Raw genomic sequence first — 103,044 nt, forward strand, 5'->3', positions numbered from 1 at the left:
TGGTATTGGAGCATTACATTATTAATGTTTGGACTCCAATTTTTTTTTTTCTGGGATCCACAAAAGACAGTTTTATACATTTTGAGTTGTTCATAAAGTTTGTCTTGTGATAGTCTTGGTACTTAACGATACATTCTCCTGGCAGTAAAAGCTTAGATTTGTCAGTGAAATTACATTGCATCTACACAGCAGTTTTCTCTCAAAGTAACTTATTTGCCAATCATTTACAAAGCCGAGGCACTGGTGGGCAAGATAAGGTGAAGGCGTTTTGAGACAGTAATTGTTCGGGTTGGCTTTTCATCTCAGTGTTTGCTTGATGAAAGTGCTCTCATTCGCAAAGTACAGATCTGTTAATTATCTTATCCTGGGATTAAGCCTGGGGGGAGCCTGCTCTTACTGCTTTGCAGGCCACTGTACCCTGCTGGGTAAAGTGAAAACATTGCATTTAAAGAGGTGATAGTTTTGCCAATATCACTGATTTTTTTAAAGGATATACATTTAAGGGGATATTAAGTGGGGGACAAGCCTACAAAGGCTTTTAGAGTATTACCAGTATCTTCATGTCTAATATTCAGATGTTATGTGATATAGAACACTTTTTTTTTTGTTTATCCTAGATGCACTATATATTTGTTCATAGGTAGATCTGTACAATGTATATACATTCTTTGGTGGTTTTGCTATTTATAAATTTTATGTTTTAACTGTTGCTCATTTATGGTTTGTTTTGGGTGGCTCTGTTCATCTGTATATCACCATGTTAGTTTTTAATAGAAATGCACTTCATAGTGTATATTGTTACTGATATTAAATACGTCATTAGTGTAATGTTGCCTCCCAGCAAAAGCTAGTATTTAATTGTACAACCAAATAAGCAAGCTCCATGTTATTGTTTGCTCCTGACAGGCTAGGCCTCTTACAAGAAAAAAGAATTTTTTATGCATTCCCCCTACACCAAACACATACCCCAGGCATGACATGAGAACTGTAAGCTGGAGTTGAGCCAGTTTATTCATTTAGCCAAAAAAATTTCCATTGCAGTGTATCTAAAAACATTTTTGTTGTGACTTGAAACCATGTTCTTCCTTTTTTTAAATGCAGCCTGGGATGGGATGACCATGGCAGTTTTTGTTTTTGTTTTTGTTTTTTTAGAGAATATCCTTTATCTACTAGACAGAATCCTTAAGAGATACTAGCTAGAACTTTTTGATTTTCGAGAACAATCTAAAAGTCCATGAAGAGTATTTTAAGAGCCTTGAATTAGCATTTCTCTGGAGACGCTGTGTAATGTGGATCATATGGGATGGTTATGACATAAACTCCTTTCAAGGGCTGAAGTGTAGAAGGAAAAATTTCTCAGGTAGTTTAAGATTGCCTAAGTCAGTTCCGTTTTCATTCCTGCTTCACCCTGGTTTGCAAAGTCTGTAGGAGAACCCCGTTGCTCAGATGCTACTGTGAGCTTCCTGGCAGGTGTTTAGAAAGTACCCAGTTAAAAGTTCATTTTAGAATGGTCTCTAGGGGATGAGCTAAGGATTATAGATGGAATGAGAAGCAGTTTTTATATTTTCACATTTATAGGGAAGAAATTCCTAACACTCAAGTTTCTCGGACAAAGCCAAACAGCAAAGGAGAGAACTGTTGCAAAGCCATCACAGTTAAAAAGGAAAAAGAAAAATCTGCAAATACACAACGGAGGAGCTGAGGGAAAATGTTCAACAATGTGAGGGTTGTGTGTATGTGTGTATATTTACATTTTAGCCTCTAAAATTCTCTTCTACAGTGTCTGTTAGGAATCTGATGGAGCAATAATATTTGGGTTTATGAGGCTTGTTAAAACAGGTTTAAGAGAAATGAAAGGTTGTGAGTCTTGGTAATTATAACTCAACAGCTGTCAAAAGGTTAACACGGCTTGTGCTCGGTGCTGGTTTTACTCCCCACACAGTGGACTTACTTTGTTTTCATGTTAAGAAACAAAATGCATTGATTCATGTGTAAGTCACACATTATCTGATATCTTTATTATGTATTCCACCGTTCCACTTACTCAGTCTTCCACATAGGGTTGGCCTCAAATCTATAGGATTTATGACAAATGTATTATATCTAGTTAAGTTGAGTTTAATATTTTTTTATTAGCCTGTAAATAAAGATGGCATCTTCTACATTAAAATGGTATTGAGCTCGTTTTCTTTCTTCTTCTTTTTTTTTTTTTTAAAGATTTTATTTATTTATTTGACAGACAGATCACAAGTAGGCAGAGAAGCAGGCAGAGAGAGAGGAGGAAACAGGCTCCCCACGGAGCAGAGAACCTGATGCAGGGCTCGATCCCAGAACCCTGGGATCATGACCTGAGCCGAAGGCAAAGGCCTTAACCCACTGAGCCACCCAGGCGCCCCATTCTTTTTTTTTTTTTTTAAGATTATATTTATTTGAAAGAGACTGCGAGAGAGAGAGGGAACAAAAGCCAGGGGAGTGGGAGAGGGAGAAGCAGACTCCCACTGAGCAGGGAACCCAATGCAGAACTCGATCCCAGGACCCTGGGATCATGACCTGAGCCAAAGGCAGATACTTAACAACTGAGCCACCCAGGCTCCTGTATTGACCTCATTTAAAAAACAAATAAACATTTTAAGTTTCCCATAAATATTTTGGTTTATTTCTGGTAGCTCCTATGATTTGTACTAACAGGCCATCACATCCACGAAAAGGCTGAAACCTAGTTACTATAGTTGAACAATTTTTTTTTTTTTTGTAGGAATTAACTGTGTGATCATAGGAACTGTTTACTCTGGGTCAGTTAAAAACATGGTTGGAAGGAGCTGTCAGAGCAACTGTGGGGCCAGTGTTTTGTTAGAACTTGGCCGACTAGTCTCCTTGGGTTAGTTTTGTGTTACAGATTTTGATATCTGTATTCTCTAAGAGGATAACTGAAGCAAATTAAAAAACATCCTATTAGATACTATGTAAGAGGACATTCTTCCATTTTATCATCTGAGCCCATATAGTTGAAAAGTTTCCAAAATAAATGTAAAATAATTTTTAGAAACATATGTAAACATTATTCTGTTTCTTTGCTTCAGAAGTTTTACATATGGTCACTTACGTCAAAGGACTAGGTGTAACATGCGTAGGAATGCCTTTGCTTTGCTAAGGGTATTTGAGGTCAATCAAGATAAACTTAAAAATGGTATTTTACTCTTAGTATTGATGAATACAAATCATATTTCAGAAAATTACTTGAGTTACAAACATTCAGAAATACTTTTTGTCATTGATTAACCTTGATTTAGACCTCATACAATATGCTGTCTGTATGGCAGCTTAAGCTCCCAGACCATCAAGCAGTTTGGAAAAGTCTTTTCCCCAGAATTCATCTGCATAGGATGTTGTTCAATCTATGAAATGTAAAAGATTATTTACATTTTGGGTTTTTTTTGTTGTTTGTTTTTTTACATTTTCGTTTTTAATCAGTGTTCTAGTTTAGATGGTTTTGTATCTTTTTTAACTAAAAATATTGCAAGTTACCTTGTGCTGTTGGTGCTAAATATTTGATACTGAATCTTTTTCAGGTGTATATTGAGCACTGGAGCCCCTGTGGTGGTGGCCAGGAGAATGCTCTCCCAGATCTCCAGCAGGAGGAGCACAGTGACTCCGGGCTTGCCCAGCTGCTGTACTCTGAAATCTATCCCGGCTTCTCCAGCCACTGCCCGCAGTGACTGATCGTGACAGGAGTATTATGACCCCTTGCCTTGGGCTTGAGGACTTCCTGACGGTCTGGCCAGACTCCCACAGGATTATGTTCTGATCTGAGTGGCTTCCTCCCTAGCTTCCCTCCTTCAGCTGAGCTCATACCTGCATCGGGGTCTGGGTGCTTCCGGCTTCCCACTAAACCCAGCTTCCCCTCTATTTCCTCACCAGCATTGCTCCCAATAAATCTGTTATGCAGCAGATCCCTTCTTGGTCTTGGTGTCTGCTTCTTGGAGGACCCAGGCTAACACAAGTGGACCAAGAGATGTGAGGAGACAGGTTAATAGATGAGGAACTGGCTTATCTCCCACCCAGAGGCTGAAGAGGATGATCTGATCGGTAAGTGAGTGGCATGAAGTCATGGCTCAGTTTACTAAATATTTCATAGATGGTGTGCCTGAACTGTTGTCCTTAGAAAGGCCTACCTGCAAAGTTCACCTGTGGCTAGTAATGCAGCAGTTTGGAGTTTAGGAGTATGCCCCCCCCCCCATTCCCTTACTGATAAGGGTGGTTTATTGTGCCTCCTAAAGCCTTTGTACAAACAGTAAGATTTATGTTGGAACACCTGCCTGCCTTCTGGGAATCTGGAATTTTGATACATGCTAGGCAGAGAGTGCCTCCATGACTGCACCCAGTAAAAATCTTGGGGACTCCAGGCTTGCCCAGGGTTGGGCAGGCTTCCTTGGTGAACAGTATTTTTATGTTACCCATCATTGCTGAAGGAATTCAGCTTATCTTCTGTGACTTAATTAGAAGAAGACTCTTGGAACTTGTGCCTGGTTTCCTCTGGATTCGTTCATATGCCTTTTCCCTTTGCTGATTTTGCTTGGTGTAATATCTTTCTCTGTAATATAGTTGTGAGTGCAGCTCTGTGCTTAGTTCTGTGGGTCCCGCTAGCACCCCCGCCCCCTCAGACAGTAACTGTCCCCATCTCCTCTCTTGGTTGCCAGGCCAATAACTAGGTTCAAATCCTAGCACAGCCTGGGTATGGATGTGCTAGGTCTGGCAAGGCAGAAAAGAGATGAGACCTCAGAAGTGTAAGAATTGCCTAGCATATACTGGCAGGTGCCAAGAATGTGCTACTAGGATTGGATTTTGAGAGGGCTTGATCAAGGACTAAACTCTCTCATTAAAACAGAATTCAGATTGGAAAAAATAATTCACACCTAAAACATAAGGACAAAGAAAATCAGAAACTGAAATGATAAAGAAGATACACCAGGCATATATTCCCCAAAGGCCAGCTGAGATAATTATTTCTATCAGAGAAACTACGCTTCCAAAAAAAAAAAAAAAAGGCATTACCAAGGATAGAGAAAGCTACTTCAGTCTAACTTAAGAGTCAGCTCACTACAAAATTAAAATAATTCTAACCTTTTATTTACTAATTTGAAAATAACCTCAAATTATATAAAGCAAAAATTAACAGAACCACAAGAAAAGCATAAAAAGCCATCACAGGTTTGGGAGGTTGCAACAAAACTTTCAAAAAATTTGAGAAGGAAGGAAACTTTGAACAGCAAAAGTAACAAGATTGTTTTAAAGTTCAAGTTAAGATGGAATGTGATTGTAAAAGACTTCTGGCTTATAAATAGGAAGATAAATGAATGGTACTATTTGCAGGAAAACTAGATCCACAAAATGTAAAATATACAGACTTAGTAAGAGTCTAAGCTTGGGAATGGTAAAATTTGCAATTTGTCAAAATGCCAGCAGGGGGCAGCAGATCCCAACTACGGTATTTACTTCTGCTTCCTAGAGCTCAGTTTTACGAAGATTGTCAAGTAAAATACTTTTTATTGGGAGAATGAATAAACTGAGAACTAGAAAGTTACATTCCTTGTCCAGGGTTACACAGCTAGTAGGTGTCAGACAGGACTCAAATCCCTCTCTTGATTCTACTTTAATAGGCCACAAAGGGGGAAAAGGAAATACAGATGAAACTGTCAGCTTTTCAGTCTTTCTCCCCCAATAACTATTTCTATTTTTTTAATGGTGCAAGGTTTTGTGGAGCCTAGGATAGATTCAGTTTTTATTTTTAAAAATGATAGTTGAGCTGGATTTGAATTTCACTAGAAATTTTCTGCAGTGGGGTGACTGTTGGATTGTGGGAACTCCTCCCATTCTATGGCAGAGACGCAGACCCTTGAGATGGGAGCATTCCCTCCCTTGCTCCTCGCATGCACAGAGTTCCCACAGTCTTCAGGGAGGCAGCTTGCAGCAGGATATTTGTGACATTTGGGAAGGTATCAGTCTCACCATTGGTAAGGGCATTTTTACCTCTGCTGAGGGCTGCGACCAATGCATTACTGCTTCTGTAAGCAGAAAAACTGAACTAAAAAAAAAAAAAATCAACTAATTTTCAGGGGAAAAAGACAACAGATGAACTGCTGCCTAAACTAATAATTTAAAAAAAAACACAAATGTACAAAAGAAGGGAGAAATAACCATAAAAACAAGGAACTCAATGGGTGATTTAAAAAAAACGATTTTGTTCAATTCTATATGAATAAATTTGAAAACTTTTCTAAGATAATGTAATTTACCCAAACTAGATGAAGTTCTGGGGTGCCTTAGGTGGCTTAGTTGGTTAAGTGTCTGCCTTTGGCTCAGGTCATGGTCCCATGGTCCTGGGATCAAGTCCAGCACTGGGTTCCCTGCTCAGCGAGTAGTCTGCTTCTCCCTCTCCCTCTACCACTCCTGCTTGTGTGCTCACTCTCAAATACATAAAATTAAAAAAAAAAAACCACCAACAACAAAACGGAATGAAGTTTTAAAATCTAAACATATTTCCATGGGAAAAAACTGTCAGTGCTATCTCCTTCTAAAATTACCCCAAATATATGCTTTCACAGGCAGTGCTACCAAATGTTTAAAGAGCAGATCACTTCAGTGCCTAGCAAGAGAAGAACCTAAAAGAAGGAGAAAATGAAATTGTTTTTGTCAAGCTAATAAACCTGATGAAGACTGACACAGAAAAAAATGAAAAGACCTGTCTCACGAAAAAACATTATTGCAAAAACCCTAAATAAAATGTTATCAATGTGAACTCAGCAGTTTAACGGACTCACACACCATAACTAAATGTTTAATATTAGGACATCCAGTGATATAATTAGTCATATGGCTGGGTCTGGAAAGGGGTCCTAGGCAAGAAAATCATTTGCTTATTTGAGAGAGACTTATTTGAGACTTACTTATTTGAGAGAGAAAGTACATGAGCACATGCAGGAGCATGGAGTGGCCAGGGGTGAAAGGGGGATGGTGGGAGAGAGAAACTTAAGAGACTCTACACTGAGCCTGAAGTCCAGTTCAGGGCTCGATCCTGTGACCCTGAGATTACAACCTGAGGTGAAACCAAGAGTTGGACGCTTAACTGACTGTGCCACCCAGGGATCCCAAAAATCATTTCCTTCTAGTTCCATAGATGCTGAAAAGGCATTGGTGAAAATCCAACACTAATTCTTGGTGAGGAAAAAAAGGAATGAATGGAAGTTTTCTTAATAATATACACCTCAACATAATCTGTTGCTACCTCTAAGCCAGCATCATGCTGGGTAGGGAGATTCTAGAAGCATTTAATCAGGTAGGGGAGGTACTGCCAATGGAATTAAATGTACATACAAATATTGTAAAGGAGGTTGCAACAGCACTACTGGCAGACATGATCACATTCCCAGAAAAACTAGGAGAATCAACTAAAAACTACTAGAAACAAGGAAATTTAGTAAAGGAGTAAAATATAAACAGAAGTCAAAGAGGAAGAAAAAATATGTTTTAATATTTAAAACTTTTTTTAATTAAAAAGGTCTGTAATAGCTAATACCAACATGGTGCCCACCATGGGTCAGGCTCTGCTGTAAGGGTTTTACGTGTATTAACCCTTGTAATCTTCACTGCAACCCCATGAAGTATACTCTACCACTATTTCCACTTAGAAATAAGGAAATGGAGTCAGAGAGAGGTAAACTAATACTTTCTTGGTTACACAGGGATAGAATTTGGACAGAGACAGTCCAGTTGCAGGATGTATACTTTTTTCCACGAAGGCCATACCAGTTCTTGATCTATAAGAGGAGGGGGGCGGTACCATTTCCAATGGCAACAACAAGAAGAAAACACCTAAGCATAAATTAAACAAAAAATGTGCAGTACTTGCATGAAAAACTGTATAAAATGCCATAAAGGGATGCAAAAGAAGGCTCGAACAAATGGAAAATTACTACCTTGTGTGTGTAGCCAGTGCATAACCACGTGTAGCAAAGAGTACATCAGACAAGGATGAGTGGGAGCCGAGGCAAATGAACATGCCAGGTTAGATCACTCTGGGAAGAAAGGGGACACATAAGGAGATGGACTTGTGAACGGAGTATTCTTTGCACTTGAGAGAGATTTAAACAAGGTTATAAGCCAAGAGGGAGATACCCCTTGAGAGGGAGAGAAGGTGAAGACAAGGGAAAAGGGAATCTCTCGAGCAGAGTCTGAGATGAGGGAGAAGCCCACGGGGACTAGGTCCCTGGTGAAGGTTTTGAGCCCCTTTCCCGTTGACACAGGAGGGGAGAAGGAATGGACTGGCGTGGGTGCAGTTTTCTGTGGGAAGAGGGATGGACAGGCAGGTACAGGCAAGGTCTCCAAGTACAGGAAGTGTGCTTTGGAACATCATTGAGGGGCAATTGGCAAAGATCAGCTTGATAAAGTAGGAATAAGGGGCCCCAGGTAAGTGGGGAAACTGGGAGTTGGTAAGAGCCCCAGTGCGAGAACATGGTTACACCATGTTCTGCTGCCATGGTGGACAGGTACAGGTGGTATGCCGAGGGAGGGGTCTTCCCTCCAGGTTTGGGGTTCCTGGAAAGACAGCGGCATGAAAATGCTGAGGCAAAACAGTTCACGTGCTGGGTGCAAAGGAAATGCAACTTAAGAACTTCACCAACCAGAGGAAAATTATGGTATCTGGGCATCAAATATCTTCATGAGGTCAGTGCATAAGGAGGATGAAAGGGAGGAATCCCAAGAATAGGAGGTTTGGAGCAGACAGAATTAGTAAGATCTCTGAGCTGGAGTTCTTGTGGACATCTATGGAGGTAGTTTCAGCAGAGTGGAGGTTCCTGGTGGAGGCGTCAAAAAACCATACTGGACACCAAATTCTCCAGTGCAATCACAGGGAAAGAATGGAGAAGACCTTGAGCCAGGTGAAAGTCCTCAGTGAATGGGGAACATGGCTTGGGGGATATTAGGTGCACAGCGAGGAGAAAAGGGGGCAGAGCTGGGGGCAAGAGTATCACAGAGGGAGAGGATTTTGCAAGAGGGAGAGAAAGAATGGGTGGGAAGTGGGTGTTGGGAGGAAGGTGTGCCTTGCCCCCTGGCCACAGCCAGTGCAACTGTTAAAGAGAAAAGGCCACCTCCTCTTGAAAAGGAAGGCAAGTGGTGCTGGAGGACAGTTTTAGACTTCAGATTGGCCTGAAAGGGAAGAGTTAATATTTATTGACCACCGGCTGTATGCAAAAGACAGAAGTTATTATAAGCAGCCCTTGTATAATCCTTAATGTTAGGGATTAAGAAGTGGGTTTAGAAATCACCAATGTTGAAAGATAAACTGAGGCATTTAAAAAATGTCAAATTTATTTGAGTGTCTATAGACTCTAATCCGGTGGTATCAAACCAGGAGTAGTTAGGAGCACTCCACTAAAGGAGGCCAGGGGAAAGACTTCAAGAACATGTGGGAACAAAAAACATGTGGGAACAAAAAAGACTTCGAGAACATGTGGGAAATTATCTGACTGGCTATAGCTTAAATCCTAGTTGGCTGTTGGTCACTGGCTGTCCTTAGCATTCGGTTTTGAAAACTTGAGGCACTTCGAGGGGTAGTCTCTGGTTTGCTCACATAGCCTGTCTAGGCATCAGAGCCCCCTCAGGCTAGTGGTTCTTGTTTAACTGACTGAACACCAGGGCGCCTGGGTGGCTCAGTGGGTTAAAGCCTCTGCCTTCGACTCAGGTCATGATCCCAGGATCCTGGGATCAAGACCCGCATCTGGCTCACTGCTTGGCGGGGAGCCTGCTTCCCTCTCTCTCTCTCTGCCTGCCTCTCTGCCTACTTGTGATCTCTGTCTGTCAAATAACTAAATAAAATCTTTAAGAAAAAATAACTGACTGAAGGCCAATAATAAGTTTGAAATCATGTAGTTAGATTAAATCCCAGGTTAAATGCGAGTTCTATACGGTTCTAAATCCTGTGCTATTTGTAATAAATATGCTGTCTCCTGCCTGCTGGGATGGCATCATTCCAGCAAGATGAGATGCAGACCTGTCTGTAAGTTCCTAGGGATGTTAGGTAAAATAAAATCAGAATTCTTTAAAAGGCCCCACTAATCTCAAGAAATACAGGGAAATACCCAGGTATCAGAATTAAAGATGGCACTTTAAAGCAGAGTGACGAGCACTGGAGGAGAAGCTTGAGCATCCTGGGGAGGGGGGCTGGGCTACTCAGACACTGGGTATGTAACCTCCTGGAAAGGACAGGAGATGAGATTTGGGGTTTAGCATGAGGGGGAGTTAGAACAGTGAAAGGGTGACCCTAGAAAAAAATCTGCCCAATAAAACAGACAACAAAAGATGAATGGCCCTGAATGATCAGCCAAGGCTCGCCTGACAAATGAAAACCAGGGGCTCTGCCTCACACAGCTATGGGTCTAGGAACCACTGACTCAAAAGTTACACCAAAAACTTGTACAGGGCTGACAGATTCCTAGTGTTAGTGTTGCCAGATCCAGCAAATAAAAATACAGGACATGAGTGCATATGTCCCAAATATTGTATAGAATGCACTTAAACTAAAAAAATTATTTGTTGTTTCTCTGAAATTCAAATTTAACTGGATATCCGGTATTTTGTCTGGCAACCCTACCTGGTGTACGTGACAGATACAAATGCCAAAACCACTCAGGAAGGCCATTATCATGAGGTTTTTCACAAGGAGGGAAAAGCCCTGCTAAGTAGAAGGGCTCACGATTAAACATAGGAAACCATCTAAAGACACAAACCATCTTGAACAAGAGTCAGGAGAAAACACACAGGACAGAGCTTCAAGAACTCTGGTCATTCATTCACTGAGCAAATATTTATGGAGCAGTGTTCAAGGTGCTGGGGATCTGCAGGGAACAAAACACACAAAGCTCTTTTCCCTCACGGGATGGGGTCTAGCAGGAGAGCCAGAAACATCAGTACAGGCGCCGTGTCAGATGGTGATCAGCGTTATGAAGAAAAGCAAAGCAGGAAAGGAGAGAGAAAATGTGTGGAGAAGAATGCTGGTTTTCAGACAGGAAAGGAAGGAAGACCTCCTGGAGATTCTGAGTGTAGACTCAAAGGAAGTGAGAGCACGAGCTGTACAGATATCTGGGGCAAGAACTTTCCAGGAAGAGAGATCAGCGAGCCCAGAGGTTTCAGGATGGGTGTGTCCCCAGCAGGTTCAAGGGACAGAACAGAGGCTCATGTGGCTGGATTCCGGTGAACAAAGGTCTGCGGGGTGACATAGCAATGGAGGGCGCAAATCACAGATTTGCCCAGTCCCGTACAGGAGCCAGCAGCCACAGGTGGCTGGTTACTTTTAAATAAGTGACCTTCAGCAAAATAAAAAAGAATTCCTCAGTCAGTCCAGCCACATTCCGGTGCTCGACAGCCACGTGTAATTAATGAGTACCACGCTGAGCAACTCAGAGAATGTCTCTTGTTGCAAAAGTTCGACTGAACGGCGCGGCCAAAGCCTTATAAATCACTGCATTGCAGCTCCTACTCTAAGTGAGATGAACAGAACAATCAGAAAGAGAATATAAAATGAATATGTTTTGGGTGCCTGGGTGGCTCAGTCATTAAGCATCTGCCCTCCACTCAGGTTATGATGCTGGAGTCCTGGGATCAAGCCCTGCATTGGGCTCCCTGCTCAGTGGGGAGCCTGATTCTCCTTCTCCCTCTGTCTGCTGCTCCCCCTGCTTGTGCTCTCTGTCAAATGAATAAATAAAGTCTTTAAGAAAATTAAAAAAAAATAAAACGAATATGTTTCAAATGATTAAAAGAAGGCATCAAAGCCCTAGAAGATACCGAGACAGTGTAAAAGAGGGCAGATCTGAAAAAGAAACCACAGACCTAGACATTTTTAAAAAACAAATTAGAACCTCAGTGGCTCAGTTAAGCAGATGAGATAGAAGACGGAATTAGTAAACAGGAGTATTTCATGTGGGCCAGGCAATGCTCAAGAAGCTTCACTCATTTTCACACCAGGCGTAGGCAGGTGGATGGTATTGTTTCTCCCCACAGAACAAGCAAGGAAACAGGTGCAGAGAGGTGACGCCTTCTCCCCAAGGCAAAAATCTCAAGTCTGTGTACCCAACCACTGTGCCATATTGTCTCTCGGGAGTTTACCCAGAACTCAGCACAGGAAGATAAAGAGACGACAAGTAAGAGGGACCAAGAGACGGGGATGGAAATGGAAGGAGGTCCAAAGAATATCCACTAGGAATTCCAGGAGGAAGTAACAAAAACAGCAGAGGCAAGTAGTTAGTGCAAAACAGGATGGCTGAGAATCTGTTATGGTGGAGAGAGGGGTATCCTAGGATTCAAGATGCAGGAGTCCCAAGTAACATGAATACAAATAAATTCACAGAATTCATAGTCCAACACAGTAGTGAAACAGCAGCACACCAAAGGCAGAGCAGACATCTTTCAAAGCCTCTAGGTGAATTTATTCCTAGAAGAGGGAGAGCTGGGAGAAAGACCCGTGGTGGGAGAGGGGAGATTTGGGCGGTGCACACAGTGGTGGGGCTGGCTGCAGGGAGAGCACAGGGGAGAGGCTGGGCGGGGCTGGGCTGCACCGTTTGGGGTGAGGACCACTAGCATGACTGTACTCAGCCCTAGCCTCTATTCGAAGACTCAGCTGTTCCAAGATCCCAAACGAGCTTAGGCATGCTCTCTCAAGTAAGTACAGCGTGAACGTTGCTCTCAGAACTTGAGCAACTATTTGGTGTGCGAATGAAAGAGAGGCATTTTGAAAAATGAAAGAAGATGGGGTCGGAGGGACACAAACCATAAGAGACTCTTAATCTCACAAAACAAACTGAGGGTTGGAGGGGGGCAGGTAGGGAGAAGGTGGTTGGGTTATGGACATTGGGGAAGGTATGTGCTATGGTGAGTGCTGTGAAGTGTGCAAACCTGGCGATTCACAGACCTGTACCCCTGGGGCTAATAATACATTATATGTTAATAAAAAATAAAAAATTTTAAAAAATGAAAAAAATATTTAAAAAAGAGAGAGAGAGGCATTTTGAGAAAAGTGAGACCAACCCGGTACTTGCACTGGGACCACTGAGCTGATGTATTTCTAAAAGGCCATGCAGGAAATATTTTTGGAAGGCTATTCATGGTGACTCTAGTTGTGTCCATAACTGTGATTTCATTTTCTGCTAAGATTTGAAAGCCAGCGTAATAAACAGATCACATCCTTCCTAGATGATTTCTAGGCTGATTATAAATATTAATGAAACTGAAACAGGAACAAAACCCAGTGCCATTTCAGCAGCTTCTGTGGGCAGTGTAGTCTTGTTTGTTAGGAAAGATATCTTGCAGTCACAACTGTAAGAAGTGACAGAATGCCATCTTGGCCTCCCAATAGGATTTGATAACAGAAGACACCAGACAGTTACAATGATCTCATTCTCACCTTATCACATTTGCTGATGTTGCAAAACACTGAAAAGAACATAGCATTTTCCGCTGTTATCCTCCACTTTAGGATAGGCAGTGTAGGGTTTTACCAGTGTAGGGTTTGACCTTTCCACTCAACCACCCAATCTGCACAGCGAGTCCACCTGGGGGAGTGCTGTTACAAAACAAAGTCCTGTTCTCTCTCTGTCATGATTAGATCATGAGTACGGGCAAGAAATGTGGATGAAAATAACTTTAATTCACTGTAAACAAGTCTATTCCTGTGGACTAATATTTTAACGTTAGAAGGCTACATGCAGCCCACTGAGGGCCTGGATTAGACAAACAGCTAATTATAGAACAAAAACTTTGATAAATGTTGTTCCAACTAATTCTTACTTATAAGGCTTGGAGGAAGGCGCATTAACATCATTTTTACACAAGAAGAAACGGAGGCTAAGGGTTAGATATGACAGACCGAATATACAAATGGATAACGCACAGGCCATGCATAAAAACAGAACTCTGATTTACACCCCACAGCAATAAGCGCAGGAAAGCAACCCATTATCCACAGAAACCAGCCCAGAAGGCGAGCCCTCTAGAAATCAGGCTTGCAAGACAGACCAGGAAGCAAAGCAAGAATGTCTGCTATGGTGATTACTAACTGATAGCCTCTCTCATTTTCTATACGCACTTCCAACCTAGGGCCAAGCAGAGAAGGCCAAATATACATCCCTAACCAATTATCTAGTCAATCCATTCTACAGCTTCCCCATGGCGGAGCCTCCAAGCAAGGCAAACCTGCAGCCCTCCCTTCTTTTCCAACATGAAGCTTTCCATCCCTCTGCTGCCCTTGGGCTTCTCTGCCAAAATGCAAGCAATGGTGGCGGACTCCCGTGCTATAGTAACCTTGAGTAGACTTCACTTGCTTGGCGCGTCTTCATTTATTTCCAGACTAACTGGCTCAAGATCCCTCAGCTATCACGCGGCTGATCAGAGTCTGGGACCAAGACCTGCTTGACTCCAAACCCAGCTCTTTCCACTGTAACCACCTGCCCTTTTAGGAAGACTGAGCCTCAGACGCCTTCAACAGCTTGGCTAGCAGACACCAGTGAGAGGCAGGGGCACTGCGATTTGGCATAGTTTATTATTACAATTAGTATGCATATAAAACCATGTAAACTCCACAAAGTAAACAGTTTATACCCTAAAATAACCAAAAAGTCTGCTGTGAACTTCCAGCACCCTATTTTAAGATTTATAGTTTCACACAAAGTTATAGTTATACAAATAGAATCATAATACATTTTTTAGGTAAAGGATTTTTTTTTGGTCCACATTTTGTTAAACAAACACACATTTTCCTCTTTGGCAAAAGAGGTCAAATCCTGCACAGTGAACTCAATGCAAACAGATAAAAAGCACTGAACACGAGGTACAGCTGAGGTCTGGGCTAATCTGGAATCAGAGAGAACGCTGATTTTGTAAGAAACAAAATCAGTTCAGTTCCCCACCATCTCAGTAGAAAAGCTCAATATGGATTAGGCCGCCGTCCCTTTTGCAAGAACACACCTCAAATAACTTTGTTTCATAGTGACAATGTGTTATTTCTGAAGAAAGTCATGCAAAGTGTGGGCGTCTGACCTCAGCAATATTTTTAATCTGAGGTACAAAAGCATCTGTCACAGTAATTCGGCTGTCATCACTGCGCCACCTTCATTCAGTTTGTTGGGAGAGCAGTTTTGGTGGCTGCTGCATCTCCGCACTTGGCTTTGCAGACAGTTTGGAAAGGTGGATTTGCATGTGAAAGCCAGACCGCGTCTGCGGGCGGAGGTGAGGAGGAAGCGAAGTGGGATGAAGGCCCGTACCTCGGAGACCCAGGCCCGTCAGGCAGGGAAGCCGCCGGCGGCCCGCAGGAACCTATCCCAAGTGGCGTCCAAGGAACAGGCAGCTGCTGAGGTGGTTGTGTGCTATTGCGTTTTAATCTACAATCATAATTGCTAACAACCACCCTGGTGTGTTTCTCCTGCTTCAAGTAATTTCATTCCTTCCAAAAGAATGTTAGCAATGCGTTTAGTTCTGGTTATCAAAGGAAAGGAAATGAGCCACAATAACAAGAAGATTAAGTTTAAACAGACCTGCTGCGAACACACTATCAGATAAAATAGACTTCGGGCGAACATACTATTACACACGTTTCTGCAACAGCTTCATTCTCCCACTTAGCCTCTGTGCAGAAAAGCTGATCGAGCGAACTTAAGTTACTTTAATTCATGTTAAATACAACTCTGTACAGATTGCACATTTTATACGAAAGCAGCTCAGTGTCACAGAGAAATGAAAATGCCATCTGAAAATTGTCATTTTCCTAGCCCAACAAAACCCAACAGGCTCTTGCCCAAAGGGTCAGAACACAACCAGATGCACTAATTTGTAAACAGTAGGAGGTGGGCCCTAGGACTCCACCGCAGGATCCTATGAAATCTCAGGCACACCCGCGCGCGCACACACGCACACTTGACCCCCTCTCCCGTCTGCCAGGGCCGCACACAGCCCGCCGCTCGGTACCGCAGCAGGGTGCTGTCACAGTGTGCTCACAGGAGAGGGGTCATGGCCGTGGGGCTCTGGGGTCGGAGGCAGTCTCTGGGGGCCGCGTAGGCGGCGCTGGCGGCCGGCTTCGCCCGCGGCTCCTGGTAGTCCGGGTGGGCGCGCTCCGCCGCCGGGCCGCCGGCGGTGGGCTGATCGTAACCCGGGCGCTCGGCGGCGGGCGCGGGGCGCGGCGGCGTCTGGTAGGGCGCGCCGCCGGCCGAGGGCGAGAGCGCGTGCGCGTGCGCCTGCCCCGGGCCCGGCACGTGGTAGCCGCCCTGCGCGGAGAAGGTGTGCGCCCGCGCCGCGTGCCGCTCCACGATGGGCGTGGCGTACTCGGGCTCGGGGTGGGTCAAGGGCAGGGCGTACTCGTGGCGGCCGGCCGACAGGGGGCAGTCGTAGTGGCTGCCGGCCTCGGCGCCCGGCGCGGCCTCGTCTGCCTCGGTGTCCATGGGGCGGAAGGTGGAGCCCTTCCTGGTCACGGTCCCCGTGCCGATCAGGAGCGGCGGCTGGTAATCTGCAATCAGAAGCGCAGGAGACACACTGTGGGTGCGCCGCACGGACGCCCCGACGAGCCGGTCGTTTGCGGAGGAGGCGCCCTGCGGAACCAGCTCGGCTGAGTGCCTACCACATAGCAGGCAGGATGAGAAAGCCTGAGGTGTAAAAGGCGGAGGTGCCACACACACGGGCTTACACAACCGAACTCGTGCTTTAGGAAGGCTCAGCGGGTCGCGGGAACCTGGAAAAGGCGGAGAGGACGCTTCCCCACACCCGGGGGAGGGGAGGGAAATACCTCATGGAGCTCTCAAAATGGCTCTCGAGATGCCAGATTTTGGAGGTGGAGGCAATAAATAGTATGAGGAACGGGACCGGTGATTAAACAACCTATTAAAAACCATGGAAAGAGAGTTTGATGTGGTCAGAGTATGAGGGACATGGGGTACTTTAATGGAAAACCAAGACCAAAAGAATAGGTTGGGGACTAATGACAATGGCGATGATACCAATGAAGCTCCCATTTATTGAGTCCTTACTCTGTGCCAGGCACTATTCTAAGATACTAAGGTATCAATTAATGAAGTCTTCAAAAAAAATTACAATGAAGTAGTGACTATTACTCCATCTGACAAACGGAAAAAAGAAGCAGGCTGAGATGAAGTAACTTCTCCAAGATCACAAAGTTAAGCACCCAATGGAGCCAGAGGTCGAGCTCATGTCCCAAGTGCACACTGTTGACTGTTGACTCCCTCATAGAGAACACCGAGTGCCTTACTAGCAAGTTTGGTTTAGTTCCATAAAAGAAACCTACTGAGGATTCTAAAGAAGAGAAGACCGGCAGAGTTAAAGGTAGCCAGGAAGCTGACTAAAGAGGGAAAGATCAAAAAAATGAGAAAAAAGGAAAAAGTGTAAGTCACATGCAAGAGGTCTGGCAGCAGCCTTGGGAAAGCTATCCCTTGGAGACATGACTCAGGCAATATGTATTACCAACAATGTGGGGAGTGAGGAAAGAGGGGAGCCAAGGCCCCTTCCCAGATGTTAAGCCCAGACGCCTGAGGTAGACAGTCGGGAAGCCACTCAGAAGAGAATGTATGGAGCAGTCATGGGGAGAGCTAGGAATAACGGGTTCAATTTTGGACCCACTGAGGAACTGGTGACATCCGCAGGTAGTCCAGCAGGTGAGATTACTGACTTTTGGGGACAGGGGACAGGGAAGGAAGTCGGGGCTTAGCAGCTGAGCAGACAAAAATGCAAGGAAGGGCTCTCTATTGGGAGCTCTGCGGGGGTGGGGGGGGGGCGGCTGCTGAGGAGAGAGACTGTGGCTAAGTGGGGGGGGGGAAGAGTGAGACTGGGGGGCTCTCACAGTCAAGGTGCCCAAGAAGGACCACACAGTGGGGGAGGAGGACAGGCTGCACCAGAAGCTAAAGAACAATGAAAGGAAAAAGAGGACAGACAAGGGGGTCTTCCCTCTCTTGTTTTATCTACAAGGTAGTACTAGAATTGGTGGAGGCCAAGGGGTAAGAAATGAGATGGATTTTGGGTGGAGAGATGCTCTCTTTGCCCTGAAGCCGCTCAAGCAACCTTTCCACTGGTAGTCTTCTGACTGATACACACATGCACCACCTGGGAACTTCTGGGCCAGTGGGCCCGGGTATGGCCTGAAAGCCCACATTTCTAGCAGGCTTCCTGATGCTGCTGGCCCTCAGAATGCACTTTGGGGAGCAAGAAGCTAAGCAGTGCTCCTGGAGTGCAATTGGTGATGCCTATGTATCTGAGAACCAAGACAGGTCTGCAAAAAGAGTACACAAATTGAGAGCAAGTGTTTAGAAACTCATAGCAATTCGAGACTAACTTTACGTCCATTGATCTAAATAAAAGAATTAGGTCTTTTTATTTTGTATGTCTTTTTAAAAATGTTTTCTCCTAATTTATACAGTTGACCCCAAACAACAGGGGTTTAAACTATGTATGTGCACTTATAGGCGGATTTTTTTTTTAATACAGCATAGTACTAGAAATGTGTTTTCCTCTTTTTTATGATTTTCTTAATAACATTTTATTTTCTCTAACTTACTTTCTTCTAAGAATATAATATATAAGGGCACCTGGATGGCTCTGTCAGTTAAGCAGCTGCCTTTGGCTCGGGTCATGATCCCAGGGTCCTAGGGTTGAGTCCTGCATTGGGCTTCCTGCTCAGTGGGGAGTCTGCTTCTCCCTCTCCTTCTGCCCCTCTCCCTGCTTATGCTCTCTCTCTCTCTTTCAAATAAATAAATAAAATCTTAAAAAAAAGAATATATTATCTAATGCATAAAACATATGTTAACTGTTTATGTTATTTCTAAGGATGGATTCAACAGTAGGTTGTTCTTGTCTGCAATAAGCTATGGGTAGTTAAGTTGTGGGGGAGTCAGAAGTTATACATGGATTTTTGACTGTGCAGGGGGGCCAGCATCCCTAACCCCCTTGTTGTTCAAGGGCCAACTGTATTGTATTTTACAAAAGTATTAGTTCTCAATGGATTAGAAATAATTTTTTAAAAGGCAAAAGAAGAAAAAAAAGGGATCCTTCCCCCAGGACAGTTTGAGAAGCTTGACTTTCAGGGATGGCTTATCACGACACAGAGGCCATTCTAACACTGGACAGCTTCTTTCATCTCCCAGCTCATCTTCTACAAGTGCAGGAGTTGTGCTTAATTCATCTTTTCAGTCCCTCTTTCTTCACCAAAGACCTTAGCAACAGATTACTTCAGGGCTTCCAGATTTTCGTGGTACCTTGGGGCCACTGCTATAGGTCTGCTCTAGGCCCTGTCAGTGTACCGGCCTCGTCTGAATGGGCTTATTTTCCTCCTGGTCTCCCTTCTCCCAGAAGCAGCACTTCCCACCTCAGAACACCATCCCAGGGGGTTGCCGCTTACCTGCCATATCACTTGTGATGAGATCTAACTTTTGTGTCATTTCCTTTTCATTATCATAGCTGATGGTGAACTCAGTGGACTGATGTCTGCCAAAGGGATATTTGATCTGCTTCCAACAGTCTGGAATAAAGATAACACGAAACAAACTAATATCTCAGAAGCATAATGCACATTGTCCATGATGTGTTTCTCGATGAGTCGGGGTCAGGCCACCTCCTGCTGGCTGACCTTACGTGTAGAGAGTGGCCACGGCTCCTCAGATATATGTAGTAAAGACAGCATACTGCGGTCGTTACAACAGCGAACACCATTCCAACCACACTTTCCACCTGCCTTCACGATGTATTTGTGTACCCTTCGTGTCCCAGATTATCCCTATGTTACACATGGTGGCATGGCTTCCCATCATCTGCACAGATGCGACACTCGTGTCTCGGGAACCAACACTTCTGGCTCTTGAGACTCTGCAGAGGTGGTGTCCCAGAGGGCTCCTAAGATTCAGAGGTGTCCTGCCCTGCTGCTGTCTCTCTGGACTGTAGATGACTCATTGCATGGGCGGACTGTAGATGACTCATTGCATGGGCATACTGTAGTCCTAAGGATTCTCTACAACTGAACCTGAACCCTGCCTGGTTCTTCCTTTGCTTTCCCAGGATGGGAAATACCATGGAAGCCTGGAGATGTGGGCCCGACAACGTACTTTGTGAAAATGGGGCTTTTATAACTTCTCCTGGGTGACAGGCAATGGGGTGGCCTAAACTCCAGTACCCTCCCTCCAAAAAAAATGGATGTTGATAAATGATGGGATAATGCTGAACAAAAGTAAAAGTAACTGGCCATGAAAACTTCCAGTTGAAATAAAGAGATAGGATACAATATTCCATCCCTTTTAGGCTTGCTAACTTAAAGGCTATAGAGCTTATTTTTTTAACCACATTAAGTGTGGGCCACAGACCTAATCATGCTTTTAATCTGCAGATCCTGTCCCTTCTCTAAGACAAAATAAAACCGTAGATAGAGTTTTCTGCAAACCAACCTGTTTTCTGGGCCTTAGCTGATCCATATGGATTTCCTTTCTTCTTCTTCCTACAGAGACAGAAGAATCTTACTTGAAAAGATTCCTAAGTGGTAAGTGTTATTATAGAAGAATACGTGAATTCTTTAGAAAAGAATAATTTAGTAGAAGAATTCTTTTAGAATTTTAGAATTTTAGAAGAATAATTCTTTAGTAGAAGAATACTTTCTACCCCTACGCAACTTGTTTTTAAAACATGTATTAACATTTTATCTTGGCCAAAGTAAGGCTGCTTCTCTACACAGGAACATCAGAAAAGCAAACAGTTTGGTTTTGTGATTATTTGCATAATTAGAGAAGAAACTTAAAAATGCCAAGGCACATACTTTCTAAAGGCTGCAAAGATTCCTATTCCAAGCAGTAGGGCAAGGAGCACCGGCAGAATTGTAACAGCTGTGATGTTTATTCCTAGGAAGAGGGAAAGCCGCCATATTATAACAGAAATGAGCTGCAGCCCAAGTTCACAATCTAAAACTCAACATTGATTTGAAAGGTCTTCAACGGTTTAATACGGGGAAAATGAGTATGTGCTAGGCATTTCCTGATATCAGAAAGCAAACAGAGAGGATACAAAATTCTGGCTCAAGTTTAGGAAAATAATTTTTTTCCCCCCAAACGGCAATTTTTGGTGGTCTTCAGGGATTAAGATTTACTCTGAACTTGTTGGGACGACATTAGGCTTCACAATCAGAATTGAGGGGTTAGGTTTCACGCCGGCCCACCCCGCTGGTCGGGAGGTAATCAGCTTAAGAAACCAGTTCCCCCAGATGGTGGGAGGCTTTGCACGTGTGCACTAACAGGAGCTGGGGGAAAGGGGAGAAGAGACCTGGGCTTCCCGTCACCAGGGCTCTGGAGCAGTGGGCTAAGAGGAAATGCAGCCCGATGACCTCAGAGAGCACTTCCACTCTGCTCACGGAACACCATGTCTTCCTACTTTAAAAAAAGAAGTCACTTTAACAGCTACTAAAGCAGGCCCCAACCTTGTACACACTATGCAAACTAAAGGAAGAATATTTGTTCTTCACCCTTTATCTGTGATCCTTGAGAAGGGATCATCAACGAAGGGATGATCAGGAGTGGAAATGTGTTGTTCATGAAATGGGGGGGGGGTGGAGGTGGAGGAGGGATATAAGGACCTTCAAAAGGAACGAAAGTCGTAAATAACTGGGGTATTATTTACCAGAGTGGAAATTTGGGAAAAATCTAAGAACTTAAACTTCCAACAATAGGGGAATGGTTAACTAAGTGATGGTATGTCCATAGGAAAAAATACTATAAATGTGTTTTTTTAACTAATTAATAACACAGATGCTCATGATACAATGTTAAGCGAAAAAAATCTACGCTACAGGACAAAATATGTGGTATGCTACCATTTTTTCTCAAAGTTATAGATAAATATGGTTGAGTGGATACAGTGGAATTCGGTGATTATATGTGGATGCTAATCTATGGCTTATTTTTACTCTCATATTTAGATCTCTGATCTTTCTGAATTTTATAAAATTATACAAATCATTTTATATTCTGAAAAAAATAAGTGTACTTTTAATGTTTACTACTTGAATAGGTTATATGTTTACATATTCAAACTTCAAAAAGTTTACGAAAGTCTCCCTCCTACTTCTGTTCCTCCTCTACAGGAAGCCAGATTATGTTTCTTGACATTCTTCCAGAGATATTGGAATGATTATCTATATATATTCATTCTTTATTCCCTTTTTAAAAAAAATTATTTATTTGAGAGAGAGACAGAGTGAGCACAAGCAGGTAGAGGGTCAGAGGAAGAGGGAGAAACAGACTCACTGTGGAGCAGGTGGCCCAATATGGGGCTCGATCCCAGGACCCTGAGATCATGACCTGAGCCGAAGGCAGACACTTAACAGACGGAGCCACCCAGGCACCCCTCTTCATTTCCTTTTCTGCACACTTGGTAGAGTGCTACATGGGTTGTCCTGTCCTTTGCATATTTCCTTAAGTTTGTCTCTACCCCAGAGCTTCCCCTATTACTAAACATATTTATTTTTCATGGCAGCAGAGTATTCCATCGTATGGAGGTGATATGATTTTTCCATAAAATCTTTACTCGGTGTTTGAAGGGCAAATACTACTTTTTCTACTTACAGTACTGCACGGAAGAGTTGTGGTTATACATCACTTTACACATACCCAGCTACCTGTGGAACCTCTGACTCCAGACATTCATACGACAGAGAAAAAAGTTTTTGTTGAAGCTACTGTAATCATCAGATAGAGTCCGGTTATCCTCCTGAGGAAACCACAAAACAGTTAGTGCTCTACCTGTGGGCACTTCTGGAGAGGGGATGGACTTTGTGGTCATCTCATCTTCTCTTTCAGTGGCACTGACAGTGTTTGGATTTGCTTTGTGCAACACCAACGAATCATTACCTGAGGCAGAGGAGATGTTGGAAGAATCCCATGAGTAACAACCATCTCTGAGAGGGCACAAGTAGAGCCAAGTAACTTGCTGACTTGCCTTGTGTGATCTGGCAGCCAAAGAGTTCCACTTTCAAGGCTATCCTCTGGTGCCATGTCTGGGGGACAACCCGCACGTATCTAGCCACGATGGGAGGGATGAAATTATTCCTCACTGGATCCCGAAAATTAGAGTTTCCCTGAAACACCTGTAGAATCAAATAACTTTGACCTGAAGAGGCTGGTAGTTAGCTCCTCTGTCTTTCCCACCCGACTCCCAGCTGGTCGTAGGACACCAAAGCCAGGAACCCAGGTCTGCTGTAGTTCTGCAGACACGCTTGGTAGTGAAGCTACAAGGCTTTGCCGACAAAGGCTGAGTTACCTAACTAAGGCGGTGCTGCAGGTCTGTTTTCTGCAAACACACTGATAAAACATTTGGCGACCTGCTCTTCCACTCAGTTCTTTCCTCCAAAGTTTCTCTTACCTTTTCTTTATTACTCGCAATTCCTTTATAGGTCCTCCACTTGGAGTTGTTGTTTTTGAACTTCATCACGAAACTCTTAACGTAAAAGTTGAAATTTGACTGTGTGGATCCTGTGGTCATAATTCCTTGTACGAAAATATTACTGATAGGTTAGATTTTACAATATATATAGCATGTAGTACAATTCAGGTTTCTTTTCTCTTTCTTTCTTTTTTTTTTTTCTTGTTTCCTCCTTGAAATCTTAAATCATTTTACAGACCAATTATTCTTATTTGCATTTTGAAACCTGACCACAGCTGAGTGTTTCCACACTGACAACATGCCATAAAAAGGTTTCATCTAGGGGCGCCTGGGTGGCTCAGTCCGTTAAGCATCTGCCTTTGGCTCAGGTCATGACCCCTGGATCCTGGGATCAAGCCCTGCATTAGGGAGCTTGCTTCTCCCTCTCCCTCTGCTGCTCCCCCTGCTTGTGCTCTCTCTCTCTGTCAAATGAATAAATAAAATCTTTAAAAAAAAAGTTTAATCTAATCCATATATCCACACTTACAATCAGCACACAGGCTCTTCCCATCAAGACAATGTGAAGGCCTGTTACTTTTAGAAAAGACACAGAATACTTTGAGGTAACTAAAGAGGTACCTATGTAGCTCAGAAATATAATTTCAACTGCCTGTCATTTTGCATTTGTGAAACTGTACCTGTTATTTTCTTTTTCTCTCCCAAATCGGTCTCCAGCCACTCGCGCTGTTTGCCGTTCTTGCCGCTGTCCCTTGAAGCCCATGACAGGTCTTGGCCCTGAACTTGGGCATGGCCAGGAGACCAGTGAATCTCTTCTCCCATCTCACTGACCCACTGCCAAGAAGCTCTGATCTGTGTTTCAGGTTCCAAACTCAATGATCTGCTGCAACCTAAAAAAAAAAAAAAAAAAAGCCAAGAAAGTATTTCAGATATAAACACAAAATGAAAGCAAAGAAAAAAAAGTACTCCAACTCATCTAGAATCATTCAGTTGATTTATTTCCATTCTGGTATCAAACCAAATGTTTAATTACTAGTTTTTTTAATAACCTATACTTTTCATCTGACTCATTTGTACCATGGTCCCTTCCACTTGCTGCTTTTCTTTTTAATGGGCCTCACTGAAGTCACATCCCCTATAAATGACATCTCTTTGTTCCCACTATAGATTTTCTTTTGGAGATCTCTAAATTCACCCTCATTTCAGCAAAGTATAGTGTGTCTTAAAGGTTTAAAATACTGAAGTTTCTTCTCATTTGATTAGAGGGGACTTTATTGTCTGAGTCCTTGAAGAGAAGGGACATCTGGGTGCTCTGAAGATCAGTAAATTGTACTCAACGTTGTCCTTAGGACCTTACTTTTATCATGTCCAAGACAATGCAGAGGTTAGCGAATAAAGGCTACACTCCTCTCCTGGACAAATTAGTCATATTCATATTGTTCTCCTGGAAACATTTTACTTTATGTTGAGAGAATATTTCCACAGAATGAATTTTGTGACGGAGGGGCTAAAAAGCCTTTATTTCGCACATTCATGTTCAATCACTTTATTCAAGATAAACATAAATCAAACTGTAATATTTAAAAACTTTTCCTGGGTGTCTGGGTGGCTCAGTGGGTTAAAGCCTCTGCCTTTGGCTCAGGTCATGATCCCAGGGTCCTGGGATCGAGCCCCGCATCGGGCTCTCTGCTCAGCGGGGAGCCTGCTTCCCCCTCTCTCTCTGCCTGCCTCTCTGCCTGCTTGTGATCTCCGTCTGTCAAATAAATAAATAAAATCTTTTTAAAAAACAAATAAATAAAAGCTTTTCCTGTTAAAATCTAACAGAAAGGCATTTATCTTAACAAATGGCATTTTGAATTTTCACTTTTTTGGCATAAAGTTTGACAGAGCTTAGATTATAAAGAAAAATATTTTCCACTTCATGCTAATTGAGTTACTGTCTTGGTATTTTTAAGTTACAGCATACTTGGTGCTATGTGACCTGTGAGGAAAAAATAAAATAAAATCCTTTAAACTATATCATCGGAGGGGTCTGGGAGGATACGCTACCACTGAAGACTTTAAAATATCAAATTCTTAAGAGAAACAGGATCCTTACCATTGGAGGTAAAGAGAAATCGCTTGTCAGACAGGGAACCACTGCAACAATAAACACAAACAGGAGGAGATGAGTTGCTCACCTGGATCGCAATGACGGACACAGCACCACAGCCCAGGCACCACAGAACCTTCCCGCACCTCATGGGATCCTCGCCGCACCCTGGCAAGGCTCTCAGCTTCTTCGTCACTGGCCTTCTAGAGAGAAACTCAGCACCACTGAAGGGAAGCAATGTTCCTCAAGCCACCCACGTGGCAAGTGGCCAGGACTGAGAGTTACTGCTGTAGGGTCAACATCTTGCGTGGTTTCCATCATTGCCATATTGTTTGGGGAAGGGAAGTGCACACATACAGTCTCGGGAACAACCTTAAGACCCAGTTAATTAATCCCTGGCAATGGAGGCAGAAAGAATGACAGCCCAGAATGCTCCCGTTTGCTTCAGTAGTCGCCTTGACGCACCCCAGCCGCAGTCTATCGTCAAGGACCACGGAGAGAAATGAAGAAGACCGGCCACTTTTTGAAGAATGACCATGTCATTTGTAGGCTGCCTTCTCCACAAACTTTGCTCCTTCCCCGAGGGGTCCTGCCCCAGCAGTGCCACTCTGGGGCAGCCTCAGCTCCGTCTCCCTCCAGTCACACTGCTCCCTACTATGGCAAGCGATACACAGCCGTGAGCCATCCCGATACTGGATGACAGGTGTGGCAGGAGAAAACTCACAGCATCTCACCTGGCCTAAGCTGGGCCTCGCCGCTGTGGGACAGTCCTACGGCGGAGCTGGCGTTAATCCCTGGACCTGTGGACTCTGAGATTTCTACAGCGTGTGGTACTCTCACAGGCAAACATCCTATCAGCCTTGTTCTGCCACTGTTTCCTTCCGTGGGGAAGAGATTCCTAAGGCCCAAGACCATATTTACCTTTTTGTAAATCCCTTACCAACTCAACAGTGTAAAAATACGTAGAAAATCTGGAGTTCTCAAGATGAATCTTGCATGCATAGTACTCACTATATTGATACTAGAGAAAGCCCAAGAGGTAGATGTCACTGCTGTGCTCAATTACTTTACAATCTGAGAGTACTCCTTGTTCTTTAAATGTTTAACTCTGAATTATATCCGGCAACCATGGACAGAAAGAGTCCTGAAACGTTGAAATCCTTGGAGAACCGAGAAAGCGTCTGGACAAGAGTCTAAGAACCTTCCCATCCAAAGCTCTTGTGGCTGTTGTCGTTTCAAAGTACCAGGCAATCTAACTCCCTGGAATGGACGTTTTCGTCCATCTTCCTTGTCCACTCTCCAGTGGAAACTCCACAGCCCTGCCATTCCGAATAAGGTTATTTTATAACCTCCGCAAAGACTACAGTGCAGCCACCCATCACTTCTCCCAGGGAAAGGCGGACCCATGGCGGGGCCCGGCACTTGCCTCAATTCACAATTGCACCAAAGCCGGGGAGAAGATCCAGCTCTCCTAACTTTTAAAGAAAGGTACACCTTGTTCACATTTGAAGTTTCATTAATTTATTTAGAGTCTCTATGTGACTGCTTTTTCCATTTTTTCTCATGTTCCCGCACTAAGTATTACACTTAAACTTTTGCCCAAATAAAGCCACCTGATATCGGGGTAACTCGGAGGGCCTCAACTCACTCCCGCTGCCACAAGACACTAAAATATTTATTTGGCTGTTGTTAAAAAGAGAAGTTAGGGAAAGAAGGATAGCTGTGGAGTTAGCCCTGGGAAGACACCGCCAAGGAAGGCTCGGAACAGCTCTCTGCCTGGCTCTTCTCTGTGATCAGCTGGAATACGTTTTTTCCATTGCCCTCTAGTAAGCTAAATACAACCCCTCAGAGAATTCTATCGGTAAATGAGCCTCCTCTTTTAGAAATGAAGGGGTTGTGAGGCGGTCACATATCAGGGTGAATGAATTCAATCTGATTACTGCAGTTGCCAGCCTTCCCCGAGGGCTCTCCAGAAGATACCAGGAGGAGGCTGATGTAAACCAAAAGAAAGGCCTTCCCTGCTGGTGGTGTGAGCCTTCACCCTCGGGCTGAGGTCAGGCTCTCTTCCTGATTCCATTCTGGTCTCCTCAAATCAAGGAAGTGACCCGACCCGGATGAATCCCAGAAGAACCCTAGATATTTACTTTAGGGACTCCTTCTTCCTCAGCGGCAGCACTTCCTTCTGTGTTTTTTCCTGAACACCAAACAATCATGTGTGGGAACAGAAGTTCAATGACCGCAGGCGCACTGCTTCCCCGGCAGCGAACCAGCACAGATCAAAACAGCTGCCCCCCAAAAACCTGGGAGTTGGGATGAGTGCAAGAGATGTGTTCACATGTCATTTACTCTTCTCTGCTCAGGACAAAGAGCCAGAGCAAAATCAGAGCTAGAAGGAAGAAGGGACCTTGAAATAATTCTGGACTTTCTCTTCTCACCAAAACAAAAATCCAACAATTTGTTCAAAAAAACCACATGCAGTGTGAAGTAAAACTCTTCCTCAGTCATTCAAGATGGACACTTCTGGACTCTTCTCTTTGCATCAACATTTAATTTCCAATTACATAAAGTGACTTCATCTGTATCAAGCCCAGAAGTAATTAAGAACACGTCGACTTCTCTTTGACGATTTAAATAATTGCTTTTTTAAAAATAAAATAAAATCCTAGTAGTACAAGCTCAACTTTTTATGATCCAATTTTTCTACGAAAGAAGCATTGAAATGCATACAAACATAGGCAAGAGATTTCAAAAAAACAGATTTAAAACCAGAGCAATTCTTTGCTCCTATCCGGAGATGTGGTTCCCAATAAATCCAGGCCACAGCACGGCATCTTCCTGAAATAGTGCCCTGGTGTCAATATATCAGACATAAAAAAATGTAAACAGAAACAGATCCTCAAAAGTCAAGATGAAGCTGACACAGCTTAGTGTGTATAAGTCATCACTTTTATTATAAATCGGAATATAATATTTATGTTCCAAAAACCTTGAGGCAAATACATAAGTGAAAAAATATATGTACTTACATATGTGACACATATGTATATAATACATACATGCATATATTTCTTTATATATAGTACATACGCATACATGCATACATGTGCATACATGTGTGCATACATAAAATTAAATATAATACACACATATATACATTTTATTTATTTGAGTAAGGATTTTACTTTCTAAAGGTACGCTGTTACTAAGCTTTTAGATCTTAAATTTGGGACTGATTTGTCTTTGAATGTTCACACAATAGGAAAAGAACACTTTGGGGCCTCTCAAAGCTAAAAGTCTTATTCAGGGGGAAAGGAGAGGGGAGTCCTATCCATAGTAAGCAAGGAACACAAAGACAGAGCGGTGAGCCTGCCCATCAGAGGGCAGACGACATGCACTCAGTCCTTAGTGGATGGCTGCCTTCTATAGATTATATACAGCATCACTTGCGTGGCTTGTGAAAGACATGGACTGGAAAACCCTGTCCAGTTACCCCACCCGCAGCCCCGACTCAGGAATGCCCATGGGAGCTCTGCCTTTTCCCTCAGCCACCTGCCAGCCAGGGCCCTGGACGCACGCATGGCGCGCTCACTGCCACAACTCCTCTGTGTCCCTCTCTGGGCTTTGACTCTGCTCTCGCATCCCCATATGCCTGGTTCCTGCCTCCCACCAAACCCAAGACTTGCCTCTTTCATGAAGGTGACCTAACCAATTTCTCCCCCAACTTCAGCCATGACTTCCAAATCCCTTCTCCTGTGAACTTAAGACAACACATCAATCCAGAAATGGGTGTTGGTCCCTAAGTTCACTTACGAGTTCATCAACTGGTTCTTTGGAACTCAAGATACATTTTCCCAAAAAACAGTACTATAACTCAGAGTCAGAATCCCCATTTGAGCTACAATATTGCTAAACTAAGCTGTAATATATTTAAATAAAAAGCAGAAGGGGAAGGAAAAAAAAAAACCCTACTGTATAACTTTCTCAAAATGACATCAGAGTCACTGTATTTATGCTAACCAGGGAAGCTATCAACCCCCTTATGTAATTTCTTTTCACCAGTTGAGATGGTCCACACCCACTGGGAGAACAGAGCAGAGAAACATGATTGTGTTCTTTCTGCACACAAGCAGGGACCACAGCAAAATGGCGGGGTGGGGGGTTAGAGCAGGGATGGTTGGTGATCTGCACATGGTCTAGGGAATGGTAGAGGATACAGGCCCTGACCTCCTTTTTCTTACTTCTGGATCCTGAAATGCCTGTAGTCTCTCTTGTGCCGTATTTTTGGGACCAAGACTATGTGACAACCTGTCCAAAAAACACGGGGTCATGGTAGCAGGAAGACATTTCTGGGGCCGATAGGGAGGGAGTGAGAGATAAACACAGTGGCTTGTGGATCACCGTTCTCTCACAAGGCATCCACCCAAGGACAGCCTCCCTCTGGCCCATTCCAAGCTGCCTGTTTCTATGGGTAGACAACCTCGACCACAAGGCAGGCTCGTATTTAGTTCTAACAGCTCTTGTTTTCTACTCCAGAAGCTGAGGAAACCTAAAAGCATTAAAAGCTCAGGTTGAAATGTTTGAAACAATTGAACAATCGACATACTTTTTTCTCATGAAGCTGAAAGAGCAGAGGATACCAGCAAGCAGAGGTGTATGTTAACAAAAGCCCTCTTTTTTTCTCACTTCCCAACTATTACTCATCACTAGGAGCTTGTCTCTAGGGGATCTTCTGGGGAGCTTGGCAGTTCTATGGAGGCTTATTTTAGTTCCCTGTCTCCTTCAGTACCTTTGGCAATATTGCAGATAATCAGTAATTTATTAAAACTGGAAAAATGAAAACGGATTGCCTTTATTTTCTCCTCCCAAAGAATCTGAAAGTAGAAACACTCCTTTGCCCCAGACCTTCAGAGATGTGCCATTTCAACTCACTTGTCTGCATAACCAGTGAGCGTCTTTACTGCTGCGCTGATCTTCCACAAAGACACCGTCAATACTGCTTGAAGCACTCACACACATTCTTTGTAGCTGATGAACCCTTGGTATCATAAGCCCACTGTCCCTTCCAAATTGTGAGCTGATAAGTTATGCCTTTGGGATTACCTTCTACTCAGAACAAAAGACAATGTACTTACTCTTTTGAGAGCACACCATTGGCCAGGATTCCTTCATATCGACTTAGCCCTTTGCGCTGAAGCACACTGATCTGACCGCCCAACTCGTCTGCAATGATTCCTGCATGGATGGCGGCTTTGCACAATAACGAGGTCTGAAATACAGCAACGTCATCACTCACGGCTACTCAAGAACACATTTAAAATATGTGGGAGGTTTTCATCTTCTTATAACATGTGGTCAGGATCCTTATTTGACCCACGACATTGCTACATTATAATTCATTTAAATAAAAAGTAGAAGAGGAGGGGAAAAAATTATTGTATAGCCAGTCTCAAAATGACTTCAGAGTTCCCACATTTACACCAACTTGGGCACCCATCCACTAGAGAGGGAAGTAGGTAATTTACAGTCGTGGTGGCCCCCCAGGGAATAACGCCTCCCAACCGTCACGCCCCCGTGTAGGTACTCCAATTGATGGCATGGACCTTTTAACTTGCTTGGTTCTGCTGCAGATGACACAGCCCAACCAACTCCCACACATGTCATCGTGGCCACCTTTGACCCTCTGGCCCCACCTGATGCGCCACATGACCGCAGGAGCTCTTGTAGACAAGGGGAGATTAAGAACTGACCAGTCCAAATTGCTGACCCACAAACTCATCAGCAAATAAAATGGCTGCCTTTTTTTTTTTTTAAAGATTTATTTATTTATTTATTTATTTGACAGAGAGAGGGGGAAAGAGTAGCAGAGGGAGAGGGAGAAGCAGCTCCCCGTCAAGCAGGGAGCCCGATGCTGGGCTCCTTCCCAGGACCCTGGTATCATGACCTGAGCCAAGGGGAGGCATCCAACCAACTGAAACATCTAGGTACCCCCATGGCTGCAATTTTAAGCCATGAAATTTTGGGGTGGCTGGTTAAGCAGGAACAGATAACTCATCAGTTTCTTACATTTGCTTTCCCAGATACACCAAGGATTATTTGAGAATGTGAACCTTCCATACCACAGCTTCCTTTTATAATTAATTCAGAGATTGAACAAGGCACCAAAAGACAAAACAGTGATGTCAACCACAGAATATTAAATGGAACAAAAAACTTCACAAAGGTCTTAGAGCTATGAGGATGAGCAACCTAGAGCCCACGGCTTCCATCTCATTTCCTGAGTCTCTTCTGGAAGGGTCAACCAGCTGGCATCTGCTCAGTCCTCCAACACTGCTGCCTGGAGTGACCAAGCAAGCGGGAGCACCTGACGGGCTGGTTAGCAGGTGGTCCTGGGACTGGGACTGGCCCACTGGCAGTGGGGTTGGGGTAGGACTGAAACTCGTTCATGGGGTGCCCAGGCCCCGAGGTCCCTGTGGGCACAGACCTGTGTGGGGAGGTGATAAGGCAGTCAGCCCAGGACTGAGGAGCTGAGGAACAGCATTTTCTAAAAACTTTAGCAATGCCTCACTTCTCCATGATGGCTAATGCCAAACTGAGAAAAGCAGCTCATGAAATTGTGTCTCAGTAAGAGGACTTGGGAGTTTCTCATTGTGTTAATGACAACACTGTTGCCTTAATTTGCCATAGAACAATTCTCTTGGATTAAGGTTATAGTATCTGGGGCACCAAGGAGACCAACCATATTTTGTAATAACGTGGTTGCAATGAAATTGAAAACTTCTGGGATCTTTGATTGAGAGAGCATATATTTCCCAAATTAGATTAAATCTGGGAAAATGAGTCAGGTTTGCAATAATGACTATCACAGCCAAAAGAGGGGAAGAGTTCCTGACAGAAAAGAAATATGAAAATGCTAAAAGACAGATGCAGATACTATCCTCCTTGATTTCGGAGAAAAAAAGAATAGGAAGATGCAAAAAAGATAATGATCTTTAAACTAAATAGGCAGCTTGTGGGTGTTTTTTGTTTTTTTCTGGAATGTTCTTTTCTTAAATAGGTTTGTTATCATTGTTTTAAATTCTTGGGGTACAAAATGCAGCTGCCAATTGTAATGGAAAAGCTCTGAATTTAAATTTGGTAATTTAGCTCATCATCCTGGCTTTGCCTCTAACTCTACCAAGTGTGACTAAGTCATGTCACTACTCTGGACCTGGCTTCCCAATTCCTCTGTACAATAAAAAGGCTGGACTGCATGATGTCTGGTATCTTTTCTAGTGGGTGTCATCTTGTGATTCTAATGGGCCCCCTATGTACCTACTATAGGGTCCACACACACCTGCCCAGCTCTCTCAGCCCCAAAATGAAAAACAAATTGGTCCAGTGGTCTACTGGGCAGATAATCCCATTGTCCCTGGGATCATCTATCTTCCTTGGAATTTGTTCTGGGGATGGGATGGTCTTTATCCCAGGAGCCCTGCCTAGTGGGTAGCTCTCACTGGACTTGGCATGTCCAAGGCCTCTTTGGTTACAAAAGGCCAGGTTCACAGGTCAATAAGCAATAGGACCTAATACAAGCATCACAGGCCAACATACACTCCCATTCTCCACAGTGACCACTATTGAGGGACCCCAATGATATGTATATACCCTTTATATGGAATTTATTCAATTGCAGTTCATGTTTTCCATAATATCAAATGTGGGCCATAGGATATAACTCCAAGAGACTCACCATCAGATCTGGCTTTTACAGTATTATGATAAAATTATTAGCCCTTTCCAGGATTGTTTCCTTAAAAAAAAAAAAATCCCTCTCTTAGCCAACCAACTTAAATAAAATTGATGTTTGCTTAAATTGTAGATTTTTGTTATTAATCTTAAAAATTTACTTTCACTGTACTTGACTCTTAAAAATTCCCTTTTGAAGAGCAGCAGAATTTATACTTTGATTTTCTAGCTATTTTCGAGGTCCAAGCCTTGCTGATATGTAAATATAGGAAAGCCACATCACTGGGCTGTGTTAATTAGTGAACTGCATTGGGCTCAAATGAAATAATTTAAATGTAATTCTGTAGGAAAAGAAATGCAACAGACACTGAGAAGAACACCTGCCTGGCTTGTGAAATTGCAGGTTGATGGTATGAACGACTTCTGAAGTTCACTAAGCCATAAAAGATGGCCAAATAGATCAGCATGAAGTAAGACGGCATCAACTTTCAAAAAAGTTATCAAATCATCCCCAAACTGGAGCATTTTCTTATCTTCCTTTAGGAAAAGTCAACTTACACTAAAAAGTATTAACACAGTATTAAAATAAAGTTTAATGTAAGACTAAATAATTTAGCTTGCATTTAATAAAACATGAATAAAGCACACATCTTAAAATGATGGTAAAATGTTAAATTATAGGACACCTAGATGGCTCTGTCGTTTAAGCATCTGCCTTCGGCTCAGGTCATGATCCTAGGGTCCTGAGATCGAGTTCTGCATTGGGCTCCTTGCTCAGCAGGGAGTCTGCTTCTCCCTCTGCCTGCTGCTCCCCCTGCTTGCGCTTTCTCTCTTTTTCTCTCTGACAGATAAATAAATAAAATCTTTTAAAAAAAAAGTTAAATTATAAAAACGTAATTCCACATTCTATCATATGAATTGTTCCTATGTTGCTACAATCTTTGTAATTACCACATTGGCAACATTTTCTTTACAAAAGTAACATACATTTACCATAGAAATGTTGGAAAATATTAAAAAAAAAAAGTCACTCATACTGCCATCACCTGGAGACAGTCATGCGCTATTATAAGGTATTTCCTCTGGCTTTCTGTGGGTGTACAACAGGCCTGGCTTCTCCTCTTCTCCTCCTAAGCCAGGACCACACTGTGCACTGTCTTCTTTTATTTTAAAGTACTTCTTGAATATTTGGGGTGAATGGAGAATTTACTAAAACAACTTATTAAGGGATGTCTTCCACTTAAAACCAGATGGTACAGTCAGCAGGCTTGGGAGAAGGTGCCAAGAGAGAAACTGTCCTGGGGGCTTGTTATTTCTGGTCTCCAGGTGAAGGTCTCAAAGAGAAGCCCATCCTACGTAATAGGCATGGGAAGCACATACTAATATAGAAATCAGGGAGGCAGAGTCACATAACCTCAAGAATTCAAAAAGACCGTTAAAGTTCTCTACTGATATTCCTGACAGTTACTTTCTCCGCCTCACAGCACCTTCCCAGACATATACGGGCCATATCGGACAAATGGTTTAACACCCACACTTGACACTTCAAGGGACTAGAGCTCACCATTTCTCAAGACATCTCATCCCACCTTACACTGCTCGGTTCTTCCTCATATGCGACTGAATCTGGCTTCTCTATAACTCTCATCCTCTGATCCTAGTCCTATCTTTTGGAACAACATAGAATGAACTAATCCCTTTTCTGTCATTGTTCTTGAAGACAATATATTTCTTTTCTGAGACGGAGCACCTGTTTCGTTAACAGCTTCTCTAGTAACTTGTTTTACAGATTCTGTCATCCTGACCTACAGAATATGCTTTGGTTTTGCAAAGATGATTCCAGGAAGGACATGCCACCACTGAACACATTTCCGAAGATGAAGGCACCATGGAGGACAGACTCTAAGATACCCTCCAGGATCCCCGCCTCCTGGCATTCTCCCACCGTGAAATCCCTCTCCGTGAAATCCCTCTCCGTGTCGGTGGGACCTGCTGCCTTCTTCTACTAATAGCACATAGCAAAGGTGATGGGATGCCACTCCCAGGATCAAATTACATAAGGTTGTAACCTGTCTTACTAGAAGGCTCCCTTGTTAGGAGAGTCTCCCTGGCTGGCTTTGAAGAAGCAAGAAGGGACATCAGGAAGGCCCAAATGGCAAGGAGCTGAGGAAAGCCTCCAGCCAAAATCCAGGGAGAAACCGGGGTCTTCCATTCAACAATCCATTAGTAACTGAGTGTTGCCCACAGCACGTGAGCTGAGAGGCAAAGCAGAGCCTCAGATGAAATGCAGCCCTAGCTGACAACTTGGATGCACCCTTGTGAGATCCTGAAGCAGAGAACTCAGCTAAGCTGTGCCCAAACTCCTGACCCACAGAACACGAACGATAACACATGGGTTGTTTTAATTGAAGTCTGGAGTCATACTGTCATGTAGCAACAGGTAACTCATACAGCCACAATATCAACATATACGAAAAGGCACCAATAAGGCTTCTTGGAAAAGATTAGTTTTCAAAATACAAATTTTCCCTCCAGGTAAAGTCATTCCGAAAGCAAATGATATGAAAAACCAACTAGACTCGAATAGGAAACCTGTTTGCTAGCACCTACAGATCATGTACTCAGGTCTACCATGCAGGAGGCCGTTTATTTACCTGCTGTACTAAAACACAGAGCTCTGTCAAGAGCAAGCGAGATAAACAACTAAAGCAAGAATATTGCACATAATTTTGAAGTTTCTTGTGTGGATGCAAAAATAACAAAGAGACTTTCTGTTGCTGAGGAGAAAACTATACTTCAACTGTTTATTTCCCTTAATTTCCTGAAGTCATTTAGAAATAGCCTGTGCCAAGTATATCTCAAATTAAGGTATGAGAAATCATTTTAAGATTCAAACAATTTATAGGCCAAATGCATATCCTATGTCAATCTTGCAAATAAAGACAATACATGAAAAAGAAAACAAAGAGCAAAATAGCAAAGTACGCTACTTCCAGAATCAGGATCTATTAAAAGCAAAAATTAAAGCCAGGTCTGTTTCCCGCCTACTGGAGATGAAATTATCCATCTTCTGGAATATGTATGTTTTCTTCAATGCATGAAGACACATGTCAAAAACTCTTAGATAAGTTCCATCACTACACAGATTTTCACATTTCTAATAACTCCAGCTAATTCTCTTGTGCTAGAAACTCGACTAGTTAAGTAGCAATGTTAACATTCAAAAATTGGATACCGAATTTCCAGGATTAAGATCCGTAAATAGTAAGAAATGAAGGACTGTGAATCTGGAGACAGGATATATACTTTAGACAAATGACTTCTTAAGAATGTATGTTTCTCTGGGAACAACATATACAACTGGAGAGTCTTGTTCTGCAGAAGAAACTAGGGATGCGAGGAAGGAAGGACTAGTACAGAAGTGCAGGGCTGCTGGCTTTCCTGGTCCCAGACGTGATATTGTTACTCTGTGATGTGAACGGTCATGTCCTTGGCTATTACAAGAACCAATGGAAGCGTTAAAATAAAGAAATAAATTACAAAAAAAATTACCAGATGACCTCTTATAAAAAAAATAGATGGAATCACACTCATAGGTTTTTTTTTTTTTTTAAATTTTATTTATTTATTTGACAGAGAGAGAGAGAGAGATCACAAGTAGGAAGAGAGGCAGGCAGAGAGAGAGAGGAGGAAGCAGGCTCCCCACTAGCAGAGAGCCCGATGCGGGGCTCGATCCCAGGACCCTGGGACCATGACCTGAGCCGAAGGCAGAGGCTTTAACCCGCTGAGCCACCCAGGTGCCCCACACTCATAGGTTTTGAAAAGGGTTTTATTTACCATTTCACTTACACCATGCTTAAGTGCAAATGCTAAAAATAGGAATGCATGCATTAATAAATCTTGGTTTTTATACTTATTTCATTTATTCTCAGAAAAAAGAGAATTGTTCATTTACCTACAGAGTTTTAGATCTTATTTGACATGACTTTATCATGAATTTAGGCAGAGCAACAAACACTTTTTTAAATTTCCTTCCTGCCCTAAAATTACCCTCAATTACTTACATCTCTGTATCCATCCACCAGATTCCCAGAAATATCTCCTGCAATGTCTCGACAACCAGCTGGGCAGAATTTGCTGGAAAAAGGAAATAAAGAATTGATATTTTATTAAATTACACTAAACTAAAAAGTATAAATTATACTTAAATGTATTTTCTCTCCTCCATAGAACATGCAGAAGGGAATATGTTGTTTTATTTATTATTTTTAAAGATTCATTCATTTGAGAGAGAGAGAATCCTCAAGCAGACTCCCCACTGGGCACAGAGCCTGACATGGGCTTGATTCCAGGACCGTGAGATCATGACCTGAGCCAAAATCAAGAGTCAGCCCCTTAACTGAGCCACCCAGGCACCCCAGGCATATTTTGTTTTAATAAAAAATCAGAAATCTGACTTGTGAAAACACAGATTAATCTAAAATGTAAACCTGAAGGCAAGTTTTACACAATAATTATTTGCTTTATATAAGGATTCATTATTAACTCTATTAAACAATGAGCTTCCCTAATGCATCTTAATTGATTCAAAGGTGTCTAAGATATATTTTTTATTTTTATTTATTTACTTTTTTCTTATTTATTTATTTATTTACTTTTTAAAAGTTCATTTATTTATTTATTTTTAAAGTAATCTCCACACCCAATGTGGGGCTTGAACTCATGACCTGGAGATCCAGAGTTGCTTGCCCTTTGGACTGAGCAGGCAAGCGCCCCTCCAAGATATAATTCTTAAAAAGGAATTTCTAAACACTATACATAGCATGATCTTGTTTTATAAAAATATATGCTTAAAATATATAAAATAACAACTTGTGTTTTTCATGAATATAAAGAAGACAAGGAAGATTATCTCTGGATTCTCTCCAAGAAGACTATTTTGAGAAACTTTCACTTTCTGTGCCATTTGACTCTGTAATATCTTGATTCAGTCTAATTCGGTTCAGAAAAAAGGCAGAACTAATAAAATATTCTAGCTAGCCCAATATATTCAAATTTTACCATTTCTACATGTAATGAACGTAAAGTTTTTCAACAAGGTATTTCCAGCCTTTTCATTTTGTATTAAGTCTTCAAAATCTGTAGTTTATTTTATACCCATAACATATCTGAATTTGGACTAGTCACAGTTTAAGTCTTTTATAGCCACACATGGCTAGTGATGGTCTACATTAGTTATAAATTACTTGTATAATCAGAATAAAAGGTATACATATATTTTTCAGGTTTACTGTGATATAATTGACAAATTGTAAGATATTTTAAATGTATATCATGACGATTTGGTATATGTTACCCAACTAGTAAATTAATATATCCATCACCTCACATATATTAACATATAAATGCATATATTTAAATATATACACACACACATATATAACATATATATTTTTGGCAAGAACATTTAAGTTCTACTCTCAGCAAATTTCAGGTATAGAAATCAGTGTTATCTGCTACAGTCATGGTACACATTAGATTTTCAGACCTTATTCACTTGATGGCTGCATATATTAATATCTCTGTATCAGGTACATGACCAGTCATTTCAAGGCCAATGCATAAAGACTATATAGACTCAATTAAGTTAAATTTTGCTGTCAAATGAACTTAGGTTTGCACTGATCAGGTATTGCCATCAAATGAGTTACAAAAACCTCTGGACTTATTTTTTTTTTAAGATTTATTTATTTACTTGAGAGAGCGAGAGAACATGAGTGGGAGGGGCAGAGGAGAAGGAGACTCTCAAGCAGACTTCACACTGAGCACAGAACCTGGGCAGAGCTTGATCTCACCACCCGGCAATGATGACCTGAGCAAAAACCCAAGAGCTGGGTGCTTAACCGACTGCGCCATCCAGGCGCCCCAAAACCTTTGACTTTTAAAGCTTTCTACATTTCACAATCACAGATGAGGGAATGTGGACCTGTACTAGTCACACACCTCATCTTACCTAAACATTACAAAACGGCTGGGCTGTAGCCTATATGGTCTGGCATCATAAGCCCGCAGACCTGAGCATATTCTTTTCTGTAGGACAGGAAAGGACCACTGATGTCCAGAGGCCATATTGCCATTGGGACTCTATAGGTATGGCTGGAAAGATCTCAGACAAGGCTGGCATTTGTCCATGATGAATGAACGGCAAGTTTATAGGGCAAATGTAATTATTAGTCATTTTAATTATTGTCTAATTATTTATATTATTGGCCATTTTCTTTTTTGCTTATCTGCTAGACTTAATATTAGTTAACACTAGACTCGATTCTGCATATAAAATAATCTCATTTACTAGCATATCCAAGATAGTCAGGACCATTGACTCTCGTGCCTGACTGTCTGGGTATACTCATGAAATGTGTAGCCCTGGGAGAGCTACGTAATTGCTTTGTGCTTCTGTTTTCAGGGTCTGACAGAACCTACCTTGCAGGCCCACTGGAACATTCACTTGAGTTATTTATATGCAAAGCCTAGGGAGCTGTGACTGGCATGAAGAAAGCACTCTAAGGAGTTCTAGCTGTTGTTAGTGGTGTTACTGACAGTCCCCTCTAGACCAGTGGTTCTCTACAGGGTGTAAATTTTGCCTGCCCTGGGAGACATCTGGCAACATGTGGAGACATTTTTGGTTATCAAGACCGGCACACAGAGGGTAGAGACCAGCGATACTGGTGACGGTGAATATCCAACAATGCACAGCACAGCTCTTCACAACAAAGAATCATCTAACCCAAAATAACAATGGTGGCAAGGCTGAGAAATTCTGCTCCAAACTGCTCTCACTTTATAGACGAGGAAAGGTACATCAAAGAGATTCAGTAATTTTTCAAGTTAAAGTAAAGCTGGAATCAAAAATTTCATCTCCTATTCTCAGTAAGTTTCCCTTTTGCGAGAAAGACAAAATGAACTCCTTCTGAACATGAAGGAATTACCAAAAGTCACTTCCAAATGCTGGCCAGGTCAAAAAACACATTCTAGACTCCACTATGGCTCATTGGTACTCATAGTAGAACTCAGGGGTCAGCAAATTGTAGCTCATGGCCAAATCCTTGCTGCTGTTTGTTTTTGTAAATAAAGTTTTATTGGAACACTGCCACACACGTTTGTTTACATACTGTCCATGACTGCTTTCGTATCACAGCAGCAACAGAAACTATGAATAGATGCAAAAGAGCCTACATTGCCTGCAAAATTGAAAATATTTACTATCTGGCCCTGGACAAAAAGTTTGCTCATCTCTGCTCTATAGGAAAGCATTTCAAGTATTCATTACTTACAAAATAAATGATTTTAAAAACACTAAACACAAATAAGGTACTTTATCTGGTTTAATGTGAAGGAAAACATAATCTCCAGCAACATACGCCTGCAGCACAGCCTGGACACTGTATTTACCTGTATTCTGTCTTCAAGTAATGGTTAGCGCGTTCCAAGCACGTTATCAAATCTGTCATAAAAAAAGATAACTGCAATTAGGAAACTGAATGGAAGGACACTCATGCTCAAAAAAAAAAAAAAAAGAAAGAATTTTAAGTAAGTTTAAATAAAAAAGGATTTAAAAAAAATTTTTTAAAGATTTTATTTATTTGAGAGAGAGTGAAGTATAAGAGAGCACAAGGTGGGGGGTGGCGGGGGAGAAGTGGAGGGAGAGGGAGACGCAGACTCCCTGTTGAACAGGGAACCCAAGGTGGGACTTGATCCCAGCACCCTGAGATCATGACCTGAGCAGAAGGAAGAAGCTTAACTGACTGAGCTACTCAGGTACCCCTAAAAATGGATTTTTAAAAAGCATTTATTCACTATCTAGTTATTATCTGAATTTGTCCATTTAAAAATTAATTAAAACTGAGAATAATGTCTTCAGGATTTAACCAATTTCCTCCATTTCTCATTTCTACCACCAACCATGGTTTTTCAGCAATTGCCCAGTGAATGGTAACAGTAACTATTTCAAACAGAAAAACCAACACTGGTTCATTACTGTCCACCACTTGCCTACAAAGATCATGTGTATAATAACCTCCCTTGGCAAGAGGAAAACAATTTCAAAAGCCTGATGTAGTTCATAGAGAAGGTTTGGGAACATTTTAACTTCGCAATTTAGCTAGAGGCATCTGAGTGACCATGGAACCACATGTTTATTGAGAATATAACCTTTCCACTCTGATCAGTCAGGACCAAGGACTTAAAAAAAGAGAATGCTCTTTGGAATACAGAACTGAATGAACACCCAGCAATGGGCATGCTAAAATGCACTGGATTTTAATGCGTTTAGATCAACCTAGGATAGTTTCCAAAATATTCCACACTTGCTGCAAAAATTCTTTCTTTCCTTAACATATTCAGTAGTTCTTAGGGAGCAATGTATGGTGAACACTCAACCTGCTGGGGTCTGTTGGGATTGGCCAGATTGATTGGCTGAGAGGGAAATAAAGGTGCACCCCCTTTCTAGAGCATTTCTGCCAGCAGGGACTGAGAGCAGAAACTCTGGGTACTTCTGGGCAGCCATGGAGTGTGGGTACAGAAATCACCTTGGAGCACAAGAGGTCTGGACAAGAGGTCATGCTTTCCTTTCTCATCAGTTTTCATACTCCCCTTCTCTCCTGCTCAAGTGTCAGCTCCAAGGTTAAGGCACACTGTGACAGTGACTTCACATGTGACTCACACTGCCATGCTTCCTCCATGCTGGTGCACTGGTGTATGTGAGTGGACGCAGGGCGTGGAGGGCAGAGGTGCCACTGGTTAAAAGGCTTGTTCCCTAGGCTAAGAAATGTTGGGGAGGGCTCCAGAGAATAACCAGAACATAAAATAGCCCCAAAGATGCATCATCCAAGGTTTCTAGGAAAATGAGATCAACCTCTCCCACATAGGTCAGCTGATCAACCTAACATGTTTGATAAAAGTATTCCAAGTTCAGACCTAACTGCTTACCAAGATACTGCATCCTTCTCTTTCTTCACATATTCTATACTAGGTCACAATTCTGTCCCGTGATGGTGATAAAAGGAGCAAGAGGAATTCTTAGACAGACACAAGTTGACAGATTTGGCCACCTAGATCTGTACCACCAGATCTTCTGCTATACCTGGATGGTCACTGCTGGCATAGGTCAGCAAAAATCCCCTCCCCGAAATGTGGGATCCACTCTCAAAGCGAACAGTGACTTCGTTCGTGTTCAATAGGAGTTCTTTGGGGACAGGCAAACTTCCACAATATGGTCCTAAAAACAAAGCACACTTTTGGCACATTCAAAACTTAGACCAGCACAAAGAATTGGTATATGGTATTTTTTTTTCCTTAAAGGTGAATTTTAAAAGACAACACATATTTAAGATTGCAGTTGTTACCCAACTGAAATTTTGCTTATTATTAGAACTTATAATTAGTGCCTAAATGTGGACTTGATGATACTGACAAGCCAAGGGGTGGGGGGTGTGGCTAACTCTAGATAAGCAATAGGCTGAACTAGCTAATTGTGAATAACCCAAGAGATAGGTTTCAGCTTTTGTAAACGAAGACTAACAAAGGTCAAATACATTAGGTAGTCAAGAAAATGTTTTCACAGAGGTGATATTCTAGGAGTCTCCTGAATTTGCTAGAAGAAACTCACAAATTTTTTTTTCAAGGTTTCCAGAATTAAAAGACTGTTCAATGCATGGTAACGATCTTATTCTCATGCAGTTTACACATTTATTTCTCTCTTACAGTACCTTTTGGTTAACCCATATAATTTATTTTGATTTGCAAAATGAAGTTTATAAAAAACCAGAAGAAATTTCTAAAGGCTTTTGAAATACTGTAGTACAACTTGTGCAATGGAGAGTACAGAACATCATTTCTAGAATAAGTCAGTTGAAATGCAATAGGAAGCTCCATGAACTTTCAAAGGACAAAATTAGATTTGGAACTAGAAAAGAAAAAAAGACCTTCCTCAAACTACTCAAGTTTAGGTTTAGTTTGTAAATTGTCATCTTGAAAATCATGTATGTAAGACATAGTAAGTCTAAGAAAATAGGGATTAACAAGCAAAGTTTGAAGACAGGTGTTCTTCATTAACTTCTCCCCAAATAAAACAGCATGGAAGGAGTCAACGGCAACATCAGGTCAACAGCCCACAGTGACAGCAGTGTCAACAACAGGTTAAGGAAGGAGGAGGGAAAGAAAAAGGCTGGAAGAGGATGAGGAACCCCCCACTAAGCATCTCTCTCCTGCTATATGGGACCGGACTTCTCTTTCGTCCTGTCCAGGTCTCACATTTGGAAGATGTAATTGAATAAAAGAGAAATGTTGTGTGTTTATCTTCATGCCTCAACTCTCTGTTGTTCCCTATTATTAAGTTATAGTGAAATCCAAATTAAAAATGATGACTTACCTCTTTAGAGATTACTCATCATATACAATTGTTTACATGAAATAGTAGCAAACTGCTTAGAATAGCACCTAGCATGTAATGAGAGCTGCAGAAGTACTTAGTAATTAGTATAAGTAGTTAAATAAATAAATGAATGAATGAATACATTAAGAGAAACAAATAAATAATTTCTATTTTCCTTTTAGACTATGTTCCGTGGGTGAGAAACTTTTTTATCCATCACTTTATCACCAGCAGCTTATAGGAGACCTGGTATGTGGTGGCCTTTCAAACATTGTTAGAATTGGAATAAAGTTAAATGTTCTTCTGTTCGTAACAGTTTTGAAAAGCCAAACCTGATTATAAAGATACATGAAAGATTTAATCCTGGCATTTTAAAAAATCATGAAGAAGTCAGGAAGAGAAATGTGGAAAAACAAGAAAGGAAAGAAAATCATTAGTGTAATAAATATATGGCTGTTTGTAAACTTTAACAGTGCTTGTACCATGGTAGAGAAGCAATTTATATTAAATCCATTTTTTGGTAGAGTTATGTAGAATAAACATTTTTTCACAATTAAAATGAGTCAGGTTACTATACTTGACTTTTGCAACTTTGTTTTACATATGTTTGAAATTCCTTTGTTCTCTGCACAGATCAGTACAAATCTAAGAATAAAAATGAAATAACTATTGGTAAATCAGAATATTTTTCTAACCACACTTATCTTTCCCAGGAGGAAATAATAGTGTATATACTCCTCTCCAAACTACGATAACGAAACAAATCCCACCTCCAGTTTCTGTAGCATTCCAATGAGTCCTAATAAAAACAGTGAGGGAAGCAAATCTAAACTGATGATCAGTGAGAACTTGTTTGGATTTTTCTAGTTCAAATACATTTTGAACTAAATTATATATGTAATTTTAAGGTGTACTGTATATTCATTTGATACACTGGTATACTTTACTATGATTGTCATTATAAGGATAATTAGCACCTCCATCATGTTACATAATTACTTCTTTTTGTAGTTGGAATAATTAGGTCTAGTCTCTTAGTAAGTTTGGCGATTATACAGTTGACCCTCAAACAATGTGGTGGTTAGGGATGCCAACCCCCGCGTAGCCGACCGCGTAGCTGAAAACCCATGGATAACCTTTGACTTTCCAAAACTTTTTTTTTTTTTTAAGAATTTATTTATTCATTTTAGAGGGAGCACAGGCCCACGTCGGGGGGGTGGGGGTGGGCAGGGGTTAGGAAGGAGGGAGAGGGGCAGAGGAAGAGAGAAACTCTCAGGCAGACTCCGGAGGATGGGGACCAAAATGGCGGGTGGTGGATGGGGGGTTTCAATCCCAGGGCCCCAAAGTCACGACCTGACTGAAAATCAAGAGTTGGTCACCCCATTGACTGAGCCACCCAGGTGTCCCTCTTGATTCTCCAAAAACTTAACCACTAACAGCCTACTGTTGACCAGAAGCCTTACCAGTAAGAGAAGCAGTCAATTAACACATATTCCGTATATTATATATATAATATACTGTATTCTTATAATAAAGTAAGCTAGAGAAAAGAAAGCATTAAGAAAATCATAAGGTAGAGAAAACACACTTACAGTACTGTATTAGAAAAATTCTTGTGTAAGTGACCTGCATAATTCAAACTTGCATTGCTCAACAGTCAATTTCAATATTGCTGTCTATATTCGCTATACTGTGAATTAGACTGAGGCATATTTACTCCTCATTGCAAGCCTGTACCCCTAAATAACATCAATCTACCCACCCCATCGCACCACAGGTCCCCTGGTAACCACGCCCTTTTACTCTGTTTTTATGAGCTTGGCTGTTTTAGATTCCACATGTAACTGATATCATACAGTACTTATCTTTCTCTGTCTGACTTATCTCACTTAGCATAGTGCCCTCAAGGTCCACTCCTATTGTTGTCAATGGCAGGATGTCCTTCTTTCTCATAGTTGAATAACTGGAATTTTTTTTTTTTTAAAGATTTTTATGGAACATTTGAAAGGAAAGGTTGCAATACTGCATATATCTTCCACAAAGAGACAAGACTACATGTCATCATGCTAGGTTGTTACACAATACATATAACTTCCTACCTACCCCAAAACACAAAAATACAGTAAAACTCTAATTTGGTTGCATCCTCCCACAGTCATGATAGGAACGTAAATATTCCTGGAAGAAGTTCAAAGATAAAATGTAAACACACACACTCCTTCAATCACCTTTACCCCCTCAGGCACCCATCTCTCTCCCACTATAAATAAACCCTAGATGGGATGGGATATACTATCAACGAGGGATTATATGCTACTCTGTTAGGGTCCTCACCGCTCAACCAACACAAGGGTCAGAGGCAGCATTAGGCAAGCAGGGAGGCTCGAAGTCCAAGTCCAACGCTGCCTATTGTATCGCCTGTGGCAAAACATCCATTATTTCCTGTCTGAAGGCCTGACAGATAGACAGATTCCTTTTCACAGAATGGAAGTTAATAACTGCATTCCTCGAGTTAAAAGGGAAAAGAGACGAAAATGGAAAAATGTGACTGACTGCAGTAAGAGGGAAAAATAATGAATGGGAAGGCACTGAAGGAACCTACCAGTCTGTCCCAATCAACGTTTTCAGTTTTCAGCCAAACTCTATGGAGGACTATAGCTCTTCTTATGACAAAGCCATCCTCCGCCCACGCCTGGCCACACAATGTTTTTCTCTGTTAGGATTCTCCATCGAGGCTTTTAAAAAGGGGCTAGCTTGTATTTCTACATTCCCAAAGACAACTCCAAAGGAAACCCAATATTGGCTTGGTGACTTCTAACTCGGATCATGGTTGTGGTCTCCGTCCCGGGATCCCGTCTTTCTGGAAGGGGTCTTAAGAACAGTAGCAGACCTGAACAGAGGACTCCCAGTTCTAGATGCATGTGTGCTTCACACCTGGCCATGCTGTGTGTTCTGTAGCACTTGGACTTGCTAACTTCCACCTTCCCTCCCCTCGGTCCCAGTCAGGGAGGCGGGTTCCATCTCACTCTGCCGTCCCCAGTTCCCATCAGACTGGGGCACCGCGGCGAGGCAGTTCATCAAGCAGGCAGACAAATCAGGAAAAATAAATACCTCTACCTTTTGTGAAATAAAATTGGTAGCCCTGGGTTGTGGGAAGAGCCCTCAGTGATGCCGAATGGAATAGTGTTGTGGCATTTGGCACTGCACGTGAGACCAAGACCTAGCAGACAATGCGCTGATTCCACGGACAAAGGAAGAAAGGGCCAGGAACTGTAGGAGCTGCCTTCACTGAGCACAGTAGGCCAGTTCCTCTCAACACATCCCTTGTTCGGAGCTACTGTTCCATGAGCAGCTGTGGGGGAAACCTTTCATCTTTCCATGTGTGAATAAAAGAAAACTGTCCTACAAGGAAGAATGAACTGTCTGCCCCGAGCCAAGCCCAAATCCTCTTGCTCTTCTGGCAGTCTTGACAGTCCATTCCGTACCGCGATTTATGCCACAACGACATTCCCTGTGGCCTGTCGCTGACGCCACATTACAAGGCAATAACAGTTTGGTTAATGACTGCTCCAAGCCATGTCAGGCGGCTGTGTGCTTTTCATCTTGAAACGGATGACACTAAGTTATTGTTTTGTCTGCGAGAAGGATGTGCTTAAAAACTGGGGTACATGCCATTAAGAAGTGAAAATTAAAAAAAAAAAAAAAAGCGAAAATAAACACAAACCCAGGGACCTCCTCCCCATCCCGATGCATACTCTCAGTGGTGAGAAACGAGAGACCTGACTCTTGAGAGATCTGTCATAAATCAAATTAAACAACAAGACAACGTCCTAAAAACTTTCATCAACCTTATGAACACCCTCTGCAGCACACATGTAATTTCTCACGAGAGATAAGAGCCTGCTGATGAGACTAAGTGACCCGTCCCGGGAGTGTCCCAGCCACACGGCACATAACCGGCGGCCAGGAAAGTGGCCGCTGGCGCGGCCCACGTGTGTGCTGGGAGGCGTGCTGATGAGGCAATCTCTAGAAATGCTGAAGCTGCAAACGCCTTTACACTGGCGTCCGTTCCCCACTTGCTTTTTCATGGCAGTCAAAGGGCACGGTTTGTCCTTCCTTGCAGACTGAAATAGGGTCATCTTACAAAATTACAGAATTTTCAGGGCCATTTTCTTCGAAAAGGAGGGGAATTAGCATAAAAAAGGATATGCCAGGACGGTGCTATTAAAACCATAGTCACGTAAGAGTGTAAGTGGCATCCCTGGAGAGTTCTGGTCTCTGGTTCCCAGACAAAAATCAGTGACAGATGATAAATGAATCAGGCAGATTCCAAGACAAAGGTGTGGCTTTCCCTGAGGCTCCAGGGCTCAGGTCAAGAAATGCCTTAAAGCTAGAGCTCAGAGGGGCTCCTGGGTGGCTCAGTGGGTTAAAGCCTCTGCCTTTGGCTCAGGTCATGATCTCAGGGTCCTGGGATCAAGTCCCACATTGGGCTCTCTGCTCTGCAAGGAGCCTGTTTTCTCCTCTCTCTCTCTGCCTGCTTCTCTGCCTACTTGTGATCTCTGTCAAATAAATAAATATTTTTTTTTTAAAAAGGCTAGAGCTCAGAACCCACCTAGGCCGTTACTCCTCTCCCAACAAAAGATGGCAACTGACACTCAATGACAGTGTCTCCAGGGAAGGGTCTGGCAGAAAGGAGGAGGAGGAGGAGGCCCATAGCTTTTTCTCCTTGAGGCTTATGGTTATGTCAATGAGACATCTTGTGTGGAAGGGTCTGGCCGATAGAAGTTTAGGATGCTTTCTGACTTCTATCATGGCATAAAAGACAAAATAAAATAAAACAAAAACAAATAAATAAACAAAAAGCAGTCCTTCTCAAGCAGACCCAATTGGAGGAGAATGAATGTACTTCTGAGGCCCAAAACAACTTTGCACAAGCTAGGAATTTCTTTAAAGGCTGTTTTATAGTATTATTTTTAAAAGTTGTGAAAATTTTGCATTCTTCAAAATGTGTCTGGGAGACATAAACCACTTAGAAAATAGACGCTACCAATCTTGTGTTTTTTCCTTATTTAGGATTTTTCTAAAAATCAACAGACAAGGCAGAATGATTAGATCTTAATGCAGTGTGCCCGATATGTATCATTCCAAAAATTATCACAGAAAACTTGTTGCAATCAAAACACTTGGCCTCGTTTCCCCATTTCTCTTGTTCCTAGGGTAATATAATGTAATGCTGGCTTCACACTGCTGTACTTCTAGATCACTGACAATGGTTAAAAAAATACTGGGAGTGGAAGTGGAAGTACAGGAAGTGGAAGAGAACAATTCTTGAACTTCCTGGTTTTTCTATATCTCAAATCACGTGGCAGATCAATTCAACCAATTCAGCCAATTCAACGAATTCACCATTAGGTTCCCATGGCAAGCTGGTTTCTTCCTACCCCTGACCACAATGTCTCCTGAAGCATTTTGGCTATGAAGCATTTCTTTGAAAGTGACAGTACTTGTCACGTGAGTGATTTCTCAGAACTGCATCTTATTCTCAGGATACTCCAGTGGGGAGGCCTGGAGAAGTTTCCATCTCTTCCAGCAAATGACAGACAAAACTACAGCTGAGGTCTTCTTATACACAAGCTGCTGGGTCAGATGGTTTCAGGGACATTACTGGGTTTAAGAGTGGAGTCGCTGGAATCAAATGCCCACACTCACATCCCAGGTCTAGAAAAGTGATAAGCAAGTTACTTGACCTATTTGAGCTTCGGTGTTCTTAGCTGTGGATGTTAATAACAGGCCCAACCTCAGGGCTATCAGGACAGTCAAATGCATTAGTTAGTCTCAAGAACTAAGCCCAGTGTAGAGCATATATTGAATGCTCAAGTGTAAGAGCCTTCTACAGCTCTTCATGGTCTTTTCTATAGAACAAGTAGAATCCTAAAATTTTATGTAAATCAAGCCTTTTTTTAAATGCAGAGGAGAGACTTACAGATCAAGGAATACAGTGTGAATAAAGATACTTTATCTTTTGTGAAAATCCAGATTTTCTTTTTAAGAGAGAGAGAGAGAATGGGTATGCAGGTGTGGGGGTAGGGTGGGCAGAGGGAGAAGGGGAGAGAGAGTTTTAAGCAGGCTCCACGTCCAGCACAGAGCCCCAAATGAGGCCCATCTCATGACCCTGAGATCATGACCTGAGCAACATCAAGAGTCAGACACTTAATTGAGCCACCCACACGCCCCCCAAATGCAGATTTTTTTTTTTTAAAGATTTTATTTATTTGACAGAGAGAGATCACAAGTAGGCAGAGAGGCAGGCGGAGAGAGAGGAGGAAGCAGGCTTCCTGCTGAGCAGAGAGCCCGATGTGGGGCTCGATCCCAGGACCCTAGGATCATGACCTGAGCCGAAGGCAGAGGCTTTAACCCACTGAGCCACCCAGGCGCCCCCCAAATGCAGATTTTTAAAAATATATGTTTGCTGAAATCAAGCTACGTGCAATCAGATTCATTAATGAATCGTATGAATTAATGAATTAATTAATTCAGTGAGCATGTACAAATGCAAGAGTGTGCTAAGCATACTCCAGATAGTGAAAAAATGAATAAAATGCAATTCCTTGCTCAGGGAACCCTATATCTGGTAGAGAAGCTAACACAATGATCTCAAACTGAGATTGGTCTCCAGTAGCAAAGGCTTAGAGAATCAACACAAGTGCCAGAGAGGGAGTAACTGATGCTGCTGGACGTCCAAGAAGGTTCTGGGGCTCCGGGGTAGGTAGCAATGGATCTGGTTTGTGTGTATGTATGTGTGTGTGTCCGTGTTAGAAGGGGCAGGAAATGCGGGGGAAGGAAAAGAGACCTATGGGAGGAACAGTGTCAATAAAAATACCATTGCAGGAAGCTGTATGTATGATATGTCTAGGAAAAGGCACAGATACAGGGAGACTCAGTGATGAGATTGGAAATGGGGATGGGGAGAAGAGTCAGGGAGCCTTGAATGCCACACTGACAAGTTTCTGCAGATAGGAGGGCACAATTAATAATTTTTGAAATAAGGAAAGAAAGAAATTATAATTACATTCAACGAGATAACCTTGGCCAGCCTGGCAGGACCAGAGACTGGCGAAAAGAGAGAGGGAAACAACAGAAAGCTCTTTCCTTCAGAAATAGATACAAAGACATGGGCTGGCAGTGAAATAAAAAAAGCCAAACTGAGCAAAACAACCTGTGGGTTTGGAGAATATGTGTTTTCTGCTCATCTCACAAGGCTGGATGGAGATCTGTACAGGGAGCTATTTCCAGCTCAGGGAACCCCTGCCACGTGCTTGGAATGATTCAGGCAAACTCAGGTGACCAGGAACGCACAGGGAGGGCAGGGTGTGCTGCTGCAGCTCAGCCTCTACTCGGTGGGAGGGAAGTGTTCAGAGTACTGAGGGGACCAATGTGTTTCTACACTCTTAGACCTCTTAGACGAAGAATAAGCTGTGTGCAATGCCACGGCAGGGGGGTGGGGGTGGAAGAGGGGAGGAAAGGGAGAGGAAGGGGAGGTGGAGAGGAGGGAGGGTGATGATGGCTAACATTTGCTGAGTGCTTGTTTTGTGCCAGGCATCATTCTTTCAAGTTACACATTTGTGCCTCCATCACCCAAAGATGGTAGATAGCACTATTTTGCCCATTTTATTATTTTTTAAAGATTATTTATTTATTTCTTTGACAGAGAGACAAAGAGAGAGAGCACGAGCAGGGGGGAGGAGCAAGGGGAGAGGGAGCAGCAGGCTGCCTGCTGAGCAGGGAGCCCAATGCAGGACTTGATCCCAGGACTCTGGGATCATGACCCACGCAGAAGGCACACGCTTAGCCGACTGAGCCACCCAAGCACCCCGTTTTGCCCATTTGAAAGATAGGGGAATGGAGATATGGAAAGATAACATAATTTGCTCACAGTTAAGCAATTAATAACTGAGCAGTGCAGCAGCAGTCTGAAGGCGAGCAGTCTAATTCCAGAGTCTGCACTCTTCAGCACAAGTGAAGAATCCCGGCAGAAATGACAGTGCCAATCTCCACGCACGCTGAAGGCCGGCCTGTTTTCACTGATCCTCAGTGACCCAGGTGGGGGAGTCTGAGAAGCCAGTATTTGGCTCCACCCACATTCTGCCAGCAAGTCCTTCAGCGGGTCCAGGGACCACCCTGAACTCCACACATCAAGGGAAGGCCAACTTTCAGGGGAAACTGGAATCCAGTCAATCTTCTTGAAATATCAGGAAAACAGAAATGACAATTCCTCTGGGGTCCCTGAGAGCAGGCCCTTTCTGGTTAGCATGACTGGAAATGAAACTTAACCGTAGGATGAGTCATAAAGAGTTTTAGAGTTGAGAAAAATGACCTTCAGTATGAATTCACAGCCCTCCCTCTTCAGTGTCATAAATAACAGTTAGCTATTTTATACTTGAAATGTAAGTATTTTGGTACGACACAGTGTCTAAATTAGCATCTGCTTTTCCGCCAAGTTCAAGATATTTTAATGTTATTTTAATGTTTATATAATTAACCCGTTATTATTTTACATCATGACTATAAAAGGCCAGAAATCGAGAATCAGTACCAAAGCAGCAGTCTGAACGGTATGATACAACAATTTTAAATCTTAAGATATATTATGTAAATAGATTCTTTGTTTTAATCTTCAAATTCAGGCTTAAAATGAATCCGTTCAATCCTAGGATAGCGTTGGCTATCCTCAGTCAAGTCTCTTTGGCCTCATGCGTCCAAATATAAGGTGAACTCTGTAAAGAAGGTAGCACCTTAAATTTACATTTTTTCACAGTCTCGTATTACACTGACCTCTTTGAACAAGGCAGAACTGTTTGGGGAAGACACCTGATGTAACTTAAATGAATGTAGTTTTGAATGTCAAAAAAAGTCCACCTGAGGAAAGCTGTGAAAAGGGAACCAAAGAAAACAATGCAAACTTACTTCGCATTCCTCAGGAGACATGGGACCTCACAATTTCTAATGCCGGACATTTTTGCAAACAAGCCTTTCAAAGATCACTTTAAAAAGGGATCATGTTCTATTTTCCAAAAATGCATAATCTGAATTTAATCACGAGGAAACACTGAACTAACCCAAAGCAACAGGCATTCTACAAAATAAACAGTTGGAACTCTTCAAAACTATGTAAAGAGACAAAGTAAGATGAGGAACTTCCCCAGGTTAAAGCAGAATGAGGAGTCATGACAGCAAAATGCTTGTGACCCTAGCTTGAATCCTAGAACATAAAAGAGACATGAATGTTTCTTTGGAAGGTAGTCTCAGCTTCTTTGGTCTCCTAAACAAACAAAAGCCCAGAATTCCCTCAGCTATAGTAAAAACAACCTCTACTAAGCAAGCTATGATACTTCTTACAGACTTTTTTTTTTAGCCAGGATATAAGCATACATGTTGGTACATGTGTTTTAGATTCAAAATGTTTTGCTAAAAGTAAAATTTGTGTTTAAGAATATCTTTAAAAATTTATTTTGTTCTTTTTTTAAAAAGATATTATTTATTTATTTGAGAGAGAATGAGTGAGAGAGAGAGCATAAGCAGGGGTGGCAGGGGACAGGGGGAGAGAGAGAAGCAGGCTCCCTTTCGAGCAGGGAGCCCAATGCCGGGCTTGATCCCAAGACCCTGAGATCAAGATCCCAGCCAAAGGCAGATGCTTAACTGACTGAGCCACCCATGTGCCCCCAAAACTCATTTTGTTCTTAAAAAAAAAAAAAAACACCCCACATTTTCCAAAGTAAGGTTGATATCGTTTACTTTGTCAACTTTGCTGCTTCCTGGCTGTTTCAAGGGTATTTTGAAAGGAAGAGTCAATGTCTTCATTCAGTAATAAATATATATGTAATCCTTCTACCCGATGTTGAATCTGAAATATCAACTATAATTGTAATACTTGACAAACAGAATAATAATCCCACCTTGTCTGTATCAGGCCTATAAAAGCAATGAGATCAAGTGTATATTTTGCCTGATTACTGGGAAAGCCGGTATGGCTTACACTTGTTTACAGTGCATTTTACTACCATGAGTGTGGATTAGAATAGCGCCCAAAACTATACGAACCAAACATTTAAAAGAAAACTGGCAGGCAGGATAAACCATTACACACGAACTGCACGATGATTAAAAGCATACAGCTCCAGCATATTCACAATTGTTAATGCAATCACATTCCAACTACTTCCATTCTTGGCAGAGCTTACAAATACTAATGCCAAAAAACATTACTCTTTTTCAAAACATTAACTCCATATTCAAAATTGTGATAGCGTTGAGTCTTAAAATCTCTTGGCATGGGTTTTAATAATTAAGTGGTTCATGAAAAAAATTGAGTTGGATAAACTAAAACTATTCGGCTATTTCAGCCACACATGTAATCGTTAGAACCATCATAGATGGGAATTTCAGAGAGGTATTCCACAACATTCTTTCCCCACCACTGTGGGCACTTTCCGCCACCCCCACCAGCCCAAACTAGTTTTGTGGATCCCTGGGACCCTGCATGAACACTAGGACTCCCCCTCTGCAGGCGCGCCAGGTCCTGTGGCTACACTGGCTGCAGAATGGCCTCCCACTGTCCCAGGAACTGGGCAACAGCCCCACAGCAACGCCCACCCTGAGTTGGGGCACAGGATGGCAAAGCACTCCTACCTCCCCCTCTTCCTTCGGAGGCCACGCTCCTTAGGAAAGTTCAAACTGACCAGGGGACTATTTTAACTAAGTTAACAAAAGAAATCTACTCTGCATTAACATTTCTTTTTTCTAGTTTTTAAAAAAATTACTATTTCTTTGTTTTTGCAAGAGAGGGAGAGAGAGCGAGAGAGCGAGAGAGCGAGCATGAGCGGGGCATAGGGGCAGGGGGAGAATCAGACTCCCCGCTGAGCAGGGAGCCTGATGTGGGACTGGATCCCAGGACCCTGGGGATCATGATCCCAGCCCTAGGCAGATACTTAACCGACTGAGCCACCCAGGCATCCTGTATTAACAACATATCAACTTATGTTTGTGAGGGAAAAAACAGAAGATAGAGAGAAGACATAACAATACCAGCAGTTAAAATTTCTAAAGTCTCACTATTAGATTCTACTGAAGTTATGTTGTCTTATTTTATTGGAAGGTTTTTTCCTATTGTTAGAACATTAGCATATATTCATATTTTACCTAACACTGTATCATAAGCAGCTTCCCATCTTAATAATCTTTTAACCTAATACATGTTTAATATGCCAAGTAATTGTAACATGTTTTAGTTAACTGGTTCCTCGTCACTGAACTTGTTGATTCACTTTATTAAAAAATCATTTATTCATTGAGTAGATCTACGACATTCAAAACACTGGATTATATATTATAAGTACATGTATATGAATAAGTGGGTCCTCTAAGAATGCTCTTCAAAACGACAAAAGACACAAACATATATATGCAACACACACAACATATACAGTGTACACTTTCTATATTTTGCATTTAATTTTTAATTTAATTTTTAAAAACATTTAATTTTTTAAAAATATTTAAGCATTTAATTTTTTAAAAATTAATTTAATCTTTTTAATTTTTAATTATTTTTAATTTTAAAAACTATTTAATTTTTAAGTAATAAGCATTTAATTTTAAAAAAATATTCTTACGGGACTAAAATACCCTAATTTTCTTTCCAGATATTTCTTTTATTGCTATTTCTCTTACACTTGTCTGCTGGGTTTGTCTAGGCATGGAAATCTTTAAAGTAGCCACAAAAGAATAATTCTGAGCATCATTAAATATTTTATCTTAAGAATATCCCTAGCCAAAAGTATTATTAGTTCTGCCTACATTTTAGACAAAATTGCTGTATAACATAATACTGGGCTAAGAATGTGCTGTGGTTTTCTTTGAGTTGTGGGACTGGGACAGAGGAGTAGACATCTGGAAACAGAGGTATCTGAGCCACAAAGATATGGATACAAATCCTCCTTTCATATCTTAACTAGTTGTGTGATCTTTGGCATGTTACTCAAAAACAAAAAAACCCTACTTATTGTGCTTTAGTTTCCCTGCTTGTAGAAAGGCGTTAATAACATTTACCTCCAAGGTGGATATAAGGATCCCAGAAAATCTATGTAAGGGTCAACCATGTGCCTGTCATAAAAACAGACACTGAACATGTTTATTTCCACGATGAGCACAAATTCTATTTTTCAAAGATAAACCTAACTGGTATATAAAAAAAATTATAAAGAGAAAAATTAATTTACTTGGCTTTACTTCTACAGGTGAATTGTAATTCATTACCCATTTCCCAGTGAAGGTTCTAAGCCTTGAAAATTCGAGAAATCTAGACATACAGGGGTCAGTGCCCTGAAGCCAACCACAATCACCTCAGAACCTAGCTCCTACCATGTCATTAATCCTATGTGTTTCCTCTTTTCTGTACATTCGTGAATATACATGGGAGACGATGAAGTAAATTCACGGTGTGGGAAAGCAACATCCATTCTCCAATCCTGCTTTGGGATGATTTGCTCCCCTTTCTTGTTCTTCTCACCTCACCTCTGATTTGAGAGAGGCTGACAACAACAGAGCCGACTACTCAGCTTCTCTGTCAGCAGACGGAATTAACTGCTCCCCTTCCAGGAAAGGTGACGGTCCTGGGAGACACCAGTGTGGGAAAGCTGTTTCTGGCCCCTCAGTGTTTTGCCTCACATCTTACAGGAGGGCTCTCTCTGATCCACAGTCCTTCCCTCTGAATGTGAATGACATTTCCTGGCTGATGAGGGATTCCCTGAAGAGTGCTTTCACAAATTAATACACATGTGATCACCAGTAAGCGTTCCCAGGGCTTCCAGCATCCCTCGAATTCTCATGTTTCTCATTCGTTTTTTTTTTTTTTAATAACGATTTTATTTATTTGAGAAAGAGAGAGCATGAGTGGAAGGAGGGGCAGAGGGAGAGGGAGAAGCAGGCTCCCCACTGAGCACAGAGCCCCACTCGGGGCTGATCCCAGGACCCCAAGATCACGACCTGAACCAAAGTGAGATGCTTGATCAATTGAGTCACCCAGGCGCCCCTCATTTTTCCCATCTGAATCAAACTGGAGTTTAAAAGTTGCAACCAATTATATGAAATAAACTGTCTTTAGTCTGTCAGAGTAATTCAGCCATCATTAAAACGACATAATATTCTCAGGGATACAAAAATCCTAGATTTTTTTTCCCCATGGGGGCTGGATAAGCACAGACCTCCGAATGGTCTGCGGGCTAGTCTGGGGCTCCACGCTGGGAGGAGGCACCAGGAGAGAGGAAACACGTCTGCATGCAAAAGTAAAGACAATATTGAAAAGTGTGTGTGTTTGAGAAATTGCCTGCAGAGCTTGTAGGCAGATAAAACCTACATCATTTTGGGGCTGTACGTATAGAGTATTTCCATAAACCTCTAACCTCAAAAGAACCTGTATATAAGATTTTGTCTTTATTTTTGGATTGTCTAAACCTAAGCTCTTTCCCTGGATCCAGGATCACAGGGTCACTGTTGCAGTGACTCCAGTGTGCTGGATTTCAGACTCCAGTGTGCTAACTGCATACCCCAAAGCACAAAAAAGCTTGATTTCAAAAGACTATTTTGGAAACTGTCCTCTGTATCTGCTGTTCCCTTATCCAGAAAATTGTGACATCAGACATATGTACACAGTCCATTCCCTCGAGTCATTCAGGTCTCTTGCTCAAATGCTCCCATACTGGAGAAGTCTTCCTGACCATCCCAGTTGAAGCAGTAGAAACCCACTCAAAAACAGGCTCTATACAACCTTCGGATGCCCTATTTTTCTTATTCTTATTCTTCTTTCTCACTGCCTCTCATATGATAGATGCATTTGATTTTCCATCTCCCCTCCCCACCAATGCAAGCTCCATGAAGGAGGAACTTAGTTCTTTCCACCGCTGTATCCCACAGAGTTCCTGAATACACGCTCGCCATTCAATAAATATCTGTCACACGAATGAATGACTTGTAGATGTTTTAGTCAAGTGCCATACATCTCCAATTCTCTTCCCAGCGAGATACACACTCAAACAGTGCTCCTGGGGCACACACGAGGCCAATGCTGAATCTGCTCAGATGTCTTTACCACAGCTTAGGAAGCAAGTGTATCCACGTGAGCTACCCTAGGAGTTGACAAAAAGCAAGCTTCCCTTCGAATCTTCCCAGGCTATAACACTCATCAACACACGAACTTGCCTTCCCTCCCAAGCTTCAAATTACTTCATGCTCACAGAAACCTAGACCTCTTTTCTTACCATACTGATCAGAATTGGTGGTGAAGAGAAGGTAGTCAGATGCACAGGTCTGGGATTCAATATCCAAATCTCCTAGCCTCAGGATCAGTTTCTTCCCTTTTGGTACTCTGATGGTCTTTTCACAAACCGTGTGATTGGGGTAAGTCCCTGGGTAATTCTTAGACGTCATGGTGCCACTGTCCTGATAGGTCACCATGTGCCCACAGCCATCACCTGGTAAAGAAAAAGAGAATGAGAGGAGTGACATTAATTCTCACTGAGGATTGAGAGAGTCTAGTACAATCTCCAAGTCATGTATGTTATTCCTTCTTCATAGAGGGAAAAGTGAAGAAGAAGGAGGAGGAGGAGGAGCGGGAGGGGGAGGAAGGAGGAAGGGAAGAAGGAAGAGGGAAAAGAAGGAAGAGGGGGGAGAAGGAGGAAGAGGAGGAAAAGCAGCAGGACGAGGAGGTTAAATTTTGTATTATTTCAGGTTATTTCATGTTGTTTCCCAGTTTAATCTTCTGACTATTTTGGACCCAAGTGTTTCACACATTAGAATGGAAAGCCCTCAGCAAACACATCATTTGATCATACCACTTTTTCTAATCATCTATGTATCTACCATGGCCCTTGGCATTCACAGATTTGCCATCTGTGGTTTCATCTATTAGCAAGGCAACGCCGTGCAATAATTTGTGGTGGAGAAAAGAATCATCAACTTCCAGAGGGTCACCATATAGTTAAACAAGACAGTGTGGGCCTCGTGCTGCTGGTAGAATTTGAGATGTAGGCTGAGAGGAGAGTAAGAGCCTGTTACAGCTGGTGATTTCCAACTGTTCGACATTCATGTCGCAGTTAATGACAGTCACAGACTGGAAGGATCCCGATAGACCCAGGATGTGTCATTAGGGAATGTCGAGGGTCTAGTGCATGGAGTGCTTGGTGCATACCAGAACTGGTACAGATGGATACACAAAAAAGCAGCAATGGCAGCTTTGCAGAACTCAGAGTGAAATGGGAGACAGTCATATGCTCAGCTAACTCTAATACTGGGTGCTGTATGTCATACTGGGAGCTTAAAGTGCGAGGAAGGCAGGAAAGGAACTATTTCAGTGAATTATCACTACTTTACTAAAATAAGACATTTCCAGGGCGCCTGGGTGGCTCAGTAGGTTAAAGCCTCTACCTCCGGCTCAGGTCATGATCCCGGGGTTCTGGGATCGAGCCCCACGTCTGGCTCTCAGCTCAGCAGGGCGCCTGCTTCCCCTTCTCTCTCTCTGCCTGCCTCTGCCTACTTGTGATTTCTATCTGTCAAATAAATAAATAAAATATTAAAAAATAAATAAATAAAATAAAATAAGACATTCCCTTAAGACTTTTCTGAATAGGGAAGTTCATCAATTGACCGACACGTTGCTCCAGTAGATTAAAGTGACTGAGTCACTCACTCAAATATCTAATGGCATGCACAGCTGGGTGGGTTGCAAGGTAAATGAGCATGTACGGCGTTCAAATGGCAAAATTCTTGTGGCCAGTATGGCTTCACATAAAAGCAAGAATTTCTGTCCTTAACTGGAGGGAGACAAAGCAGAAATTGGTTGGAGAAGGAATTCTCTGAGTAATAAAACAAGGCCTCTGCATCCCAAAGTCTCCCACAAAGAAGCCCCAATTTGGGCATAGTGGGAATCTAAAGCCCAAGGCAGCCTCCTTCCTCCTCCAGCTTCTTCCTGAGCTGGAGAAGGATTGGCCTGGGGCTTTCCTTTATCCCACTCTTCTCTGGCCCTGAGGCTGATAGCCCAAATGAAATGGAGGCTTAAAAAAAAAAAAAAAAAGTGGCAGGGGGCACAGGGCATAGAACTCCAGAAATACCCCATCTCAGCAGACAAGTCTAAGAAGAATCCACCCATAATCCAGAAACTGCCACAAGATTCCCAACCCTTCTGGCCAGATGGGTGGATGGGGGATAAGAGTTAACTTACCAAGAACATGAGCAGAAATGTAGATGACATTAAGATAAAACCACTGGACACCTGCACATCTAGAAGAAGCTGTGGAATTTACATGGAAAACTACAGAGACCCACAGACATTTTTGAGAAGGGAGATAATGAAAGAAATGTTTCAAAAAGGATCATCAACCTGGTAGGGCAATGCTACAGGACCTAGAATGTGGGGAGAATCTGGATCAGAAGAGCCATACAAGGGCTAGGAATGGGGCAGCTAGAAAGGGAAAGGAAAGAAAAACAGGGAAATTCACAAGAAAAAAAAATCAAAGGCTCAGGAACCAACAGGTGTTGGTGAGGATGCAGAGAAGGGGAACCCTCTTACACCGTTGGTGGGAATGCAAGCTGGTGCAGCCACTCTGGAAAACGGTATGGAAGTTTCTCAAAAAGTTAAAAATAGATCTACCCTAGGGTGCTTGGGTGGCTCAGTCAGTTAAGCATCTGACTCTTCTCTTCATTTCAGCAGGGGGCATAATCATGGTGTCCTGGGACTGAGCCCTGAGTTGGGCTCCACAGTGGGTGCGGCACTTGTTTGGGATTCTCTCTCTCCCTCTGCCCATCTCCCAGCTTGCACTCTCACTCTCTACTTCCTTCTCTCTTGGAGAAATAAATAACCCTTAAACAAAAACAAACAAACAAAACCCAGAAACTATCCTATAACCTAACAATTGCACTACTAGGTATTTATCCGAAGGATACAAACAGTGATTCAAAGGGGTACACATTGCTGTTTATAGCAGCAATGACTACCACAGCCAAAATAGGGAAAGAGCCTAGATGTCCACAGACTGACAAATGGATAAAGATGTATATACAATGGAATATTACTCAGCCATCAAAAAGAATGAAACCTTGCCATTTTCAATGACATGGATGGAACTAGAGGGTATTATGCTAAGCAAAATAAGTCAGTCAAAGACAAATACCATATCATTTCATTCATATGTGGAGTTTAAGAAACAAAACAGATGACTATAGGGGAAGGGAAGGAAAAATAAAATAAGGTAAAAACAGAAAGGTGGGCAAACCATAAGAGACTCAGTTCTAGGAAACAAACTGAAGGTTTCTGGAGGGGAGGCAGGTGGGGGGATGGGGTAACGGTGATGGGCATTAAGGAGGATACTTGATGTAATGAACACCAGGTGTTGTGCAACTGAAGAATCACTAAATTCTACCCCCTGAAACTAATAATATACTGTATGTTAACTAACTTGAACTTAAAGAAAATCTAAAAAAAAAACAAAAAACAAAAAACAGCAGACTTAAGTTTTGGTTTAATGGGGAAGACGAGAGAAGAAAAAAAAAAAACCCACTGAGATTCTGAGTCCAGAAATTACTGAAACACTAAGGCTAATATAGACAGAATGAGAAGCCCAGAGAGAGAGCAGGTTTGGGGGCAAAGGTTGTAAGTCTGGTTAAGGTTGAGGTGACAGCTATCTTCCATGACATCTCTGGCAATAAGTACAAAATTGTTGAAAGTTAAATGAAAATTATACCAGAGGGAAGCATATGGTGCAGAAGCACATAGTGCACAAGGCTTTGATTTAAAATTTGAATTATTTGCCCGCTTATAAAGTCTTTGATTAAAAAGTCCAATTTATAGTTTCTCTTGAAGACTGGAAGACATGGAAACCATGGCAGCAGGTGATCTCACCCAGCTAGTGATACTGCTCCTTTAAAGGAGAAAAGGGCCCTAGGTCCCCACCCCATCCTAGCTGTTCTGGACGTGCCCCACCTTGGGAGGCCATGATTTTGAGCATCCCGACAGGGCAACGCTAGGGTAACTAGAGTACAAACAATCAGGAGTGTTAATACACACATTACCCTCTCTAACCCACCAAGATATCACCTGGTCAAACATTTAAACACCTTTCTTCTTATGGGGAAATTCTCTCCTTTAATAAGAGAAGAAAAAGTGAACTCTTTCTGGAAAGCACAGCTAAATATTAAATGAGGCGTAATTATATGTGAATCAACTTTCATTTGACCACTATATTCTTTATTTTACTTAAGTGACATGTCATGACAAAGGAAAATCCCTGGGTATCACATTTATTCAATCCTGTAATTATACTTCTTTCCAATCACTTTTACTCTAAAGCCCTAGAAGAAACTAATTTCACCCAGTGATACCAGCAGAAGGGAAAGCAGGTCTGGCTTCAACTCTCCCATCATTACTTTGCCTGGGTGATCTGTGCCTCCTTGGAAAAATTTCTCTTTTCCATTAACTATCAGAATGATACTCTAGGAGTCTTTGTTCTTCCAAAAAACCTGAAAGGAACTGCTGAGTCCTAATTTATTAAAAAGCAAGCAGTCATCAGAAGTTTGTAATTTCACCCCTGTCTGTGCAAGGAGACTATTTAGGGAGTTTTCTGTGGCAAGCACTAATATAATACATTTATTCCATGGTATTAACTACATCAGGAATTTTCATCCTATTGTCCTTCCATGGTCTTGATGAATTAAAAAAAACTAGATATACTAAAATACTGTAATAGATACTTGAAAGTTGCTAAGAGAGTAGATCTCAAATGTTCTCACCACAAAAAAGAAATGGGGATTACGGGAGGTGATGGGGAGGTTAGCTAACATCACGGAGGTAATAATTTCACAATATGTAAGTGTATTAGATCAACACACTGTAGACAAACTAACACATCATATGTCAGTTATACCTCAATAAAGCTGGAGGAAAAAAAAGACTATAAATATGCCAAAGGGGAAAATGGAGAACTGGGAGGGAGAGATAATGCCCACCATACCATGGACTGTATAAGGCAGATGCATGCAAATGATCAACAGTAGGGAAGCAATATTCCCAAGACCTTATCCTAACACTTAGGTAGCTTACTCTCATCACCTAGCTCTAGTGAAGAATCACTGACAAGGAAGGCAACAGAAGTTGCTTAAAAATCTATCACTTCCTGTTCCATTTCTTGAGTATCAATGTCAATTTCCTGGTTATGCCTGGCAAGATGTTATCATTGAGGAAAACTTTCCTCCCTATTATTTCTTGCAACTGTATATATTTTACAGTTGTCTCAGAAAAAGTTTAATTAAAAAAATGTGTTAGTCTGGTTAAGTTTGGCTGACAGGGGGTGAAAATGAAGAGGCTTTCATTTTCTGTTTTATACTTTTCTATACTATTTGGATTTTGTTATTCTGTATAAACTATTTAAACTATGCTTAAATAAAATATTATCCACATTTGCATTGAAAAGGTATATGTTGAATGACAATCAATAAAGGCGGCCACTTTTATTCTAAAAATCTCTCTGTACCAAATTCATTACCCACATTTTTCATATGTGTCTGAGGAGCATGGGGTATCATGTCTGAGGGGGGCTCTCATACACGGTCCAGTTTACAGATGAGAAAATACAATGTATATCGGCTTTCCTTTAGGTTAATTTACTGATAGTGGGGATTTAGAAATGGCTCTAGGATTTTAAAAACATTTTTGTCTCTCTTCTTTATTCGATTTCGTGACAAATATTTGTATTTAATCTTAAAAACAAACAAAAAACATCTGAACTGCTGCCCTATCAGACCTCCCTTTGGATACCCTCATGACATTCTCCTATTAAAATGAACAGTCCCCTGATGAAAGGTAAGTGACTCCTGAAATAGTCATAAACAGATGGAAAACCACTGGGTAGAAGGTTGAGGAAGAACTTCAAAGTGGAAGAACGAGGTGTGTTACCAGCTAAACTCACTGATGGATCCTAGCATGACGAAGAGTAAGATAATCAGATACTATGTGTCTCCAGGTAGGATAAAATGTGCTCTAGGCACCAACACCCATGAACGCTCTTGCCAAAGAGCAAATTGTGAATCAATAATTAACTCCAAATTTCATCAAGCCTTTAGGTCTAACTTCCGAGCTATAGGAAATGCACAAGTTTACTGACACCATAAGGAAGCCATTAGCCGCATCTAGGCTGGGACATTCTAGGTGCTACTGACTGAGTTTCTTCAACAATGAACTGTACAGAGGCATAAAAGAAAGTATTTATGTCATATTAAAAGAAAGTTAAATAAACAGCAACCAAGCGAATTTTGTTTGGATCCTGATTTGAAAAACCAACCTTACAAAACCATTTAAAGAAGGTGAGTGAGCTATTGCTATCAGGAAAGTATTAATTCATTTTATTAGGTGTGATAATGGTATTGCGGTTATGTAAGAAATGTCTTTTTTTAGGGAGGCCTAATGACATATTTGGGCTGAAATGACATGACATGAGGTCTGGGATTTGCCTTAAGATATGAGAGTAAGAAAAGGGAGGAAGCAAGATAAGAAAAAAAAGAGACAGGGAGAGGTTGATGGTTACTGAAGCTATGATTGAAGAGGGTGCACACATTTTTAAATTTTTATTTTACTTATATACTTTTTAAAGATTTTATTTACTGACAGAGCAAGAGAGGGAGAGAGAGCACAAGCAGAGGGAGCAGTAGAGGGAGAGGAAGAAGCAGACTCCCAGCTGAGAAGGAAGCCCTAGGAGGGGCTCCATTCCAGTACTCTGGGATGGGGACCTGAGCCAAAGGGAGACGCTTAATCCATTGAGCCACCCGAGTGCCCCGAGGGCATACAGGTTTTGTTTTTTTTGGTTTTGTTTTTATTTTTTATTATTTATTTATTTTTTTAAAAAAGATTTTATTTATTTATTTGTCAGAGAGAGAGTACACACAAGCAGGCAGAGAGGCAGGCAGAGGCAGCGAGAGAAGCAGGCTCCCTGCTGAGCAAGAAGCCCGATGTGGGACTCGATCCCAGCACCCTGGGATCACGACCTGAGCCGAAGGCAGCGGCTTAACCAACTGAGCCACCCAGGCGTCCCTGGTTTTGTTTTTATTTTTTAAACCAATATGAAAAGAAACGAAGGTCAGTCTTTAGGGCAAACAATACAACCTTGGTTTGGAGGATTAAGCTCCACATGGTGCTGGGAGCCCTGATGGGCAGTGAGCCACAGTGATACAGTACCGTGGCGCCAGACAGCGAGTTTCAATGGCCACCTACCTACGGAGGTCGTGGATATAAAGAGGGAAGGAGGAAACTTTGCCACAAGAAACCTGTCTACTCCTCAAAATTGGCTACAGTGCAATGTTTATCTTTTTCTTCCTTTGAACAGTAATTTAATTGCCAAAGCGTCAAAGCACATGATGACTAAACTATGCGTCATTTCCTCTCTCCTTAGGCTGAAAGCTCCTCTCCTCTGCAGAGTTTGTGAAGGGTGGTCACTCCATGATGGGCATAAATCCTGGTCTCTTCTTGGAACCCCAACTGGTTTGTGAGATTGACCAAACCCCTTCTCAAAACAACTTACATAAACAAAACTGATTGAAGGTTACATTTTGGAAAAAGCTGTAGGTACTCGGTATTTTATAGATCCTCAAGTGATCTCTACTCAAAATTTAAGTATTTTAACTCTGAACATTTGACAACACTCCACATTAGAAAAGGCTGGTCCAACTACAGTATCTCTAAGCAATGTGCTGTTAAGGAAAAGTTAAAGTCATGTTTTAGAGTTCTATTTAATTTAAAAACAGAATATCATGTACACATATAGATATAAAGGGAAAGTGTCTGAAGTGCTATGATGTAGGATCACAAGGGATTTTCATTTTATTTATACATTTATTTTCTAAATTCTCTACAATATGAAAACATTATGTATAAATCAGAAAAACAATATAATTAAAAATACCATATTTACCTAATAGTTTTGGTAACATAGTTTACTTTCAGTATTAGCCTTAAAGTATAGACTGGAAAAAGTCCCTTTGGGCCAGTAAACACAAACTGTCATTAAAAACTCACTCAACAAACAGCTGGAAACTTAGTATAGTGTAGTTCCCACTTAAAGAAGCTCACAGGGAAGAGGAGAGGGGTATGTTAACAAGGAGTTCTTGGGACTAAAGTGACAGGTCCAAAACAGAGTATGGGCTCAATATCTGTTCTCCAAATGCCTGAAAGCATATGTCTTTATGCTTTTAATGTCAGCTGTTCCGGAAGTATGGATATCCACAGTATTTTCTAAATAAACTTAAAACAAATCCTAGATGCCTTTTACACACATCAACTGTTTATTTAGTCTACTCTAATTCCACCCACTATGAAAGGAAAACAATAACTTCCTTAAAAGACTATTTCCCTTTTGATAAGAAATCATGTTCCACTAATAGAAAAGTGAAATTAAGATATACCTGGGAGGAACTAGGTGCTGTAACACTACAAAGCATGATTTAGGCTTCCAAAGAACACTTCCAACTGAATTGCACTTGTGGAAAATTGTTTGGATGACATGAAATAAATAATGCAAAAATTCCTTCCGTTATTAACTAATCCATACAATAAAACGACAGATGGGAAACTTTTAAAAAAATTATGACCCATAGTTAGAACATAGGTTTTTCATTGCAGTCTAAGTAAGCACACGTGCATACACATGCAGAAACAGAAAAAAAAAAGTCTAATGTTACAATTATTTCTATCGTATGTAATGTGCTGTGATATTTTCTATTCCACTGCATTTTTTTTTAAATTGAAAGCGTGCTGGTTTTGTCATCTGAATTGATTTTACTGCCTACTGATGGGTCACAACCTGCAATTTGAGAAACAGTACTCTGAAATGTCTCATGAGTGAAACCATTTCTAGGTGCATGATTTCATGACAGTTGGATCCTTGTTCTTCTAATATTCAAGTTACAACAGGTCTCAACGCATATACAATCATCCACATGTGGGTGTGGGAAAATTTCTTGCCATGTCTAAGATGGAGTGAGCTCTTGATGACTACAATCTTTTCAGCCACAAAGAAGAGCCTGCAATTATTACAGCCTTCTTTGTCTGATGGCCATGTGAACAGATTTCTCAAGGTATTACTAATTTCACTGTCTGTCATACTCTCCCATAAACTTTGCTTTTCTCCCATTGTGCTTAACTTTTTTTATGCTGTATGTTGCCTGAACAGGAATATAAGAACCAGGACAGCAGGGTCTATGCGGTTACATGAGAATAAAACCAGTAAGACAGAAGTTTCGATGATGAAACTTCAATTATTCAAAATCTTTAGTATTCTCAAAAGGAAAATGGATAATATTATGCTGAGAGAAATTACAGTGATAAACTCAAAGCACATGGACCACGTTCGGCAAAACTGTCGTAGAATCTCTTTAAACCCTGTCACCTGGGGTGCCTGGGTGGCTGAGTGGGTTAAAGCCTCTGCCTTCGGCTCAGGTTGTGATCCCAGTGTCCTGGGATCGAGCCCCGCATCGGGCTCTCTGCTCAGCAGGGAGCCTGCTTCCCTTTCTCTCTGCCTCCCTCTCTGCCTATCTCTGTCTGTGAAATAAATAAATAAAATCTTAAAAAAAAAAAAAACCCTGTCACTATGCATAAAATAGATGCTAATGACATGATTAACGATCTAATGAAGATGATACCTTTGGCACAGTCAATGAAAGATATTTGGCAGTAAAATAAAAGGAAACACAAGGTACTTATTGTCAAAAGTCTCTCCATGTAAACTCTCAACACAGTGTTTCCTATCAGCTAAAAGATTCACTTAAAATAAATCCATTTGAATGCATGAAAACAAAGCAAGTCATTTCAAGAGGTCCTATCCTTCAGATAATGTGAGACTATTTCCATCAGGGTTCAAAGATGTCAAAAGTCAGCCACCTGAGTAGCTCAGTCGGTTAAGCATCTATCTTTGGCTCAGGTCATGATCCCAGGATCCTGGGATCGAGCCCTGTGTTGGGCTCCCTGCTCAACGGGGAGTCTGCTTCTCCCTCTCCCTCTGCCCCTCCTCCCTTGCTTGTGCGCGCTCTCTCTCTCTCTCAAATAAACATAAATCTTTTAAAAATTATAATGTCCACATAGGAAGCATCATTTACACCTAAGAGAAAAAAAAAAATCCTGAAGCCTAATTTAATGCTATCCTTTAATCTGCTATAGGTAAAACCATGGTTCTTGGTTCTTGGTCACTCTCCAGTCCTGTGATTCCTAAGGAAAAGTTAAAGATCACTGACAGGGGTATGAGGCTGGGGGAAGAGGCTTTGCACACCTACTGCTTTCTAATTTCATAAATTATTTCCACATACGTGGGAGGTGACAGAGCACACTGGTTATGACACTGAGTTCCTTCCCAGAACTGGCTGTGTGGCCTTGAGTGAGTCCTTTTACCTCTCCAAGCTACAATTCATCATCTGTAATATAGACACAATGGTAGTGCCCAACTCACAGTGTTATCATGAGCATTACGTGAGATAATGCTAGGAAAGTATTAAGCATAGGGACTAGCATCCAGTAAGAATTAAAAATATTTTAACTGCCATATTTTTACTTAAAACTATTATATATATTAAAGCACCAAGAATATTGTTTTGGATTTGCTGACCTTGTCCAAATTCCCCCACTCATTGGCTCTATGATCATAAGAAATTACCCATTTTGTGTGTATCAGTTTTCCTCATCTTTAAAAATCTCAACTACAACTGGACGTGGTAAAGACGAATGAGACTGTGTTAAGCGCTGGAAAGTCTAAACTGCCAGAAACTCTAACTAGGATGTCCCCGGCCCCCAGTATGTATCTAGGGCCCACTAACAGCTGGGTCAGCATCTCCCAAAGCAGGCACTGTGTGCTTTTGAGTGTTGGGGAGACTTAAAAGGAAGTCAAGCCCTCATCTCCAAAAAAGATTTGCAAGATAAATAAGCTTGCAGAATCTCACCTTCTTCTTTACTGTTGGACATCTCGAAGCCCTTGCAGTGCACAGTGAAGCTCTCACAGGAGACACATATTCCTAGGGAACCCCTTCCTCGGTGGGTGTCTCCTGGGTATAGCGTTCCGGGCCGGCCAACTCCCGGGCTAGGGAGATCCCATGATGGGGCTTCTGGGACTAAGGCTCAGATGCAGAGAACTGGATATTGGCCTTGAGAGTTCTAAGAACACTACTGAAATTATACTATGTGAATCTGATATTCAGAAGGAAGACTCTTCCCACTGTTGTTAGGTTACAAGTGCTTTGCGGGAACTGGCAACAAATCGGAGGCATTGTTTCAGAGAAGTTTCTTAATTTCAGAGATGAAAGGGGGGAAAACGTGTTTGTGCAGCAAAACACGTCTAAGATGACTATTTTATCTCTGTCACATAGATGCTCAGGATAAGGAAGTCAGAGAAAAGTAGCCATTAACCTTTACTAATAATGTCAGGATGTTGATGTAATGTCCAGGCTGCCATTGCTAGAGGTGAAGACAAACGCAAGAAATCTTTCCTGTCTCTACAATGTGCTATACTGTCTAACCTCGGCTCCATAGTAAATAAACATATTGCCAATATTCAGATAAAGTGTAACTGGATGTTGACTTTTCCCTCTGGATTAAAAAAAAATCCAGTATCACCAAGTATACACAAAGTTAACCTGAGTTTCAGAAATTAAAACGTTTCTCTCTCCTCTCTCTCTCTCTCTCTCTCCCTCTCACTGACACACACACACCTTTTCACTTTCCCAGATACATTTTTCAAAAACTCAGTAAGAACCAAAATGTTAAAAAAAAAGAAGAAAATGTGAAAATGCTAATACATAGCATTTACTAAGTAGTTATTGTAAAAGGTGTATTCTAAGGGATTTTATGTTATCTTATTTAATCTTCTTAAGATGATCATATTCGGCAGATAATATTAGATCCTTTTTTAAAATTCTGAAGAATGCTCAACATCACTTGCCATCAGGGAAATTCAAATCAAACCACAAGGAGATACCACCTTACACCAGTCAGAATGGCTAAAATTAACAACTCAGCAAACAACAGATGTTGAAGATGTAGAGAAAGGGGAACTCTCTTACACTGTTGGTGGGAATGCAAGCTGGTGCAGCCACTCTTGAAAACAGTATGGAGGTTCTTCAAAAAGTTAAAAATAGAGCTACCCTAGGACCCAGGAATTACACTCTAGGTATTTATCAAAAAGGATATAAACATAGTGATTTGAGGGGGTACATGCACCCCAATGTTTATAACAGCACATCCACAATAGCCAAAATATAGAAAGAGCCCAGATATCCACTGACAGATGAATGGGTAAAGAAGATGTGTGCGCGTGCACGCGCGCGCGCACACACAGACACAGACACAGACACAGACACAGACACAGAGCTATATATGGAACATTACTCAGCCATCAAAAAGAATGAACTCTTGCCATTTGCAATGATGTGGATGGAACTAGAGGGTATTACGCTGAACAAAGTCAGTCAGAGAAAGACAAATACCATATGATTTCACTCACGTGGAATTTAAGAAACAAAACAGATGAACATAGGGGAAGGAAAGGAAAATAAAATAAGATGAAAAAAGAGAGGGAGATAAACCATAAGAGATGCTGAACTCTGGGCAACAAACTGAGGGTTGCTAGAGAGGAGAGAAGAGAGGGCAATGAGCTAGATGGGTGACGGGCATTAAGGAGGGCACTTGATGTAATGAGCGCTGGGTGTTAGATACAACTGATGAATCACTAAGTTCTACCCTGGTAACTAACAATACATCACATGTTAGCTAAATTGAACTTAAATAAATAATTTTTAAAAATTAAAAAAAGACAAACCTTTGAGATACCACTTTTATATGGTTTTATTTTAATATCTTTTCCTAAAACTAGAACAAGTCTATATTCTCAATTCTTTGACACTGATTTTCATCTACAGTTCGTTTGTAAGTCTAGGACAGGCAATAATAAATTTTAGGACCTACATTTAAGCCAGAGTGACACTTCTGATCTTTGGGAAAAAGTATCAATTTAGGAATTATTTGAGCATATGGTAGAAACTATATGAAGAAATAGGAGGAGAAAGTTTCTGGGAGCATACATGTATGTCCCATTTATAAGGAAAAAGCAATCAATGTTTACTGATCAGAAAAAAAGCAAATCTCAGTTAGGAAAGAGATGGCATCTTAACATGCTTCTACTGAAGGATGAAACAGAAGAGCTGATGGAGGAAGAAATAAACCTTATAAAACTCCGATCACACTGCATAGTCCCCAAAATTACGCTGCCTTTGCACATGGCACATCGGGCATCGCTGAGTTTATCACAGTGCGACAAAAGCACATGGTTAGCTACTAATCGGGATTTGAAAAAGTCTTATAAGAACACCTCTAAGAGAAATCAATGACTATTAATTTAAAAATTTATTGCATAACTAACCTCCTGAAATTATGTTTCTCCAAGGCTTCTTTTTCTTTAACTTGATCTCCCCTGGACACAAGCACCCATCTAAGATGAAGGGCAGGAGACCATCCTAGAAGGCATCTAGGATTCTAAGACATGCATGCACCTGTATCCGACTCTGGACACTCAAGGTGAGTGCACTTGGGGTAAATGATTCAATCTTTCTGAATTTCAGTTCTCTTCAGAGTGCTCAGAACTCTTGGGATTGAATTAGATGCAAAAACACTTGCTAAATCAAAATACATACGAGGGGTAGGGTTTTCCATTTTTATTTACATAAAAAAACCTGGGTGGACAAGCAACACTCTATGGATGCTTAAACCACTGAATGAAAACTTGATGGGGAAGAGTAGCTTTACTGAGTAAGCGGCTACTATTTCATAGGTTATTTTCAGGTCATAAGGGAAAAAGGCAACTTCAAACTGGAGAGATAGAGTTGTTACTTCCTGAATTCACTGAGCATTTTCAGTGTGGTGGAAAGCGAGCCCAAAATAGCAACAATAATATATGCATCTTGAGATACGGTTAGCAGCATATGACTCCTTTGTGGTACTTTAAAAAAAGAAATTCAGCCTGAATCTACTCATCAAGTCTTTAGGTCTAAGTTCAAGTTTATAGAGAAATACAGTGGATAGTGCCCCAAGGAAAAGATAAGAAATGGAGGGGCCAGTTAGTCGAATTTAAGGGTGAGCTGTGTCACACTATAACTGTTGTCCTCCCAGGAAAATAAAAACCATGTGGGCAGGGCTTAATGGTACATTACATGACTTAAGAGACAGAATAACAAACTGTAATGTGTGGACCTTGTTTGAATCTTTCTTTGTACAAAGCAGCAGTAAAAAGATATGTTTAGGTCAACTGGGGAAATCTGAATATGACTTGAGTATTAGATGATATTAAGATGGTTCTAGTAGCATTTTCAGGTGTGCGCATGGCATGGTAATGCAAGAGAATATTTAGAGACGCAAATGAAATATTTAGGAGAGAAATGCCATTAAGTCTTTAATAGATTTTTAAATACCTCAGGGGGAAAACAGTGCTTCTGTTAAGATCTTGGTCGAATGGATGAAGATGTGGTCCATATATACAATGGAATATTACTCAGCCAACAGAAAGGATGAATACCCAGGTTTTGCATCAACATGGATGGGACTGCAGGAGATTATGCTGAGAGATATAAGTCAAGCAGAGAAAGTCAATTATCATATGGTTTCACTTATTTGTGGAACATAAGGAATAGCATGGAGGACATTAGGAGAAGGAAAGGAAAAATGAATTGGGGGAAATCGGAGGGGGAGATGAACCATGAGAGACTATGGACTCTGGGAAACAATCTGAGGGTTTTAGAAGGGAGGGGGTGGGGGGATGGGTTAGCTCGGTGATGGGCATTAAGGAGGGTATGTACTGCATGGAGCACTGGGTGTTACACGCAAACAATGAATCATGGAACACTACATCAAACTAATGATGTACTGTATGATGACTAACATAACATAATAAAATAAATACATAAATAAATAAAAAGATCTTGGTCACATAGCACAGCAACTGTAGCAAATAGGATAAAAAGGGAAAAGAAAAAAGAAGATGAAAAACAGAAAGAAAAAAGAATTTCCTACCCACAAGTCAAGAGGATTTCAAAGATTTTTAGACCCTTTGGAGCTCACAGAAATAGCCAGTACAGGCCCATTTCTCTATCTGCGGACTCTCTTCAATTTTAATCTGTTGGCAAAGCAGGGGCTTTTTGAGGGGGGAAAAAAGGCAAGTCACGGTACATGTAATTCTCAGAATAAGGAGCTTCTGTTCTAAACTCTTCAGGGTGGGAGCATTTCAATAAGCAGATTTCATGTTTCAGTGGTCCCATGGACTAGCAAGTCTCAAAGGTTTCCTCCTTTAGACTTTAATCAACTACATTTCAATATGAGGTAAACTTGCTTTTGTGAAAAGCCGCAAAAAGGCTGAATTAAATCCACTTAGCCATTTAAAAAATTAAGTGAGACCCACAGAGATGTTTACCTGTATTTCCTGTAGGAAGTTTTATGCACTGGTAATTCAAACTTACTGGACTTCTTCACTTTTAATATCCATAGGCCTTGTTCTTTGTCAGATATAATAGTGAAATAAAGTTTTAGTTTTTCTCCCTTTTTTCAATACAGTGTTCTATAAACAATCATTTGGGACCTGGGTGGCTCAGTCAGTTGAGTGTCCAACTCCTGATTTCAGCTCTGGTCAGGATCTCAAGGTTGTGAGATCGAGTCCTGAGTTGGACTCTGTGCTTGGGCGGGGAGGGAGGGGCGGGGGAGGGGGGGGATCCTGTTAGAGTTTCTCTCCCTCTCCTTCTGCCACTTCCCCTCCTCCCTCCCTCTCTAAAAAAAGAAGAAGAAGAAGAAGAAAAATCATTTATATACAACTTTTAGGCACATCCACTAAACACACTCAATCATGAAATGGAGCCAGATTAGTTCTAATTTCCAAGGATTTTAATTTTGTAATGAAAGAGAGACTATTCGTTTCTCTTCTGGTAAAATGTAAATATTCTGGACATTGAATTAAAAGGCTACAATGATTTGAGTTGGAAAATGATGTCTATAAAACCATATAAAACAAATGCAGTTATCAATAAACATAAACTCCAAGTAGTCTAATCATGGACAAGGTAGACACCTGTACGTATAAATTAAGAATCTCATCCAAAGGGGCACCTGGGTGGCTCAATGAGTTAAAGCCTCTGCCTTTGGCTCAGGTCCTGATCCCAGAGTCCTGGGATCGAGCCCCACATCCGGCTCTCTGCTCGGGGGCGAGCCTGCTTCTCCCCCACCCCGCCCCTCTCTGCCTGCCTCTCTGCCTACTTGTGATCTCTGTCTGTCAAAGAAATAAAAAAAAAAAAAAACCCTTAAAAAAAAAAAAGAATCTCATCCAAGAAGGACCAAGAAATACACTTTACTTTTGTAAATGTACTTACCATCTTTGTAAGATGGAATTACCTTACCATCTGACACTTAGTACATTTAAAGTAATACTTTTTCCAAATACTGTATGGACAAGCAACTTACTTCTGACTCCAAAAGCAAAGAAGGGTTATCTGAATCACACGGAAGACAAAAATCTTGACAAGACCCATAGCCAACTGGCCAAGACAAAATTCCATTTTCCTAGTAGATATTCCTCAGTAGCAATAAATGACTAGAAAATGCGTTTTCAGTTTAAAACCTGAAGACTAATCCTAAAAATAAATATAAACCTAGAATTTTTCCCCAGTTAGTATGGTGAAAGCTTTTAATAAAATGTTAAGTTGAAAAAAAGCAGAATATCAAAGCATACAGAGATTAGGTCGTAGAGGGAGTATCCAGGTATCAGTTTTATTGTTCTTTACACCTTACACATATTTTACATATGTAATTTTGTCTACTTGATATTTAGTAAAAGTGAATAGTAGATAGTATATGAGTGTATGTGTATATGTACATTAGCTGTAGGGATATATACTTGTATTTGTGCGTGTGTGTGAGTGTCATAAGCTTGTCCTTAGTGGTTCTCCATGTACTTCTTCCTTTCAGGATTATGCTATGTCAGTACAACATTATTTATCAATATTCTGCTTTGTTCTACAACTGTTCTGTCTTGTAAGCATTAGGAAATATGTTTGTGAAAGCAGTCAGAAAAGAAAGCCCTAAGCGAAATTTAGCTTTAAAAAAAAAAAAAAAAAGCTCCAGTATAGCTTTATAAAAATTAGGGGAAAATGGATAAAACAAAATCACTTAGCTATTACCTTGTTTCAGTGTTAGTCTTTGCATCTTTTCCTACCCCCCCCCAAAAAAAATCCACCTAAGCTAAAATTACCACAGAGAAGACACAAGACATTTCTGTAAGTATTGGGTATAATTTCATACAGCATAGAACTCCCAGAAAGATGGGTCATAAAAACCAGACTAATAGATCAAATTGAAATGTCAGTGAACAGTCAAGGCATAGATGACAATATGGCTTAATACAATGTTAATGTCACAAATGGATGAACACTATCCCCAGTGACTTTGGAGCCCCTGACACCCTCAATGTATAAGCAGTTGGAGATCTTGGGGGACACTGACTCACCTGATCCAGATCAGGATACCACTTGCTCTATTATTCCCCAGACTGCCAGCTCCTGACTCCTGGCAGCTTTCCGGTGTTGCCTGCAAAGGAGTCTCAGAGATTTCCAAACTTCTCAGAGCTGGATTTAGCTATTTTCTTAAACACATGGAGAATGTTTCCTAAGGCATCATGGTAGTCATGCACGCAATTCTGTTTAAAACAACTTAGTGAACATTACCCTTCACCTCCTTCTCTCAAACCTCAGCCACACCATTCATGTGCGGACACAGGAAATAGTTATCTGGAGCTCTTTCTCTACCAGGCACTGTACCAGGTGCTGGTGGAGACTCTAAAAGGCTTCATTTCATCTCTACTCTCCCTCATTTTCCTCCCTGTCCTCCTGCAAAAAAACAAAAACAAGAATGAAAACAAAACAAAACCCTCTCTTCTTCGCTGTCACCGGAAGTCAAATTTGACAGCTGGTCTGCATTCAGCATGCAAGGGCTCACAGTGAGAACTTATTTCTACACTGGGCTAGAAATCGCCATGTGGGGTTTTTTCCATCAGTTAAGTCTCTCCCACTCCCCTGCCTTCCAGGCAAACAACTATATACAAAGCAGAGAACAAACATCTGGAAAATGACACCAATATGACTCTCCAGTTGCAAAAAGGCAAAATTACACCACAGTCTAATGAAAAATAAAAACTTGTGAGTCTGGCAATATTTTTGCATTTATCGTCAAAACCAAGCTTTAAATATATCAGAACGAATCGCTCTAGTTTAAATCCACCTTTTCAGACTTTTGGTCTATAAATAACAGTCTAACTAGACATACTATTTTATTACTTTGTCTTGTTCTGGTTTTGATTCTCAGCTCAAGTCAGCTCTGAGTCTTCAATAGGGCAGGAACTAGGTCTCCACTGCCTTCTCCCCCATCCTCACTGAGCACACATTCCTGATTGAGCACCCACCATGGGCTGGCCACTGTTCAAAGCACAAAGCTCCTCCTGGGCCTTACAGTCTTGTAGGGGGAAGACAGACAAATCAAATAAAAGTGTAACTGATACACTCTGGTGGAAGATGGTAGTGCTCCAGAGAAAACTGAAGGCAGGGAAGGGGAATAAGGAGTCCTGGGGGATAGCAGGAGGGTTACAGGTGGTTAGGGCCATTTTCCCCGAGAAGATTGAAGGGGGAGGGAGTCATGTAGATATTTGAGACAAGCCTATTCCAGGCAGAGGGAACAACACATGCGAAGGCTCTGAGGTAGAAAAGAGTGTCTGATATCTTTGAGAAAGAGTGAGAAAACCAGAATCGCTGGGAGCATGGGGAAGCGTTGGTAGAAAACAAGGTCCTAGAGGAAGTGGGGAAGGCAGAACCAAGGGGCCCCCATACTTGTCAAATAAGTCGTAATAAACAGTAATGAACAGGAAGATGACTGGCATTTATTGAGGTTTTCCTATGGGCTAGGTGCAATTCCAGATAGGTTATGTGTATTATCTCCTTAAAAAATGCAAAACAACTGGTTACTCTAACATGTATAGTGCTGACTCTATGCTTCAGGACACATAGCAGTAACCCAGAACTCAACATGAAGTATTTCCCTGAACAAGTTTTGTTTTGTTTTGTTTTTCTGCCTTAACATGACGAAAACCTTTGTTAAATGCTGCAATTAATTTCACCTCTCCATGCATCTTAAAAATAAAGCCATAATTCCTTGTAAATGTCAGATGTCTAAGTTATTTCCAAGTTATGTTCTCTATGTGATTGTTCATGTCTGTTTCAATGCCACAAGGTTAAAGAGTTCAACTTATAAAGTAAAAAGTTAATAACTTCAGTTCAGACACTATTCAGAGTTCGAATCCTAATGCATCCTTTGGTTTGTTTAATGAAGCCTTTAGGATTTTAACATCTTTTTTTCCTGAACTATATGATACAACTTAATGTTTCTGAGTGTTACATCTACTACAGCCCAAAGATATGGTACATTCTGGTCTGCTGGCACATTCCCTTCTTTTCGTTGTTCTTTTATTTGAAATATACATAGACATGTAGAAATAAGTATGCTAAGAGAGCAGGCTTGCTAAACACAATTAATTAAGGGAAGCACCAGAGGAACCTTCATAAAGACCTTCAATAGACTCTTTGTTACTTAGTTTCTGGGTTTTTTTTTTTTTAAGATTTTATTTATTCATTTGAGAGAGGGAGATAAGAGAGAGCACAAGTGGTGGAGAGGCAGAGGAAGAGGGAGAAGTAGACTCTGCTGAGCAGGGAGCCTGATGCGGGACTCAATGCCAGGACCCCAGGATCATGACCTGAACTGAAGGCAGACGCTTAACTGACTGAGCCACCCAGGCACCCCTATTACTTAGTTTCTACTAATTAGGAAATAACTTGAAGATACCGTCTAAACATGAAAAGATTGTTCAGTTTAACCCAAGAAACATTTATTAAGCACCTTTGTCAGGCGCTAGGATAAGGACAATCCCAGTCAGTCCCTCAGGAACTGGCAGTCTAACAGGGCAGACAGAATCCCAGACCCTGGTGCTGATGGAAAGGCTGGGGCAAGTGTACACACTGATACAGAAGGTACCAGAATAAGCTTGGGCTTACTTTGTAAGAAGTCACTCACCCAGAACATCAGACATCCACTGTCCCATGTCTAACCAAATATGTAGGAGAGATCTTATATATCTTATATATCAGACCTTCTGATAGTAACAAATGGGAGTTGGGCAGAATTTTTAAGGCAATTTTAAAGCATCCAATTCCACGCTTAAAGTTTCCTTAGAGACTGAATGCTTATTTTTATTCTTCATGAAAACTTAAATCACACGGAGGAAATCTTTAATATACATCTCCGAATATTTTCCTGAGGAGAGAATCAGGGATTTTTAGTTAGCACAAATTCATCACACAAATTAGGATATTTTGTTCTCAAAACTTAGAATCAAGGTACGAAGATCTAAGTCCAAGCCTATGAATTTATACTAATTGCATTAATACTAAAGATCAATTTATACGTAATATTACATAAGATCAAAAACCATGTGAAACCATATCTAATTTTAGTTAAGTTGGTCCAGAGGAAGGGCATAAGAAGGAGCAGAAATCAGACCAAATTCTGCTCATCTAGTACTGGGGCCTGGCATGCTATAAATACTAGAAGAGGTGGCCACTTTTTAAAAAATTAACTGAGCAAAAGCACCTTCAGGTAAACAGAAGCCCTACAAAGGAACCAGTATAGCTTCCCCAGACTCTGACATAAAAAACTGGAATAATTTCATTGAGTAGGTTTATAAATACTTAGATTAAATTATCACATTTGTTTCCTGAAACATAATCCAGTGAATAAAAGTGTAATATTAAATTGTCTATGACACAGATGGTAGCATTTTATAATCCTAAAATTATAAAATGTTTCTACCATCTCAAGGCTGATTAGAATCAGAATTACCCGGGAGAATTTTTTTTTTTAAGTGCCTATTCCCAGGCCCAACCCACTTGCAATTCTGATTCATAGCACGGGGTTGGGGCTTTACAAAGCTTCCGGAGATAGTGGTGATGAGGCAGGTTGGGACCCAAGAAGAACAGACTAAGCTGACTCCGAGAATGATGAAGGTAAAATGTAATAAATGGGGTCAACTTCTCACCAAAGTTATTCTAGAGCTGCCCTCTTCTAAGCATCAAGATTGTTGATATCACTTCTGACCACCCTTCGATTATGTAGCCAGCAGCCTATCTCAAGACCTAAAATGGGATTGCCTGTTTAAATTTATGGAAACTTGCAAAACAAGTGACCAAGGGCTGATTGAGAAAACCACAGATGTGAGAAACACTAACAAAACAAAACAAAACAAAAAATCACTGATTATCACTCCAGAGGTATCAGACCAGAGTTCCTAGAATTTTTTTTTTTCTCAGTAAAATGTCCCAAATCTAAGATTTGCTTTTTTGTGTGATTGAATGCTTATGCCTTCATTGGCTCTTTTAACATCCTAAACACATAGGATGTTTTGTGGAAACTCAAATGACAACATCTTCTTCTGCCAGTCAGCTGCTACCAAGTCGCAGATTTGAAACTCAGTAAGATCTAAGCAATCACACTTGTTCCCAGAGAACTGTTCTCTCCACAAAGCACCCACTCAACAGCCTAGATGAAGGTCCAACATCTGAAACTTCGTTTGGAAAAATGGAAGACAGTTGTGGCAAGACGAGGACAGGGGCACATTGTTGGACATATTCATAGAGGTCCCATCTTCTAACAGTGAGGTGAGAAACATTTTTTAAATGTTTAAAACACCTATGATCAAAATCCTACATTTAATAAAAACATACATTATTTATTAAAATTTTATGATATGCGTAGCATTCTGTTAGTGCCAAGACATATTTTGCCTAAACTTGAACTTTAAAACAAACAAACAAACAAACAAATTCGTATGTAAGCAAACTTAGGAACCACTACTGACATCTTGAGTATTCATGTTTCGGACTGGGAATGGATACTTGGTTTAGTGAAGAAAATGCCAGTATTTGGATTCATTAGAAAACACAAGGTGGGGGTTGAGGGGAGCTGTCAAAATACTCTGGATAGTGCCATTCAATACCCTCCGTTGTATAGGGGCACAAGCAGGGAAGTAAAAAAACCAAAAACTGAAAAATTGCAGAAAGCTGCCCTATTGGTAAAGAACTAATTAACAAGGATTTGTTGGGGGTGGTAAAACGGTTTATTACTTTAAAGATTTTATTTATTTATTTGACAGACAGAGATCACAAGTAGGCAGAGAGGCAGGCAGAGAGAGAGGAGAAAGCAGGCTCTCCACGGAGCAGAGAACCCGATGCGGGGCTCGACCCCAGGACCCTGGGATCATGACCTGAGCCGAAGGCAGAGGCTTTAACCCACTGAGCCACCCAGGCGCCCCTCGTTTATTACTTTAATCAGGTGGCTATGCAGAGGTAAAGTCGGTCGTGGGCTAACCACGTCCCACCTGAAACCAAGGACCAGGTCCACAGAAACACCAGCCTAGTCGGGAGTCGACTCACTCAAACACCCAGTGAAGAGCCGAGACACAGGACAACTTGGGGCGCAAGCAGCACACACGTGAGGCGGCCCTCCTCCCCAACCTCGGGGGGAGCCTCTCCCCTTCCCCCGCCCCCCATTCCTACGAGCGGCAAACGCACACCCTCGGGTCGCAGCCGCGCAGGGAGGACAGGGGACCCGGAGGGCCCAGGCGCCCAGCTGCTGAGCAGCCCCGTCAAAGGAGGCTAGCGAGCACCGTCTCCGCTCACGACTCTCCCCTAAGGCGGCCGGGGTCGTCAGCGCGCGACCCCCGGGCCATGTCACTTCTCACGGGGCCGGCGGAGTCAGGAAGTCTGGAAGCAGAGTGAGCCCGGCTGCGGGGAAAGCAGAGGGGACGCGGGAGGTGTCAAGTTGCTTCTCTGGTCGAGCGGGGAAGGAAGGAGTTGGGTGGGGGAACGATCGGAATTCTGTAACTTATTTTATACTCGAGCCGCCGTCGGCCAGAAAGAGCAGGACCCCGCGGGGAGCAGGCGGTGACCCATTTCCTCCCGCACCGGTCCCTCCAGGCCCAGCCCGCCCTGCCCCGCCGCCCGCCCTCCACTCACCCAGCTCGCCCGCCTGCAGCCGGAGCGGGGCGGAGATCACAAACAGGAGGGCCAGGAGGCCGCGGGAGCCGGCCACCATGACCCCGCCGGGCGCCAGCTTGGCACGCTCGGCCTCCCCTCGCCGAGCGCAGCGCCTTCGCTGCCCCGGCCGGGCCGCCTCCTCCGCGGCCGAGCGCGCCGCCGGGAGTGGGCGCAGCCGCGGCCCCGCACCGAATCCCATTGGGGCGGCCGGGAGCCCAGCCCGACGGAGGCGTCGCCCGCCCCGCCCCGCCCAGCCCCGCCCCGCGCGCCGGCCCCCAAAGGAGGAAGTCGAGGTCCCCGGCGGCTGCTAGCCTTGAGGCCGGAGGCGCACTAGGCGCCGCCCGCGGTCCCCTCTAGGCACCGGGCGTTCCCTGTTTCGGTCTTTTTTCTTCCGCGGCTCCTCCTCCCCCAATGCATGTGAACCTGGCAGCCAGGAGGACACCTGGCCTTGAGACCTACCCCGAGCCCGGCTGTGTCCAGGTCCTCCCCCGAGCTTCTGAGCGCGAGGTGGGGGGGGGGGGGCTGCTCTCCACCAGGGCTTTGCCAACCCCACAGGATCGGGCGTGCCAGTGATAGCAGCAGTGGGGGACGCGAAATATTGCCTGATAGGTTGATGATGGTGACAATGAAAATCCAGTTCAAGTCTCTCCATTCATTCATTCAAAAGTTACTAAGGTCCAGCAGTGTGGCAGCCAGGCACAGTGCTAAGCCCTTGTGACACTTGCAGACGTTAAAAATAATCAGGCAAGTGTATAATGCGTACTGCGGATGGTGACATGAAAAGTACTAGTGGAGCAGTCTGGAAGATCTAATTAGGTGGCGTGGGAGGAGACCACGGGGGAGGAATCAGCCAGGAAAGCTTTTCCTTAAAGAGTGGCTTCTAAGCCGAGACTGGGAGAGTGAGTGGGACTTGGGAAAGCTAAAGGCGGGGGGCAGGAGAACAGCCGCGGTGTGCGAAGACGCCGAGGGAGGAAGAGGCCGGGGCGTCCGGAGCGCGCAGCACAGGTGGTTGCCTGGCAAGAAGTGGAAACCAGTGAGCAGAGCAGGGGCCGGAACGTGGAGGGACTGAGACGCCACGTAAAGGATGCTTAACTTGATCCTTGAACCAGCGAGCAGCCACAGAAGATTGGGGCGCAGGATCTGATTTCCTGGGGGTGTAGAGAAGGGCTGCGGGGAGGGCAAGCTGGAATAGTGGAGAGTTACAAGGGGGGAAGTGGCAGTGGAAATGAACTGGACAAACTAAATACATATTTTACAGACTCTGACATCTTAAATCCGGTTGCAGTTCTCTCGCGCTCCCTCCACTTAGCGCTCTGCAGTTTTCGTAGCAGAGCCACTGTAGCCACAGTTACAGCCGCAGGTGCGGAGGGAGCTCTCCCGGCGAAGACAGCAATACCGCAGAGGTCCAGCGCTGGGCGTTCGCGTGCTCTTTGGATACTCGGATAGACTCTGGTCATGCCTGCATATTCATTTTTAGCTCTGTCTTTATTTTTTAACTATGCGTTTGTCTTTGGTGATTTGCTTTCTCAAAGGCAGCAGAGCTTAGAGGAAAGAGCTAGGGCTTTCGAAATGAGGCTGATCCAAGGCTGAATCCCGGATCAGCCACTGACTACGACTGATTCTCTCTGGGCCTCAGTTTTGTTGGGCTGTATCATACCTAATCGTCCTGACTGTCACAGAGACAAAATAAAATACATATTTAAAGTTTCAGCATGTCCGAGGTACTCAATAAATAGGTTTATCATATTTGTGTTAAAAGTAAATTCACACCCATGAATATGTTCAATATTCTCACACAGAAAACATGAAAGATACTTTGATACATTGAATTACTCCCTAACTCCAGCTTTCTCTGTTTCTTCTTTCTTTTCATTCCTTCCAAGAAGGTGAGTTTGGGCAGCTGCTGCTGGCCTCCAGTAGGCATAGCTCTGGAGCAAGGACCAAGGAAAGACAATGAGCGTATTGTTCACTAGTGAGGAATTCACCCAGTGAGCCAGGTGGGCTCCCAGAGGTGACCTTTTCCATGTCAGGTAATACCTTCGTGGGAATGAAGTAATATATTCTACACCAGAGTCCCGAGCCACATCAGAGGCGAGATTTAGGATCTGGTAACAATGAGAAAACAAGATGGCAAGCTATATCCTAGTGCTTTCATCATGCTATTCCTTCCTTTAAAAAATAAAAGCAAAGTATAGTGAAAAAATATGAAAATACAACAGATTGCTAATTATAATTTTGTATATAATGATATAAATCAACCTCATTGCATTGCTATACTTCAACAACATAGACTTTTATGGCAAGCATGTGTATCTGTTTTACTCTTTTTTTTTTTTTAAGATTTTATTTATTTATTGGAGAGAGAGGCAGAGGTAGAGAGAGAGCAGGAGCAGGGAGGAGAGGGAGAAGCAGACTCCCGCTGAGCAGGGAGCCTGACAGGGGGTTTGATCCCATGACCCTGGGATCATGACCCGAGCAGAAGGCAGATGCTTAACCAACTGAGCCACTGTTTTACTCTTGAGAAGATTCCATTATGAATTTTTATTTTTTAAAAAAACTTTTAAAAGATTTTATTTATTTATTTGACAGAGAGAGACACAGCGAGAGAGGGAACACAAGCAGGGGGAGTGGGAGAGGCAGAAGCAAGCTTCCCACTGAGCAGGAGCTCCATGCGGGGCTCGATCCCAGGACCCTGGGATCATGACCTGAACTGAAGGCAGACGCTTAACGACTGAGCCACCCAGGCGCCCCCCATTATGATTTTTTAAATGATACACTATGAGATCTCAGAATGTAATGTAAAGTTTGGAGATTTTGTTAAAAATTATAATTAAATGAGGTAAGACTCATTTAAAGCATCTCACATACTAAGATTAAAGAACTGCTTAGCTATCATGTGAAACCTCTCTGGAAGGGCCCCTCACAGAGCAGCCTCACATTTAACCTGTCTCTCCACTTGCCATCCAGTCTTTCCTTACTTTGCCTATCTCACTGCATTTTTGTTTACATTTGCTATCTCTTCTGTAAAAGTAAAGAACAGCTGGTCAGAGCTGCCTTGTTTTATATATAAAATATGTACTCTGTATTGCTTAGGTAACACAGAACTTAAACAGAACTGCAAGACTGGTTTTATTCCAAAGTCGTTAGAAAGCTTTAGACTGTGGTTCAGTTTGATAACCTAATCAATTTTATCCTTAGCATACAGTAACTTTGATGTGACTATGAAGAAGACCAAATGGGATATAAGTTTGAAACCCAGGGAAGCTTCTATTTCCTGAATGCTCTCCTTTTTCCAGTTCAACTCAATACATTCAACTTAATAAATATATTTTAAACATGCCTATACTGCAAAACAATGGGATGGAGACACAATGGAAAAAATACAGGTACTTCTTTCTCTCCTTCATTCATAATCTAATGATAGAAACTTCAATTATATAGGTTCATAAGTACAATGATGAAAGTCCAGGGTATTACAGAATCACAACAGAAGGGTATATAACTGGATTGCAAAAGCCTGGAGGGAAATAATGTTTGTAAAATGAGAAGAACTTCTGAGAAAGTTCAGAAACACAGATCACATGGTGCCCACAGGAACTGAGCCTAATTCACCAGGGCTGGAACAGTGAGCGTGAGATAGGAGTGGGAGCCTGAAGGTGCAGTGGGAGGCGGGAACAGGATCTGAGGGCGCCCGGGGCAATGGGAAACAAGGAAAAGTGGAGGAACTTGTTCAGATTTGATTTTTGGAAGACCACACTGGCTGTGGGGTGGAGAATGGATTGGAAAGAGGCAGAAAAACCAATTAGGAATTTGTGGCAATACTCCAAGACTAAAGATGATGGCACCTGCCTCTTGTGCTCAAAGGGGCGGGGGAATCAGTGGACCAGCAGCATCAAAACACCTGCGAACTTGCTAGAAATGCAGACTCCTGTCCCCACCCCTGCTTGGATCTCTGAACAGAATCTGCATTTTAATAAGATCTCCAAGTCAGGATAAAGCCATTGGTAGATCTGAGAGATAGAGGTTAGAAACACAAGATATAATGGAGTCTTGGGATGTAGGAGATGAGAGAGAAGGAGGATTCAATTCTGGGTGCAGCAGCCCAAATAGTTGGTATCACCCACATTATTTCCTGTCTATAACTCCCTATTGACTTATGGTGGCTGGTGTTCATTAGGTAGCTGTGTCATCTCAGCTCTAGCATGGATTCTTGCTGTAGCTCACTGTGGCCAGATCTCACCTTCTGGTTGTCTCTTTTGCAGCTCTAGAAACTTGACTTTTATCAATGTGCTTGAACTTGGGGATACCGCTCCGTGCTTAACTTAATCACAGAAATATATAAACCAGCATCAATGCCCATTTATTAATACCGAGAACTATGAAATGGTGATGGGAATTTTCTTCATCCTGAGAACAACTATGGAAGGTAGGGACCACCAGAGGTAGTTAGACAAGCATGAAAGAAAAACAAGGCTGATCCTTTTAGTGGTTCTAATGTTTGAAGGCAGCAAGTAGGAGTACTGGATCCTTCCCATCCCTCACCCCTGTTAAAGTAAAAACAAAACAAAAAAAATATTCTGACACTTATTCGAACAGTAAGGAAGACTTTATTTGGGAATATTGCAACAGGGGTCAAGACTATGGCAACAGGAGAGATAGATCCGGCTTCACTCTGAATACAGCAAAGATATCTGGGGATTTCCAGTCAACAAACAGATGGAAAATTGTTAAGAGGAGACATCAAGGATAAGGGGATTCTTGCTAAGTTCACTTGACAGGATTCCTGCTAAATACAGGTCAAGACTGGTACATCAAAGGTGGAGGATGAGAAACTTGATCAGATATCAATGGTGATCCAATATGGTACAGGGTTCTCTCTAAACTGACTTAGCAGGCAGTAGAGAGCCCGAGGATGAGACCTCCTTGGAAAAGGAGCTCAGAGAAACCTGACTTTAGTTGGGTCAAGAAGAGAGACTTTGTCACCTCCATGTGGGTATTTCTGCCACCAGCACCAAACAACTGGACTATGCAGGCAACACCCTCTTCCAGTGGCAGAGATTATTAGTCGATAATCCCACATGAAGTGTGATTATGGTCACACTTGCCTCCTAAATTGGTCTTGCTCTAATTTCCATTTCTTCTTTAGATATGCTAATGTTTTAATCAGACCTTCTCCAGTTCCCTAATTCTGTTTCCAATTCCCTATTTATTGATATAGTGTAACTTTCAAGGGGCAGCCTGATTTTCAAGTTCTAGTTGCCTGCAATACATGTGCATAGTTTTAAAAAAGTAGTCCTTGAAGAACGTTTGCATACTTCCTTGAATCAGTTTTTAAGACAGCTCTAGGACAGCTGTTTCCTACTCGTGTCCCCAGGAAACATGTTCATTCCACTGGGAGATTTACAAAGCCCACTAAGCTGTGAAGCAAAGAAATGTATTTATTTCTTTGTATTGTATTTATTTCTTTGTATTTATTCAACACACTTGAAATCCCATTTTTGTTTTCTATGTTGTGTGTGGTGTGGGGCACAAGGTAGGTAACTGCATAGTTTTTATTTTGTTTTTACCAAACACATTCAGTGTAGAGAGAAGAGGTATGATGGGTCAGCTTCGTCCCCCAGGCTTTAAAGAACCATCACGGAGGGGAGCCTGAGTGACTAAGTCAGTTAATTGTCTGCCTTCAGCTCAGGTCACAATCAAAGAGTCCTGGAATGGAGCCAGAGCCCCGCATTGGGCTCTCTGCCCTTCCAGAGTGTGCTTCTCCCTTTCCCTCTGCTTCCCCCCACCTCACCCCCGCTGGTGCTTGTGCACGCTTGCTTGCCCCCGTGCATGCTCTGTCTCTCTAGTGTGCTCTCTCTCAAATAAATAGTATCTTAAAAAAAAAAAAAAAAAGAGCCCATTGCTGACCAGTTGCTCATTTCCATGCTTTCTAACTTGGTGTGCGATGGAGATGGAGGGAACAGTCAAATGCAGGTACTAGAGGAGAGTTCCAAGCTTTGCTGTCATCACAGTTCCCACCTGCAGCCCAGAACCTTGGGCCATTTGCCTGAGTGAGGAGGGGAGGGAGGGGAACTTGGAGGCTCCTTTCTGCCCAGCCAGAGTCCTTGTACTCTGGGAACATCCTCCTGGAGTTATGCATGTCTGTAATAGCTATTATCCAAAACCCCCAAGGTAAAGGTGGAGCGCCCTCCACTCACTCGTAACAGACACAATTATTGACTTGAGTGTTGAAATCAGACCTGGCAGCTGAGTTTCAGGCTCAGCTAACATGCTCCAGTGCCTTCCCTTTCCCCCCCTGGATCCTCCATCTGAGCCTAGAACCCAGAGGAAAGATCTGGAGAGATTGCTAAGAGAGCAAAGAATTAACAAGGAGAGGACAACAGGCATTAGAGGGTGCCATTATAGGCGGAGGGAGCCCAGAGTACAGGGCTGCAGGCTCTCCCAATACTGAGGCTAAAACTAACCTTTAGACCTTTAGGCTATGACCACTGAGAGCTCCAAACCAATTGGTCAGAGCTGGGAAAGCCGAGAGGAAGAGAAAGGAGAACTGACCAGTCCCCAGCACAGCCCAACCCTGCCCTCAAGTTTTATGCCCTTGTGATATTGGGATGGGGGGGACACCCTGCCCAGGGATCAAGGAGAACTGGGTCTAGTGACCTGGTAAAAGTCACTCCCCACCGGCCCACCTTGGCTTTAGTTTACTCCTGTCTACAAGGAGCAGGCTAGACTAGACAGTCTGTGATATTTCCTGCTTGGACATCCAGGATGCTGTCTTGATGCTAATGTGAGCTGTTAGGGAAGTGGAGGTGATCCCTTGGGATCTCTGGAAAGTATTCTTGGAAGCTGAAAATATAAAACAACTTTTAAGGAGAAATGGCCCCATGCTTCGGCCTGCCCACGTGACTCTCATGTACTCAGACCCCAGGCCTGAGGGTTACAAAGAACAGGCATCTGCTGTGGATGGGGGGAGAGTAGAGCATCCACGAACACCTCACAGTGAGAACCGGGAGGGAAATCAGGAAGCTTGGGACAAATGAGGGCTCTCCATTCAAAAGCCAGAGCCATTTATCTCAACTTCTGCTAAGAGATTAGGTCCTGATGTTTATCTTCTTTCCTTCCCCTGCATCCCTCCATGTGATTCGACTTTATAGTTGAAAGAAAACAAAGACCTTTGCAGCCCCCAGTCCATTTCAGCAGATGTGTTTCTCTTAGGCAACAGGGTAAGTGTTACAGCAGGAAGACCTTTGCCCAGGTAGAGGGCCTTCCCTAAGATCCCTTCAGCCCTGTCTTCACACAGCAGTTTGTAAATTCCATACAAATTTACCAATTTGTATCCCTATAAACATCGTGAATGCAGAAACTCAGCAAAGTTTAAAATAAAAAGTCCTGATGATGAGTAGGAAATGGGACTACTCCTATTAAAAACTAGTACCCGCTCTTCTTTTCTAAAGCCTTTTATCTTCTAACTTCACAAACTTTGTCTCAAGAGAAGGTCTTCATTTAGTTAAATAGGTGAAGGGTTGAATTTCAGCTTAAGAGACAGGCTTTGCTTGTTCAAAGAGATGTTTTCCATTTTCCATAAAAATCTGAATGTTTATGTCATATGACTTAAAAAAAAATCGTGATTCCAGACCACAGGGAGATGATCATAGGTTGGAAAAAAGAGAGATAAAAATCTTGAAATTAAGAAGTTGAGTAATCTTTTCTGAGCACAGAAATTTCTAAGTAAACAGAGAGCCTTTTATGGGTTAGATTCTGAAGTCTTTATTTAGACAACAATTCTCTTAGTTAATGGAATTTTTATTTGAACAGAGAACATAGAATGAGATTGAGAGTCAGGTTAAAAGGAATCCAAAATACTCGCCACTTTGTTAGCAAACCGCCATGGAGAGCCAGGCAGTCTGGCCCTCCTCGCCCCCTCCCTACCCTTAGCCACTCTGCTGCCTCCGCAAACTCGCCAAAGCAAATCCTGAAGGATACAAGTTTGGCAGACTTTGGTACAAATATTAGCTAAACAGTTTCTACCCTTTCTACCCCGTCTGTATTTCTCAGTCCATAACAGGGGAGTTTTTGAAAAACAGCAACGTCAATTCAACTTTTTCTGGCCAGTGTGTTCTCTCCCTACGTGAGGGTAAACCCAGTTGGCTTTATTCCAGAGGCATATCCTGAAGACTGGAACTTACTCAACTCTCTTCCTTATTAACAGTAGGACTTTGAATTATAGACCATTCATTAACTGATGCAGAGGAGACACTTGACAAAATTCAGCAGTCACAGGGCGTCTGGGTGGCTCAGTCGATTAAGTTGTCAGATGCTTGATTTTGGCTCAGGTCATGATCTCAGGATCGTGAGATCGAGCCCTGCTTCAGGCTTCACGCTCAGCAGGGACCCTGCTTAAGAGTGTCTCCCTCTCCCTGCCTCCATACCCTACAGTGCTCTCACTTTCTCTCTAAAAAATAAAAATAAATGATTCTTGCTCTCCCTCTGCCCCAGTCTCTATCAAAAAAGTAAATAAATTATTTTAAATGCAGGGGCTCTTGGTGGCTAGGTTGGTTAGGCATCTGACTCTTGATTTGGCTCATGTCATGATCTCAGGGTCAGGAGGTCAGAGCCCAAAGAGGGCTCCACATTGGGCATGGGACCCGTTCAAGATTCTCTCTCTCCCTCTCCCCCTGCTCTTCTCAACCCCCCACCCTGCTCACTCACTCTGTCTCTAAAAAATAAAAAATTAAAAAGTATTCTGTCCCTCCCTCTGATCCTCCCATGCTGCTCTGTCTGACTCACTCTCTCTCAAAATTAATTAATTAATTAATTAAAAAAACTTAGCAGTCACTCATGAAAATTACTCTGGAAAATAGAAGTAGAAAGTTCCTCAATTTCATAAAGAACATCTACCAAAAAAAACTTCCACTAACATCGTAGTTAATGTGAAACCCTGATGCTTTCCCACTGACGCTGGGAACAAAATAGGAATGTCTGCTCTCCCTGTTCTTCTGTTTTTATTCAACAAAATGCTGAAAACTTCAGCCAATTTCATACCGCAAAAAAAGGAAAATAAAGGGCATACAGATCAGAAAGGAAGACAAAAAACTATTCTTGTTTACAGATGATATGACTGTCTCTGTAAGAAAGTCCCAAGGAATCTACCAAAACTTCTAGAACACGTAAGTAAGATTGCAGAATACAATATAAACATACAAAATTGATTGTTTCCATATACTAGTAGTGAATATAGGTGTTAAAATTAAAAATACAGTACCATTTACAGCCACTCCAAAATGAAATACATGGGGTAAATCTCTTAAAACATGTATAAGACTTGTATGCTGAAAACTACAAAACACTAGTGAAAGAAATCAAAGAGGATCTAAATAAAGGAAGAGGCCGGGGCAGCTGAACAACCACAGGCCAAAAAAAAAAAAGAGCCTCAATCCAAGTTTTACAGCGTATACAAAAATTAACTCAAAATGTATCATGGTCTTAAATGTCAAACATAAAATCTATGAAATCTTTGGAAACAATATAAGAGAAAACCTTTGGAATCCAGGATTAGATAGAAAGTTCTTACATGTAGCAGTAAAAGCACAATCTCTAAAAGGAAAAGTTGATAAAGTTGAACTACTTTAAAATTAAAACCTTTTGTTCTGGAGGTAAAAAAAAAAAAAACAAAAACTACTTAAGAGAATGAAGAGGTATGTTACAGATTAGAAGCAACTCTAGTAAACCACATATCCGACACGGGACTAGTATGTAGAATGAATAAAGAACTCGTAATATTTAACAGTATAAAACCCAAATACTTCAGTTAGAAAATGGGAAAGACATGAAGAAACATTCACCAAAGAGAATATTTGGATAATAAAAAAGCACATGAGAAGATATTCAACATCATTAGCTATGAGGGAAATGCAAGTTTAAACTATGAATTATCAGTACACACCTATCAGAACAGCTAAATAAAAATGATGACAACACCAAATATTGGTGGAGACATGGAAGGTTGAATCACCCATACATTCCTGGTGGGATTTTGAAACGGTACAGCCAGTCTGGAAAATCATTTGCAAGTTTCTTTCTTTCTTTCTTTTCTTTTTTTTTTTTTTTTTAGATTTTATTTATTTGATTTATTTGTCAGAGAGAGAGAGCACAAGCAGGGGGAGTAGAAGGCAGAGGGAGAAGCAGGCTCCCCACAGAGCAGAGAGCCCAACTCGGGGCTCCATCCCAGGACACTGGGATCATGACCTGAGCCAAAGGGAGATGCTTAACCTAATGAGCCACCCGGCGCCCCTTTCTGCAAGTTTCTTAATGTATTAAATATACCACCACTCTACAACTTACTGATCATATTTCCCTCATAAATGCAAGACTTATGACCACATAAACACCCACACGCAAAAGTTGACACTAGCTTTATTCATAATAGTCAAAAACTAGAAACAAGCCAGATGTCTTGCAGTGAGTGAACGGTTTAACAAATAGTGCAACTTCCATACCATGAAATACTGCTCAGCGAGAAAAGGGATAGACACAGGACAACTTGGATGAATCTCCAGATTCGCGGCAGATTAAGTGGAAAAAATGCAAGCCTAAAAGGTCACACATTGTATGATTTCAGTACTATAACATCCTTGAAATGACAAAATTGGAGATGTGGAGAACACATTGACATACATACATAGAGTCAATGTCAATATCTTGCTTATTATGATAGTATACTGTAATTGTTTGTACAAGTTGTTACCATTGAGAATACCGGGGAAAGAGTATACCCGATCTCTTGGTATTATTCCTTATAACTGTGTATGAATCCACAATTCTCTCAAAATAAAAAGTTAAATAAAACAAAACAGAACAAAAACCCCTGTTAAGGATACACCTTTTTCTGTGTCAGAAGTCCCACAATAAGGCAGGGCCATGGTAAAAGAACATGGGGACTCCATGTCGATCTATAGACAATCATTTTGGACCATCGCCCTCAAGATTTGGGTTTAGATTTGATTTTTTGTTGTTGTTGTTGTTGTTAAAGATTTTACTTATTTATTCGACACACACACACAGAGCATGAGCGGTGGGGAGGAGCCAGGGGGAAAATGGAGAAGCAGACTCCCTAGGGAGCAGAAAGCCTGATGTTGTACTCGATCCCAGAACCTTGGGATCATGACCTGAGCTGCAGGCAGACACTTAACTGACTGAGCCACCCAAGTGTCCAAGGACTTAGGCTTGATTTAGGAGGGGCTTAATTTGTGAGTTTTTGGACAGGTGTCAACAGCCCACTTCCTCTCTTCCCATTTGTTAACCTACTGCCCAGAGTAATTTGGTTTGTAGTCGCTGTAGGATTAGAGGAATGTTTTTGTTCAAATTATATTCTGTTATTAATAAATCTGTCTGCCCATACCACCCCAATACTAAAACAAAACAACTTCACCTGGAAGCAAAAAGGTGCTATTTTTATATAGATAAAAGGTTATATGAATATATAAAAGGTTATATGAATCTTCCCAGCTTGGTTGTGTGGGAAACAGTACCTGTGAGTGGTTTACCCTGAACTGTCATAAGAAGAAGTATGGGCTCATGTAGATGTCAGAACAAAAGTACCGTAAAGCAAAATAATTTAGGAATTTAATTGAAAAAAAAAAGAAGAATTTCTATTTTGCAAAGGACATACTGAACAAAATTTAGAAGTAGATGAAAGTCTAAAGGAAGATATTTGCAACTCCTCAACAGGCAAGGAACCAACATTTGGCATACATCTGCATATACAAATCATTCAGAAAATTCCAGGGAACATACAGAAAACGGGCAAAGGATATGACATACTACTTACAGGAATCCAGGTTCCTAACACGTATATAAAGAGCTGTTCACACTGTCAGTAATCAGAAATGTGAATTTTATTTTATTTATTTATTTTTAAGATTTTATTTATTTATTTGACAGATCACAAGTAGGCAGAGAGGCAGGCAGAGAGAGAGGGAGAAGCAGGCTCCCCGCTGAGCAGAGACACCCCCCCCCCATGCGGGGCTCGATCCCAGGACCCTGAGACCATGACCTGAGCTGAAGGCAGAGGCTTAACCCACTGAGCCACCCAGGCGCCCCAGAAATGTGAATTTTAAATCAATGAGATACTAGCTTACACCCGTGAGAAAGGCCAAACAAAAGAAAGATAAAATAAAATTTGGTGGGGATTTTCGGTAATAGGAACCCTCTTGCATTGCTGGAGGGAATGGAGATTGGCTCAGCCACTCTAGGCAGTGATTCGGCAGTGTGCGATGAAGTTAGGTACTCACAGCTCAGTGATGTGGTCAGGACCATAATGGGACAAGCATGAGGCTGTGGAGGAATCATGATGCCCATCACTTCCAGGAATAAGGAACGAAGTGTCACGGTTGCACATCTTGGAGAACTGTGTAACATTTAGAAGTAATGAACTTATATACATATAATAGCACAGACAGGCCTTAAAAACATGGTAAGTAAGAAAAGTAAGTTGCAGAATGGACCATGAGTATGAATATGTGCATATATCTAAAGTTTTAAAATATATGCTCCAACAACAATACTTTTCACGCGGTTGCGTACAAACTCAGGAAAACGTATAAACCATATTCATGTTGTTGCCTGTGGCAGGAAAGAAGACAGGGATGGTATATAAATAAATAACCAAAAAGGGGCTTTTTATGGACTCTTGACACTGATGAGACTCAGCCTCAGGATGAGTAGGGTTGGTTCAGTCCTCGGCACCTGTAATGACCGAAGGAGGACAAGATGAAGCAATGGAAGGCTGGTAGTACATGAAATTGAAGCTGTGAATATCAGCTCAGTGGGACGGTAAATTAAGACACACTAGGAATGCACAACTCAGCTCTTTCCTTCTTTTCTTAGAAGGGAGCCCTTATCCCACAGGTCTGCTTAGGTTCAGGGCTGTTGAGGATCGAGTGGGAAAATCTTCCTAATACTATAGTTTCATCAGTAGACCTGGCTGGGTCTCACACTTCCAACCAACACCTGTTGGCAATGGTTCCATTCTTCCTTTATTACTCCAATTGTTTATAGTTGGATAGGCAAGAGGGGTCCTGTTTATTGAGATCCACTCTCGGCGACTGCAGCTGTCATAGGCACACAGATAACCTAAACTGGGTTGTTTTTATTATGTGGTGACCGATTTTCCTACCATCTCACCCACCTAGATCAAGGGACAGCCTGGACTTGACACAGAGCAGTGTACTGAGTTGAGGGGTAAAGGTAAACCACTTGAGTGGAATGAAGTCCTTATCAGAGTTTCCTATCAGAGTCTTTTCAACTCAGGCTTGTGTGTAAAATTAAGTGTACAGATTAAGCAAGCTTGCTTATCAGGTTTCACTGGTTACTTTCATTTATTACTAAGTTCCTAGGGTGTGGCATATTAGAAAAAAAAATGAAAAGGGAGGCTGCAGGCATGCTGGGAAAAACAGACCGCAGAGGAGCCAAACCACCTCTAAAAACATTAGTAATTGTGAAGTGTCTCATGTAGTGTGATAACTGATGTCCCTGACCCCCGGGACGAAGGTAATTTCTGCTCCACATATTCTGCTCAGCTAGGTGAGAAAATGACGCAATTTTCATAGATTGTTGTTAAAAATAAAAAAAGACATTTGAAATGGTTAACTTCGGCTATTTGAAAAATTGCTCATGTGCTTCATCTAATTTCCAGTGTTTGATAAATGAGTTATGATCTGATGTTACCATTTTAAAATAATTAGTAGATTCATAAAATCTAGTTCTTGTACTCCTTAAAAACGTGCACCTGGGGCATCTGGGTGGCTCAGTCGGTTAAGTGGCTGCCTTTGGCTCAGGTCATGATCCCAGCGTCCTGGGATCGAGTCCCACATCGGGCTTCTTGTTCCGCAGGGGGCCTGCTTCTCCCTCTGCCTCTGCCTGCCTGTACTCTATCTCTCTGACAAATAAATAAATAAAATCTTAAAAAAAAAAAACCGTGCACCTTATTCCTCTCTGCAGTTATCTAAGCAATAAACTCAAGTTATTATTATGGGTTCCAAGGTCTTTTCTGAAACTAGTTAAGCAGGTAAGAGCTTTAAATGAAGTGTCTCCAATTCAAGCCGTTATTTTGAAGGCTCTGTTGCTTTACAGAATGTTGTGAATTTGCAGCATGTGTGTTGTGTAGAATGTAATTGTAGACTTCGATCAGAGACACAGTTAAATAGTAATCTGTAGTAAATTTATTATAGGGGCACCTGAGTGGCTCAGTGGGTTAAGCCTCTGCCTTTGGCTCAGGTCATGGTCTCACGGCCCTGGGATCGGAGCCCCACCGTGGGCTCTCTGCTCAGCAGGGAGCCTGCTTCCCCCCCCCCCCCGCCTACTTGTAATCTCTGTCAAATAAATAAAATCTTTTTAAAAATTTGTATTACATAGATAGCTAGGTTTGCAGAATTGCTTTCTAACTCACAATAATAACGACCTTTAATTTCTTCAGTTCCAGTTTAAGGAAACCGTGACCTTGTGAAAACTTTGGCTGGCAATAATGTTTCCACTATGGCGATAACACACAGCTTCTAGTGTCTGTGCTCTGATCTTTGCAGTCTTGTATTCATTGAGATGGTTATGTCTTTACGCACAATGAATGAGAAAGGATTGATATGAATATGAGTAGACATCTTTATAATATAGACTAGAAATCTTCTGGGAATAATTTAATCACATAAACTCCAGAAGCCAAATGTAAACAAAATTTTAGATTATTTTTTCTGCTTAAAATGCAAGATGCGATTATTGTGAAAAGATAAAATATTTCAGAAACATAGCACAGAATGTCTTCTGTCTTCTTAATTTCTTTTCCTCACCAGATAACCATGGTTACATTTTCATGTGTCTTTCTTCAGAACTTCCAAAACTGAGCCTTGATTTTGCCACAGGAATGTTGTTATTTAAGCATAATTATTATATCGTGTCTATATTGACCATCACATAGAGAAAAATTTCCAAATGTAGATAAAATCAGGTTTAACATATGTAAAATTGCAATCAAGACTTTGAGAAATCACTTTATGGTGTTAGATTTGACTCATTTTAGATCCCATTCCTTTGTACAAGAAGAGCTACTTAGGCCTGTTTTTCTCAGGTCCCACAATCTCTTATTTGCTCAACCCAGCTTTGTGCAAAAGTTGTTATATACCCAGTTAAAACTTACTTTGGACTACCTTTATATTTTTATTTTTAAAAATTCTAGGATAAAAAATAAAAATTTTAGGATAAGTTACTTTTTGACCTGTCTAACGTGTAGGGAAAATGTCAGGACAGGCGCCAGTTACTTAACCTTTGATGAAAACAATAGCTGCCATTGTCAAAATAAGAAAAGTTTTTGGGATGGTTAGTTCTTTTAGTCCTGGATAGATACAAACGCTTAACAGTTTGCCATGTTATACTCTTCAGTAGATTAAAGAGGTAGATAATCGATCTCTGTTGATTTGTAACCAAAATTCTTGACATATCAAGTGGGGATGGACCAGTGTAAGTAGGAGAGTAATTTTCAATTCTATATTTCCAATTATCAATGCTCAGTTGAAGTAAGAAAATACTAAATAAGTGGATAAAAGTGCTCATTAAATAAATGGATAAATGGTTCTAACAAGGTTATAATATTTTCTCATCAACGATTGAAAAGACAAATGGTTCTAAGTTCATTCATTAATTCAGTCACACATTTGTTGTTTGGTTAGTGCACCCAACCATCCATCCATCTAGCCATCTTTCCACCCGCCATCTTCTCCAAAAATACTTTATTGAATAACTTCTCTGGAGATGACTTTGTGAGAGAATAGAAAGAAAGAAAAAAAAAAAACCAGACTGAAAAAGCCCTATAAAACATCAATGACATTTCCAGGAAGCTAAATATCAACATTCTGTTTAAAATTCTGAGTGGATTTTTTGGGTAATGTTGTACCAAAAAGAAAAAAGAAAGAAAGGAAGAGAGAAAAGAAAGGAAATAGAAAAAGAAAGAAGTAAAAAAAAGGATTTATATGGGCCTGATGAGAATTGTCTCAGAAATTAAAATTAGAGGTAAAAATCTACATACCCACTCTGGAGGATCTTGATTAAGCACATCTGGATCTGCCAGATATTATGAGTTCTTGATCAGATTGCTCTATTTCTCAGTGCTGGATTCCTCATCTATAATAGAGATATAATGAAACCTACCTCTCAAGCTTATCAGGACTATTTAGTGAGATACTACACACAACAGCCGCTGCAATTCCACAGTATAAGACAGTTCCAAGGTATTAGTCACTTTCAATGTAACACAATGATGTAAAAATATTTTCGATTATGGAGCCCTTTTCTTAGTTTTCACAAACACTGTTATGTGCTAATGGCTTTCAGTTCCGAGATAGTCAGTCAATTTTCATGAGTCAAGATAAATCTGCATCTAGCTATTCTTTCTATTTGATTCAAGTGTAGGGTCAGGGGAGGTCTGGGAGTAGGGAAGGATGGGGAGAGGAGGTGCTGGGATGTAGGGTGAGAAACCAGGAGTGGGTAGTGAGAGAGGGCAGAGTGGTAGCACAGTTATGTATTCTAATCTTCCCATTTTTGGAAGAGGAAGTAGTATGGAGTGGTTAAAGTGACTGGGTCAAAGTCATGTAGCCTGTTGGTGGGAGGGACATATAATTTGACATAAGTGAGTTTGACATGGGGTCATTTAAGAATTCTAAAAAATAAATTGCTCAACTTTTATCCTTTCTTATTTTTAAATAATCTGTACAACAGACCTGGGGCTCATCCAATGGCCAAATCACCCTGGTGTCGGGATCAGTGAGGGGCTGGCATGGGTGGGGCTCAGGTACATGCTGCTGGAACATGTGACCAGCACTAGTACATTGTCCACACTTGCTTCTCCAAGAATGGCCCTCAGTCTGTGAGAACTCTGTGAGTAGGTTACAGCTCACGTTCTACAATTTCACTTTTTATGGTACAATATTTTTATTTACTTTCAATTAATGAATGTATTTGTCTATTTAACAGAGGAAGCCATTCTGACTTTCACTTGGCATTCTAATGAGTGCCTTACATGCCTGTAGGTTTCCCGACAGTGCTAGCCTGACTTGATTGGCCTTAGGTAAGATCGATGACAGCAGGAGGAATATCTGAATCACAGTCGCATCTCTTAGTCTCAGTCCCAGACTCTTCAGAAAACCCACAATTCAACATCATCCTGTATACTTAAAACTACCAAACCCTCTTCAGTATTGGTTTTGGGCAAACTTTTTGAAGCAGATTTTTTTAAAAGTATATATACTGTCTTAAAAATTATAAAAGCAATAGATTTATAAAAATTCAAGCAACATAGAAATGAGTAAAATAGAAAAAGCCTTAGGGCAGGGCTAGAGAAGAAGAAGAGTCAGGGATATCTATAATAAAGAATAATGTGGCTACTATAAAAAAAAAAACAACAAAACCAGAAAATAACAAGTTTGGGTGAGCATGGGGAGAAACTGGAGACCCTGTACCCTGATGATAGAAATACAAAATGGTGGAGCTGCTATAAAAAGCAGTATGGAGTTTCTTCAGAAAATTAAAAAAAAAAAAAGCAGAATGACCATATGATCCAGCAATCCTGCTGCTGAGTCTGTATCCAAAAGAATAGAAAATGGGATCTTGAAGAGATATTTGCACACCCATGTTCATGGCAGCATTATTCACAATAGCCAAGAGGTGGAAGCAGCCCAAGTGTCCATGGACAGGTGCCTAGATAAAGAAAGTGTGCATTATAGAGGCACTAGCTAACACGACGATGGAAATCATACCACAGTGTATAAATGTATCAAATCAACATGTTGTATACCTTGTTATATGTCAATTATATACCATGTTATATGTCAATTATATCCCAATTCTTTAAAATGTGGTATAATACGACGGAATATTATTCAGCCTTTAAAAAGAAGGAAATCCTATCATATTACAATATAGATGGACCCTGAGGACATTATGCTAAGTGAAGTAAGCCAACTACAGAAAGACAAATGCTGCATGATTCCACTGTAGGAGTTGTCTAAAGTAGTCAAACTCTCAGAAAACAGAAAGTAGAATAGTGGTTGCCAGGGGCCAGAGCGGAAAGGAGAGGGGGAATTGTTTAATGGGTATGGAGTTTCAGTCCTGCAAGCAGAAAAGATTCTAGAGATCTGTTGTACAATAGATCACACTACTGAACTCTTCCCCTACAAGCACTGAAGATGGAAAATTTTATGTTAGTGTTTTTTTTTTTTAAACCACAATAACAAGGTAAATAAGGGAAACCCAGTTACCCTACAACAACAGCCAAAACCCCAATGATTTTATTTTCATGTAGGGTAAGTGTTCTGTCTTTGCAGTTCTAGGACTGGGGCTGCAGTCCCACTGTCTAACTTGCAGGGCAGGACCTGTGTCCCTCTGCCACTCTGCCTCTTGGGGCAGAGAAGCCAGTGTTTCCCAGATGAGCCGCCTTCATCCCTTGTGCGAGGAGCCCCAGGACAGCCGTGTGCTACAGGGGAGTCAGGCCTGGGATCACTGCACGCTCTGCACCGGGTCGGTCCCTGAGCGTCCCAGCCTCAGTTTCTTCAGCTGCACCTGTGAAGAAAGTCTGCTTGCAGTGCTGGGAGGATTAGGAGACTAGCCTTGCTAGTCAAGCATTCAGTAAGTGACTGCTGTCAGGACTGACACCTTCGGGCCATTCTAGTTTGATACCCAGGGTCTCTCTGAACACAGCACAGACTCTAATGGTGGGAACAGTGGTTGCCAGTGACAAGTCTTGATGAGCTCAGAAGGCTGGCTTTGCGTTCCAGAGCCGTGGGCAGCCGGCAACTGATCTTAAAGGGCCTTTGAGATCTGTTATAAAGGTGAGCAACCACCCCTGTAAGAAACTTCAAAGACTCAGCTCTCAACAACGTCATTCATGTCAGAAGAGTGCTTGTCCTGCCTATTCTATCAAACAGGAAGTTATTCTATAAACCTCGGGATCTATTGAGAAACTCTGGAAAAGGAAGTCCCTGGCCTCTTCTACAAGAGAGAGTAATTGGGTCAGCTAAAGAGCAGCCCATCGCTTCACGTGTGTCAGGCCATATGATGTAGACAATGTATCTTTCGACATGGGCAAGACTTTATTGTTCCAGGAAAGCAGATTTCACAGTCCCAGCTCTACGTGTTATGCCTCAAAGATCCCCCGCAACCAAGCGGACTGCAGCCCTGGAGGGCACTTGTTAGTATGAAAACAGTATTAGTATTAAAAATTGTTAGTATTAAAAACAAACAAAAATGACTCTGTTCGATTCGATTACAATTAATTGGTGGTTGTGTTTAGAAAAGTCATAGAAGGGGGCATTCAGAATCTCAAAACAGAAGTTCTAGAACAGGATAAGTATGTAAACATGTGCTATCTTCTCTCTTAGGTTAGATTCTCACTGTCTCTCAGTCTGAACTTCAGCATCGCGGGATGAATGACGGAGTCAGCGTGGGCGAACAGAAGACAAACAACTAAGATTAGGACCAAAGACTCCTAGAAAGAGACAGACCCAGCATGAAGAGCCTCTAGAGATCGGCCTGCTTTATGTTCCATTGACATTGTGACCTGACATCAAAAAGGAGGAGACTGAATCTATGTCACTAGACTTATATTTCGAATGCATTTTTCTTTTTTCCTCCATTGCTAATTTATCTTTACTCAGCTCTCCAGTCTGTACTGCCTCCTTATTAACAGAAAGTGAACACTGGCCTGGAGTGCCAGTTAGAAACTGGAATACTGTTGTAGGAAAACTGTTTTTCTCAGTAATTTCGGTGTTTTCATGAAAGAGAAAGTGTCTTTTCCTTTCCTTTTTTTTTTTTTTAAGATTTTATTTATCTATTTGACACAGAGAGATCACAAGTAGGCAGAGAGGCAGGCAGAGAGAGAAGAGGGGGGAAGCGGGCTCCCTGCTGAGCAGAGAGCCCAATGCGGGGCTCCATCCCAGGACCCTGGGATCACAACCTGAGCCGAAGGCAGAAGCTTAACCCACTGAGCCACCCAGGCGCCCGAAAGTGTCTTTTTCTTTCATGCAAAAGAAACTAGCCCACACTTCTCTTTACCCTTACCTTTAATGATGTGAGCAAATAATAGAACAGTCTCCAAATTTTGAGGCTGTTGCTATTTGTAGGAAAAAGTAGACATTTTCTTCTATATTCCTTTTTTTTTAAAAAAATAAGAGTAATTTATTTTTTTGAGGGGAGAGGAAGGACAGAGGGAAAGGGAGGGAGGATCTCAAGCAGACTCCCGTTGAGCGCAGAGCGGGAGGTGGTGCTGGATCTCTTTACCCCGAAATCCTGACTTGAGCTAAAATCAAGAATTGCATGCTTGACTCACTGAGCCACCCCGGCGTCCCTCTATATTCCTTTTTTAATGTGAATGCAGAAATATACATAATTTACAAATATCAGGCCTGTAAACATTGGGTTTATGCTACTGAAGCCAAGGGAAATTAAAGGTAATTGTTTTGGGGCCCATTTCCCAGATAGGTAACTGTCGACAACATTCTGAAAGGGAGCTCAGCTTTCAGTGGAAAATTGTACTAGAATCACATTTGCTCAGTTTAAGAATGGTAACATACGTGTGTCCACACTGGGTATAGAGCATGTTAAAGTGATCTCTTCCTTTCTTTCTTTCTTTTTTTTTTTTTTTTGAGTAATTTATTTCTAAAAATCAAGTATTGAAACTAGCAAATGACTACCTTAAAAACAAAGAAGATTTGATATTATCCTTGTAATATTCCTGTCACTCACCTGCATTTAAAAATCCTTGCTTAAGAAGAGGAAAAGGGGTAAAGTTTCATGCCATGAAATGCCATGGGCGTGTCTAGTAGCTGTAATTGTGACCTATTCAATGTTTTTGGGTTATTGGGTTTTTTTTTTCCTGGTGGGGTAAAAAAGGCAGAAAACATTGAATTTTGTGATTTCTAAGGCTCCTAATTCTATAATTCTATCAGCTGCAGTAAAAAAAAAAACCTAAAGAACTCTTGAATCAATAGCCTTTGAACTATTCGATTAAATTTGTATTTTTTGTCTTAAACTTGTGGTTTGGAGACATCAGTGGTTAACCATAGGAGGCCATTTGCCAGAATACAAAGCCATGGATCTCACAAGTAGTTGGTTGGACTTATTCAGTTTCCTATAAAACCACACAGTGCCAAGCAAAGATTGGGTTTTATTAATACATACAGCCTCTTCATCAATTCTATTTGGGTTTATGCGTGTTACACTGCCACCCTGTGGACATGAGGCTTTTCAGCTTTTAGGGAGGTATTTTAAACACTAAGCAGGGCTTATCATTTGTAACAATATACCACTCTAGTGGGGGTTGGGGATAATGGAGGAGACTGCGTGTGTGGGAGCAGATGGTATATGGGAAAAAGCTGTACCTTCCTCTTAATTTTGCTCTGAACCTAAAATGGCTCCAAAAAATAGTCTTAAAAATATCACATGCAAATATATATATACATATATTTTTATTTATATATATATTTCCTGCATTATATATATATATGCTTTACCCTTAAAATTAGTATTTGTGAAATTTTCAGACATTGTTCATTGTGTAGAAATTAAAAGAATAATTGTTTTCCTCTGAAACAAAACTATGTAAAGTGATCATTACTGCATAAGCCAGTTTTAAAAATATAACTATATTTTCACCAGAAACCATAAAACTCATCTCAGGAGACAGACTTTTCTAGAACTGCCTTCTGAACTAAGTCCCTGTCTAGGAAGGCCAGCTGTCCCGGTTTGCCTGGAACCAATATCTTTCCCAAGACACAGGATGTTCAGCCTTAAACTGGGGAAGTTCCAGGGAGACCAGGAAGAATGGATCACCCTAAGTATGACACACAAATTGCTGTTTTGCCTAGGGATTTTAGCCTTCTTTGTTTCTAGTAATTTGTCACAGACTTCTGGGAATTCACAATAACCTCTTGAGGGTAAAAGGAGAGTCTGATGAATTAAAAGTCAATGGAGCCAATGTCTTGAGCAGCATTATTCATAATCACCCCAAAGTGGAAGCAATCCCAAGTCTGTCAACCATTGAGTGGATAAGTGAATGTGATATATTCACACAATGGAA

At 41.7% G+C, this 103,044-nt stretch overlaps 1 protein-coding gene across 1 annotated transcript; it reads right to left on the minus strand.

The window, feature by feature from the left end:
* Nucleotides 1–14,567: 14,567 nt before the first annotated feature.
* DCBLD1 (discoidin, CUB and LCCL domain containing 1) lies at nucleotides 14,568–81,132 on the minus strand (the record flags this gene model as incomplete). The annotated part of the gene is made up of 15 exons (XM_080805607.1): nucleotides 14,568–16,543; nucleotides 19,439–19,558; nucleotides 20,475–20,524; nucleotides 20,840–20,921; nucleotides 22,815–22,922; nucleotides 23,011–23,158; nucleotides 23,434–23,558; nucleotides 24,132–24,341; nucleotides 25,550–25,590; nucleotides 30,676–30,809; nucleotides 37,333–37,405; nucleotides 40,721–40,772; nucleotides 42,411–42,545; nucleotides 58,013–58,225; nucleotides 80,913–81,132. 15 exons carry the CDS (start codon nucleotides 81,130–81,132, stop codon nucleotides 16,035–16,037), a joined length of 2,220 nt encoding a protein of 739 aa, XP_080661733.1. The 3' UTR covers nucleotides 14,568–16,034.
* Between the last annotated feature and the right edge of the window lie 21,912 nt (nucleotides 81,133–103,044).

The sequence above is a fragment of the Martes martes genome, assembly GCF_963455335.1.
Source record: "Martes martes genome assembly, chromosome: 6".
In the NCBI taxonomy this organism is placed as follows: Eukaryota; Metazoa; Chordata; class Mammalia; order Carnivora; family Mustelidae; genus Martes; species Martes martes.